The 121,550-nt window shown below is 34.8% G+C and overlaps 9 protein-coding genes and 4 long non-coding RNA genes across 18 annotated transcripts; 3 read left to right on the top strand and 10 right to left on the bottom strand.

Annotated features, from left to right (window-relative positions):
- Positions 1 to 9,058: 9,058 nt before the first annotated feature.
- LOC125653902 (microfibril-associated glycoprotein 4-like) lies at positions 9,059 to 17,299 on the bottom strand. Its single transcript, XM_048883575.2, has 5 exons — positions 16,866 to 17,299; positions 13,895 to 14,025; positions 10,528 to 10,624; positions 10,139 to 10,303; positions 9,059 to 9,497 (listed from the first exon to the last, which is right to left on the bottom strand). Exons 1-5 carry the CDS (start codon positions 17,155 to 17,157, stop codon positions 9,259 to 9,261), a joined length of 924 nt encoding a protein of 307 aa, XP_048739532.2. The 5' UTR covers positions 17,158 to 17,299; the 3' UTR covers positions 9,059 to 9,258.
- Positions 17,241 to 21,619, top strand: LOC125653903 (uncharacterized). 2 transcript variants are annotated; one of them, XM_056144440.1, is made up of 3 exons: positions 17,241 to 17,326; positions 20,258 to 20,380; positions 20,575 to 21,619. In XM_056144440.1, exons 2-3 carry the CDS (start codon positions 20,265 to 20,267, stop codon positions 21,329 to 21,331), a joined length of 873 nt encoding a protein of 290 aa, XP_056000415.1. In that variant the 5' UTR covers positions 17,241 to 17,326; positions 20,258 to 20,264; the 3' UTR covers positions 21,332 to 21,619. The 2 variants fall into 2 exon arrangements, with proteins under 2 accessions (XP_056000415.1, XP_048739533.2); XM_048883576.2 differs by lacking the exon at positions 17,241 to 17,326 and adding an exon at positions 19,101 to 20,023.
- On the bottom strand, positions 17,352 to 32,602 carry LOC125653907 (uncharacterized). 2 transcript variants are annotated; one of them, XM_048883579.2, is made up of 4 exons: positions 31,858 to 32,602; positions 30,904 to 31,122; positions 29,407 to 29,566; positions 17,352 to 17,410 (listed from the first exon to the last, which is right to left on the bottom strand). In XM_048883579.2, coding segments are annotated over exons 1-4 (486 nt in total). In that variant the 5' UTR covers positions 31,964 to 32,602; the 3' UTR covers positions 17,352 to 17,409. The 2 variants fall into 2 exon arrangements, with proteins under 2 accessions (XP_048739536.2, XP_048739535.2); XM_048883578.2 differs by lacking the exon at positions 17,352 to 17,410 and having other exon boundaries at positions 29,212 to 29,566.
- On the bottom strand, positions 22,818 to 28,301 carry LOC125653906 (uncharacterized). Its single transcript, XM_048883577.2, has 3 exons — positions 27,855 to 28,301; positions 26,462 to 26,689; positions 22,818 to 23,223 (listed from the first exon to the last, which is right to left on the bottom strand). The coding sequence occupies exons 1-3, from the start codon at positions 28,030 to 28,032 to the stop codon at positions 22,985 to 22,987; spliced, it is 645 nt and encodes a 214-aa protein (XP_048739534.1). The 5' UTR covers positions 28,033 to 28,301; the 3' UTR covers positions 22,818 to 22,984.
- A 3,834-nt stretch (positions 32,603 to 36,436) lies between the features above and the next one.
- On the bottom strand, positions 36,437 to 37,703 carry LOC130048146 (uncharacterized). Its single transcript, XR_008797002.1, has 2 exons — positions 37,328 to 37,703; positions 36,437 to 37,064 (listed from the first exon to the last, which is right to left on the bottom strand). It is a non-coding gene; the product is annotated as an uncharacterized LOC130048146 (long non-coding RNA).
- A 2,117-nt stretch (positions 37,704 to 39,820) lies between these two features.
- Positions 39,821 to 42,935, bottom strand: LOC130048145 (uncharacterized). The gene is made up of 3 exons (XR_008797001.1): positions 42,416 to 42,935; positions 41,879 to 42,086; positions 39,821 to 40,043 (listed from the first exon to the last, which is right to left on the bottom strand). It is a non-coding gene; the product is annotated as an uncharacterized LOC130048145 (long non-coding RNA).
- A 1,256-nt stretch (positions 42,936 to 44,191) lies between these two features.
- LOC125656219 (uncharacterized) lies at positions 44,192 to 46,054 on the bottom strand. The gene is made up of 3 exons (XM_048886826.2): positions 45,896 to 46,054; positions 44,942 to 45,160; positions 44,192 to 44,433 (listed from the first exon to the last, which is right to left on the bottom strand). Exons 1-3 carry the CDS (start codon positions 46,014 to 46,016, stop codon positions 44,258 to 44,260), a joined length of 516 nt encoding a protein of 171 aa, XP_048742783.2. The 5' UTR covers positions 46,017 to 46,054; the 3' UTR covers positions 44,192 to 44,257.
- A 576-nt stretch (positions 46,055 to 46,630) lies between these two features.
- Positions 46,631 to 48,449, bottom strand: LOC130048144 (uncharacterized). The gene is made up of 2 exons (XR_008797000.1): positions 47,900 to 48,449; positions 46,631 to 47,795 (listed from the first exon to the last, which is right to left on the bottom strand). It is a non-coding gene; the product is annotated as an uncharacterized LOC130048144 (long non-coding RNA).
- Positions 48,450 to 60,232: 11,783 nt separating this feature from the next.
- LOC125655331 (uncharacterized) lies at positions 60,233 to 64,224 on the bottom strand. Its single transcript, XM_048885589.2, has 3 exons — positions 64,051 to 64,224; positions 63,608 to 63,826; positions 60,233 to 60,484 (listed from the first exon to the last, which is right to left on the bottom strand). Exons 1-3 carry the CDS (start codon positions 64,160 to 64,162, stop codon positions 60,309 to 60,311), a joined length of 507 nt encoding a protein of 168 aa, XP_048741546.2. The 5' UTR covers positions 64,163 to 64,224; the 3' UTR covers positions 60,233 to 60,308.
- Positions 64,225 to 66,925: 2,701 nt separating this feature from the next.
- LOC125655332 (uncharacterized) lies at positions 66,926 to 72,096 on the bottom strand. The gene is made up of 3 exons (XM_048885590.2): positions 71,941 to 72,096; positions 71,321 to 71,539; positions 66,926 to 67,171 (listed from the first exon to the last, which is right to left on the bottom strand). Exons 1-3 carry the CDS (start codon positions 72,047 to 72,049, stop codon positions 66,996 to 66,998), a joined length of 504 nt encoding a protein of 167 aa, XP_048741547.2. The 5' UTR covers positions 72,050 to 72,096; the 3' UTR covers positions 66,926 to 66,995.
- Positions 72,097 to 83,135: 11,039 nt separating this feature from the next.
- Positions 83,136 to 87,948, top strand: LOC125677218 (uncharacterized). Of its 2 annotated transcripts, XR_008796999.1 has the most exons (4): positions 83,136 to 83,461; positions 85,374 to 85,473; positions 86,496 to 86,924; positions 86,994 to 87,948. It is a non-coding gene; the product is annotated as an uncharacterized LOC125677218 (long non-coding RNA). The 2 variants fall into 2 exon arrangements; XR_008796998.1 differs by having other exon boundaries at positions 83,364 to 83,461; positions 86,496 to 87,948.
- Positions 87,949 to 92,065: 4,117 nt separating this feature from the next.
- LOC125655333 (uncharacterized) lies at positions 92,066 to 96,293 on the bottom strand. Of its 2 annotated transcripts, XM_056144437.1 has the most exons (4): positions 96,104 to 96,293; positions 95,799 to 95,941; positions 95,349 to 95,567; positions 92,066 to 92,634 (listed from the first exon to the last, which is right to left on the bottom strand). In XM_056144437.1, the coding sequence occupies exons 2-4, from the start codon at positions 95,884 to 95,886 to the stop codon at positions 92,420 to 92,422; spliced, it is 522 nt and encodes a 173-aa protein (XP_056000412.1). In that variant the 5' UTR covers positions 95,887 to 95,941; positions 96,104 to 96,293; the 3' UTR covers positions 92,066 to 92,419. The 2 variants fall into 2 exon arrangements, with proteins under 2 accessions (XP_056000412.1, XP_056000411.1); XM_056144436.1 differs by lacking the exon at positions 96,104 to 96,293 and having other exon boundaries at positions 95,799 to 95,957.
- Positions 96,294 to 101,817: 5,524 nt separating this feature from the next.
- On the top strand, positions 101,818 to 116,617 carry LOC125655705 (uncharacterized). 2 transcript variants are annotated; one of them, XM_056144435.1, is made up of 8 exons: positions 101,818 to 101,971; positions 106,837 to 107,090; positions 108,068 to 108,245; positions 109,611 to 109,699; positions 112,518 to 112,585; positions 113,001 to 113,079; positions 114,891 to 114,990; positions 116,441 to 116,617. In XM_056144435.1, exons 2-8 carry the CDS (start codon positions 106,846 to 106,848, stop codon positions 116,492 to 116,494), a joined length of 813 nt encoding a protein of 270 aa, XP_056000410.1. In that variant the 5' UTR covers positions 101,818 to 101,971; positions 106,837 to 106,845; the 3' UTR covers positions 116,495 to 116,617. The 2 variants fall into 2 exon arrangements, with proteins under 2 accessions (XP_056000410.1, XP_056000409.1); XM_056144434.1 differs by lacking the exon at positions 116,441 to 116,617 and having other exon boundaries at positions 114,891 to 116,268.
- The last annotated feature ends 4,933 nt before the right edge of the window (positions 116,618 to 121,550 follow it).

Below are 121,550 nucleotides of genomic sequence, written 5' to 3'. Positions count from 1 at the left end.
ATAAAGGGGGTAACTCGATGAGTGTAGTACGACAGCTTCCCAGAACTCTTCTATAATGATACAATGAAGCTGGTAATTACAAGTGCACAAATTAGGACTTATCAAATGTCACTAATGTGCAGAGCTAGTTTGATATTGTCGTGAAACTCGGACAGTTTAGCAATCCTTATTTGTGATCAGAGAGATCTATTTACAATTAGATTATGTATTATATGCCGTACTATGACGTCATAAACGTTACCAGGACGTCATGTGAATAGCATCTACTACAGTTTTACTTCAGAGTTCAAATAAACACTGTACAGAAGTGTTTTCATATCTTCCGGTTGCATAATCCCAACATTCTAAACAGATATACCTATCCAATATCAGCAGCCGAATCCCCGAAACCATACTTGTATTCATTCCAACCTCTGAATAAGTGACAGAACCGTTCAAATGTTTTTACATTACCTTTGGAAAAAGACAAGGATCAAACGCATGTGATTTTTTTTTTCATTTTTAACATATTTCATTAGTAAATATCATTATTAATATCATTTTCTGTACCGCCATAATTCTCTGCTTCCGTCTATTATTCCTAATTCTAACTTTGATATATATGCTATGATATTTTCAATCCCATGCTACCTTATAATACTTCAATTTACATTCTACATCGCGGTAGTCTAGAGGTAGAGTTTTCGCCCTGCATGCGAAAGGTCGGGGTTCTAATTCCAGCGGCCACAGACCACACTGATTTTGACTGCGGATAACTCCGTTTATTATATACCCATCAATGTATCGTTTGTTGATACTGTGGATTTCACAGCGTGTGTTCCGGTTTTCCGGATCACCACACTGTGGCTTTCTGATTCCGTATCAGTATCCTCTGAAACTGATGCCGTCACAATGACGTCACAATGCGTCAACGCAACGTTTTTTGCTTAAAATATTGGCCGCGTCACAAACAAAACTGCACACAAACATAATTTCACTGTATGTCTGTATTTTTGATAATTTGGATTACATTTAGTATCATATAAATGTGGATTTAAAATGCATAGGGGGTATATAATAAATTTATAATTACTACAGTAACTTGATCCAAAGAGTTGGATCACGTCTCGTTGACAGGCGCGGATCATCAGATCAAACTCGACGCTTCGCGTCTCGTGTGATCTGATAATCCGCGCCTGTCAACTCGACGTGATCCGACTCTTTGGATCAAGTTACTGTAGTAATAATATATGTTTACCTATTACCTGATCAGGATATACATGTAAGACTCGCGGCGGTTGTGACCGGTCGACAGGGGATGCTTACTCCACCTAGGCACCTGATCCCACCTCTGGTGTGTCCAGGGGTCCGTGCCTGTCCAACTATCTATTTTGTATTGCATGTAATATAATAGCTCTAAAACTTCATTGTTATTTCGGATTTCAAACATTTCGGTTGAGCATCACTGAAGAGACATTACTTGTCGAAATGCGCATCTGGTGCATCAAAATTGGTACCGTATAAGTTTTACATGTAGGAGTTATGAGTTTGATCACAGTAAAGGGAAATAAACTAAACGCATGGGCATAGTGTCCGTAATGCACTTATCATAAATTGTAGAATTAACGATCCCGGGGGCAGGAGTTCAGGCATCTGGATGTGTTAAAATGATTAATTGATTTAAACGTCTATTTTTCTTTCTGTAATAGAACAGGAATTGTATGTATGTTCATAAACGTGCAAAACTACTCCACATTTAGGATTATATGCAAATATGAGGCTTGCTGTACGTGCTATGATGCTTTGGTGACTGTTAAGGTCTGTGTACCTCTTGTTTTTTGTTTTTTTTTGTTTGGGTTTGGGTTTTTTTTTTTTTTTTTTTTTTTTGCTTTCTTCCTCTTTTTATCTTTTATTTTTCTTTCTCTTTTTATTACATTATGGTAAAGAATTAGAATGAATTTAACACGTGAAATGTGCCTTCATGCGATAACAGGATATCATTATCCAATAAAAATGGCATCCAGGTGAAAAATAATAGTTAAAGGGTGAAATTGAACGGTGATGATTTAAGATGTGCAATATTGGGAATTTAAAAATAATATGCACCGTATTACACAGGTAAAATGAAAAGGAGAAACATAATTCAATTTTTGAAATCGACAATGGATATACAATATTAGATATGAAAGAAATTTTAAATTGTCAAGTAAGCATTTAGATAAGGAAAGAAAACAAATTATGTTGACTTTTTTTCTTTTTCTTTTTTGTTGGTTTTTTGTTGTTGTTTTTTTTTTTTTTTTTTTTTTTTTTTCTTTTCAAATTGACAACAGAATTTTCGCTAATCGATTGATCTGTAAAACAATTTGCGTAAAAATGTTCGCTAAAATGAATAAATATATAATATTCATAGAGTCTAATTCATTTCGGTTTTAGTTCAATGTATGTAAAGACTTCCCAAGTTCTTAAAAAATAAGCATTCGTCCATGATTGATCTCCTAAGATAGATTTTGTTTCGTTCTTTAAATTCTAACAGCATTGTAGTTCAAATCACTTAAAGGAATGATGCTATAATCATATTTTGATTTCAGTAATCACTGATTTACTAAAAGATACATGTGAATTAGAATTATCAACACAATTAATCTTCATCTAATGGATTAATAATGAAAAGAAACTGTAAAATGGGTACAGCAAGAGTCCAATACTTACATGTATCAAACATCGAAAAAATCAAAGGTGCGCGACTGTGGTTATTAGAACGTGACTTCTCGGTTTGTAATTCATCTGAAATGGCCAATAAAATAGAAATGCATTGAGATCGCTTGCTGCCGGATTTAGACGCACGTCTTGTCCTTGTCATGTTAACTACGAATATGGTTTCAAACAACACATTCAGTTTTGGAATCAGCAATTTAATTTCGCAAAATAATATTTTTTTTAACGTTACGAAAGATGCAGAAAAAGCATCAATTTACAACACGTGGCGTGTTTCCTAACCTAAAGTTATACCCCGTAAACTCCAAATACCAGAACTGAACGGTGAAGCAGAAAAGCAGAGAGTAAGAGAAAGATTAGCCTTTAGATTAGTTTGTTTTTATATTCTAGTGAAGTAAAATTTATTCAAAAGCTTTCACATCAGAAAAACATATCTTACTGTGGCCTTAACCTCAACATTTCGGTATATCAACAACGTTTGATATATACAAAAATCATTTTCATTCATATGTCTATTCGATATTTACCTGTGAATTCGAGATAAAGACACCACAGAGTCCTCCACATCTGCTAAATATTTTATGTGTCCGTACATAGTCTAAACATAATATTTGAAATCGTGAAAATTAAATCATTTTAATTTTTCTGAGTATTAAACGCACTATATAGGGTTACGGGTGTATCAAATATTTAATATTCTATAATACTACAGTCTAAAAGCTCTTATACTCTTATGCATTATTTTCTACAACCATTTGTACATAACTCTGACCACAAAACAAAATATGGGAAGTTTAATACGCATTAATAAAGTTCAACAAAATTCCAAGTACGTGCACCTGAAAACATTGATTACCATAGCAATTTTCTACTGGAATGCATATTGTCTTATCGATTCAAACTGTTTAACAGTTATTTACCTTGTTTGACATTTTTATTTCAAAGCTTTAAAACCTAAGAATTTTCGTCAACGGCTTTGACTTTTAAAACACAGGTATATGCTGTGTTCGGTGTGTTTGTTGCGACTCCCATTCACAAACTAAACAGTGTCTAGATTGGAATTTTGTTTCAAACTTGGCACATTGTAAGTATGTTTCAATTAATAAAAAAAAATCTAGATGGAAAATATAATATTTAAAAAAAATCTTGTGTCCGTGAGGGATTCGAACCCAGTCGTAAAAAAGTGTGACGTCTTTACATTTTAAATTCTACGACCTTATCCACTGAACTTAGCAGTAGCACTTAAGCAGCAATGAAAAATTAACGTACAGGTGAAGTTGAAAGTGATATCAGTGAAATCGTTTCGATTTTTTTGAAATTTACAAAACGAATGCCCTTGTAAAACAAAATTTCAAAGCGACAATTTTTAGTGAAAAACTTGAAGAACATGTTTATGCTAAATTCATTTTGTTTCACGGAGGCATTTTTTCTGAAATTCGGGGATTCCCCTCTATTTTAACGCTAAAAATCATAGAAATCGCTGATTGCTTGATTGAAACTCAAATTATTTTGGCTAATTCTTGTTAATACACGTCTTTTAAACTTATTTTCAAAAATGTTTGAATCAAGACATAAGTTCCAATAGATTTTATCATATATTTGAACATCTTCATTTCATCGATATTTCACGCAACATCTTTAGGGAAATTAACATGAGACGTGCAACACCTTCTTTAAATATAAATTACAGTTAGGCCAAAAAATTGATAAATATTTTCTCAGGCCAAAAATTCAGAAGTTTGATGAGGCAGACAGGTATTTTTTTTAATTGTTTCTTACTTGGCTGTAGTGTGAGTTATCATTCTTTTCTATGTTGACTGTAGAATAATTTACCTTCTTTTCTAAAGTACATGTTTATATAGAATAAGCAATGGAATTTTTATTTCTATCAAAAAAAAAGTTGTGTCTTACACGATTTTTATTAAGTTGTTCGACAGGAAATTCTTTAAGGCAAAACAAATTAACCAATAGCTCTTCGGGAAACGCCGCATCCGTTGAAAAGGTACTGCATGACATTTTTTTTTTTTGCCCAATTCGTATTTGTTTATTTATGTAAATGAGGTAACTTTTCTGTTATAGATATTTATGCAAAACGTTTAGAAATTAGGGAGAGGGCCGAAATATGCTATGCCTGCTACTAAATCCCATTCACGTATTAGTGAATAAAATATTGTTTCAATTAATTTTCCGAAACCGTAATGTAATACTTTTAAAAATTAAAAACCTTTATAAAATGACGAAAACAAAATCATTGAGAAAGCCGATAAAGGTAGCGCAGTAGATATAATGGACCCCAATTTTCATAAATCAGTATGTCTTTCTGTATTAGAACATAGTTAATACTATAAGAAAAACAAATGTAATAACTCTAAGGAACTGTAAAAAGAACTGGAAACAAATATCGATAAATACGGCCAGAAACTTACGACAAAAGAGACGGAACATCTACCCTCGATTAATTTTAAAACTAGTGATTTCTTTGGCTTCCTAAATACATAAAACCAGGTCATTAACGATAAATGTAAAAATTGAGATTCATCATATACAAATGTATCTAAGGAATAATGATCGCGTTTTCGTGTATATTGCCGGTCGAGAAATGTTGTTTTGAAATATACATGTAAATGCCGAGGCGTTAGCCGAGGAGAATTATATTTCAAGCAACAGTTCGAGACCATGGAGGTTATTCTCCAACATACACGAAAACAAGAACTTTATTTCTATTCTACTACGGCTCAGAAATGTACAGTCGATCGTTTTCCTATATAGCTATGAATTAGGTCACTGTGACATGATGGCAGTTTCTGAAACTGTCTACATTGTTTTGTGCATTAAAAACACACATCAGTTCATGCAATTAGAATTTCCTATTTTTGACTCTAATCTAGTGAGACCCCGAGGAGATCAAGGTTAGAATAGGTCCTCAGTATCCCTTACTTGTCGTAAGAGTCGACAAAATGGGGCGGTCCTTCGGATGACACTGCAAAACCGAGGCCCCTTGTCACAGCAGGTGTGACACGATAAATATCTTCCCTGCTCATAGGCCGTAAGTGCTGAGCATAGGCCTAAATTTTGCAGTCCTTCACTGGCAATGGTGACGTCTCTATATGAGTTACATGTAGATATTCTCGAGCGGGGCATTAAATAATATATAATTAGTTAATCAACTAATACAGTGAGCGGGGTCGGAATGTATGTATTTCAAAATTGAAAACACATGCACTTATATAACATTTGACCCCGTCGAACTCTTTGAGGTAATGGGATACCATGACAAACTTTATATACAATTGTTCTTTGTGCAAGGTGAATATAACGAACAGTGATCAATCTCATAACTCCTATAAGCAATACAAAAAAGATAGTTGGGCAAACACGGACCCCTGGACACACCAGAGGTGGGATCAGGTGCCTGTTGACCGGTCACACCCGACGTGAGCCCTATATCCTGATCAGGTAAACGGGGTAATCCGCAGTCAAAATTAGTGTGCCGAGAACGGCTTAACAATCGGTATGAAACACGTCAATTTCCAAACAATGTCATATGCCAACTCAAAATTATATAGCTTTAAATTGATTTGAAAGATTTTGTCATTTAGTCTATGAAAATATATAAAATGTGTCGATACAGAAAGGGTTTAGCAATGCATACCTTTTAAACTTGCAAAATTCAAATACTAAAAGTGAAGGGGAAAAGTAAAAAGAAATGAAGAGTCAGTCCTGCCATAGAGAAATGGTCGAACCACACGAAAATCATAATTTTGATTACAGAACACAGGGTACCTCTGGACGCAGGACTTCTTCCACTTTCATGTAATTTTTTAAAGTTCGATGCTGTGGGTATTAAACGTATATTTGACAAAATATTCAACTCCAGAGCTAGTGATTTAGTTCACTTGAGCAGAGAGAGCATTCGGCCAAAGAAAGAAGATACCGAACAGTGATCAATCTCATAAGCAATACAAAATAGAGAGTTGGGCAAACACGGACTCCTGTAAATACCAGAGGTGGGATCAGGTGTCTAGGAGGAGTAAGCATCCTCTGTCGACTAGTCACATCCGCCGTGAACCATATATCTTGATCAGGTAGTTTTTTTCTATTTCGGCGTCCTTTTGTCTGTCCTTAAACTTTTAACATTTTAATCTTCTCCAGAACCACTGGGTCAATTTCAACCAAACTTGGCACAAATCATCCTTGGATAACGAGAAATCAAAAATAATTCACATGAAGTGCTGTTCCCCTTCAAAGAGCAGATAATGAAGAGGCAAAAACAATTGGGTGGTTGGTCATTTAAAAATCTTACAGAGAATCATTGGGCCAGAAAAGTGGAAATTTACATGAAATTTTCTTAACATAGACTCGGAGTATATTCAAGTTTGTTCAAATCATGGCAAAAAAAACCATGTCTTTACTGACAAAACCTGTGCAAACACATCATTGTACTTTCATACGTACTCTAACACAGACCTAAGGAAAAGTTTTTTTCTGATTAAAGTTTGTCTATTATTTGTGGTTTAATGGCAAAAATTGGAATAAATCTTCAAGCATACTCCTATATCAAAATCAATTGACATTTTAATTTCTTTAGGTGACAATTGATGGTAACATCAATCCTTTCTTGAGAAAGTAGATTTCAAAATACTTTTTATCATATTCACTCCAACTTTACACTGCATGAACTTTCTTTTGATCTGTTCGTAGCTATAATTATTCATCTTAATACCCCTCAGATAGATCAATCATGTTACAAGATTGATTGATTGATTGAATATTGTTTAACGTCCCGCTCGAGAATATTTCACTCATATGGAGACGTCACCACTGCCGGTGAAGGGCTGCAAAATTTAGGCCTATGCTCGGCGCTTATGGCCATTGAGCAGAGAGGGATCTGTATCGTGTCACACCTGCTGTGACACGGGTTCTCGGTTTTTGCGGTCTCATCCGAATGACCGCCCCATTTAGTCACCTCTTACGACAAGCAAGGGGTACTTAGGACCTATTCTAACCCGGATCCCCACGGGACCATGTTACAAGAAGTGTCTATTATGACGACTTTAGAAGAATTTACATAAGCTTTCCAATGTAAAATTTCTTATTACAGCCCCGACAAGTGTCTAGGTCCATGATGAAAGGTGAAGATAACGAACAGTGATCAATCTCATAACTCCTATAAGCAATGCAAAATAGATAGTTGGGAAGACACGGACCGCTGGACACACCAGAGGTGGGATCAGGTGCCTAAAAGCAATCGGTACTAAATGAGGGTGCTTATATATAAGTATTGCACTGGACTTTTGTGGTTCTTTACAATCCAATTTCTTCTGATCATATGTAAAATTTCGACCCCTCTTTTAAAATATCGACCCCTCTTGTAACTTTCCTCTGCCCCAAGGATCACGGTATGAATAGCGTGAATCTTATACATGTACAATGGGTAGATTTTCTGTTTCAGTTGTCTTTCTGAAAAAAATATTTTTAAACAACCCAGTCTAATTCATTATTAGAAGGAACACAATTCTTTATGTAAACCGACTTGAATTACTATTAGTTAGACTGTTTTGGCATGTTTGGTTTAATTTTGTGGAGTGGGTCTTCAGAAAAAGTAAAAAAAAAAACAAAAAAAACCATGATAATGTTAACAGTTGACAGACAGACGAAGCACAAACTTCAATCATAAAAGTTCTCTGAATCTTTTAACCCAGGAAGCTAACAAGGGGTATGAAATAAAAAAAAAATTCTGCAAGAAGTATTTTAGAAAATAAAAAGCCTTATACAGTACAGAAATTAATTAAACATTACGTGTATCGTGAAAGGTCATATATAATTTTTTCTACCGTGCCTCGTAAGATGACGTAAAATTTCGGGTAGAACACGGACGGTATTCTAGTTTCTGTTTCCCTAGCAACGCCAGATATATTTGCAATCTGGATGTACACCAATGGTAGAGCATGTTTTAATTTGGTGCAAAAACGAAGTCATGTACGGAAAAGGCGAATTGAACTAAAAATTGTATTCAGCATTATAAATCTAATGCATCGACACTGAAATAAACCATTCCGTGTATATACATGACTATGAAAAAGCTGAAGATAACGAACAGTTATCAGTCTCATAAACACTATAAAGGTCACAAAACTAAGAGTAGGGGAAGACGGACCCCTAGTCACACCAGCGGTCGCATTCACTGCCTGGATGGAAGTTTGTGTATTAGGTACTGCTTTTCATACTTAAAGTATATTGCAGATGTCTTACTAATCTGTCAAACGTATACAGTTTTTCTTAAGAACTGTATAGTTCAAGAGTTATTTTCAATGAAGAAGAAAATAAAGCCTCTATGGTTAAGTTCCAACGACCAGAAAATATATACAATTGTATCCACTCTGGGCTGCTGTTTATTTTTTGTGAATGCAACTGATACACATAAAGCATAGACACACTATCACCCTGTTCTCCTGTAAATATTTTTTAGTTGTATCAATACATGTACAGTGTATATATTGTAAAGATACTGTACTGGTGGACATATGTAGCTCAAACTCAATGAAGGACCCAGAAATCTGGATATTAAAGTCTTCTGATTTTCATGGCGGTCTCCTTTAGAGAGTAATGGTATCCGTGCCACGCTTTCCAGTTGATTCCGTCCGCGAATGAAGAGTGGTTTTTGATCAGGTATTGTCCATTCAGGTTAGATGTGTGACAGTCTTTGTACCACCACGCCCCCTTGAATCGTGTAGAGCATGTTTTGATGTCATTATCCTTTGTGTGGAATTTGGCTCCATTGTGGTGAGACATCAACGAGTCACCTAAAGCAAATTAAAAACTTAAAGAAAGTTTCTTTTTCATGGAACCTCTATTTCGGGGTTCTAATTTATTGAATTGTTAAAGATATCCGATAAATTTTGTTTGATATATTCTCGAAATATGGTGATGTGGATATACGAGATATACATCAAAGTCCGACCCGCCCGCCCAACATGGGACATAAAAAATATCCTTCAAGGTGGTCATCACCTTCATAACTTGAAGTACTACTCATTTAATAATCTTATCACTTTTGAATCAATAAATAACCATGCAACACAAATTTCTTCTGTAAAATGGGTAGTTTACCAAATTCGTATTATAGAAACTAAACGCGGGTAAGGTTTGTAAACTTTGTTGATACATTTCCCACCGAACTACGGGGATGCAATTGCCACCCCAAAATGAGATTAAATTTTCCAACCAAAACGGGAGAGGGGAATTACACCTTAACTTTGCTCCTTTCAGATCCACCACAGTTTACTCACTGAATAACACCAATACTCCGTCCTATTTGTATTGTGGCGTAATGAGGAAAAATTCATAATCAAAGTCGCACAAAAATTGCGGCGTTATACGTTAATCTTATGCGTCTGTATTGTACAAGAATCAGTTAAACGTTTGAGATAGATTTTCTCCATACCAGCATTTCCTTCATAATCCATGACCTTCAAGGAATACCCTTCGTCCTCACTGCCAACCCCGAATCGTTTGTACGAAGCGTACCGTGTTTGATCAGCAAAATCTTCCATGTCTATTCTCAGCTCATAGAAACCTTGGGATATCAGCTCATAAATACGATGATTTCCTAAAGGGTAATATAAACTGTCCAATGTATACCTTAATGAATTCTAGACAACAATAATAATGACTCCGATAATAATGAATCTGATATATAAAGGGGATAACTCGATGAGTGTAGTAGGACAGCTTCCCAGAAGTCTTCTATAATAATACAATAAGCTGGTAATTACAAGTGCACACATTAAGAATTATCAAATGTCACTAACGTGCAGATCTAGTTTGATATACCTATCCAATATTCAGCAGCCGAATCCCCAAAACCGTACTTGTATTCATTCCATCCTCTGAAGAAGTCGACAGAACCGTTCAACCGTCTTTGAATTACCTTTGAAAAAACAAACAGATGTGATTTTTATTTCATTTTCAGCATATTTTATTTGTAATATTATTTTCTGTACCACCATAATTATATGCATCCTTCTCGTATTCTTAATTTTAACTTTAATATATGCAATGATATGTGCGATCCCATGTTACCTTATAACATTTCAATTTACATTCTACACCGCGGTAGTCTAGAGGTAGAGCTTTCGCCCCGCATGCGGAAGGTCGAGGTTCTAATTCTGGCCTAAGAACTCTCACTGCTCGATGGCCGTAAGCGCCGAGCAAAGGCTTAAAATTGAAGACTTTCATCGGTATTAGTGACATGTAAAACTTATACGGTACCAATTTTGATGCACCAGATGCGCATTTCGACAAATAATGTCTCTTCAGTGATGCTCAACCGAAATGTTTGAAATGCGAAATAACTATGAAGTTTTAGAGCTAAATATAGCCAAAAACAGCGTGCCGAAAAGGTGGAGCCGAATTCGTCCAAGGATAAGAGCTATGCATGAGAGAGATAATCCTTAATTTTGAAATGAATTTCTAAATTTTGTAACAGCAATTAAATATACATCCGTATTTTCAAGCTAGTAACGAAGTACTTAGCTACTGGGCTGTATAGACCCTCGGGGACTAACAGTCCACCAGCAGAGGCCTCGACCCAGGGGTCATAATGTAAAACTTATACGGTACCAATTTTGATGCACCAGATGCGCATTTCAACAAATAATATCAGTGAAAACATTCTCAAGAGGGACGGTAAACAAGATACAATCAATCCATTAACTAGATATGATTTTGCTACAGGATATCATTAAATACAATTCACAGTATATCTTAATTTTTCTCTTGCTTTCATCTTGCTTTATTCTTAAAACTCTCATTATAATATATGTGGCATCTTTAATTCAATCTCACTTTATTGCATTCGTTACATTCTAATATAAAAAGAATGTAAATTGTACAACTTGGCATTCTCCATTTATTTAGAGTCAATCTAGCGTTCCGTTTCCGTCTTTCATACCCTTCATTAATGATGGTATCATCATGGTGTGCAGAAATGATGAGAAATAACTGAACAATGCCATAAATGATGGTTGCATTCCGACATATTTGAGGATTTTTTTTTTCAAGATAAAGATCAAATACGGCTAAAATCACTTCATAACCTAGTTTATAACAAAGGAAAATGAACTCGAAACAGTAAACACTCGGAAGTGTTGAATACCATCTAGAAAATTTGGACGAAGAAACATGTATTCAAATTATATGTCTCTCAAAATATATTCAAGACCTTGAAGGAGATGCATGTATCATACCCTATAAACACACCACCTTCAATTAAGCTGCAAGTCCACAGCAACTCGAGCAGATAAAAAGGGCAACTGTAACTATTGCAAAAAGTAGAAAATGAAAGGTGTCATACACAAGAGCTGGCCGAATACAAAATCAAAGATAAGTACACGCCAGTTTCAAAACAGGTGACACAATATGTTAAAGTCAAAAGAGACGGTAGAATGTACTACGCATTCCAAAGTCTGACAAGAAACTAAAGACACGCAGAATGTGAAGATGTACGCATAATACAACTCACTCAGGAATTCAGATGTTTAAGGCAAATAAAGAACTCTTCTTGAAAAAGATATCAAGTCCAAAAGATTACAACGTCAAATTTCTACTAAGAAACCACTTTAAACAAAGCAATTAAAGCTCATTAAGCTTCTCATACTCCATTTAAATTCGGTATATTTATGGCTATAATCTAAAGTGCAACCCAGGATTACTTAAATGTTAATGGACCATTTCTCTGAGTTCCTGAAAATAAGATTGAAATAGCAAATACCGTCATCATTTCACCTCAACTGCTATATTGACAGACATGGAATGCCATGAATTATCATACTTCACAACATGTCATTCTCATCAGAAAATAAAGCAAGTTTATGAAATTGTGGGACATCAAACTCTAAAACTCAAATGAAACAGATTAAAAATGCAGTGGTATGAGTGAAACCACCTTAGGATCATTAAGAAGATAATTATGAAATCCACAGTGACTATAACGTTGTGTTATTGCAATAAAGTACTCAACAATGGCAGGTCTCCGACAGTTACCACAGCGAAAATATTACTCCATGAAAGGTGAAGATAACAAACAGTGATAAATCTTATAACTCTTATAAGCAATACAAAATAGAGAGTTGGGTAAACACGGACCGTAGTCATCCGTAGTCAAAATCAGTGTACCAAGAACGGCCTAACAATTGGTATGAAACAAGACAGACAGCATTTGGACCCAATGATAGGTTCTATTAACGAACTAGATGGTTATAACGACCTTACTGCCCATGTGTCTTGGAAAAGCAAACATTTAAAGACATATTTTATGGATATTACACCAAATCTGTTGTGAGTTCTGTCAGCATTAATAATGGCTACACCTGCGTCAACGTTTATCATACATGTACGTTGTATGAAATGCCGGGTCCGACTTGCGTTCAAGTCCAAACCCCCGATCGCGGTAACTTAGGGGCAGAGCGTTCGCTTCGTTACAAGAAAGTCTTGAGTTCGGGGCAAGCTCGTGCCAAGGCCGCGTCAAACCTAAGGTGTTAACGGAAGTTGTGATTGCTCCTTCGCCAAACCTTCGGTATTTAGAAATGAGAATTACTTGTCTTTAGTATATGACCTCTAAGAACGGAAGTCCCGGGTCGTGACAGGCGTTAACAAGTTAAAGAACTCTCACTGTGCTCTAAGCTTAAGTCTGAATTTGTAGTATATCACCTACAGCTAGTGACGTTTTGATATGAGTGACAAATCATCGACATGACGTAAAACAAACAATAATCCAATCAAACTCAGCTGTCGGTACACATGGTCTGAATCGCCTTCAAATCCGAACCCCAGATAAAGGTACATCGGCTCTAACTCGCTTTTAAGCTCAAACTCCAGGTGACAGTACGAATTGTTCGATAACCATGCCCTTACTACGATAAAGACCAGTGATTACAGAACCCAGAAACACCAGAGGCAAGATCAGCTGCCAAGAAGGAGTAAGCATCCCCTCTTGACATGTCGCACCTGCCCTGAGCCCTATAACTTGTAAGCGAAGTAAGTCGTAATCAAATTAATAGGTAAGAGAACAATCATGTTCTTTTAGACAAGTTCTATCAACTATTGATCATTTTTGTTCATACTATTAGTGATAATATGTATCATAACCTAAACAATTTATTAAGGCTTCTAAACTGCAATATAAAAGAAATATCAATACCGTCCATCCTCCGCCAAGTGTTTCCTGATCACAAAACACTTTCAAGGGGCCTCCTCCGCGTGGGTAGATAATGTACACCCCACTGGTCACGCCTCCCGACCAAAGGACGTCTTGACAGTCACTGTGGAATTCTAAAAAAAAAAATACTATACTCCTTTATATACACAGTATTTAGGATCTTAGTGTATAAACATATAATACATCCGCAAATGATATAGACCTTCAAATTTGATGTATGACCTTTGAAATCCAATGTTAGCTATCGTCTTTTCTATAATGGAATGTCAATTTTCATCTCCATACGAAGCATGGTTGAATCGGTAGAGTGTAATGTGAATTAGTAGAGTGTAATGTGAATCAGTAGAGTGTAATGTGAATCGGTAGAGGGTAATGTGAATCGGTAGAGTGTAATGTGAATCGGTAGAGTGTAATGTGAATCGATAGCGTGTAATGTGAATCGGTAGAGTGTAATGTGAATCGGTAGAGTGTAATGTGAATCGGTAGAGTGTAATGTCCTTTCAAAAATAGTTCACTCATACTGAGAAGTTAACAGCTTTTAGATAAGTTTAAGAAGTTTTAACCAATACTAAGAACTCTAGAACATTTAGCGTTAAGAGGAAAGTACATGTGTTATAGTGAAAACGCCTACTATGACGCAATAGTTCGGATTTTAAGGTCTTATTTGAAAAACTTGCAATTTTTTTTACATCGTTGAACATTCGCCATAGGAACAGTGAATAATGCTGCAGCTTGGAATTATACTTCTATATTTCTGCACACGAAGCAAACATTTTATTAACTGAGCTATCGTGGTAGTGACAATTGAATATAGATTGAATACGAAATTGGTTCTCTGTACCGACTGATGGTGATCTTGCTCTTCTGTGACATATTTATACATGTATGTGTGTGTCACTGCATTTGATAGAATTGACTTTTTATTAATCAAAACTCTTTCACATGTACTGTAGTCAACGTGAACGATTTAAACTAATGCCTCGTTCACACGAAGAATTTGATTCACATTAAACGTAAGTAATTCGAATTAAATCTGAACCTCGTTCACACGGAGATTTTAATGCGCATTACTTTACTTCGAATTAAAATTTACGTCGCGATTTAATGCGAATTAAATTTACTTCGCATTAGCTTCGTGTGAACGCAAAGCGAAGCTAATTAGCATTAAATTTACACGCATGCGTAATGGCAAATTTGGGTCACATGCATCATACCCGTGGTCATCTTATATATATCAATGTTAGATTTGTGCGAAAAACTAATGAAAATGATAATAACCACACACAAAAAATCTACAAACAGCATATGTCATTAGATACATGTACAATATCAGATGTAAATATGTGCTCTGCATAGGCATACTGAGTAATACATATGGAAGGAATTGTTTTTTAGATGCGACAAAAATATTTTAAAATATTTTAAAAACAAATATGCCGCTCGTTGTTAATTTTTTAAAAAATACTATATGACGTCATACTAGACTTATATTACGTATTAGTAATTAAAAATTACGTCATAACTGTAGTCAGCGGAATGGTGAAAGAGATGTTCCGAGGTTTTTAAAATTGGGCTCATGAAGAAGCAATATATTGTCTAGAGTGAATGCTGGTCGTCAGATGAAATAACAAGTACTTTATTGGGAACATTTAAAAACAAACACGACAAAACTCCTTGTATGTAGATCAGCTGCATGCACAGATTATGGTATAGTGTTTTGAACAATGAATAATGTATCTATAGATATAGATCTACACAATATTTATCAAAATATCTATAAATAATTGTCAATGATATAGTCTATTCTTTCATTTATGTCGCGCACCCTTCAATCTAGAGATGCATACAAATTCAATTTTGAGAATGTTCAAGTTTTGGTTTAAACTATTGCAGTCTGAAAATTGTATACTTAATGCTGCATATGAATGTTTATACAATATCTGTGGAAATACAAAGCATACAAGTCGTAACTGGGCTACTTTTATCAAGGAACAACTTGATTGTTTGGGACTTAGTTATATGTGACATGATCAACATAACTTAAATAGCCATGTTTGTTTGCCAATAATACAACAAAGATTGAAGAATCATTTTATTCAAAATTTACACAGCAACATGCAGTATGAATCAAAATGCACTATTTACAAACATTTGGTTGATAATTTTTGCTTGCAATATTACCTAGAAAAATCTATTCCTAAATTGTACAAAAAGGGTATCTCCAAAATAAGGCTATCATCACATAATTTATCCATAGAAACTGGCAGACATAAAAATGTACCACGTGAAAAAAGGTTTTGTAAAGCATGTATCACTGAAATTGAGGATGAATACCACTTTTTGTTAATCTGTCCTGTATATTGCCAGATTAGAGCTAAATTAGTGAAAAAGTATTACTGGAGCAAACCCTCCATGTTCAAATTTATACAACTATTAAGTGTGAACAATGTTAAAGAACTCTGTAACTTGGGGAAATTTATTTGTAAAGCTCTTGAGCTAAGAACAGTCGATAATATGTAATTTGTATCGTCATTCTCCTTTTTTACTATCATTATACTATTGTATTTACTATATACTATTGTATGCTAGATGTCTTTGTAAGAATTGGCCGTTTATTTTCAGCTTTGTAATTATTATCCATGTTCAATTTTGTTATAATGCTATAAGATGTATGTCTTTCGCAATAAAGTTATTATTATTATACAATGCGCATTAAATTAGTTTACTTTGCATTAAATATCACCGCCGTGTGAACGCTATTTAATTCGAATTAATTTAATGCGCATTATTTTACTTCACATCAAATTTAATGCGAAGTGAAATTTAATGCGTATCCGTGTGAACGAGGCATAAATAGTAATGCACGTACATGTATTTGGAAATTTTCGGGGGTTATTTCAATAAACTAAACCTCTAATAATAAATATAGAGATTTGTGAAAACAAAGAATTACCCTTTACTTGTCCACGAATCCGAATGATTTCCTTTTGTATTCCCTCGAGATTAGTCCTATTGATATTATCAGTCGAAAAATCTGTAGTCGTTGACACAGATTTAAAGTGTATACCGTCCCGTGTCGGAAGTTTGATAGATGTTTCCTGATTTACCAGAATCTGATCGTCCCTCGTATCTACAGCCGTTCTCGTGTTCACAGAAAGTGAACCAATGCCAGACTTTTCACTGTCTGTAAGAAGAGAGTGTCCTACAACTAAAGGTACTAGTACCAAGAAATATATGTTGCCCATGGTCGTTGGTCTTTGCTTCGTCTTTTCACTCAACAAGACTTTATAACCAGCATGAAGTGTTTTCAAGTACTCTAATAGCGTTTTTCCTAATAAAAATCTTGCAGATAAAATCAAATTGAAGTTTCTTCACTTCGCAGTATACTCCACAAAGGAAATTCCAGAACCATGCGTAAGCTAATTTGAAGTATTACTCTGGTTTCTATTTTTTTCTTACATAGAAGACTCGTCTATCAGCTGTTTTCCATTCTTCTATCTAATTATCAAATTAAAAGAAGAAATTAAAAAAAAACCTTAGATCTACAATGTCTTTATTGAAATTGGTATAAAGATATCATTAAATCATCATGAACAAGTGAAGATAACGAACAGTGATAAATCTCATAATTTCTATCAAGAATACAAAATCAAGAGTAGGGTAAACACGGACCCTGAACACACCAGAGGCGGGTCAGGTGCCAAGGTGTAAGCATCCCCTGGCGTCCGGTCACACCAGCCGTGAGCTCTTGAAAATGCCAACGGAGTAATCCGTAGTCAAACCCAGTGTGTAATTAATATCGATATTGCATGATTTGCAGGTCAACTTGTACTTAATCATATTGACTTCTAAAATGATTACAGGTATCGGTTCTCCTTGACATAGTCTTGCAAAGCCAAGGTCACATTGATATTGTAATTAACACTAAAGACTTTCCCAGCCTCCACTAAAAACTTTATCTGTATTTAGTAAGGGCTTTGGGACAAACTTTCTTCATTTTAATCACTGAAAACTTGCACGACCAGCATGGGTCAACACAGGCGTTGATTTAACAGTAATTATGCTGTTGATGAACCATGTGCACCGTATGTCCTTTGTACCTAATCACTCGCGTTTCAGGCTTCCGGACATGACAAGGGTAATATTTGTCGTCTTAAAGTTTTGGTTGTTGCAATCTCACAACTACTGAGTAATGCAAATACATTTCAAAGAACATGAATGATTTCAGCTCACTTGATGCAAAAGTTCAGGCAAAATTTTCTAGTCAATATGTATCTGTTGTCTTTATGCGGCGTCGTTGTCACAATTTCATCTTGTTCCCCAGAACCGTTCAGCCAATGGCAAACACTTTTCACAGAGTGTCCTTTCGTAAAGGGATTTAGTATCCCTTTCCAAGAGGAGAAAATCGCGAAAACAAAAATAGAGTGGGGCCATTTAAAGATCTTCTCAAGACCCACAGGACCAGAAAAGATGAAATTTGTGTGAAAATTTTCTGACATAATGAGCATTTAATTCTGTACAAATTGTTGTCGTGTAGGTATGATGGGGCCATAGTAGGATGTTAAAGTTTTGCGAGGGGATATATAGGAAAACGGCTTTGAAAACCTTCTAAGAAAAACAGCAGTGTCAGTATCAGTTATATTAGATATGGAAACAGCTTTAGTGGTACAAACTTTGTATGTCTGAGTCTAGTATGTCGTCATATATAACTTTTAGCTTTTAACTTTTCACAAGACAAACGATGAATTAAGACTAAATCTCGCAATTATTTTTTTCTATATATTATGATCAAGGGTTAGATTGAATTTAACATGTTCAGTTTGCCTTCATACAATGATAATAAATATGAGCCTGATATCTTTATCCAATAAAATTGTCACACGGGTAAAAATTAATTGTGAAAGGTTGGCATCCGACGACGATGAGCCTAGATCTGCAACACCGGGGGTAAATCCATGCACTGTATGACATAGGTAAAATTAAAAAGGAAACAAAATTCAAATTTTGAAAGACATTGAAAAACAAATACACTGCTTATTATAGACAATATGAGAAATAAAATAAACTTTAAATTGGCAAGTAGGCGTTTAGACTAGAAACGAAAGCACACTGTGTTGACTTTTTTTCTCTTAACTGCAAAATGTTCGCCAATCGATTGAGAGAGAGAGAGAGAGAGAGAGAGTAGATAGGTAAATATCCATTCATAAAGTCTATTTCATTTCGCTTTCAGTTCGAAATATAAAGAGAAATCTCGAATTCAAAAAAAAAATAAACATTCGTCCTTGATTGATCTCCTAAGATAGTTTTCTTTGTTTCTTTCTTTCGATTTCAAGAGCAGTGTAGTTCATGTCATTTAATGGGATGATAATACAATCATATTTCAATTTCAACACTCATTGATTTACTAAAAGGTACGTGTGAATTAAAATGATCAACATGATTAATCTTCATCTAATAGGTTCATAATAAAAGGAACTGTAAAATGAGTATAGGTAGGGTCCAATACACATCAAACATCGGATAAGTTAGAGGTGTGCGCCCGGGATTATTAGAACGATATTTCTCGGTCTGTAATTCATCTGAAATGGCCAATAAAAAAGAGACTCCTTAAGATCTCTTGCAGCCTCATATCTCCTTTCCCGGATTTAGACGCACGTCTTGCCCTTGCCATGTTAATTAAAGAATATGGTTCCCAATTCAATCGCCTTTAATGGATTTAAATGACGTCTCAAAACGGATATTAAATTTCAGTAGATTAAACGCCACTTTTTAAAATTCATTAATATTGGCGGTTACACTCTACCAAGTTTATTAAAACACCCGCGGACAATATAGGTAGTTCGCTGAGCATAAAGAAGGATTAAACGTTAATTCTCGTCTGAATTATACAGGGGGCTTATTGAAACCTTCGTGTAAAACTCCAGGGTCACTCGTGTTGTCTTTGGCCGTTCTTTGGGGTTGCGCTCTGCCCAAAAGGTTAAGAAAGAAGTTGTTGGGATAGAAAATATGTGCACTGTGGTTGACTTCGTTCTGTATTCAAAACCGGACGAAAGTTGATAAGTTTTTATTTCTATCTCGAGATGGACTATTAATTCAATTGAAATATCTATGGTAAGTGGACAATATTATGAGATACACGTAAATGAAATTTTCTCTTATTTACTTGGAAGAAAAATACCATGCCATACATTTGAAAATATTTGATCTCGATTTTTTTAATATCTTAAATTTCAGCGGCAACTACATCTATAAATCAATCCGTTTATATTTAGTAAATTAGAAATATTGAACGATTAGAGAGAAAAACACTAAATGTGTTGTTTGGTTTATTTTCGACACATGCAGAACCAGAATGGACATAACACTGACACCCTTTAAGAGGCGCTATGTAGAAAACTGGCGTAAAGATGTACAAAAGCACTTAGAGGAAGGCTCCATCTGTCGTATTGTGGTGACACAAATTAACAGGTAAACATATATACTTCCCGCTTGGTACTTAAACCCATTATCACTTGTCTATGGGAAGGCATACACTGTAAATATATTCATGAAACGAAAATAAGAGGTTCTGTCTTACATAACTCTTATTTTATATATAAATTGACTAAATTTTTGCTAAATTCGTTTCTGTAATTAATGACGTCATTCAATTCCCTTTTTAGCGACGATGAAGAAAATTCAGAAGCCTGTCCTAAACCAACCACACCTCTACCTCCTCCATCCGGAAACCGAGCGAAGCAAGTCTTGCGAGAAAAAACACCAACGGAGAAATTAGCTGACATAGCCGTCAGCAGTTCTCTTCATATACAAGCCCTGCCGTCAGTTCGTTTCATGTACACGAATGCAATGGAACAAAAAAAGAATTCCGAAAAACTATACGGAGGTATTCCCGTGAACGGTCGGCAAAATTTGCGAAAAGAGGTTCAGGAAGTAGTGAATGTAACGGAAGATCAAACCGAGGCTAAGCCCCTCGTTATCGTAGATCCTCAGCTGATGACCCCATTGGAACATCCGGACCTGAGTACGCAAGAAAACAAAAAACCAAGCAGTAAAGATGTTCGTTTTCCGATGAAAATTACCCCTCTTAAACCTCAGGTGGAATCGAAAAAATATAATAGATTGCCAATATTCGCCAAATGTAAAATTCAATCAACAGAGAGAAATAGTTTTGTGGTATCTAGGTCAAACTTTTTGAAAAATGGAAAAGCGAAGAATCATAGTTTCCTTACGTTACCGGTGAGATTCCAAGTGCAAGCCCAAACAAATGACCGTTTGATTCAAAGTTCCGAAAATTACATTCTAAGGGAGAAATCAAATTTCACACAAACTCCGAGAATAGAGTCTCGGAGATCACCTAGAAAAGTGGACTTTCCTCTCGCGACCCCCCGCGTAGCATCCAATACTATCTGGGCATGGTAGAGCTGGGAATATCATATTGACCCACTTCACGATACAAATAACATTCAAGGGTTTCACAAACAGCTTGATTTTTCATGTGAAGGACGTGATTGATAATCATTACGAGCTCTGTAGCATTTCGTTGGACTTTCGTGGGCCTATAGAGTTCCAAGCGCCAAATTCAAACACCTTAGGATATATAATGATATTCAGGATCCCAGAAGGTCATAAGGTGTACATGCCGCCTTAATGATTGGACAATTATCTACGTCTTTCTTTCATGTTTAAGTTATTAAAAAATAGTCAACTGTTACATTTTCAATACAGACTGTTTTCATTACTATTAATTAATCAAAATATTTTAAAGAAATAAGTGGATAACTGTACAATTTATTGCTTTTATTCATCTTTTTAATATTTTTTTTTCTAAAGACACACAAATAAATAAAAGGAAAACATAACCACCATGACGGACGTAAAAAAAAGTAGCATCCTCCTTAATTTCATTTTGAGTTTCCAGCTTAAATGCATGCAAGGGGAATAGACTGTTTTATTTTGTGATTCTTTCTCTGTCAGGTACTATATAGACCGTCCATGAAGTGAAAAATGATGAAAAAAGAATGTTGGCATATTCTATGTAAATGTTTTAGATTAAAATAGTTTCTTGTCACTTGTCAGGAGCTTAAGTTTTACAATCTCTTTTCCGGCAGTGGGGTTGTTCATACACTAATCCTAAATGGAATAATTTACGAACGTTTGGGGCCGGTTGCTGTGTTGTAGAGTAAGTTAATTAATTCTCCTATTAAATTCTTCAGTACGTAAACACACGTGAATTCTAATCCCGCTCTGACGATTTGTACATTTTAATACATTGCCTCTTTAATAGTATTAAGTGATCAACGGGTTACTGGACGCCTGTACGTGTAATGCAGACCACAGACTATACGGCGTGACCTGTGATACCTTTCCGTATCGTTTCGACATTATTTTATCTGTGTCGAGAGTTTTCCGTTATTAAATCCATCAAAAGCACTTCTCGAGTCCTAATTTGCTTTGTAATTAATGACATTGTGAAATACACACAACCACAAAATATGCGAGTAAAGGATGGAATGAAATACAATCATCGTCATTTGATGTGAAGTTTAATGATGTCCTACTGAAAGGTGAAACCCGCGGCTTCTATTGAAAACTTTCATATACTCAAACAACGAGAATTGTAGACCAAAGTTCATTGAAGCAAAATGAAAACTGTGTTTGCACCAGGTTCTATCATTAATATTGAGATTGAGATTTACGTAAATACTACATGTATATTAAACTGTTTACAACTGTCCTTGTATCATTATCAGACAAAAATAAAAAAAAAAATACCTGTATCAAATTCTTATTTTGCATTCATAAGCTCCGACTTGTTTTGACATTTCTGGATTCTTGGCATGTTTAAAGCAGTGCGTTTGAATGCACAACATGCATGTGTCAAGGTTCATCATTTAAAGTAAACACGTTTGCATCTTCAATTAGCATTTAATTGAAACTACAATGTACTTAACTACCTATGCTTCAAAGGTAGCGCACTGGTATCAATCCAAATATTGATTAAATTCAACGCGTCATGTCCTATCAGGACACTCATTTAATTTTTTTTTCTTTTCAATTTAAATCCTAATTAAGTCAAGGCGTTTTATTGCTACATAAATCTTTCTTAAGTGCATCTAGAGATATCCGACTGTTTGTCAACTCTTTTGGCTTTATCAAGTTATTGCTCTTTAGATCATGTTTTCCGATGGCAGAATTTTCAAGTAATCCCATAATTCCCGGAGAAACAGCTTCCTGTCCAATCCCTCCACTTTCAACATCTTGCAGCGTGCACATCACGTGATAGACGTTTAGCTGATTAAGCCGGTATTCGCCTGCAGTAAATGAAAATATGTATATAGAGGAATTGTGTGTATGAATATCTGTCTAAATATAACAATCAAATATCTACCCTGTCCCACTAGTCGGTCAAGTCAGTCATGTGACCGGAACTACTTTTTAAAGTAATATTTGCTGTCATTTTGGTGCCAGAAACATTTGTTGTAAAATTGTGATTTACTATTTCAATGACAGAAAAAATAAGGCTTATAAAGTTTAATTATTTTTTTTTTATATTTGTGTTAGAAAATCTATTTAGAGGCTCTGAATGAAGCAAAATTACATTATTGTCTTCCCGTAAAAAATCATTTTCTATATATAATGCTACTCGTATATATCCAATGCAAGCAAACTTTTTACTTTGATAAAATCTTAAACTTAGTTTTAATCTTATTAAAGATCATGGTTAAAGTAACATACAACACTTTCATAATAGCACATTTTTGCAACAAAATAAATATTTCAGAGTTAAGAGCTAATAATGTAAAATTGCTTGAACAAGATCGAAAACAAATTTGCGACTGCTTGCGAACTTTTGGTTCATTCATAAAAAAATATCTACATTTTCAATGATTTGCCGTTGATGACTTTACAAATTGTAATGATGGCCATTTCCTCATGAATGGGATGCAGTTGTAAATAATGCGCGTACAAATCTTGATAAATATAGTAAGTCTATTTCAATGTCTGGGAATTCTAACAGACATGAAAGTTGGATGTAAAATTTAATATAAGCAAATCAAAAATATTTCTTTTTCATAATACACGAGGGCATGAACAGCAACGCTTCGCGCTGACACGCTTTTTAAAGTAAGTTGGCGTGAGTTATCGCAATTCATACCCTCATGTACACGTATCTTCAATCAAAGTACTGATAGCACTGAAAAATTTAGGTTGGGAAAGCTTAACTAAGGTTAACTTAAAACAGTACAGATATAGCAAATGTCTGAATGAGTAATCATCAAAGGCCGTAAGCACCGAGCATAGGCCTAACTTTTGCAGTCCTTCAACGGCAATGGTGATGTCTCCATATGAGTGAAAATTTCTCAAGTGAGACATTAAACAATACTCAACCAACAGAGTATAGGGTGGGTGTAAAACTCAAAACGAATGTGCAAAATTAGCTAGAAGCATTTCAGTGTGACCGGTCAACAGGGGATGCTTACTCCTCCTAGGCACCTGACCCCACCTCTGGTGTGTCCGGGGTCCGTGTTTCCGCAATGCACTATTTTGGATTGCTTATAGGAGTTATGAAATTGATCACTGTTCGTTATCCTCACCTTTCATTTCAACTAAATGCAGCAAGATAGAGGATGGACTTTATTAGCATCGAAAGAATCTCTTTATTTGCAAAAAGGTTGAGAACTTTTAAAGACTGAAATTTTATAACGTGTGGTGTGCTTTTTTGAACTTCTTTATTCTCGAAAACGCACACGTGCACGCGCACACATACATAAAATTATCTATTGTAGTCATTTAATTCAATTCAGAAGTGAAAGTTTGGAAAAGTTTCCCTCTTTTTCCAAATAAAATGAATGTATCATCGAACCCACGAACAAAGTTCTAGATTTCATTTTAAAATTGGAGAATGATATTTTAATCCACGCTAATTTAACTTCAATTATTGTGATTTGATGCTACATGTAGCACAAAGCAATTGTCGCCGTTATCAACACTGATGACCCATTTATTCCATTTTGATCTGAACTATCCACGAAACTTACTGTCTTAATATGAGTGAAAAATTCCCGACGAAGAGTAAAAAATACCGTCAGTCAATCCACGCAACGTACATAGAATTATCATAATATTGTAACTAGTAGTTCTTTATCTTTTGCTGGAAAAAAACTCGTCGCTTTGCGTAAGGCGTACACTATAAAAACACTGAAATGCATGAGGTGAAGGGATACTTATTTCAAATATATGCCATGTAGACTTGATCCGATGGGCTTTGTAAATTTTGTTTGTTCAAACGGCGAATCTAATTAAAATTAGATCTTCCATCCGTTCCCCAGTTTTCGATACGTCACGTGGCCAATCTAATTAAAATTAGATCTGCCATCCGCTTCCCGGTTTTCGATAAGTCGCGCGGAAGCTTCCACGCGACGTATCGAAAATTGGGAAGCGGATGGAAGATCTAATTTTAATTAGATTGTTCAAACAGCGTTCTTGATACCCTTAATTAAAAATACAAACCAAAAGCATATCTACCGTACAAAGGCTAACGGCGTTTATGATTTACCCCACAAATGACCAGCAAAGATAAAAGTTGAAACAAGAAATCATCTCATTCAAACAATTTACAATTGTTCGTGAAAAATAAATCTTTATATCTTAAATAATCACTATTTTAATGGTGTTTTGCAAGAAAAAAATGTACTGTGCATTATATCCATAGAATAAACTTAAGTTTTATACTCCGTGTGATGCCGTGAAAACACACCGGGGCAATCAGTGGACACATCGCCCTACGTGGAGGGCTTTCAGATTGAAGACTGGTAAAGAAAGCGCATCTTCGAAGGCGCCGACTATGGATTACAACGCCTTTATCTTGTGACTATAGTTGAGTAATATAACATATACGGTATTTGGGGATTAACTTTGCCTATATAGCACAAAATGTTATTGAAAAAAAACCTTTTCAAAATCTTTTCACAATCATACACATATAATTTTGATAATAAAAACAACTCCATTTTCTTGATGTTTTTGCCTGCAAGGGTCCCCGTGTGTATACAGTAACGCCTACTGAAGGGATAGCGTAAGACAGCGGCTATAAATAGCCACCGTATGAAAATGATTTCTTAGTTAGATGCGACCTCATAAGACGTGGTTCGAGATATCTAGAGATTTCTTTCGTGTCAGTGTCGTCATATCTTGTTGCAGCCTGTCGTATATCCTACGGGAATGAGTCGATGAGTACATTTAACAGTAACAGTGTATTCAAAGTTTGTCACATATAGTCAGAAGTACTGGTAGATTATGTTTTAAATGCAAAATTTCAGGGGAGAAATGGTTTCTGCTTGGAGTTGGCCTCTAAGCAAATACATGTATTAACCACAAAGAAAGATATATTGGTGTGAACCTCGGGTCACAAGTTGAATGTTATTCTGCTGGGAGGGGGAAGGGGGGAGGGGGCATACGATCAATCTGAATTTCCACAGTTTTGAGCTCGTGTGGAATTATTTGGAAAGTTTGAATATCTAGATGTCTTTTGAAATACATTTTACTTACATGCAGTTTTGTGTTCTGCTCTTCCCGCGCATGTCACGTGTCTATAGTCCTCACACCGCAGGGTCTGGACGGAGAAGAGGTCAGGAAAGGGACACTCCCTCATGTGTTGGTTTAGGTTTGGCGGGAGAGTGTTGTACTTCGTGGAACAGTCGTAATACAGCTGGCATTCCAGTGGATGAGGAAGAATGAGAGATGAATTACGTCGACATAACTTCTGAACGTATAAATCTACAAAACACGTGTTGATAGGCTGAAAAACATTGAAATTTATACGTGAAATATTGTACTGAACAATACCTAAGATATATTTACAAAGTCCGAAATCATAATTAATCTGTGATTATTTTAGATTTTGATTATATTAAACGAAACCCTGCTATTGAAACGATGGGGGTATAGACATGGAATAAATTATAACTGCATTTATGATGTTACATCATGCATATTTATAGGCCTACCGCATGTACATGTAAGTCTCAGGACATCGATCAAATAACTTGGTCTTGATCAGGAGATGGTTGTATTGCAACGGAACCCAATTATAAATCTAGTATCAAACCAAAATCATAAACAGCGCGATTCTGAATTATCCATAAAAACTTATAATTGAACCCAAAGACCACATTAATTCGCTGGTGCAGGATGTCAAGTTGTTTTAAATAACAATTTTAACATTTAATTGTCTATCATCATGTTTTATTCTTTATGTAAAATCGTTTATAAGATGAAAGCACGTAAAACGGAGGAGGGGGGGGGGCTAAATCCAAGATGTACAGTGTAGCACGCTGACTCGAATTCTTTTATCCACCCCCCCCCACCCCCCACCCCCCACCCCCACGCACACACACTTTGAAAAGCGTTACTACGTGCCTGGAGATCCATATGTAACATAATCAATTTAGTAAGGAAGCTTTTATTTTGTACTGATTGTGATTTTTCTCCGATCGCGTTGGAATTCCTCTTGTGATTAGAGCATTAAATATAAAATCCAATTCTCATCATTAGACGAATTTTCAAATCCCTGATGAACGTTGGTGATTCTTGAAATATTTTGATTAAAGTTGGTGAATTTTTAAAGTAATGTATTTCAAATTCCTGATAAAAGTTGACGATTGTTTGAAATTAAACGGCTTAAATGTTTATCGCAAAATATATTTTCCTCATACTAACTTTTCCCTATATAGCTAGCTATCGAGATCTTTCATAGGGAAAGAGCTGCTAGTAGTTTATACGGGGCCGGCGGTGGCTACGAGAAAACGTGCCATCCGATACTTAGTAGTAAGTGGAATATCTCAGATAATTAAATTATCATAGTGTAGTTATTAGTGTATATAATTCTACTGACTTACACTCACCGAATATACATGTAAATTCTACTGACATTTACACTCACCGAATGCTGTTTCTGCTTCCAACATCGTTGATACCTTCAGTAATAAACAACTTAAAACAGCCAGAACGTGGGGAATGTAGTGCGTCTCCATACTTATTGTAGGGAGTGAGTCCTCCGCCGGAAGTCTTCTGTCGTGTGTGTTTACCAGTGGAAATAACACAGGGAGATATTGAGGCATTTAAGGAAAATGCTGGCAACAAGATAGATTAAGCCATCACGAAAGGGAAAACAACATCTGTTTCCAGGAAGTGATCCATTTTCCACGATCAAGGTGATTCAAATTCCAGGTTTTCGTACCGCACACGATTTTGGATATGATGGATTATAAGCAATTTCAAATACTATCAATCGAATAAAGGAAATATGTTGCTTTCTAAACGTGGCATGTTGTGAGTACCAGCATGTACTACTTCCAATATCGATCACGTGATTAAGTAATTAGTTCGTGTTTGATATTCCGTACTACAGAGCCGTGGTTAATGTAAATCTGGAAATCCCAACATATAACAGGGTTAAGATTAAGGAGCAATTAATTATTCAGGTCACTTGTAATGAGATCCATTCGTCATGCAGCTGCATCAACAGAGCGTCATTCTTCAGACAGATGCATTAACAGAATCATTGGTCATCCAACTGCTTTGACGAAGTCATTGGCCATATACGTGGCATGACCAAATCATTGATGATATACCCCATGAACTCGAATAAAGGACATCACAAAGTTTACCAAATCTGTTTCTTATTTGGATATTTAATTGAACATAGATGTTAACGGCCAAACTGACACCTCAATTGATGACAAACAGGATGACTTCAACTTCTCCATCGTCAATTTCCCCCATCTTTGTAACAATATTTCTTTAACTGCATATGGTGTTTATGTCTCTCAGCTGATTCGATGCACGTAAGCGCGTGTTCTATATATATCATCAATTTGCAAATCGAGCCAAGCTACTGACAAATAAGTTGATGTTTTAGAGGGAATTCAACGGTCTTTCAGGTCATTTGTTTTGAAAATTATATGGCAATTTCAATTATCTAATTTGCAAATACAACCTGTTGTTAGGTCAAATACTGTCTGACGTGTTACATACCAAATGCTAAACCGTTATTTACATACTGGTTTGGATTAAGAATTACTCCGTGTACTTGATCAAAGTATATTTGTATGGTTCTCATGGCGGGCCGGTGTAACCGGTGAAAAACGGATGCTTACTCATACGAGACACCTTATCCAACCTCTGGTATATCCAGGTTTTTTTATGATTTTGTTAGATTAATCAATGTTCGTTGTCTTCATGTTACTGGTTTGACCAAGTCATTGTTTATCATTATCTTAACAATCATACAACTGGTTTGTCAGAGTTTTTGGTCACACAACTTGATTGACAGAAAATAGTTCGGTTATAAATAAATAATAGATGGAATAGAGGAAATCGCAGATAGTGACTTAGAAAGACAATTTCTAACATGGTTACTCTTGCATATTCTTTATTTATATTGTATTTGTCTACGATTGTATGGAGAATGTCAGCCTCACTTCCGTCCATACCAAAAGTTCATCAGCCTTTCCTTTAAGCAATTCATCAACCAACGACTGCCTTTCCTATATGGGTGTTCGTGTATACCGTCCTTGAATCCTGCACAGCTCGGAATACGCACAGAACATGGAATGCAATGTGCCCGCAAGCATTGGTTTGCAAAGTAATCACCTGAAGCAGAATCACCAGAGCAATAGCAGTCTGAAATACATTAAAGTATCAGTCCCCCCCCCCCTTTTTTTCCCCGATGATTCAGTTAATACATCGGTCCGTTGGTCACATGACTACCGTAGAATCACTTTTTTGTGGGGTCAACTTTTTGGTGGTTTGCGAAAAGCAAACATGTTAATGGAGACTTAATTTTATTTCGGAAAATGTTAGTTTCCATAATATCGTGTGCCTGTTTTATTATTGGTTTTTGTTTTTTTTTCTTCTTTTTTTTTTTTTTTTTTTTTTTTTTTTTTTGGTTCACAGATGATTCAGATTTGTGGGTATATATACGCAATAAACACAAAAAACCCTGTACAATTCATGATTTTGCATTATAATGTTTAACAATTAATATGTTGTACGGTGTGACCGTTGAGACGAGCGAAGCCCATTAACATCTTGCAACACGACTTTTATCCGCCTCTTCATTTAACGCGGGAAATATAACGCGCTTGGTGTAAACAGTTACAAATTGTGACGTCACATTAGCTGCAATGTTTTTTCTTCTTCTCTCAAACCATGCAAAAACAAAATTTTTGAAGCTATGAGAAAGCTTGTTTGGAATTTAAAAACGTTTATGGTACTTTCTAAAAAATCTAATTGTTTTAATTACGGGTTTGTCAATTAAGTATACCGCAGTGACGGCGACATTTTTGCAGAAGCATTATGGGTAATACTCATCTTTTTTCAGCTGAAGAAGAGCAAATCACGTGACTCATATGTGTAATCATTGGAGCGAGCTCGTCACGACGCGAGCTTCGCTCGCTAATATGATTACGGTGTGACCGTTGGGGCGAGCGCAGCATATCTGAATACATTTTCAAAAAATTTATATTGAAAACAAGGAAAACTGATCTCGTTCACTGTCAATACGTAGGATTACTGTCTTGCTCTTCTCGCCAATGTAGGAACCAGTTTAGCGGGAAATGCAACGCGCGTGTTGTGACGTAGCCTGGTAGTTGTGACGTGACTGTTTACATTTCTTTAGACAATATTTTAAAAAGAAAAAGAAAGGGGGAAGAATATGATTGTCATCCTTTCCTTTCAAATAAGAAAGGTTTGTAATACTTCAAAGATTTTTTTTATTATTATTTTACGAATCGAACCATCCGCCATTTCGTACGAGGGACTTCTGGGATTGGCGTCAAAAAAAAAATTCTTGTTAGAGGTTGAGATTTAGCTCGGATTATTTCCCGCGTTCTAGTCATTAGAGCTCGCAGTACGAGCCAGCGCTCCGCGCTGGCTCGCTGCGCTCGCTATAAGTAAATATAAACAAGATTGTGCTTTGCACTACTTACATCCTGATTTGAATTCCTTTCTTGTACCGCATTTTACATAGAAAAACATTTCACACTTCCTTGTCTTGGCATTGAACAATTTTGGATACACACATTCTCGGAACCCCTTATCCCAACTTCTATAGCCAGGGGCGGAAGCGGAAGTACAGTCATAATAAGCGTGGCAGTACTTCGGATGAGCTTTAAAGCGATGAGGATAATTTTTGCAAATTCCTTTCTCTGAAAATAAAAACATAAATGAAGATGTTTTGCTTTTGGAAAATATGTGTAACAAAACGGAAGTCAGACAGTGCATACACGTTAACGAGGTGGAAACCGGTCGCGGTAGCTCAGTTGTAGAGCGTTCGCTACGTAACCGGGAGGTCGTGAGGTCGAGCTCCGCTCATGCCATGGCCGCGTCAAACATATTTAGTGATTGCTCCTTCGCAAAACGCTCCGCATTTAGAAGTGAGAATTACTGGTCGTACATGTACGAATATGACCTTAAAAACGGAGGTCCCGTGTCGCGGCAGCCTTTGGCACATTAAAGAACCCTCAATGCTTAAAGCCGTAAGTGCTGATCTTAGATCTAAATTTGTGGTACTTCACCTACAACTGGTGACGTCTCAATATAAGTGAAAAATTCGCGAAGGGACATTAAACAAACAAACAAAACACAAATCAAACGCGGTAAACGATTCACCGTTAACATACTAGGTGTAGTGTTAATTTTGAATGTATCTCCCTTCTCCCGTATCTTTGGTCTTATTTATTCTAGTTACACCGATATCAACCATAAAGGTGATAAAGTACGCTCTGGTTTTACACTATCAATATGTACATGTATATATCGTTTGTATTTCAAAAGCTCTCAGAAAAGAATATCATCTTTTACTAATAGGGCTACCTTCTCTAAATACATGTAGATTATTATTACTATATTCATTGATATTAATAATAAGGATATGTTTTTACCCCAAAACATTTCCCTCCCATATTTGACGTATTCTCCAGCTTTTCGGTATCCCATTGAACTGCAAAAGATGGCAGCAAAGACTAACCAACACATCCAATTCGCCATAATGGTGGATCGAGTTCGTGTCCCGACTGCTAGCTGGTCAAGCTGTCCGTGATACTATGTTCTCCGGGTATCGCTTTTCCCATGCCATGATGATCACAAACTCCATTAGATCATGTGGTGGTTTTAACACAGTATGCACTAACATTAATCCACCACAGCCATAGCTGAATACTTATTAGAGAATATCACAAAATGCAAAACGTATTTCAATTATTCAGTGAAAGGGGAATTTATTTCATAATGAAAGTTTATAATTATACATGTACCAATTGAAAATGAAATGATAGGTCTTTATAATTAGTATTTTATCATAAGAGTACAAGGTGTACTGTATATCAAGCATGTTCCAATTCATTAAAATTGTCCCTGGAAAGGTACAAAATGGATGTTGCTTCTCATGAAAACAAGATAAAGAAAAAACATCAAAAGGGAAGAATTCGTTTTCAGAAAATAAAAGGATAAATTGGATTTCAGTATTTTATGAATGAATGGCGCTCTTAATATAATATATACGATTCATTTGTACTTTATACCTGTAAGGTGAGTTAGATTTATAATGGTAATGTCTTAACGATGGACGGTTTAGCTGTGATTAGTCCTCAACTCTTCCGAAAAAGACTTGGAGCCTTGTAATTGGATGTAATGTATTTTACTGAATAATCGAAAGTGACCAATAGTAATATAATCTGTGCAAATTTGGCTTTCTTCATACACAAGACTTCAACATAATGAATTACAGCCAAAATATCCTGTAAAAGTGTTTTTTTTTCTTTCTATATTTCTGGAACCATATAATATATTACAGGAAGCAGATTTACTACAGTGCAGACAGGAGGATAATATGCGTGTATTTAATGGGAGACTTCATTGCACACATCTTTAGGAATTTTTCGTACGTGGTATAAAATTTGTTAAGGACTTATTCTAGTGCTTTGATTAACGAAGTATGAAAGGTGAAGATAACCAACAGTGATCAATCTCATAACTCCTCTAAGAAATACAAAATAGAGATTGGGCAAACACGGACCCATGTATATACCAGAGGTAGTATCAGCAGCGTAGGAGGAGTAAGCATCCCCTGTCGACTGGTCACAACCGCCGTGAGCCCTATATCTTGATCAAATAAACGGAGTAAACCGCAGTTAAACTCAGTGTTCCAAGAACAGCCTAATAATCGGTATGAAAAAGTTAGACAGCATTTGACACATTGATGGGTTGTATTAGGACACTAGATCATGATAACGACCACTGAATCTACGACATGCTGACTTTAAACGCGACTGTTGAAACCCCTGTAAAATCAACTTCTTTGTCAGTAGCCTGCCTCGATTTAAACACTGTTCATACGCAGAACACGATCTTGCGTATCTAATCAGTTAAGAGATAATATAATAAAAAACACCATAGAGTCGTCCACTTCAGAATCAAGTAAAAAACTTGCTTTCGATTACGATGGAATTCCCGCCACGCTGTCACACGCTACACAGTCATTGAGAATGAAAATGGGATACAGTTATTTAATGTACATTTAAAAGGATCATACATGATACACATTGCATTCGAAATATTTTATATAAAGCACGTGCTTTATATAAAACATTTCGAATATTTTCAGAAAAAACTTATATTTTGCATTACTTATAGAGTTGAGATTGATGAATGTTCATTATCTTCACCTTTCATTCAATATTATCATTTTGTTTCACAATATCTGTATTCAAATGGTACACAAAATGAGCGTAGCTTTTGTAAATTCAAAACAACGTGTTGTAAAATCACATAATTTACAAAAAAGTACAATGTATGAATATTTATGAATACATTAAATAGACTCAAATTGTAACATGTCAATGTCGTATTTTATTTTTTTAAAAACATTAATGTCTCCAGTGGCGGATTTACATGTAAGGGGTGCAGCCGGCGCCTCCCCCTTAAATATTCAAAATTAAGGTAAATCGTGGTCTCTTGTTTAAACAAGAGGCCCATGGGCCACATCGCTTACCTGAGTCACCTTGGTCCATATCAGAAGACTTTCCATATATATTTGCATGTAAACCCGTAATCCCTATTATGGCCCCAACCTACCCCTGAAGGTCATGGTTTTTGCAAATTTGAATTTACACTACATTTGTATGTCAGAAAGCTTTCATGTAAATGTGAACTTCTTTGGCCCAATAGTTCTTGAGAACAAGATTTTCGAGGATTGTTCCTATATATTTGTATGTAAAACTTTGATCCCCCCTTGTGGCCCCATCCGATCCCAGGGGACCATGTTTGAACAAACTTGAATCTGCACTATGGCAGAAAGCTTTCATGGAAATATCAGCTTTTCTGGCTCAGTGGTTCTTGAGAAGATAATTTTTAAAGTTTTTCCATATATATTTGTATGTAAAACTTTGATCCCCTATTGTGGCCCCATCCTACCCCAGGGGGCTATGATTTGAACAAACTTAACAATGCACTATGTTAGGAAGCTTTCATGTAGATATCAGCTTTTGTGGCTCAGTGGTTCTTTGAAGAAGATTTTTAAAGATTGTCCCTATATATTTGTATGTAAAACTTTAATCCCCTATTCAGGCCCCCTCCGACCCCCGGGGACCATGATTTTAACAAACTTGAATCTATATTATGTGAGAAAGCTTTCATGTAAATCTCAGTTTTTCTGGCTCAGTGGTTCATGAGAAGATAATTTTTAAAGCTTTTTTCTATATATTCATATGTAAAACTTTGATCCCCTATTGTGGCTCCATCCGACCCCATGGGGCCATCATTTTAACAAACTCTTTAATCTGCATTATGTCAGACAACGTTCATGTAAATATCAGTTTTTCTGGCTCAGTGGTTATTGAGAAGAAGATTTTTAAAGATTTTCCCGATATATTTGTATTTAAAACTTTGATACCCTATTGTGGCCCCATCCGACCTCTGGGGACCATAATTTTAACAAACTTCAATCTGCACTATGGCAGAAAGCTTTCATGTAAATATCAGCTTTTGTGGCTCGGTAGTTCTTTGAAGAAGATTTTTAAAGATTGTCTCTATATATTTGTATGTAAAACTTTGATCCCTTATTGTGGTCCCCTCCGACCCCCGGGGACCATGATTTTAACAAACTTTAATTTGCACTATGGCAGAAAGCTTTCATATAAATCTCAGCTTTTCTGGCTCAGTGGTTCTTGAGAGGAAGGTTTTTAAAGATTTTCCCTATATATTTGTATGTAAAACGTTGATCCCCCTTGTGGCCCCATCCTATCCCCGGGGGACCATGATTTTAATAAACCTGAATCTGCACTATGGCAGAAAGCTTTCATGTAAATCTCAGCGTTTCTGGCTCAGTGGTTTTGGGAAGATGATTTTTAAAGATTTTACCTATTTATTTGTATGTAAAACTTTGATCCCCTATTGTGGCCCCATCCTACCCCAAGGGGCCATGATTTGAACAAACTTAACTCTACACTATATTATGAAGCGTTCATGTAAATATCAGCTTTTCTGGCTCAGTGGTTCTTGGGAAGAAGATTTTTAAAGATTTTCCCATATATTTGTATGCAAAACTTTGTGGCCCCATCCTACCTCCAGGGGCCATGATTTTAACAAACCTGAATCTGCATTATATCAGAAAGCTTTCATATAAATCTCAACTTTTCTGACTAATTGGTTCTTTAGAAGATGATTTTTAAAGATTTTCCCTACATATTTGTATGTAAACTTTGATCCCCCTTGTAGCCCCATCCTACCCCTGGGGGCCATGATTTTAACAAACCTGAATCTTCACTATATCAGGAAGCTTTCATGTAAATCGCAGCTTTTCTGGCTCAATGGTTCTTGAGAAGAAGATTTTTAAAGATTTTTCATATATATTTGTATGCAAACCTTTGATCCCCTATTGTGCCCCATCCGACTCCAGGGGTCATGATTTTAACCCTTTAGAATCTGCACTATATCAGGAAGCTTTCATATAAATCGCAGCTTTTCTGGCTCAGTGGTTCTTGAGAAGAAGATTTTAAAAGATTTGTCCTATATATTTGTATGTAAAACTTTGATCCCCTATTGTGGCCCCATGCAACCCCCAGGGGCTAGGATTTTAACAATTTAAAATCTGCACTACCTAATAAAGCTTATCTATAAATTTCATCTTTTCTGGCCCAGTGGTTCTTGAGAAGATTTTTTAATGACCATACTATATGTTTACCTTTTCTTGATTGTCTCCCTTTGGAAGGTGGCCTGGCCCTTTAATTTAACAATTTAGAATTCCCTTTACCTAACGATGATTTTTGCCAACTTTGGTTGAAATTGGCCCAGTGGTTTTTAAGAAGAAGTCAACAATGTTAAAAGTTTACAGACGGACAGACGACGCCGGACTACGGGCGATCAGAAAAGCTCACTTGAGCTTTTAGCTCAGGTAAGCTAAAAACGTAAGCGATAAAAGAAGCAATAATTTCTCCCACTCTCGGAGAAATAAATAACAAAATCTTTTAATTTATTGAATTAATTTTATTGGGAGAACATACATTATTTTTTCCAAAACCCCTTAAAAGTTGCGTTATTTTATTAATTTCGCCTTATCAAAAATGATAGAAAATAATAAAAATGACTACATAGGAGACATATTTTAAGCCCTGCAAAATCTGTAAAATCCAGGAACGTGTCGGGGCTTCGCCTCCTGGTGCCCACCAGGGCTTCGACTGGGGACCTCAAGGCTGCCCCCAGACCCCCTGTCTCATAAAGTTGCGCCCCCAACTGCAATTCCTGGATCCGCTAATAGTCTCATATACACGAAGCATTTGAATTTACCAATGTAGTTAAAAGATGATAACAGAAGCGTGGTATTTTTCAATGTAACGAATATAACAACATCCCAAGATCTCTCTCAAGATTTCCTGTAGTTAAAATGGTTTTGTGAAACGGTATACTGTAGTATAAGAAACTTGTAATAGCTATCATCTGACAGATATTGTATAGTCTTGTGAAACCCGGACGAAATGCGGTTTTCTGTCCATAAACATGATTATCGTTGATGAGGAAATACATTCATAATAGGCGTGGCAATATTTAAGATGAGCTCTAAAGCAATGAGGGTAATTCGTGCAAATTCATTTCCCTGAAAATATAAATACAAATGCAAATGCTTTGACCTTTGAACAACCTTTATAACAAAGCGAACCCATACAGTGAATACATGTTAAAAGTGGTAGATGAATTAAGTGTCATACCAATATATTATCATCATCAATATTATCAAAATTGATATTATTATCATTATTATATTCTTTACCCCGAAAATTTTCCCTCTCATTTTTGATGTGAACTCTATTCTCATCTCGGAAAACCTTTGAACTATAAAAAATGACATCAAAGACTAACCAACACATCCAATTCGCCATCATCGTGGATCGAGTTCGTGTCCTGACTGCTAGCCGGTCAAGCTGTTCGTGATACTAAATACTTCGGGTATCGCATTTCCCATGGCGTGATGATCACAGATTCCATTAAATCATTTTATATCCACATTTGCTATGTACAGCTCATGTCAAAACTTGCAATTGGCAGATAGATGTTTGCGGTAATTTGTACTAGAGATGCGTAATGTACTTCGGTTATTCAGTGATTACATAATGAAAGTTCAAATCTAACTGAAAATGAAATGATAGGTCATTGTCATTAGTATCTAATCATGATAGAACAAGGCATATATTAAATCTCGTGGCAGTCATTGTGCCTTGAACAGTAGTGGATATACATCAATTTTCAGTCATTCGTACATGTAATTTTACTACACGCTGTGCAACTTTATCGATTTCATTTTCAACTACATGATCAGCGTTACAACATACTGCATGGATTCAGAGCTAATAACCAAACGGCTGTTGCCTCTAATAAAAACAAGAAAGAATTAGAAAAAAAACATCAAACGGAGAGAATTCGTTTTCAGAAAATAGAAGGATATACTAGATTCCAGTATTTTATTAAGGAATGCCGCTTCTAATGTAAAACTTATACGGTACCAATATAATATATACGATTCATTTGTAATTTATACCTGTACGGTGAGTTAGAATTATAATGGCAATGTTTTAACGATGAACGATTTAGTCGTGATCAGTCCTCAACGCTCCCGAAAAAGTCCTGGAGCATGGTATTCGACAGAAATGTATTTTAGTGATTAATAGAATGTTACCGGTAGCGGTCTGTGAGAATTTGGATTTCATCATATCTATGATTTCGACATAATGGATTATAGCCAATATGGCCTGCAAACGTCTTTTTTATTTTATTTTTTTTATATTTCCGAAAAGGACATAATACTTTACACGAAACAGATTTACTACAGTGCAGTCCACATATTTCATTTAGGAAGATAGTATGCGTGTATATAATTGGAGAATTCCTCGTACACATTACATAGGAATTTTTCGTATGTGGTATCAAACTTGTTGAGGACTGCATTTGATACTGTATTTGACTGTACTTTGATTAATGAAATATATATTGGCCATTATAAAAACGAATCCTTTCACAGAAACTGGTAAAGTTAACTGGAACCTCTATATATAGCCGTCTCACTGTCTTGAAGAGTGTTTGCCGTAATTTAGGTAATAGGGGATGTTGTCTGAGAAAAGTTTCCAAAGAAATCTTTGTTGAAGTAAAAAAAAAAAACACACACTAATATATCACTTCCTTTTCCACATATTTGCATCTATTCTTTATTGTGATGTCATTCTTGTCTGGGAATTTAAGAAGGAACACTTTAATTTTGAATTTCTATGTATCTAATCTGGAGAACACAATATCCCACTTTTGTCTAGAACAAAATCGAACTTCTATTGATTTCGCTTTGGCTATGCATGTGCGGACACAGCAAAGATCGGTTCTAGGATAGATAACTCTGTCTTGAGGAAGGCATATATAGTGTTGAAACAGTACAAATCAATTCTGAGAAAGATACCTATATCCAGAGAAAAATATATGTAATGCTGAAACTCGAATAAAAGACACCATAGAGACTTCCATATTTGCTTCATATTTCAATATGTTCAAATTTTTATTGAACATAGATGTTAACGGAAAAACTGACAACTCAACATTATGACTATCAAGATGACCACGACGTCTCCATTGTTAAATTTCCATATTTATGTAGCAACATCTCAGTACCTTCTTGGTCTTTATGTCTCTCAGTTGATTCAACGTACACAAGAGCATGTTCTGTTTTCCATCAATTTTAAAATCGAGGCAAGCTACCGACAAAAAAGTTATGTTAAAGGGATTCAAAATTCTCTTTTAATGTCAGCTTTTCACAAATTTTCTGTCTGATTTTATTATCTTATTTGCAAATACAACCTGTCGCTAGGTCGATTGTTGTCTGACGTGTTTCTTGCCAATTGATAGACCGTGATATTATTTACATACTGATTTGAACAAGGGATTACTCCACTTACTGAGTTATTGTTCATACAACTAATTTGACCAAGTCATTGGTCTTACCATTGATTTGACAACATCATTCTGTTATGCATACACGACTGAAGGAATGGCTTCATTTCAAGCATACTTCAGTCTCAATTGATACATTTTTTTCATATTGCCTATCACAAATATGTTCAATTATGTCTTTCTACCCGGTTTGAAACCCTTCCTTCACAACGCTTCCATACCAGTTAAAATTTCTCGAGCAGAACGTTAAACAATATACAACCAATCAATCATCCCCAATCGTCTTATCGCAAATAGAGTTGAATCCACAATGCAAATCACCATCTGTATCTCAGAACTTTGTCCTTTGGTGTGAATATTAATGAATTCACTGAAAATTATTTAGAAAGACAAGAGTTAATATGGTTATGCTTGTATGTACTTTATTTATATCAAATGGATTTGTTTACAAGTGTTGGGAAAATTTCAGCTTCATCTCCATCCGTACCAGAAGTTCATCAGTCTTTCCTTGAAGCAGTGTATCAACCAACGTCTTCTCCCCTATATTGATGTCTGTGTACACCGTCCTTTAATCCTTCACAGCTCGGGATGCGCACAGAACATGAAATACAATGTGACCACAAGCATTGGTTTGCAAAGCAACCATCTGAAACAGAATCACACAAGCGTTTGAAATTCATTGTAGTTTGTTACATTGGTATCATAATTCTCTTATATTTTTTCTCATAATTCAGTTACATGTAATTCATTAACACAAAACTATTTTACGGCTAAGATCTGTCTTCAGACAAAAACAGATCATATTATAGCTGTTTCACAAAACTGTCATAGCATAACATAATTTAACGATTGTTAAAAATATTCGATTAATGCGACTTTGCTTAAAAGTTTGCGCCGGTAAGTAGTACCCGTGTGTTTTATTTTCCTTACATATCCTAGTTTACGGAATATCTTTTTTCGTATAACAAGTGCCAGGTTGGAATCTTTTTATGAACACATCAATCCTATTATTGTTTCCTTCTTTGTATTCTAAATCAGCAAAAAACAATTATTTTTTTTCGGAGGAGTGGAACGAGAGAGAATATTTTTTTTTAAAAATCTATCAGAATTGCGCGTTTAATCTTTCCATAGCACCATGAAATAATATTCTTTTGTTTCACAATTTCTGTACTCAAATTGTACAATGCAAAATCACATAATTTAGAAAAGAAGTGCAATGTATCAAATCTTACAAATACATTAAATCATTACAAAGACTAAAATCATAAACTTTCATCTTTCTATTCATATATTTACATACTTTCATGTTTCATTAACATATCTTAAGATGATTTTTAATACCGACCGAGATTTACCTCTCTGTCCATTAACATCATTACTGTAGAATAACTTTTTGGTGGTTCGAGAGAAATAGGCATGTTAACAGAAACTTAATTCTATGAGGACAAAGGTTGACTTTTCAAGAGGAGTGTTATACAATTTCGATTCTTTAGTATGTCCTAACCAAAAAATAAAGCAACGATTCCTCCGGTAAAATTCATAATTTTGTCCTATAATATTCCACAATACGCCAATTTCAAAATAAGAGCTCTTCTGTGTAGGAAATGCATTTAGTGGAACTTTGAATGCTTAAGTGGGACAAAGTGGACCTACAGTCAGTAGAGAAGATGATAAAATGTATTAAAGGGGCATGCACACGATTGAGCTGAACATTTGTATTCTTTACAATGCTTAACTAAAGTATTTCTATTGGTCAACCAAACTTTGAACATCAGTTTTAGTGCGATACGCCACTCGCAATTTTTGTTATGTAAACAAGGCTCGTGTCATATTTTGTAAATTGAAAATTCTGATTTAAACGAAACTTTTACTTGCAAATTTAACCCATGTACACAAAACCATGGCACGAGCCTTGTTTACATAACAAAGTATTGTGAACGTTGTGCCTCTCATGTAACCCGACAACTGACATTCAAATTTTTTGCTAACCATTAGATATACCTTAGTTACCTTAGTTAAGCAATCTAAAGATTGAAAATGGAAAAATTAAATTTGAAGATTTTAGATCAATTAGCATCCATGCCCCTTTAAAAGTACTTTTCTTTAAGGAAATACAAAATACTATCGAAAGAAATATTTCAATGGAATGGAAACATAAACACAATGTCATATTTGCAAGTACTTTCCTGGATATGATACGTACGAAAAACTAAATATGTGATAGAATAAGAATTTTATGCATCTCCCTGAATGCTCATCATTTACTTAGTTTGAGTACCAGTTGAATTTGCATGATGAAACTGCGTATAAGAAACCTTCAGGGTAAATTAACTTATGCAAGGATGAACATTTCTCCTACTCCCGCATACAAATTGTTTCGCGCCTTATTATGCACGAGAGTTTTCCAATAGGAAATAACTCAAACTTATCTCAAAAGCGGCGTATTGTATTGAAACAACAAGACTGTATTGCACTACTTACATCCGGATTTAAATTCCTTTCTTGCACCGCATTTTACGTAGAAAAACAGTTCACACTTCCTGGTTTTGGCATTAAACAATTTCGGGTACACACATTCTCGGAACCCCTTATCCCATCTTCTTTTGCGAGGACTGGAAGTGGAAGAACAGTCATAATAGGCATGACAGTACCCTTAAGCGGTGAGGGTAATTTTTACAAATTCCTTTCTCTGAAAATACAAAGACACATGAACATATTTTGAATTTGGACAGTATGTGCAACAAAACGGAACCCATACAGTACATACGTAATGAACGAATAAAGTGTAGTTTTAATTTGAAATATATCTCCCTTTAGAACTCTCTTGTGTCTTTGCTGTTATCTATTTTACCAAACCGAGATCACCAATAAAGGTGATAAAGTACGCTCCGTTGAGGGACTATAATTATGTATATATCGTTTGTATTTCAATAGCTTCCGCAGAAGACAAGTACCTTGATTAATCAGGTTACATTAAAGTATTATCATTACTAATATCAACAAAAATATATTCTTTACCACGATAATTTTCCATCCCATATTTGACGTGTTCTCAAGTTTTTAGGCTTCCCTTTGAACTGCAAATGATGGCAGCAAAGACTAACCCACACATCCATTTCGCCATCATCGTGGATCGAGTGCTAGCTGGTCAAGCTGTTGGTGATACTAAATATCCCGGGTATCGCATTTCCCATGACGTGGTGATCACATACTCCAATAAATCATTTGTCAGTTTAATTACTGCATGTACTAACATGAATCCACAACAATCATAACTGTAATTTGTATTAGAGATTAAAATGCAAAACGTATTTCAACTATTTGGTGAAATAGGAATTTATTTGATAATGAAAGTTTATGATTACATGTACCAATTGAAAATTAGATGATAGGTCTTTAAAATTAGTATCTTGTCATAATAGTACAAGGTATACTGCATATTAATCATGTTCCAATTCATTTGAATTGTCCCTGGAAATTAAGTTATCAAACGGTTTTTGCTTCTCATGAAAATAAGATGGAGAAAAAACATCCATTTTCAGAAAACATAAGGATACACCGGTATTGGACTCTGGTATTTTATTAATGAATGCCGCTTTTAATATAATATACGAGTACAATTCATTTGTACTTTACACTTGTATGGTGAGTTAGAATTATAATGTTAATGTTTTAACGATGGACGATTTAGCTGTCATTAGCTCTCATCGCTCCGAAAAAAGCCTTGGAGCCTTGTATTTGAATGAAATGTATTTTACTGAATAATCGAAAGTAACCAACAGTAATATAATCTGTGTGGATTTGGCTGTCTTCATACATACGACTTCAACATAACGAATTACAGCCAAGATAGCCTGTAATAATATTTCTATTTTTTCATATTTCTGAAACGATAGAATATATTAAAGGATGCAGATTTACTACTGTACAATCCACATGTTTGAATTAGGAGAATAATATATGTGTATAGTTTATGTGTAATCAATAAGAGTCCTGAAAACCTAGAGAAGTTATTCATGTAGTTCAACGTCTTGAATGTTAAAGTTGTTTTAGAACTATTGCTGACCTTGTCTTATGCAAATTTTGTGATTTTATATTTGTTTTGAGTCTTAATATCTACTGGGACAGCATTATGTACTCACGAAACAATGTAGATCAGTTCAAAGAGAGATAAATGTGTTTAGAGGAATACAGTACTAGTAAACCAGTTCTAAGAGAGATAACTCTGTCTAGAGGAAGACATATGGAGGTATCACAGCGGAGATTATTTTCACTATATATTATTAAAGAGAGAAAATATCATTAAAAATCAGTTTGCAGAATTGGTGCCGAATAACGCAGTCAGAAATGTTTTATGTTACCTGTCTCGTCTGCCGATACTGGAAAAGCAACACCCTACGCTGCAGTTTTTAAAACAAAATACCCCCAAACAAGACCACGTGTTTTTCACATGTGTGTGAACAGCCGGAGTGCACCTTCGATAAGACTGCATAAATCGAGGTCCCGTGTCACAGCAGGAGTGGCATGATAAAGTTCCTCCCTGCTCCAAGGCCTTAAGCTAAATTTTCAGTCATTCACCGACAATGGTAACATTTCCATGGGAGTGAAAACTTCTCGAAGTGGACGTTAAACAATATACAACCAACCAATCATCCTCAACCGTCGTATCCTAAAACGACTTGTATCCACAATGCAGATCATCATGTATACCCCCCAAAAGCAATTTCCTTTTCTGTGAATATACATTTAGATGAATTCGCCGACGATGACGTAGAAGGACAAGATTGAACATAGTTACGCTTGCATCTACTTTATTAATATAAATTGTACTTGTCTACAATTGAATGGAGAAATTTAATTTCATCTCCGTCCAAACCAGACGTTCACCACTCTTTCCTTGTAGCAATGTATCACCCAACGGCTGCCTGTCCTTATCGGGTGTTTATGCACACCGTCCTTTAATCCTTTACAGCTTGGAACTCTCGCAGAGCATGGAGCGCAATGTAAACCCACGCATTTCCTTGCAAAGTAATCACCTGAAGCAGAATTACAAGAGCAATAGCAGTTTGAGCATTTCCTTGCAAACTAATCACCTGAAGCAGAATTACAAGAGCAATAGCAGTTTGAGCATTTCCTTGCAAACTAATCACCTGAAGCAGAATTACAAGAGAAATAGCAGTTTGAGCTATATGGTAATCTGTTTTATTGGTGGCAGTTCCCCCCACCTCTTTTTATAATAATTCAATTCATCGGGTTCGGTTTACTGTCCTTTAGTCACATGACTACTGTAAAATTACTGTTTTCATGGGGTCAAATTTTAGGTTGTTTCAGAACAATAAGCATGTCAATGGATTTTTAATTTCACGAGGAAAAAAAGTTGGTTTCTTTTTATTTTTCATCATTTATCATTGTTCTTGCTCTTGTTGACAGACGACTCGGGGTAGTTTAAAACCGCTAAAAATTAATAGAATCAATGAATTTGCCGTATAATGTTTCACAATTATGATAAAAAAAATTAAAAAGATTGTGCATTGCACTACTTACATTTGGATTTAAATTCCTTTCTTTTACCGCATTTTACGTCAAAAAATATTTCACACTTCCTGGTCTCGGCATTAAACAATTTGGGATACACACATTCTCGGAACCCTTTATCCCACTTTCGATAACCAGGAGAGGAAGTGGAAGCACAGTCATAATAGGCTTGGCAGTATTTGGGGTGAGCTCTGAACCGATAAGGATACCATTTGCAGATTCCTTGCTCTGAAAATTTAAACACAAATGAAGATATGATTTTGGACATAATATATATATAAATATATATATATATATATATATATATATATAATAATTATAATAATAACATTCTGCAATATGAAGCACTGATAATGATGATAGTGATGATGATGATAATGATGATGATGACGGTGATGATGATTATATGGGTATGGACACAGTTGAGCTGAAAATTATATTGTCCATGTTTATTGCTTAACTAACGTATATCTAATGGTCAACCACAATTTTTACATCAGTTTTTGAGTTACAAGTGAGATACACCACTCACAATTTTTGGTTATGTAAACAAGGTTCGTGTCATGCATGCTTTTGTGTACATATTGATTGCTTAATAGAAAATAGTATGTTTAAAACAAAATGAGATGTGACAAACAGTAGAAATTATTAAACAAACAAACACCATATGAGTATATTCTAGACAAACACTAGAAAATATTAAATTGTGTTCAGAATTAAATTGTTAATTGAAAAATCTGGTTTGAACGAACTTTTCCTGGTATACCTAGCTTATTTGGAAAATAAATTGGGCACGAGCCCTAAGAATTGTGAGCTCTGTATCTCCCATGTACCCAACAACTGACAAATTTTTGTTGACCATTAGAAATACCTTTGTTAAGCATTTCAAACATTAAAACTGGAAAAATAAAATTTTCAGTTTAAATCATGTCCATATCCCTTTAGGAGCAATATATCATTTACCCCTATACTTTTCCTTGTCGTGATTGACCGGTTCTCCAAATATCTTCCCAATTTGTCGGTTTCCCTTTGAACTGCAAAATATGGCAGCAAAGACTAACCAACACATCCAATTCGCCATCATCGTGGATCGAGTTCGTTTCCTGATTGCTAGCCGGTCAAGCTGTTCGTCATACTAAATACTTCGGGTATCGCATTTCCCATGGCGTGATGATCACAGACTCCAATAGATCATGTGTTGGTTTAATTACAGTATATGCTAAAATGAATCTGGATAAGCGTAACAGCCATAGCTATTATTTGTATTAAGGTAGCTATTGATAGCTAGCCCCCAAAAAAACGCTCATCGAATTTTTTTCAATTTTATTTATTATAACATTTTGACTTTATCCTAAAACATATCAAAAAATCAACAAAAGTAATCAGGTTAATTTTCGAGGAAAGCGAGATTGAAATCCCCTCTTTTGCAGCCACAAAAGGCAAAAAATGCCAAAATTGAGCAAATTAACACAAAAGCCAATAAAAATTTTTATTGACACCAGAAACATTGTTTGTCATATATAGTTATGTAAATTAAACACAAACAGATAAAAAATCAACATGGATTAGAAATTCAAAATGCATCTAAGGAAAACATTGGCATGATTCGACTTGGCAATTGGTCAAATTTACTCTAAATATGGCGTTTCTCAAATACTATCAAGCATACATTTTCTGACAACAACAAAATTATGCTCATAAAATTTCTGATTTTATTTCATTTTTACAATAAGTCAAGTAGTATCTAAAATATTGAATAGAAAAAAATATACCAAATGAGGTTTAATCTGAAACTATGTCAGATTTTGTAACCCTACCCCCTCCCTTCTAGAAATGAATTTTAAGAGATACAGTCAGCAGAGATAAACTATTGACCTTAAATGATTAAGCATTCCCAAATTACCATATTGAGCATTCAAACTCATAATACTAGAAGTTTCTATGAGCCATTTAAGAATGATATATAGTGTGTGCTATTGCAGTTGACCTTTTCGCACTCACAATGATTGCCTAAATATTTAGTTATTTTTCATACAATTTCTTGTAATAACTGGACCAAATCTATTACCTATACATATATTTTGATAGAAATTTATATCACTATACAGTATAATACACCAAATATGTTTAAATAACCATTTCATATTTCAATAAATAATTAATATCAATGGAAAGAGACCCATGGACTGCCCATGGATCACTACATGTAATTCCATCTGAATCATCTTACCCTCACAGATAGGTGTGTCTTTCATAAGTTTAAGATTTCTAATTGTAGTTTCACATGGAACCAAAAACTCACTATTGGATAACTGAGAATGCATGTACATGTATATTGCATTAACTAACTGAAGTTTTCCCCAGGGGAAGGTCTATGTTCACTGTATGTATAAGGGGGGAGGGGAATTAGTTCCATTATGAAACTTTTCTAAAAATTTGATATACATTAATGTATCTATGATGTATGTTTCAACTAAATTTTGAATTACAAGGAAAATTCAAACACATTGATTGAAGTTATAAAATTGATATTCTATCATGTGCACATTTTTTACTAATATATCTAAGAAAGAATAATCAACATTGAAATTTCCTTTACATCTATGCAATATTATTGTCTTTCAAAAGGCATGTACTTGTAATATACGAGTACATGTACTTGTTTTCCCTTAAATTCACAATTTAGTTTAAAGTATGTTGTACAACATCCACTGCTCTGAGCTCATATAAGTGAATTAATGTTTTTCATCCAGTCCCAAATTTTGCAGTAGTTCTTTAATCTTCGGAACTTGATCAAACATTTTTAAATTTGTGGAGTTGTGGGGGTCCAGAGGATATGTCATCATCACTGTAAATGGAGTACCTGTTCAAAATATAGATAAATATATTTAAATATAGCAAAAAAGATGAATATCTGATATACTCAGAATTGTCTTTACAAATGTTTATCAAAAAAAAATATAGTACCTCTCTTGCTGTTATACTTGTTGACTCGAAATCCACTTCAACCTGCACTGGTCCTATCTAACCTCCCTCGGTCTTCAGGCTGATGCCTAGAAAAAAGATCATCATAATTGATATTTGCACAGTTAGGTCTATATTATACCATTGAGTAATTAGATTGCGTCAGACAATGTGAATTTTAAAACTGTGTCTCAACACATATTCAGTTAAAATTTAAATACTGATGTTTCAAAATTATAAATTGCAATGAGATGACATGTATATATGTTTTCATAAACTGCCATAGACTTATCATATCTGTTTTATTTACAAAATGTGGGTCAAGAGAAGGGCATACGTGTAGTATACATATCTTACTTATACATACAGTGCATACATTTGCCTATGAGAGGGCATATGCAGACTTGTGATTAATTTACATTATTCAAAAAGGTTTTGCCAACCTACATGTTTGTGTGAAACACGAAACTTCAGGTTTGATATATTTCTTAGGTCACTGAAATTTCAAAGTAATAGTATATGTATACTATAGTCTAGGGAATTATAATTCAACACATGCCCCCCCCCCCCCGCCTTCCACTTTTTATCCGGTTCCCTCATACCCCTAGATAGAAGGTCTATACAGATATTTGTTTTTCATTACTTTTATACATGTAGTTCAAGGTATGTTATTTTCGTAACGGTTATTTTCATAACGATATTCAAATTTGATGCATCAATGATAAATGTCAAATTCCCAATGACAATGATGTGTAATAAAAAGAACTGCAAATGATTTCCCCCATAAATAGCTGGAGCGGCCTTTTAGTATAAACTTTAAGTTAAAGTTTAACGGAAGAAGTATCGTTTATCTGGTTACATCTGTGCAAAAGACCAAAGATAATCAGTAAATTAACAAAATACACTTTTGAATTTTTCTGGAAAGCAAAATACGTATTGATTTGAAAATCAGGGAGTAAATACTCTTTGTGGTAAAAAAATATCTGGAGCTCTGTACTGTATGTCGTGTATTTAAACTTACAGATGTTATTATAAATCGCGTTGTGAAATAGCAGAGGAAATGTGAGTTGAATTTTTGAATACAAATTTGTGGCATTTTTTTCACTCGCCAAACGAAACTATGATTTCGTTGTCCAAGTTGAATGCATCCACCAACTTCCTCTTCTTGCAAGAAACTTTGTTTAGCCTCTCAATGACTGTATAAACAGTACTTAATCTCTCAGCATGCAGCACTCGTATGGCACTCGGACATTATGATGCATCAATCAACAACTTTGTTTACGTAGCGCATCTATGTACATGGATTGGTGGTTGGTTTAACATTTCGATTAGCAAAAAGTTTCACACAGATGAAACATTTGATCTACCATTATTACAGACATTGACGTATACTTATGCGGTATGTGCATATTTTCTGTAGGCGAGTCAGTCACAGCAACATACTTTCGGAACCCCTTTTTGTTTTTCGATTATTCTATGACGGAATAAGGAATTCCGGAAAATGAATTCACGTGAAAATACACAATTTTTACTGATCACGTGGTTGCTATCCGTTGCTACCTTAAGAGATCATCACAAACTGCAAAACGTGCATCAAATATTCAGTGAAAGCCAAATTTATTTCATAATGATTAACATTATAACGTATATGTACCTACTGGATTGATTGGTTTTATATTGTTTAACGTCCCTCTCGAGAATTTTACACTCATATGGAGACGTCACCATTGCCGGAGAAGGGCTGCAAAATTTAGGTCTATGCCCGGTGTTTACGGCCTTTGAGCAGGGAGGGGTCTTTATCGTGCCACACCTGTTGTGACACGTGGCCTCAATTTATGCGGTCTCATCCAAAAGATCGCCCATTTAGTCGCCTCTTACGACAAGCAAAGAGTATTGAGGACCTATTCTAACCCGAATCCCCACGGGATTATACCTACTGGAAATAAAATAATGATAGGCCTTCGTGATTAGTATCTTATCATAAAAGTACAAGACACATATATTAAATTATATCCCCGTGTCTGCCCAACTATTGATTTAGTATTTCTTATAGGAGTTATGAGATTGATCACTGTTTGTTATCTTCACCTTTCATTCCTATCATGAAATGAATTTAAAATTGTCCCTGGAAAAGTGGTAAAGAAATAAATTTTTAGTCATCCCTACACGCTGTGCAACATTATTGAATTATTTTTTTAAGTACACGATCAGCACTGCAGCAGACTGCATGCAATCTGGGCTAATAACCAAACGGGTGTTGCTTCTTGTGAAAATGAAAGAGAAAAGAAAATCAAACATAAAGAATAGATGACGCTCTTAATATAATAATTATATACAATTCATTTTTACTTTATACCTGTACGGTGAATCTAATGTCCTGTTAACAAGATTGATTGCTTGTTTTGATGTTTTTCGCCACATTCAACAATTTTTCAGTTATATATATTGGCGCCTAGTTTTTCAAGAGAGAACCCAGATACAATGTACCTGGAAAGATACCACCGACCTTCCGAAAGTAAACTGGGAAACTTTCTCACTTACCGGCGCGAGCGGGATTTGAACCCGCGTCGACCAGAGGTGAGAGACCGTGTAATTTTGAGCGCGATGATCTCACCACTCGGTCACGGAGGTCCCTGTGTGTTTGATGACAATATGATTTGCGTACATGCGATAAACAAATACGGTGCTGATTGTTTAAATTTCATACCACGAAAAGGCGACGGTAATGAACAGTGATCAATCTCATAACTCCTATAAAAAGTACTGAATTAATAGGTGGGCAGACACGGACCCCTTGGTATACCAGATGTTGGATCAGGTTCATACGAGGAGAAAGAATCCCATGCAGACCGGTCACACTCAAGGTAAACCATATATCTTGATCAGGTAAACTGAGTAATCAGTAGTCAAAATCACTATGTAAAGAATGGTCTAATAATTGGTATGAAAAACTGTCTGACATGCTCCATACCATTTGTTATATCGTACTTGGCACATTGACTCTGACTACGGATTGCTCAAATTACCTGATCAAGATATAGGGAAGACTGTGGGTGTGACCGATCGACAGGCAACTCCTCCTAGGCAACTGGATCAGGTTATATCATGGGGTCCGTGTTTGCCCAACTCTTTATTTTGATTTCCTTATAGGAGTTAATTTAAACAATATTTTATTATGTATGGAACATAAATGGATTAGGCAGCAGGCTTGCAGCCTATATAAGCCTATATAAGCCTTCTTATAGGAGTTATGGGATTGATCACTGCTCGTTATCTTCACCTTTTGATTTAAAGCGTTACATGTATAAGGTTTGGAATTTTGGCGTCATGGAATAAAACTTTGGAAATATGTTAAATTTTGATGACAACAATGTTCTTTTACAAATTTTATACAAATAATTTTGCCCCGGAAATGGACGTAGAGGTTAAAATGATTACAGATAATCAAATATAGAGGGAAAATTTGGATCTGTTTATAACATTTATTTATATGTTTGTTATCCACGAATCGTGCATACTCTTTTTCAAAGATCAAAACAAGTGATATACTTTATTTTCTATATTTTGTAATGAACATATAGAAGTATACAATTCTAAAATGGATATAAAAACAATGAGTTGTGTTTATAAAGAACTGATGCCTCCGTATGACCAAACTCCAAGGTGTAAGTTTTTTTTTTTGGGGGGGGGGGTTCAAGCTCATATACCAGGAAAAAAGGTCACAATGTCAATAATTTTACGGTGACACAGACAAATAGACAGACCAAACACTATATGCGCCCGAATCTCTGATTATATGATCATGAGAAACGTATTGTCATTTTAACATCATCACGCTTCTTTAATGGTTTTCTTGTACGGACGGCGCTGAAAGGTATCCGGAATAAAAGTTTTCATCAGTCTCTCTTTTTAACATTCCATCTTCCAGGGACTTCCTTCTTTTGTGCTGTGTGGATGGTATCCGTCATCGTAACCGTCACAGCTGGGGAACATCGTTTTGCAGGAAATGCAGTTTGGTCCGTTGTATTGATTGACTCTGTAGTCACCTAAAATATCAAGTCGCTGTTTATGTTGTGAGATAATGATATGGGGATACCAAGGATAGGTGATACAATGTATGTAGCTGTAATAACTAACCCCAAATAAAAAAAAATGCGTTTCACTGATAGCGTTTTTTAATTCATTAGAACGGGATGCAAATTGTGTGTGTATGTGGTGTATATATATATATATATATATATATATATATATATATGTGTGTGTGTGTGTGTGTGTGTGTGTGTGTGTGTGTGTGTGTGTGTGTGTGTGTGTGTGTTTCGTAGTTAGTATCCTATTTTATTTTACTAAAGTGAGTGAGAGAAAACAAATATCAGAATTTCACATTTAGTCTCTTAACATAGACCTCTCTAGATAAAAACTTTGTATTACTTATAGGAGTAGAGATTGATGAATGTTCGCTAATTTCCCCTTTCATTCAATATTATCATTTTGTTTCACAATTTCTGTAATCAAATGGTACACAAAATGAGCGTATCTTTTGTACATTCAAAACAACGTGTTGTAAAATCACATAATTTACAAAAAAGTACAATGTATGAATATTTAGGAATACATTAAATAGACTCAAATCGTAACGTTTCAATCTCCTATTTGAATTTTTTTAAACATTAATGTCTCCAGTGGCGGATTTACATGTAAGGGGGTGCAGCCGGCGCCTTCCCCTTAAATTTTCAAAATTAAGGTAAATCGTGGTCTCTTGTTTAGAAAAACGTAAGCGATAAAAGAAGCAATAATTAATCCCACTCTCGGAGAAATAAATAACAAAATCTTTTGATTTATTGAATTCATTTTATTGGGAGAACATACATTTCTTTCTAAAACCCTTTAAAAGTTGCGTCATTTTATTAATTTCACCTTATCAAAAATGATAGAAAATAGTAAAAATGACGTATGAGACATATTCCAAGCCCTACAAAATCTGTAAATTCCAGAAACGAGCCGGGGCTTCGCCTCCTGGTCCCCATCACGGCTTCGACTGGGGACCTCAAGGCTGCCGCTCATAAAGTTACGCCCCCAACTGCAATTCCTGGATCCGCTCCTAGTCTCATATACATGTAGCATTTGAATTTACCAATGTAGTTAAAAGATGATAACAGAAGCGTGGTATTTTCCAATGTAACAAATATAACAACATTCTAAGATCTTCCTCAAGATTTTTTGTAGTTAAGATAGTTTTCTGAAACGGTATACTGTCGTATCTTATGATTATCATCAGTCAAACCTTATAAAAGAAACTTGTAAAAGCTATCATCTGACAGATCTTGTATAGTTTTATGAAACCCGCCCGATTGCGGTTATCAGTCCATTAACATGATTACCGTTGATGTGGAGGTACATTCATAATAGGCGTGACAATATTTGAGATGAGCTCTGAAGCAATGAGGGTAATTCGTGCACATTCCTTTCCCTGAAAATATCAATACAAATGAAACGTATTGGCTTTTGAACAACATGTATAACAAAGCGAACCCATACAGTGAATACATGTTAAAAGTGGTGGATGAATTAAGTATCATACCAATATATTATCATTATCAATATTATCAACATTGATATTATTATCATTAATATATTAATTTACCCCGAAAATTTTCCCTCTTATTTTTGATGTGAACTCTATTCTCATCTCGGAAAACCTTTGAACTGTAAAAAATGACATCAAAGACTAACCAACACATCCAATTCGCCATCATCGTGGATCGGGTTCGTGTCCTGGCTGCTAGCCGGTCAAGCTGTTCGTGATACTAAATACTCCGGGTATCGCATTTCCCATGGCGTGATGATCACAGATCCCATTAAATCATTTTATATCAACATTTGCTATGTACAACTCATGTCAAAACTGGCAATTCGCAGATAGATTTTTGCGGTGATGCGAAATGTACTTCAGTTATTCATTGATTACATAATGAAAGTTCAAATCTAACTGAAAATGAAATGATAGGTTATTATCATTAGTATCTTATCATGATAGAACAAGGCATATATTAAATCACGTTGCAGTCATTATTCCTTGAAAGGTAGTGGATATACATCAATTTTCAGTCATTCGTGCATGTACTTTTACTACACGCTGTGCAAATCGATTTCATTTTCAACTACATGAGCAGCGTTACAACAGACTGCATGGATCTTGAGTATGTATTGCTGAAACCCGAATAAGAGACACCACAGAGTCTTCCATATTTGCTTCATATTTCAATATGATCAAATTTTTATTTAACATAGGACAACTCAACATGATGACTATCAGGATGACCAAAACGTCTCTATTGTTAAATTTCCATATTTATGTAGCAATATTTCAATACCATCGTTGTCTTTATGTCTCTCAGTTGATCAAACGTACACAAGAGCATCTTCTGTTTTTCATCAATTCTAAAATCGAGGCAATCTACCAACAAAAAGGTTATCTTAAAGGGATTAAAAATTCTCTTTTCCTGTCAACTTTTCACAAATTTTCTGTCTGGTGATGATCTTATTAGCAAATACAACCTGTCGTTAGGTCAATTGTTGTCTGACGTGTTTCTTGCCAATTGATAGCCCGTGATCTTATTTACATACTGATTTGAACTAGGGATTACTCCACTTACTGAGTTATTGGTCATACAACTGATTTGACCAAGTCATTGGTCTTACCATTGATTTGACAACATCATTCTGTTATGCATACATAACTGAAGGAATGGCTTCATTTCAAGCATACTCCAGTCTCAATTTATACATTTTTTCATATTGCCTATCACAAATATGTTCAATAATGTCTTTCTATCCGGTTTGAAACCCTTCCTTCACAACGTCTCCATACCAGTTAAAATTTCTCTAGCAGAACGTTAAACAATATACAACCAATCAATCATCCCCAACCGTCTTATCGCAAATAGAGTTGTATCCACAATGCAAATCATGATCTTTATCTCAGAACTTTATCCTTTGGTGTGAATATTAATGAATTCACTGAAAATTATTTAGAAGGACAAGAGTAAACATGGTTATGCTTGTATGTACTTTATTTATATCAATTGGATTTGTTTACAAGTGTTGGGAAAATTTCAGCTTCATCTCCATTCGTACCAGAAGTTCATTAGTCTTTCCTTGAAGCAGTGTATCAAACAGCGTCTTCCTCCCCTATATCGATGTCTGTGTACACTGTCCTTTAATCCTTCACAGCTCGGACAAAACACAGAGCACGGGATACAATGTGACCGCAAACATTGGTTTGCAAAGTAATCACCTGAAACAGAATCACACGAGCGTTTGAACTACATTGTAGTTTGTAACATTCGTATAACACTTCTCTTATATCTTTTCTTCTAATTCAGTTACATGTTATTCATTATCACACAACTATCTTACGACTAAGATCTGTCTTCAGACAAAAATAGATCATATCATAGCTGTTTCACAAAACTGTCATAGCTGAACATAATGTTACGATTGTTAGAAATATTCAATTAAAGCGACGTTCGTTAAAAATTTTGCGCCAGTAAGTATTACCTGTGTTTTGATTTTCCTTACCTATCCTAGTTTACGGAATATTTTTTTTCGTATTCCGTATGCTATTTTATTTTACTAAAACAAGTCCCAGGTTGCTAACTTTTTTAGGAACACAGCAATACTATTATTGTCTTCTTTCTTTATATTTTAAATCAGTAAAGACAATGCTTATTTTAGGAGTGGAACGAGAGAGAAGATAGAAAATATTCTATCAGAATTGCACATTTAGTGTTTTAACATAGATTTTTCCATAACAACATCATTCAATAATTTTCTTTTGTTTCCCGATTTCTGTATTCAAATTGTACAACGCAAAATCACATAATGTAGAGAAGAAGTGCAATGTATCAAATCTTATTAATATATTAAATCAATTACAAAGACTAGAATCATAAACTTTCAACTTCCTATTTATATCTTTACATACTCTCTTGTTTCTTTAACGGATCTTAAGATAATTTTTGAAAACCTGCCGAGATTTGGTTTTCTGTCCATTAAGACCCTTACCATAGGATAGGATGTTGTTTTTTTTTTTGTTTTTTTTTTTTTTTTTTGTGGTTCAAGACTTATTTCTAAGAGGACAAAAGTTAACTTTTCAAGAGGGGGTGTCAGACTATTTCGATTCTTGAGTATGTCCTAACCAAAATATAAGCAAACGATTTTCCTCGGGTAAAATTCATGATTTTGTTTTGTTTACAATGTTTAACTGAATTATTTCTAATGGTCAACTAAAATTTGAACATCAGTGATTCTGATATACGCCTCTTGCAATTTTTGTTATGTAAACAAGGTTCGTGCCATTTTTTTGTTTATATATACACTGTAGATTGCTTCATAAAAATATCGTGCATAAAACAAAATCAGTTGTGACAAACACTTATAACTGTCCGATAGTGTTCAAAATTAACTTGTAAATTGAAAATTTTGCTTTTAAAGAAATTTTTACTGGCATATTTACATAACAAAGAATTGTGAGCTCTGTATCTCCCATGTAACACAACAACTTACATTCAAATTTTTGTTGACCATTAGAAATATCTTAGTTACCTACGTTAAGCATTCTAAAGATTGAAAATGGGAAAACTAAATTTGAAAATGTTTACCTCAATTTGTGTCCATGCTTCCTTAAAAGTAGCTTCTCTTTCAGGAAATACAAAATACTATCGAAAGAAATATTTCAAAAACGTGGAAATAATGCCATCTTTGCAGGTAATTTTCTGGATATGATACGTCCGAGAAATGAAATATGTTTTCCAAAAGGAAATACCTCAAACGTATCTCTTAGCCGGCTTATTGTATTAAAACAACAAGACTGCATTCCACTACTTACATCTGGATTTAAATTCCTTTCTTGCACCGCATTTTACGTAGAAAAAATTCACACTTCCTGGTTTTGGCATTAAACAATTTCGGATACACACATTCTCGGAACACCTTATCCCATCTCCTATAGCGAGGACCGGAAGTGGAAGAACAATTTTAATAGGCGTGACAGTACTTGGGGTGAGCTCTAAAGCGGTGAGGGTAATTTTTTACAAATTCCTTTCTCTGAAAATATAAACACATGACAATATTTTGATTTTGGACAGTGTGTGCAATAAAACGGATCCCATACCGTGCATACGTAATACGAATCACCATTAACACTAAAGTGTAGTTTTAATTTGAAATGTATCTCCCTTTAGAACTAGCTTGTGTCTTTGTTGTTATCTATTTCACCAATAAAGGTGATAGAGTACGCTCCGTTGTTAGACTATAACAATGTACATGTATATTTCGTTTGTATTTCAAAAGTTCCCACAGAAGACAAGTACCATGTACCAATCAGGTTACATTAAAGTATTATCATTACTAATATTAAGAAAAATATAGTCTTTACCACGATAATTTTCAATCCCGTATTTGACGGGTTCTCCAGTTTTTCGGTATCCCTTTGAACTGCAAAAGATGGCAACAAAGACTAACCAACACATCCATTTCGCCATCATCGTGGATCGAGTTCGTGTCCTGACTGCTAGCCGGTCCAGCTGTTCGTCATACTAAATACTCCGGATATCGCATTTCTCATGGCGTAATGATCAAATACTCCGATAGATCATTTGTCGGTTTAATTGCTGTGTGTACTAACATCGATTAACAAGAACCATATCTATAATTTGTATTAGAGAATATGACAAAATGCAAAACCCATTTCAATTATTTGGTGACAGAAAAAAATTCTTTGATAATGAAAGATTATAATTACAAGTACCAGTTGAAAATGAAATGATAGGTCTTTATAATTAGTATTTTATCATAAGAGTACACGGTATACTGTATATCAAGCATGTTCCAATTCATTGAAATTGTCCCTGGAAAGGTACGAAATGGATGTTGTTTCTCATGAAAGTCAGAAAGAGAAAAAACATCAAAAGGGAAGGATTCATTTTCAGAAAATAAAAGGATATATTGGACTTTGGTAACTTATGAATGAATGTCGCTCTTGATATAATATACACAATTCATTTGTACTTTATACCTGTTCGGTCTCTCAACTGATTCGATACACAAGAGTTTGTTCAGCGTATGGTCAGGTTTTTTTTATCGAGGCAAGTTACTGACAAACAAGTTGATGATACAGGAGTTTCAACAGTCTCGATTAAAGTCCGCATTTCGTAAATTCTATGGTCTTTATAGTGATCTAGGTTGCCAATACAACCTATTGTTGGGGCAAATGCTGTCTGACGTATTTCATACCGATGTTAGACCGTTCTTGGCACACTGATTTTGACAACGGATAACTCTGTTTACCTGATCAAGATATAGGCCTCACGGCGGGCGTAACCTGTCGACAGGGGATGCTCACTCCTCCTAGGCACCTGATCCCACCTCTGGTGTGTCCAGGGATCCATGTTTGTCCAACTATATATTTTGTATTGCTTATAAGAGTTATGATATTGATCACTATTCGGTATCTTCACCTTTCACTATGTAATATTTTGATATTTGTTTTAAATCTTGGACACCGTTTACGTGCATAGGCAGTTTTGAAACAGTAAAAATGAGTTCTAACAGAGATAAATCTGTCTAGAGGAAGGCATATGTAGTGTTGAAAATGTACAGATCAAATCTAAGATAGATAACTGTCAAGAGGAAGGCACATGTAGTATTGAAACAGTAAAGATCAGTTCTACGAAAGACAACTCTGTCCAGAGAAAGGTACGTATATGTAGTACTGAAACTCGAATAAAAGACACAACAGTATTCCATATTTACTACATACAGTGAAACTTCTCCAAACCGGACACTCAGAAAACCGGTTCTTCCTTAATATCGGCCTATTTTCAAAGCCCCGGCAGAAATCTTAACATTTCCTTTCAAAGAAAGTTTTATAAAACCGGCCCCCCTTACAAACCTGACATCGGCTACTTTTTAAATTACATTTGTTAACAAACGTGTGTAATTTACCCTCATAATACCGGCCACGTTTTGAAGACAAAAAAAAATTGTGGCGAGTGAGTGATCAAGATCGGTCAGGTTTGCCAATTGACTGACCGACCGGCCAGGTGGGAAATTATTGACCGGAGATGTGAAAAACACGAATGGTCTCTATAATTTCTATTGATTACGTGTGCTGTCAAGGGTGTTAAGTGACACCTGGCTAATCCTTGTGACTCTTCCAAATTCTGTACAAAATGTAAAAAAAAAAAAAAAAAAAAAAAAACCTTGATAGCATATTGAATGAATACAGTATCAAACGCCATATTGTTGCACCATACTATCGTATGGTTATAAGCGGTAGTTAAAAAGAACAATCCCATGACTGTTAATGATAATTATTAAAAGATAAATCAATTTCAAATTACAAATGCATCATTACTACTGTACTTTTCACAAACGCCAAAACAAATTTGTTAATAATATAAGCGATAAATGTAAACAGAGTTTTTATAGGTAAGAGGAATTCAAATAATATGCCTCTGTGTTTTCTTTATGTATTCTGTTATAGATTTTCAGTTTAGAATTAGATGATTTTAGTCAGAATATTTTTGTTATTTATAATTACTGTAGGTACAAGCAGACTAATTTGATCTCCATCGATAATTGATCATAGGTCACCAAAAAAATGAACAGTGAAATTCGTGAATATTGAGATAAAATGTCTTGTCTCTAAATGCTAAATTCTTAGTAAACTGGCCATCCCTCTAAACCGGCCGGGTTTTCTTCGGTCCAAGAGCTGGTCGGTTTAGAGAAGTTTCACTGTATATGGATATTTCATTGAACATAGATGTTAAAGGCAAACTAACAACTTAACTTTGTGACTAGCAGAATGACCTCAACGTCTCTATTGTCAAATTCCAATTTACATGTAGCAATATTTCATTCTGCAGTCTCAATTGATACCTTGTGTATTTGTTTTTTACATTTTCCAAATATGTTCTACCATGTCTTCTATTCCGGGTGAGAATAGATCATCAGTATCACTTTCTTATCGTACTAGGCTATTAAATAAGTCGGACCTTTGTTGAGACCGCAAAAGCAGAGGTCCAATGTCACAGCAGGTGTGACACGATGAAGATCCCTTCAAGCTTAAAGGCAGTAAGTGCCGAGCATAAGCCGAAATATTGTAGCCCGTCACTATGGTAACGTATCCATATGAGTGAAATATTCTGTTAACAATATACAACCAAGTAATCATCCCCAGCCGTCTTATCCCAAGAAAAAGAATACAAGTCATCATGTATATCTCACAACAGTTTCCTTGGCTATGAATACTAGAAATGAATGAGAAAGACAAGATTTAACATGATTACACTTGCATGTGCTTTATTTTTATTCATTGTACTTGTCTACAATTGTACGGAGAATTTCAGCTTCACTTCCGTCCATACCAGACGTTCATCACTCTTTCCCTGAAGCAATGTATCAACCAGCGACTGCCTTTCCTATGTGGGTGTTCGAATACACCGTCCTTTAATCCTATACAACTTGGATAACGCTCATAGCACGGAATACATTGCAACCTCAGGCATTGGTTTTCAAAGTAATCACCTGAAGCAAAATCACAAGCCTAATAGGAGTTTGACCTACACTGCACTTTGTTACATTGGTATCACATTTTCCTTCTATTTTTTCTTTCTCATAATTTAGTTGATTTATCAGGATCCAGTTCCAGGAAACTATCACACGACTACTATCTGTCTTCAGACCAATATGTGTTACAAGATCATATAGCTGTTTCACAAAACTGTCATATTCCAAGTTAATCTTAAGATTGTTAGAAATATTCGATTAATACAACGTTTGTTATAATTTTGCACCTGCAAGTATTAGTCTTTGATTTTTGTTTTCATATTCAGTATGTTATTTGTTTTATGAAAACAAGTGCGGCGTAGCGAACAATTAAGCAACGCATCAAACCTATTATTGTCATTATTTAATTATATTTCAAATTACCTAAAACAAAATTTATTTTTGGAAAAGTAGAACGAGAGAGAAGTTTTAGATACAAATGTAAATAATATCAGAATTTCACATTTAGTGTAAATGGTTCTATAAATCATTATTCAATACTTTCATTTTGTATCGCAATCTCTGCAATCCAATGGTACACAAACAGGGCGTAGCTTTTGTAAATACAAAATAACGTATTGTAAAATCACAATATTCAGAAATGAGGTACAATATATAAAAATTTATAGAGACATTAAAGCATTACAAATGACTAAATTCGTAACATTTGAACTTCCTATTCATATTTCTATACAAGTATACTTTGAATTTACAAATGTAGTTAAAAGATAATAAAATAAGCATACCATTTCACAATGCAACGAGGATAATAATTATAGGTTATAGACTTTGTATGGGAAAATATGACGACCGGGTTTTTTGGCGCGTAGACGGGCCGAGCTTGCGAGGTCCGTTCGCGACAAAAAACGAGGTCGTCATATTTCCCACACAAAGTGTATAACCTTTTTATTATATACTTTCAATTTCATTTAGAACTAACAATAATTTTATTTTTAACAATAACTTTATCGGTTTAACTGAGTAAAAGATGAAAAACACGAAAAATTTGAAAATTAACGGCGTAGAAATTTGATTGTGACGTAATGTTTGCGGGCCGGAATGTTTCCGGGCATATATCGTGTGATATATGCCCGCAAACTTTTAAAGAAAAAAGACGAGATGAAATTGAAAGTATATAATAACAGCCTGAGATTTATCTTAAAGAACACATCGCATGTTTCTGAACTTTTTAATTTTTTCAGCAAAATTAATTCATTCCATGCCTAAATCTACTTTACATATGTTTTAAATGAAACAGTTAGCATAGTTTTCGAGTTTGAAAGCGATGAAATTCAAATCTAGCGATATGCATATTTTCTACGATATTTTACGCGCCATTATCTGTGACGTCATATGCGACCTCAAGCGAGAAGGTTTGCAAATAGTTGTTAGGCATTTCATAAACAGATTAGATTTAATTGATGAAAAAAATTATCACGCTAACGGCTTGTAAATACCACTGCATTAGGATGTTTTATTCCATTTAAGGTTGTACTAGCTGTCAGTAGAGAAGATTTAGACTATGTTTTTTTTTTCAATTTTCGAGGGGAAAGACGTAAATATTTTTTATCGGCACAACGACTTTGCCATAAAAAAACAACAAACCTGTAGCATTTGTCTATGTACTTTAAAAAAAAGCACTAGGACAAAGAAAATGGTTCTGTCGAAGCTAAGCACTGTTAGATGTAGGCCTACAGCATATGCTTTCCGTTCTGCTCTTCAAATTCAATGCACATTCGCACCAACTGACATTCACCTTGAAACAACATATACAAGTAGGCAGAACTTGTGCTCGCAGTTTCTACCAACTGGTAGTTTTAAAACAAAATAAAGATAAATTTATAAATAATGAAATATTGTATTTCCTAACTTTGAATCTAATTATAATGCTTTCATTTTTTGTTTTGTTTAATGAACGCGTAAGTAACAAAAGCAGTGCGCCGCGCTCCCACTTCCTAACAACGTGTAGGTTAAAAAATAATAATGACAATGATTAACAAAATTGTGTGAATAAAATAATTTAAAAGTATTGTGATTTTCACTATAAATTTGATCATTTTCATCTTTAAAAAATTCGAAATCCACCCGTGACAGTAGGCCGAAGCCTAGTTGTCAATGATACATCGTATCATAATTTAGGCCTATCTAACTTATCCAAAAATAAATTCAATAATAATTGAAGTTTATTTTAGAAAAAAGAACGCTGATTACAGATGTTTAAAGGAATAGCATTGCCAAATAGTGTTTAGACAGCGATCCCAGGTAAACTTTATTTACTAGTACTCGCAAATGCAAATTTCATACTTGGCTTTCCTCGCTACATTTGGTTCGCTATTTGTATGCACTGGTGGCTAAAAGATATAAGACTCGGGAAATTTGTCAACATCAAAATAAATATTATCCATGGTAATGAAATCAGGCCCCTAAAACCCGAGGTTTTAAAAATATCTAACACTTCTTTTACAACAAGTTGATCAACGAAGGTTACATATGACGTCACTGTATCACGTGACTACCTAAATAATTAACTAGGCTTTTTGAAATTGAGCCTTAGATATAAGTCCGTATTGTGGCTAATTATCGCAATATTTCGGCGAACCAACTATTACAATTAATTTCTATAAGCATAACGAAGACAAAATGCATATAATTGTTTTATACTTTGAAAACACGAGATGTGTCCTATAAGATTTCTTGAAGTTAAGATAGGTTTGTGAAACGGTATACTGTCTTATCTTATTATTATTATAAGCTAGATTTTTATAAGTTTCATGATCTATCACATGACAGATTGTAAGATAGTTTTGTGAAATAAAGAAGTTTGGTTTATTGTCTATTAACATGATTACCGTTGAATCATTCGGTGGTTTAAGGAAAATAAATATGTCAATTGAAATTTGATTTTTTGAGGATAAAAGTTGACTTCGTTTTGATATCTCTTTTTTTCTGTGAGGGGGAGGAATGACAGACGGTACCGATTCTTAAGTATGTCCTTACTACGAAAATCAACAAACAATTCCTCCACTAAAAGTCTTGATTTTCTTTACAAAAACTCCAAAATTGTAATGAAATATAAACAAGATTGTACATTGCACTACTTACATCCAGATTTATATTCCTTTCTTGTACCGCATTTTACGTAGAAAAACATTTCACACTTCCTGGTTTTGGCATTAAACAATTTCGGATACACACATTCTCGGAACCCCTTATCCCATCTCCTATAGCGAGGACCGGAAGTGGAAGTACAGTCATAATAGGCGTGGCAGTACTTGGGGTGAGCTCTAAAGCGGTGAGAGTAATTTTTACAAATTCCTTTCTCTGAAAATATAAACACCAATAAAGATACTTTGATTTTGGACAGTGTGTGTAACAAAACAGAACACATACAGTGAATACATTTAAACATGGTGGACAAATCACGTATCATACGATTACAGTATTATTATTATTATTATCAATAAATTCTTCTCCATGTTAGTGAAATATTCTCGAGCGTGAAATTAAACAATATAAACTCAAAGTGAAATCAATATATACTTTACCCCGAAAATTTTCCATTTCATTTTTTGGGTGAACGCTTATCTCATCTCGGAATCCATTTGAACTGCAGAAGATGGCAGCAAAAGCTAACCAACACATCCAATTCGCAATCATCGTAGACCGAGTTTGTGTCTTGACTGCTAGTCGGTCAAGCTGTTCGTAATACTAAATATGCCGAGTATCCCGTTTCTCAATGGCGTGATTATAACCAACTCCATTAGATCATATGTTGGTTTAATTACAGTCTATGCTAACGTACGATGTATGAATCCGTAATTGCAAACATTGTAATTTGTATTATAGCATATCATAAAATGCAAAACGTATTTAATAATGAAAGTTTATAATAACATGTACCAACTCAAACTTAAATGATTAGTATATTATCATAATAGTACAAGAGATATATCATTTCATGTTCCAGTCATCAAATACATTTAAAATTGACTCTGGAAAGGTAAATGAATATACGAGCGTATCAATGTTCAGTCATTCGTACATGTACATTTACTACGTGCTGTGCAACACTATCGATTTTATTTTCAACTACGTGACCAGTGCTACAACGGACTGCATAAATTCTTAGTTAATAACCAAATGGTTGTTGCTTCTCATGAAAACAAAAGAGAATTAGAAAAGCCATCAAACAGAAAAATTTAATTTTCAGAAAATAGAAGGATATATTCGATTCCGGTATTTTAGGAATGAAAGACGCTCTTAATGTAATATATACAATTCATTTGTACTTTCTACCCGTATGGTGAGTTAAATTTATAATGTGAACGCTTTAGCGATGGAATATGTTTAGTTATGATGAATCCTAACTGCTCCCTAAAAAGACGTAGAATCTAGTAATCGAATGAAATGTATTTTAATGAATAATCGAAAGTCGCCCGTAGTAATATAATCCGTGAGAATTAGGATTTCTTCATACTTATGACTTCAACAAAATGAATTATAGCCAAAACAGCCTGAAATCCTATTTCTTTTTTTTCCGAAAAGGATAGAATATATTAACGGAACCATAATTACACTGCTGCTCTTTCTCTCCTTAACGTTGACCCCTTCCTCGCACACATTATTCAGGAATTTTCCGTACGAGTTATCCAAATTGTTAAGGACTGCATTCTAGCACTTTGATTAATAAAGTACGAGTATGTATTAGTCTTAATAAAAAGAATTTTATCACAGAAACTGGTCAAGTGAATTCGAACCTCTATATATACATGTAGCCGTCTCAATAATTAGAATAGTGTTCGCCATAAATTAGGGGGTAGGGGTGCTGCTTGAGAGAAGTCTCCAAAAGAAATCTTTTTAGAAATAAATAAACTAACAGATTAATATTATTCATTATACACATAATTGCATCCATTATATTCATATTGTGACGTCATCATGGTCTGGGATCTTGAGAAGGAGCAATTTAATGCTGAATTTCCATGTATCTCATCTGGAAGAAGAACATATCCACGTTTTTCCAAAACAAAATTGAACATCTATTGATTTCTTTTTGGCTATGCATGTGCTGATAAAGATCAGTTCTAAGATATATAACTCTGTTTTGAGGAAGGCATAAGTAATGTTGAAACAGTAAAAAAAATAAATTGTAGGAAAGATAACTGTCCAGAGAAAGGTATATGCAGTGCTAAAACTCGGATAAAAGAAACCACAGAGTCTTCAATATTTCCTTCATATTTGGATATTTTATTGAACATAGATGTTGACGGCAAAACTGATAACTCAACTTTATAACTAACAGGATGACCTCAACTTCTCCATTGTCAAATTCCCATATTTAAGTAGCAATTTTTCATTACCTGCAATTGTGTTTATGTCTCTCAGCTGATTCTATGTACATATGAGCATGTTCTGTATATGATCAATTTTTCAATTGAGGCAAGCTACTGACAAAGAAGCTGAAGTTAAAGAGATTCCGCATTCTCTTTTAAGGTTAACTTTTCCCAAATTTTATTCCGCTTTTATGATCTCATTTGCAAATACAATCTGTCGTTAGGTTGACTGCTGCCTGACGTGTTTCATGCCAACTGTTAGGCCGTTATTTACATACTGATTTTATCTAGGGACTACTCTGTATACCTGATTAAAATAGAATCTCACAGCGGATATGACCAGTCAACAGGGGATGCGCACTCCTACTAGACACCTGATCCTGCCTCTGGTGTGTCCGGGGATCTGTGTTCGCCATATTCTTAATTTTGCATTCCTTTTGATATTTATTAGATTGATTAATGTTCATTTTGTGCATGCATTTGGTATGAACGAGTAATTGCTCATATCACTGATCTGACCACGTCATTGGTCATATCATTGATTTGACAATCATGCAACTGGTTTGACAAAGTTTTTGATCACACAGCAACACTCTGTTGTGTATACACAACTGAAGGAATGGCCTGATTTCGAGCATGTTGCAGTCTCAATCGATACTTTGTGCATTTTTTCAAATTGCCTTTCCCAAATATGTTCTACTACATGTATGTCTTTTTTCCGGGTTAGAAAGGGTCGTCAGTACCCTTTGCTTGTCGTAACAGGAGACTAAATAAGACGGACCTTCGGATGAGAACGTAAACATCGAGGTCCCGTGTCACAACAGGTGTGGCAAGATAAAGATTCTTCCCTGCTCAAAGGCCGTAAGTGCCGAGCATAAGCCTAATTTTTACAGTCCTTCAACGACAACGTCTCCATGCGAGTGAAAATTTCTCGAGCAAGACGTTAAACTACCAATTAATCATCCCCAAACATCTTATCCCAGAAAGACTTGTATCCACAATACAATTCATCATGTATACCTCAGAAAATTTTCCTTTGCTAGGACTGTAAATAAATTTGCTGACAATGACTTAGACAATATTTAAAATGGTTACGCTTGTATGTACTTTATTCATTTCAATTGCACTAGTTTACAATTGTTAGGAGAATTTCAGCTTCATCTCCGTCCGTTCCAGAAGTTCATCAGCCTTTCCTTGAAGCAATGTATCAACCAACGCCGTCTATATCCATATCTGAGTCTGTGTATACCGTCCCTTAATCCTGTACAGCTCGGAATACGCACATAACACGGAATGCAATGCGACAGAGTGCATTGGTTTTCAAAGTAATCACCTGAAACAAAATCACAAGAGAAGTCTTTGAGCTACAATGTAGTTTGTTACATTGGTATCACATTACCCCTCTCCCTTTCTATCATAATTCAGTTAATTTATCAGGAGCCAGTTTCACAAAACTATCTTACGACTAAGATCTGTTTTCAAACCAAATTTTGTTTCATAGTAAGTAAGTAAGTAAGTAATTTATTTCCAATTTTTGGGCACAGAGGGCATACAAAGAATACAAAGTTCATATATATAAATCATAAAAGAGTGATTATCCAAGAGATAGATAAAAAATAAAACTAACGATAAATCATGATAGTAATGAACAGCTATATATCTAATTGGCAAAGTTTTCAATAATATTGTTACATTCGCTGGTCATAAGCCAGATAAATGTTGTCTATTACACATGTTTATAAAATTCTTGCACAAAATGTTCATGGACTCTATGAATGGTTTTCTTAGGTGTTGGTATGCTATACAGTCAAATACAAAATGAAATCCATCTACTACACAGTTAGACTTGCAGACAGTACATTTTCTCTCATTTACATGTGATTGTCTGTAACCTCCAGTTGCAATAGCCAAAGAGTGAGAACTGATTCTGCAATTTGTGAAACATTGCAAAACATGAAGATTACGAATTACTGAAAAATATTTTTCTCTACAGAATCTTGTTTTGAATAATGCATAGGTTCGTAAGTTACCAAATTGTTTGTCTGCATTGTCTGAGAGTGTATTCACCACTGATATTCAAATCTTTCGTGTAACTTATTAGTAACAATTGAGACAATATTTTTATTACGTATAAGGTATTGTATATCCAACTTATTCAAAATATAATGAATGCTACTGATCCAGCTGCCTTTGTTATCATCATATGATACATTGTTTTCATGTACAGCATTTCTTAATAAGGAATTTACTTTGGAATTTAAAATTACTTGTGAATATTTAAAACAGCTTTTTATGACATCAATATACTTTAAGAATCGACCAAGTTCACCAACAATAGCTCGATTTGATGCTTTTTTATGTTCACCACAAATACATGCAAGGTGAAGATAAAGAACAGTGATCAATCTCATAACTCCTATAAGCAATACAAAATAGATAGTTGGGCAAACACGGACATTTCAAAACTTTTATGTGCATTTTTTCACAGTACATTTTGAGAAGTTTTCCATACAATAATTGGGGCGTTTTACAGAACTTGAATCTGTATTTATTGTTTCCCAGATTGCTCACGTATAGAGCAGTACATGTTTTACAGTATGATCTTATAAGTATCTCAGGGTATTCATTTTAGGTTTAATATTTCCAAAACATTTGACTAATTCAAAATATGCTTTTAAGGCTCTTTTGCAGAGATCAAACTGGCAATTTGTGAATGAGCCTGATGAGAGGGAAAAAAAACAATTTCTAGATATTTATATGATGACACTTGTTCAATAATCTGATTTTTATAGAAAAAAAAATCAGCTGATTTTTTTACCACTTTTGCAAAATATAATAATTTTTGTCTTCTTGAGATATACAGACAGACAATATTTTTTACAGTAGCGCTCAAACTTATTCATGCATCTTTCAGTTTTAGAGATTAATACTAAATCATCAGCATACAATAGACATTTTAGGGAAATGTCACCTAATTTAACCGGATCATCATTATCATTAAATAAAGATGGTAGATTATTGATTAATATTTTAAATAAAGAGATCTGGACTTAAGTTATGTCCTTGTTGAACACCCACTTTAGATTCAAATGATTCAGTAAGTTTGTTTTGAAGTTTTATAATCATTGAGTTTGCCGTGTACATATTCTTAATGACCTTATAAAATGGCCCCATTATGTTTAGTTGGTGCAACCTGTGTAATAAAGCAGAGTGTAAAACAATGTCAAAGGCTTTGGAAAAACCAATGAAGTAAACATACAGTTTGGATTTATTATTTGCATATATTTTAAGTAGAGTTCTAAGTACAAACATGTGGTCACTATTTCTGGCTTTTGGTTGAAAGCCAATTTGAACCTTATTCATAATATTGTTGAAGTCAAAGTAATTTTATAACCTGCTATTCAGTATGCTATTAAATACTTTGGATAACCAAGAAGTTATTGTTATTCCTCTATAATTTGAGGGGTCATATGGACTATCTTTCTTATGAATTTGTTTAATGAAGCCTGTTTTTGATGCCTCTGGGTATTTGCCAGAGGACAAGAAAATGTTAAATAATTTTAGCATATATGGTAAAATATGATGTACACTGGTTTTAACATTTAATTTTTAATGCCATCCAATTCAGCTGTTTTGTTATTTTTAAGATGTTTTATTGCATTAATGACTTCGTTTTCTTTAATTGTATAGTCTAAAGAAGTAAATGGTTTTTTTTAGATTTCTCTGACTTAGCAAGGAGGTCTTCAAAATATTTATTCTGAGTACTACATTTGCTATCAATACTGAATAGTGTGGAAAATGATTTGCCCACTGTTAACTAGATATCTTAATAGATTGCTCATTTGTTTGCTGTTCTGCTTTCAAATCTTTCAAAAGTTTCCAGTATATGCATTTGGGTCATTTTCATATAGGGAATCTAACTTGTTTATGATTTTTAGTCTAAAGTTCCTATATTTTTGTTTGCAACATCGATTATATAGCTTACGGAATCTGAAGAAGGACTCTCTTATAATTGGGTCACTCGGAAAGTTTGAATACATTTTGCTTTTCCTTATACGTTCTGAGCACATAAGGACAAGATCCTTGTTATACCATTTCTTATGATTAGGGGGTTTATTGCGTTTAGTTTTCTTACTTGATTTAATCTTTAGTGAGTGCTTACAGGCAATATATAATATACAATGCATTATTAAAGTTTCACAATAGTTCATCAATATCTGTGGTTGAATCCATAGAATTACATGCCTTTTTTTTTTTTTGCACATTCATCAAAATCGTAACATTTTGTCTTTAACCCCTGAGCTATCAAATGCTTTTAAAAACGGCATTTCAGAGATTTTCTTCCATACATATGAAAAAGGCATATTAGTACAGAGATCTAAATTTCTTCAAATGAACAATTTTATAATATGAATTGTAATTTTTGCATGATCAGAAAGAACTGGTATGTGATCATGTACATTATTGGCAAAGGAATTTGAAACTAAACAGTAATCAACAACACTATTTCCATTGTACCGTAAAGAGGTAAACTCGTGTACAAGATCATATCATATCTGTTTTTTTAAAAATGTCATATCTTAAGATAAACTTATGATTGTTAGAAATCTTCCATTAATGCGACGTTGGTTATAAGTCTGCACAAGTATTACCTGTGTCTTTGCTTTCCCCTACCCACCCAATGAACTATCTTCTTTTTTGTATTCAGTGTGCTATTTTGTTAAATATTATTTCAAATTAGTTAAAATATATATTTTCGAAGGAGTGGAACGATACAGGAAATACAAAATAGATGAGAATTTCATAATTTTATAAAAACATCATCCAATACTTTGACTTTCTGTCACAATTTCTATAATCATATTGTACACAAACCGAGTGTAAATTTTGAAAATACGAGATAACGGGGAAATCACATCATTTAGAAAAAAGTACAGTGTATTAAATCTTATAAATACATTATATCATGATAAATAACTAACATTGTAATATTTCAACTTTATATTTTTATACATTTTAATCTTTCATATAGCATTTAAATTCACTCATGCAGTTAAAATATAATAAAAAGGCACGATATTCTACAATGCAACGAGTATAACAACGTTCTAAGATCTGTCTAAGATTTCTTAAAGTTAAGATACTGCTGGTTTGTGAAACAGTACTGTGAAATCTAATGATGTATCTTACATGTATGACAGACCTTCAGATAGTTTAGTCAAACCCAGCTCAGGTTTGGTTTACTGTCAGTTGACATGATTACCGTAAAATCACTTTTTTCGTGGGGTTAATTTTGTTTAGAAAAATGAAAACTTTATTTTATGAGGTTTTTCTGGGGGTGGGGCAGATGATTTAGATTCTTGGATATGTCCATACCACGAAATAAGAAAAACTTTCCTTGCCAAAATTAAAAAAGATGTTGCTGCATGATGATTTAAAATATTAATGAAATATAAACAAGATTGTGCATTGCAATACTTACATCCTGATTTGAATTCCTTTCTTGTACCGCATTTTATGTAGATAAATAATTCACACTTCCTGGTCTTGGCATTAAACCATTTCGGATACACACATTCTCGGAACCCCTTATCCCATCTCCTATAACGAGGACCGGAAGTGGAAGTACAGTCATAATAGGCGTGGCAGTACTTGGGGTGAGCTCTAAAGCGGTGAGGGTAATTTTTACAAATTCCTTTCTCTGAAAATATAAACAGACATGAAAATGTTTTGATTTTGGACAGTAGATCTACATGGATATGTAACAAAATGGAACCCATATAGTGCGTACATTTTAAACGCAATGGATGAATCACTGTTAACAGACAAAGGTGTAGTGTAACAAATGTAACTTGAAATGCATCTCCCTTAATGCTAAGAATTCTCTTTGATATTATTTATTCTAGTCAAAACTAGATTACCAACAAAGGTGATAAAGTACGCTCCGTTGTTAGACTATCACTATTCATATATCTTTTTTTTTTCAAAAGCTCCCGGGATAATTTTGTACAAATCGTGCTACCTTGCCTAAATGTATTATTATTATTATTATCATTAGCATTATTATCATCATCATTATTATTAAAACAGTATATTCTTTACCTCGAAAATTTTCCTTCTCATTTTTGGGGTGTCCACCCATTGTTAGGTATCCATTTGAACTGCAAAAGATGGCAGCAAAGACCAACCAACACATCCAATTCGCCATCATGGTGGACCGAGTTTGTGTCTTGACTGCTAGCCGGTCAAGCTGTTCGAGGTGTTTTAAAGTAGCAGTCCACGTAAGAATCATGCAGAATGAAAAAAAAGTGGCACAGCTATAAATTTAAAATCTCTTGAAAAATGGCTAATTTTGAAGAAAATCATGTTTTGAACTTGATCCAATAAAAAATTTCACCTTGAATCCTTCTTAAGATTTTTAATCGGCTGAAAGGATATTCGGTTTCAAAAATATTTTCCCGTTATTTTCTTTATAAAGAGCACTAATGAAAATGGTCATAAAAATTAATTATCGGACACTCTGTCATTAAAGGTTAATAGATACATAAAGTCAATAGTATGGACAGTAAAAGAAATAACAAACATCATTTGGAAACATGTTTACAAATTAGTTACAGATTTTTAAAAGCTACGTACGATCTAGCAGATTGACGATTTTATTATCTCCCTTTGCTAACTCTTTAATGTTAAAGATACGATTGTTTGGGGAAACATGACAACATGTCATACGAGTTGGCGGTTTGAAGACAGACGATGCCGTTTTGTAACATTTCTTTATGGACAAATACTCCATGTGAAGAAGTTTCAAAGACAGTTTATGAGAATGGCTATAAGAAATCGGTAGCTAGATATTTATGCTCCTTAAACAAATCACATTGCGGGAAATCCACGACGCGAGGCCCGCCTGCGCCTGTGTCTATTTTCACAATCACACGTTGGAATTTTTCGGTTGTTTCATATCATCAGAGTTCTTTGGAGTGGATGTGGAATACTATATGTGTTTTCCAAGATCACTCGGTCAGTTGTATTGGATATACGAACCGGATATGGGCACATATGATTAACATTCGGGATGAGCAACATGCTTGTGGAAAAATGCTATGGCCATTATGGGTGGCGGTGCAGGTAAGTTTGTATGAATAAATCATAAACATGTATTGGTTACTTAAGCTAATTTCACCATACTTTATTTTAATCATTATTTTGCTTTGTACCATAAATAAGCTGTCGACTAATGAATAAATAGTATCAGTGTGTGTGTGTGGGGGGGGGGGGGGTGAAAACTATGTATAAATATTATACTTTAAAATGTAGGCCATTTTAGAAACACTTCTGTTTTCCCTCTGCCAACCAGTGGTTGGAAGTAACTTTTTCTTCCACAGGCTAAAATCAAAACACATCAGCTAAAATGAAACTAATGAATCATTGCTCTTTTTTCATGTTATTTCAATGAATGATTCAACAACCCCACCCCCACCCCATGATTATTGAACCTGGTCGGTCAACAGTTACACATTGTTTAGACAAGTCAATGACATATGCCATATGGTGATATGTTGGGGTATCTTGATCCTCACAACTCTAATCTAACACATGTATCGCAGGTTCAAATTTCATAACACATCAGGGTTGTTACTAGGGCTTTTTAAAGATAAACCCCAGACTCATGGTTTATGAGCAGCTTCAATCCCATGAAAATTCACAAGTCCCATGAATTTTCATGAGTTTTTTTGTATCTGATTTTTGAGAAAAGTACAAATGTTGATTCCACATAGTTGTTCATGATGTCATCAGAGTGGAAATTCAAAATGAATGATTTTTGAATTTCTTAGCCATGGAATAATAATTAAAATAGGAAACACTATTTGTGACACCTGATTCTATATCAAAATCCTTTTAATTTTCTTATAACCAGTATAGATACATTTTTTAAAATCCAGTCACAGCCCACATAGTTGAAAATACATATTAAAAGTGTTCTTCATTAGCTAATTTTTATCACATCAAATATGAAGACCTTAAGAATCTATTTTAGTTAATTTTGCATAAGATGAACAATTTCAAACATAATTTTTAATCAAATGAATATTTCTTATCAGCAAAAATGTATCGGATATAATGATTTAGCACGGGTCTTTTAACCAAGTCTATATAGCTTACCTGATCACCATTTTTCTGTGATCATAATGTCTGTTATACTTGTTGTCTACATAATTTGATAACTTGTGAACTTGATTGAAAATTGAATTATTGACACCTCTGCAGGTATCGAGATCATTGCCATCACCACAAATTGATAGTTGGTAGTTCAGCTTCATTGAATGAAATATATTTACTTAAATTTCAGTATACAAGGAATCTATTCACTGAAATTCCATGACTTGCTTGCCATACAACAAACAGCAGATTATGGACGTGATTCCTAGAATTAGAACTTGAATGGGTCAGACTTGAATACATGCAAAGTCATGTAGCAATATTAAAGGTATACATCATGATATCTGCTTTGCATGTATGAAAATGAAAAACAGTTGTCATTGTAAATATACACATGCATATATTTACATGTAATATATGTATTGTTCAGGTTGTTATATTGTCCTGTATATGTGAGTTGGAATATTAATTAAGTTTGCACCCGTCAGTCACACCAATTGATTGGTTGACAACAAACTTGGCATACTGATAAACCACAGAGCATATTATTCTATTCACCTCACCTGAGTTGAACAGTTTAGTGAGCTTTTGTCTGTTTGTCCATCTGTTTGTAGACTTTTCCAAATATAATCTTTTCTACAACCACTGAGCCATTGTCAGTCAATCTAGCAAAAATCATCCTTAAGAAAATGGGATTCAAGCTTGTTCAAATTAAATGAAGGGTCATGCTCCCTTCAAAGGGGAGATAATCAAGAAATATGGAATATTTACATGACTAAGGAACATGTTATTTATGTCTCTGATCTCATATCTGATTTCATATCACATAGATAAAATTTAAAATGTTTACCTAAAGTCCTTCAATTGATTTCATAACTTTGTATTAAAAATTTCCATTAAAAAATCAATTGAATTAGTCATAAATGACCATTGAATGAACACATTAAAAAAAGAAATATGTCTTTATTTTAAAGAATGTATTTTTAATGTATCATGTTTTTAAAATTATTAATCATTTTCATTGAAAAGAAAAACTTAGATTATTTCATGAAATAAGAAATGATAGGTAATTCAAATGTAATTGAAAAATAATGGTCATTACTGACATTTTTATGAAAGTAATGCATTGCATTACAATTACTTGTAATTCAAAAATGGGTGCATTACACCCCATTACTTTAAAAATGTAATGATGACAATGCATTACACATTACCATTACCCCAGGTCTGGAGGGAGGTTCTTTTTTTTTTAAATCTTCTCAAAAACACTGGGCCAGAAAAGTTAAAATTTACATGTAAGCTTCCTTAACATAGTGTAGATTCAATCACCATAGGGGATCAAAGTATACTGGAAATTTTTTAAATAAATCTTCATAAAAAACAGGTACTACTAGTAGTCGGGTTAAACTCACAGATATTGCACAGTTTAAGTTTGTTCAAATTGTGGTCCTAGAAAGTATGGCACAATATGGCACAATAATTGATCTAAGTTTTATTTGGGTATATGTATGGAACATCTTTAAAATATTCATCTCAATAACAGATGACCATGATTAGACTAGCCATATCAATATGCATGCATGAACAGGTTTTCAAATTTCTGTGTGTTCAATCCTGGGCCCTAGGGGTAGGTGTGAAACACAATTGGAGATTTATATTAGACTATTCAGAAAATTGATTGAAACAAATGTTTAAGACAGTGTAAGTGTCACAGAGCCACACTAAATCCTATCATAATACCAACATTCCTAAGTTCATTTGAAGTTTTTTCCCTCAGTAAAATGAACCCTTGGTTTATGGTTGCTCAATGAATCATAATTTACATTTATAGGACATATATGCTTGAAAGAAGATCTTTAAAAAAGATGTTTTCTCAATAACAACAAGATCAAAAAAAAAAAAAATGGCGGCCGATAGTGGTGGCTGTTCTTCTACGACTGGTATTGTTTTGAATGAATTTACAGCGGAAACTATAAGTGATGGACACCAAAACGTCACAGATATTGTAAGTAAAAATGCTGGATCTGATGGACTACTAACAGATTTGTTAAACTGTGACAACCTTGTAGATAATGATGATTTTGTTTATCTATTCACCTCGGACGCTCTTGTGAGTACTAATCGTTCAGATCGCATTAGTGCGAATCTTGTCGCCACACAACTACCAGATAGCAATGACTTCAATGAAACAGTTTTAAATCACTCCGAAACTGAAAATCTAGATGCAAATCTGCAGAATTTACCAAAAGATTTGTATATTTCCAAACTGTTAGAGTTGTGTTCGAGTGACGAGTCTATGATTTCACGATACAGAAACACACTATGCACACGTGCAAGAAACAATAGTGACTGTCCAACGGGAAATCTAATGAATAGGAAAAGTACAAAATCAAGTTCTTGTGCTGAAAGATACGCAAGAGACTGTTATACGTTGTATATGTTTATCAATGGTGAAAAACGAGGCATTGAACACGTTTTCGACAAACACAAAAACAACAGTTGCTCCACGGATGCATCAAAAGTTAAGCGCATAGAAACAAAAGTAGTGCTGCAAACCTTACTGCAACGCGTCTCAGAATTAGAAAATTCGTTATCCTACTATGTTAAGGAAATTAAATCTTTACGATCAGATCACGAGGCATTAAAATCTAAATATGATTGTATGGAAGCAGAGGCCACTTCTAGGTTCACAAAATATGACTCATTTCTCAAACTTGCAAACGAAAGACTCAAACAAGCTGAACTTGACATCCAGGAATTCCACAACTACAAGAAAAACCTTAGAACAAATGACGAATTGAAAAGATTGTCTAAAGTTACTCAAAACATCCAAAAGCAAATACAGTCGATCACACGCAGCCCTGTGAAATCGTATGCAAGCGTTGCAAGCGAATTCCAAACTGTAGGACAAAAACCATGTAACTTGTCCTCTAAACAAAACAACCAACTACTTGTCAATGAGTCTGATACTCCACCACCATGTAACACTACTGTAGATGATACTGCCATCATCAACTTCAGCCAAGCTGATTCACCGGGGGGAAAACATGACAAAACGTACCCCCCCCCCCTCTATAGCCCCCGAGATTCCAGTAAATGACTGTAAATGACTGTAAAGGACCGTCACACATGGACGAACACCAACAGAAGACATCTACCGTTACATTTAACGGGGGAAAGTTAGGGACCGATGCGACACGAGATTATCCATGCAACAATGCAACGGTACGTGATCAATCTGAGCCAATTCAACGCACACAAAGGTTTACCGAGAAACTGGGAAACCTCGGTCATCAGTCTAACGTCCGTAAGTCTGATGATCTCCACCATGCGCTCAAACCTACTAAAGATGGAACATCATTAACTATTAACGTTGATGATATATTCGAGGGCGTTTCATACAAGCGAAATGCTAGGTATTACATCGCAGGAATTGGACCTAGGTCCACGAAGACCGGTTTGGTGAATTTTCTTAAAAGCAGAGGCGTCTCTGTATCACACTGTGTATTTTTTAAACAAAAACACCCAGGCGCAAGACGCAACGCGAAGATCAACGTATCACTACGTGATGTGCAAACGATCGAATCGCCACAATTTTGGCCTAATGGTATTTCCTGTCGCCGATGGTTAAGTAACAGACAGTGGGAAATCAAAATCGCGTGTGAAGAAAAGCAGGACAATGGATTTGCGGAAAATGATAACCGGGTGCAACCAGAGGACAATGATGTTGATTAAATTGTCATATACATGTATTTTGTTGTTTGCAACTGTTTATATTCATTTGATCAACTGCAATGTTTTTATGTCAGCATTTCTCAATATTCTAACATGGAATGTACGTGGCATTATGTCATCGTCCATAAGTTTATCAAATATTCTGGACAATGTCAATTGTGATATTGCCATTATATGTGAACACAAGCTTAAACCAACCAGTGTGCAATACTTAGACACGATTAGTTCCAAATATGTAGGTTACGTTCATATAGAACCAGGTCATGGTCAAAACTCTGACAATCTTTACTCAAGCTTTATAGGCAAAGGAGGGGTGGGGATTATGTATAAGAAAGACTTGCAGTTTACAGTTTCGAAAATACCAGATATAGATTCTTCTCGCATCATTGGTATTGAGGTTAAACGCCAACATCAACACTCGTTATATATACTTGGAGCGTATTTACCATCAGATAGTAATATTCAATCATACAACACTGAATTAAACCTGTTAGATGCATTATTCAATCATTTTTGCACTCTATGTGATGTGGTAATAGGAGGTGATCTGAATGCCAGTATTTATGAAATTGATCTGCCCCATGTTAATTCATACAAGTCTAAAGCACTCAAAGAATTTATTTCTCGAAACGATATATGTCGTCCGAGGATTGATTTTCCTGTTGTAGGGTCTAGTTATACCTTTTTACAAACTAAGACCACATTAGACTTTATTTTGTGTAGCAAAACTCTTGTTAGCAATGTATACAAGTATCAAATTTTTGAAGAAGGTACCTTCAGTTCCACGTCTGACCACCTTCCGGTTTTTATGGATATTGTCTTAAACGTAAAGAATTATGTTTCATGTAAACCATATAACTCTCTTCCAGCATGGCACAAAGCAGATGTAAGCAAACTACAAGATTATGAATTGTATATCAACAATGAATCAAGTGTTTTGTTCGATAAAAATCTTAGCTCTGTTGATGACATCGATTCTTTTTGCACTGATTTGTACCATATGTTATACACTGCTGCATCCCTTTTTATTCCTTTAGCTAAATTTAAACCTCACTTAAGACCAGAATGGACGCCTAAAGTTAAAAGTCTGCACAACCGAGAACGCCACTTACGGAATGTCTGGTTAAGTCAAGGCCGTCCTCGAGGTATGGTACACGAATCTTATAAGAACTACAAACGAGCTAAACGAGACTTTCGAAACGAGTTAGATGCTGAACATGAAAGATACATGGCATCGGTGTTCCATTACATTGATGAAGCCTCTGAATGTGATGTGAGGTTATTCTGGAAACTCGTTAAACGTCAGCGTCCCAAAAAAACGAAATCATATCCAGAAATTGAACTTGACGGAAAACTGTTCGACAAGCCTGATTGTATTGCAAACTGTTTTGCCAATTACTTTGAAAGGGTCTACAACCCAACTGACTGCAAAAACTTTGACTCAGAGTTCTTTACCCTTGTTGAAAACTTGTACACTTCGATCAAGAAATCAACTTGTTATCAACAATATTCTACGATTCCGGGAGGAGAAGTATCCTCAACTGAGGTCTCTAACCTTATCAAGGAACTTAAACGCAGGAAGGCACCTGGACTGGACCGTATTCAAAATGAACATCTTATATATGGAGGACCCTCACTTTCCAGATGTATCTCACACCTCTTCAACGCAATAATCAAGATTGGTAAAATCCCAACTATTTGGAAAAAGGATCTCATAGTACCTATCTACAAGGGAAATAACAAGCCCAAAAAATCTCCCGACAGCTACCGACCAATCGCTCTTCTTCCATGTCTTATGAAATTATTTGAGAAAATACTGATGCTAAGGATTCGCCATCACATACTACCATCCATCCTATTTCCAAACCCACAACAACAAGGCTTCCAACCAAGACTAGGATCCATTACAGCCTCATTCAATCTCCAAGAAACTATATTCCACAACTTAGAACATGGTAGTCCTGTCTATGTTGCCTTTCTGGACACGCAAAAAGCTTTCGATACAGTCTGGAGGCATGGTCTCATGCTCAAATTACGTCATCTCGGTGTGACAGGACCTTTATGGACTCTCATTGATGATTGCCACACGGATACTCTCTGTTCAGTTGCCGTGAACCAGACGAATTCTGACTGGTTTCCCATTTCTCAAGGAGTAAGGCAAGGTGGTGTCCTTTCAACCTTTCTTTATTTAGTGTTTATTAATGACCTTCTACAGGAACTGCAAAACAATTGCACAAATACCGGAATCTACAGTATAAAATCTTCAAATCCAGCTTTAGCAGATGATATTTCCTGTGTTGCCTTGTCTCCACGGTCACTCCAAGTTCTTCTAGACACAGCCTACAGCTACTCAATACGGTGGAGATTTACCTTCAACGCAAATAAATCTAGTGTTTTGCGCTTCTCTCCCTCAGATACAGGTATTAACTCCACCTCATGGCGACTTGGCCAGAATACTATTCAACTCTCAAAAGCTTACACTCATCTTGGTATTCTTCTTGATGCAAAAATGGATCCCAGTGATAGGATTGCCAATGCATGCAGAAAAGGACAACAGTCATATTTTGCTCTTAAAATCAATGAACACCTCAACCCTGCGACTTTATCCAAATTATATAAACGAGTTATTCTTCCTGGCGTCTTATACGGAAGTGAACTATGGTGTGATCTCAGACAAAAAGATATTCGCTCCCTCAACATCTTTCAGCACTTTATTTGTAAACATGCTATGAATCTCCCCAAACAAACACGATCGGACATGTGTGAGTCACTGTTCGGACTAATGCCAATAGTGTCTGAAATAGACAAACGAAAATTACAGTTCTTTGGTCGCCTATGTCGGATGGAAACAAAGAACCTCACTAAACAGATCTTTCTTAACCGTCTTTTTTCATACATCGACTTTCCAAAACACAAACATTATGGGTTCATACCGGATGTGATCGATCTCCTCAACAAGTATTGCCTTCAAATACATCTCCACTCATATCTACAAAGTGGAATGTTTCCCACCCAAGTAGAATGGAAAAGAACTGTAAACTCTGTTGTATCCAGCCATTTTTCAGAAACTAGATCAGCACGTATACTCGGAGACCCTGAATTCACACTCTTCAGATGTATAACCCAAAATAGAAATCCCAGCATGCTCTGGCAAATTCCTACTGGCATGCATGAAGTTCAACTTTGCAAATTCATAGTGAAACTCTGGACTCTTCTGGATACTCCACCCGAAACGTGTATAATTTGTCATCGTGTTTTTACAAATGTATTTGAACATGCTTCAACAGCATGCAAAGGAACCTTTGTATTTAGAGAAGCTTGGTGGCAAACAATAGTAGAGAATTTTGATATTAACTTATCCGCTGAGTTGTGTGGACTTGACAGTCGTGACCTATATACGTTTCTTTTAGGTGGAAGGTCTCTGCCAGGCCTTATATTTTCTGAACAATCCTCCAGTTTACATCTCCTTAACTTTCGTTTATTAAGGGATGCAGCAGCCTGGTACTACAGAATGTCTCGTTTAGGTACGTAATTTCAACCTAAGCGAACAATCGCAAACCAAAGTAACTGCCCAGTCTAGATATCTCAATGTCGTATTTCACACTGTGCCCAATGATGCAAATTAACTGGTTATGCATATGAACATATACGTGCATATGTAAATATAGATGTGTGCATATGTATGTATGTTTTCATATATAATATACGTATATTAACGTACGATGTGAGAAAACATTTTTCTTCAAATCGAGTACCTGTGGTATAACTTACCTATAACATGTATTCACAATATAATTTTTTTTTTCTGTCTTATATACTATCTATGTGATGTTTATTTCTAATGTATAATTGTTGTATGTAAATCTCCTTTAGGAGGAAATAAAGAATGAATGAAAGCAGATTGACGATTTTATTATCTCCCTTTGCTAACTCTTTAATGTTAAAGATACGATTGTTTGGGGAAACATGACAACATGTCATACGAGTTGGCGGTTTGAAGACAGACGATGCCGTTTTGTAACATTTCTTTATGGACAAATACTCCATGTGAAGAAGTTTCAAAGACAGTTTATGAGAATGGCTATAAGAAATCGGTAGCTAGATATTTATGCTCCTTAAACAAATCACATTGCGGGAAATCCACGACGCGAGGCCCGCCTGCGCCTGTGTCTATTTTCACAATCACACGTTGGAATTTTTCGGTTGTTTCATATCATCAGAGTTCTTTGGAGTGGATGTGGAATACTACATGTGTTTTCCAAGATCACTCGGTCAGTTGTATTGGATATACGAACCGGATATGGGCACATATGATTAACATTCGGGATGAGCAACATGCTTGTGGAAAAATGCTATGGCCATTATGGGTGGCGGTGCAGGTAAGTTTGTATGAATAAATCATAAACATGTATTGGTTACTTAAGCTAATTTCACCATACTTTATTTTAATCATTATTTTGCTTTGTACCATAAATAAGCTGTCGACTAATGAATAAATAGTATCAGTGTGTGTGGGGGGGGGGTGAAAACTATGTATAAATAGTATACTTTGAAATGTAGGCCATTTTAGAAACACTTCTGTTTTCCCTCTGCCAACCAGTGGTTGGAAGTAACTTTTTCTTCCACAGGCTAAAATCAAAACACATCAGCTAAAATGAAACTAATGAATCATTGCTCTTTTTTCATGTTATTTCAATGAATGATTCAACAACCCCACCCCCACCCCATGATTATTGAACCTGGTGGGTCAACAGTTACACATTGTTTAGACAAGTCAATGACATATGCCATATGGTGATATGTTGGGGTATCTTGATCCTCACAACTCTAATCTAACACATGTATCGCAGGTTCAAATTTCATAACACATCAGGGTTGTTACTAGGGCTTTTTAAAGATAAACCCCAGACTCATGGTTTATGAGCAGCTTCAATCCCATGAAAATTCACAAGTCCCATGAATTTTCATGAGTTTTTTTGTATCTGATTTTTGAGAAAAGTACAAATGTTGATTCCACATAGTTGTTCATGATGTCATCAGAGTGGAAATTCAAAATGAATGATTTTTGAATTTCTTAGCCATGGAATAATAATTAAAATAGGAAACACTATTTGTGACACCTGATTCTATATCAAAATCCTTTTAATTTTCTTATAACCAGTATAGATACATTTTTTAAAATCCAGTCACAGCCCACATAGTTGAAAATACATATTAAAAGTGTTCTTCATTAGCTAATTTTTATCACATCAAATATGAAGACCTTAAGAATCTATTTTAGTTAATTTTGCATAAGATGAACAATTTCAAACATAATTTTTAATCAAATGAATATTTCTTATCAGCAAAAATGTATCGGATATAATGATTTAGCACGGGTCTTTTAACCAAGTCTATATAGCTTACCTGATCACCATTTTTCTGTGATCATAATGTCTGTTATACTTGTTGTCTACATAATTTGATAACTTGTGAACTTGATTGAAAATTGAATTATTGACACCTCTGCAGGTATCGAGATCATTGCCATCACCACAAATTGATAGTTGGTAGTTCAGCTTCATTGAATGAAATATATTTACTTAAATTTCAGTATACAAGGAATCTATTCACTGAAATTCCATGACTTGCTTGCCATACAACAAACAGTAGATTATGGACGTGATTCCTAGAATTAGAACTTGAATGGGTCAGACTTGAATACATGCAAAGTCATGTAGCAATATTAAAGGTATACATCATGATATCTGCTTTGCATGTATGAAAATGAAAAACAGTTGTCATTGTAAATATACACATGCATATATTTACATGTAATATATGTATTGTTCAGGTTGTTATATTGTCCTGTATATGTGAGTTGGAATATTAATTAAGTTTGCACCCGTCAGTCACACCAATTGATTGGTTGACAACAAACTTGGCATACTGATAAACCACAGAGCATATTATTCTATTTACCTCACCTGAGTTGAACAGTTTAGTGAGCTTTTGTCTGTTTGTCCATCTGTTTGTAGACTTTTCCAAATATAATCTTTTCTACAACCACTGAGCCATTGTCAGTCAATCTAGCAAAAATCATCCTTAAGAAAATGGGATTCAAGCTTGTTCAAATTAAATGAAGGGTCATGCTCCCTTCAAAGGGGAGATAATCAAGAAATATGGAATATTTACATGACTAAGGAACATGTTATTTATGTCTCTGATCTCATATCTGATTTCATATCACATAGATAAAATTTAAAATGTTTACCTAAAGTCCTTCAATTGATTTCATAACTTTGTATTAAAAATTTCCATTAAAAAATCAATTGAATTAGTCATAAATGACCATTGAATGAACACATTAAAAAAAGAAATATGTCTTTATTTTAAAGAATGTATTTTTAATGTATCATGTTTTAAAAATTATTAATCATTTTCATTGAAAAGAAAAACTTAGATTATTTCATGAAATAAGAAATGATAGGTAATTCAAATGTAATTGAAAAATAATGGTCATTACTGACATTTTTATGAAAGTAATGCATTGCATTACAATTACTTGTAATTCAAAAATGGGTGCATTACACCCCATTACTTTAAAAATGTAATGATGACAATGCATTACACATTACCATTACCCCAGGTCTGGAGGGAGGTTCTTTTTTTTTAAATCTTCTCAAAAACACTGGGCCAGAAAAGTTAAAATTTACATGTAAGCTTCCTTAACATAGTGTAGATTCAATCACCATAGGGGATCAAAGTATACTGGAAATTTTTTAAATAAATCTTCATAAAAAACAGGTACTACTAGTAGTCGGGTTAAACTCACAGATATTGCACAGTTTAAGTTTGTTCAAATTGTGGTCCTAGAAAGTATGGCACAATATGGCACAATAATTGATCTAAGTTTTATTTGGGTATATGTATGGAACATCTTTAAAATATTCATCTCAATAACAGATGACCATGATTAGACTAGCCATATCAATATGCATGCATGAACAGGTTTTCAAATTTCTGTGTGTTCAATCCTGGGCCCTAGGGGTAGGTGTGAAACACAATTGGAGATTTATATTAGACTATTCAGAAAATTGATTGAAACAAATGTTTAAGACAGTGTAAGTGTCACAGAGCCACACTAAATCCTATCATAATACCAACATTCCTAAGTTCATTTGAAGTTTTTTCCCTCAGTAAAATGAACCCTTGGTTTATGGTTGCTCAATGAATCATAATTTACATTTATAGGACATATATGCTTGAAAGAAGATCTTTAAAAAAGATGTTTTCTCAATAACAGCAAGATCATGTTAGTCATATTGGTTTTGAGGCATCCCCATATGTGAATTCAAGTAGGCTATATCGCAACTTTTTGGGCTAGATTTGGGTCGCAATATAGGGTTAAAAATTTTCATGGGAATAAAGATTGGAAACAAATCTTTTAAAAATTACTACAGCAGGGTCAAGATGACTCGGGTGAGCAATGCAACCCATGAGCCTCTTGATGGTATTTGAGGCCACAAAATCAAGACAAAGGTCAAATCAATAATGATATTAGAAATATTGTTCAATGTCTTTAGACCCCTTTGTTTGACAACAAATGATAAGTTGTAATTAATTTCGAAATATGTTATATATTTTCTTCTTCTTCAAAATAGGTGTTGTACTTCAGGAAAAGGGGAAGCGTATTTGTTGGAAGATGGATAAAGAAAAATTGGAGCATGCACTAGACTTCTTTAAATCCTGCTTTTTTATCAGGTACACAATAAATTATCAACAATGCCAAATTATGTCTTCATCCAATGGATATGATTAACATTCATTGAAATAACTCGCACTGCACTCAGAAAAAATACATCCTGTGATTACCCAATGTAAAATGAATTTTTTAATAGCAACTGACATACATTTATGGAAAATATCTGTTTCAATGAATAGGCATTTTTGACATTGTGCAATTTTTAGCTCACCTGAGCTGAAAGCTCAAGTGAGCTTTTCTGATCGCATTTTGTCCGTCGTCTGTCTGTCTGTTAAACTTTTCACATTTTCGACTTCTTCTCCAGAACCACTGGGCCAATTTCAACCAAACGTGGCCAAAAGCATCCTTGGGTAAAGGGCTTTCAGGTTTGTTCAAATGAAGGGCCATGTCCCTTTCAAAGGGGAGATAATCACAAAAATGTAAAAAAAAAAAAGAAGGGTGGGGTCATTTAAAAATCTTCTTCTCAAGAACCACTAAGCCAGAAAAGCTGAGATTTACATGAAAGCTTCCTGACATAATGCAGATTCAAGTTTGTTCAAATCATGGGCCCCTGGGGTTGGATGGGGCCACAATAGGGAATCAAAGTTTTACATACAAATATATAGTGAATATCTTTTTCTAAATATCCACTGAGTCAGAAAAGCTGATATATACAAGAAAACTTTCTGACATAGTGTAGATTCAAGTTTGTTCAAATCATGGCCCCCGGGGGGTAGGATGGGGCCACAAATGGGGGTGGGGGGGTCAAAGTTTTACATACAAATATAGGAAAAAGCTTTACAAATCTTCTTCTCAAGAACCATTGGGCCAAAGAAGTTGACATTTACATGAAAGCTTTCTGACATAGTGTAGATTCACGTTTGCAAAGGGTAGTTTGGGCCATAATAGGGACTAAGGTTTTACATGCAAATATATATGGAAAGTCTTCAGATATGGGCCAAGGTGACTCAGGTGAACGATGTGGCCCATGGGCCTCTTGTTTTTAAAAACAATGTCTCTGAACCAACAAAACTATTTTCAGGTAACATCATTGAGTACAAAAGAAATGTACCTTCACAGCAGACAACTTATAACCTTTCGACAAGAAATTGGGACTGCCTGCCATTCAACCATTGTACATATATGAATTTACCAGTCCTGTTGTGAAGAAACTTATTTCATCCTCTTTCAAGGGCCATGTTATTTAGGATTTTAACTACTTGTCCTGCATCACAAGCTTAAAAAGACTTCACTATATGGCTGCAGATGGAACTGCATGGTTTGAAATCCTCATAGGAATTCTGAGAAGCATGGAGGCCTATTAACCAGATAATGAGATTGTTATAAGATTGATCACTGTTCGTTATCTTCACCTTGGATAATGACAAGATTTCATAGCTTGAGGAGTACCAGGAAAATTTACTTGCAGCAAAATTGTACATAAAGAGAGACTCACTCAAGCATGAATGTAGTATAATTATAAAGATGCAGTAGAGAGAGAGAAAGAGAGAGAGAGAGAGAGAGAGAGAGAGAGAGAGAGAGAGAGAGAGAGAGAGAGAGAGAGAGAGAGAGAGAATTATATGGTGATATAATTAAACTCATTGTCTTCAATGGGTATGGCATGTCAGTAGAGAATCATGATTCATATGGTGATATTTTTCAATTATATACTCGTTTCAGTGCAATGGCATTGTACAAATAAATATTTTAAGTGTTGTTAGGGAAAGTAGTTGCTATGGTGATATGTGTAAACATATTGTCTTCCATGGGTCCGACATGTCAGTAAATAATTACATGTTGATATATTTGTATTATATTCTCATTTGAAGGCAATTGGAATTGTAGTTTGAAATGTTTGCTTGTTGCTAGGGAAAATTGGTTGCTATGGTGATATAGTTAAACCTGATGTCTTCATTGGATTCAACATATCAGTAGAGAATCATATATTGGTATATTTGCATTAGGTTCTGATTCCAGTGCAATTTAATCATACAACTTTAAATTTTATGTGCGTTGCTAAGGAAAATCAGTTGCTATGGTGATATGGTTGAAGTCTGATTTCTCCAATTGGTCTGAAATGTCAATAAATTAAAGTGAACCCATATGATTTGTATTTATTTTCAGTTAATAGAATCATTTTAATGCATATATTGCAGATATTCTTGTTTTATTGTGTTGGAAATGGGCCTGAAAGAGTTGCCTAGCAACCGTTACTATGTACATTTCCGACTCTTTTGATTTTTATTTTGAGTACACTTAGTATTGATTGTTTAGAAAATATGTATCAAAATTTGGCACTTTTCGGATAACTAAAGTAATATGTATTTAAAATACCTTAAAATTGTCAAATTTACAGAAAATTGATAAATATTAAAACAATGCCTATTCCAAAGTCCTCTACAGATACCATATAATAGTATTTCATTAGTATTGTACATTTTTATATTGAAGTAACCTTTACCTCGCCTAAATAAATTATCATTATGTTTGAAAAATTATTATTTTCGTTTTTATACAAATTTTAAGAAGTATGTATTTCTGCACTTTACAAAACCCAATACAGTGGTTGCTATGGAAACACAAATGCTTTAATTTCCATAGCAACCATTGATGCACAATGTTTTTACTCTGCATGTCTTCATATATCATTATTATGAAGAGTTATGGAAAGTTTCATGAAAATCCAAGATTATCAGTATGCCACCTTTTGCATGATTCTTACGTGGACTGCTACTTAAATACACCGGGTATTGTGTTTCCCATGGCGTGATTATACATGTAACAAACTCTATCATTTGTTTTGGTTTAATTACCATGTCTGTTAACATGAATCCACTGCAGCCATAGCTTTGTTTTGTACATATTTTATTGATCAAATCAAAAGGATTGGGAACAAGTTCTAACAACTTACCAGTCCCTCTCCTAATGCAGCCATCACTGTAATTTGTATTAGAGAATGTCAAAAAATGTCAAACGTATTTCAATTATTCAGTGAAAGGGGACTTTATTTCATAATGAAAGTTTATAATTACATGTACCAACTGAAAATTAGATAATAGGTCTTTATAATTAGTATATTATCCTAATAGTATTGATTGATTGAATATTGTTTAACGTCCCTCTCGAGAATATTTCACTCATATGGATACATCTATCATACTAGTACAAAAATAATATGTGTTTATAATTAGCATCTTTTCATAATAGTACAAGACATACTAAACATCGACGTTTTCCCCGCGGAGTGATAAATTTGGCATATTTTAGCGTTTAGACAGCGTTCCGCCAAAATTTCGCCGCCAAATATTCATCCAATTGCGATTTCAGAATTTACAAAAGAAGTAACTATGCCTTCTCCGCCAAAATTTATTACGCTAAAACTATTAGCATATATTTGAGCCGCTATACTCTATATTGAATCATATTCCAGTCATAAAATCAATTTAAAATTGTCATTTGAAAGGTAATGAATATATCAATTTTCAGTCCTTTGTACATGTACTTTCGCCACGAGCTGTGCAACATTATCGATTTTATTTTCACCTACATTATCAGCGCCGCTACAACAGACTACATGGATTCTGAACTAATCACCAAACAATTTGTTGGAAGCTAGTTTGTCTGCCCAAGTAACAATGCCTAATACTATTGGAGCAAGTTCCAGCAAAGTAATATCCTTTCTTATCTCCTGAGACCAACTTGCTCGCCAAGCCAACCCACTCCATTCATCACCAAAAACAACCCCACACCCATAAGCTCCTGAACTATCTGTGTAAAATTCTAACGTATCACTACTTGACCAATCTGCGGATGGAAACCAAGTAAGGCCATTAAAATTTTCCAGAAATAGAACCCACATTTCAAGGTCCAACTTTATCTCATTAGATATTCTAATCAAATGAAAAGATCTACTAACAACTTGTAATGCCCCATAAAATCTCCTACAAAATGCCCTACCAGCAGGTAATGCTTTTACAACAAATGCAAATCAACCATCAAGTGATTCGAATTCTTTGTTTGTTACTCTTATACTACTCAGAATGTACTTAATCTTAGCCAGCAAATTCATCAACTTTTTCTTTTGAAACAAACGTTGTACCTTGCAGAAAATATATTCCTAACCCTAAAAATTACAACCTTGTACAAGGACCTTATGTTTTTCTGGTGCAATTGGAACTCCTAAAACTTTACTCAGTTCTTGAAAACGATACATTGGTCGATATACAAGAGCTTGTTCTGGGTATAGTCAGTTTTTAAATCGAGGTAAGCTACTGACAAACAAGTTGATGGTACAGGGATTTCAACAGTCTCGATTAAAGTCAGCATTTCGCAAATTCTATGGTCGTTATAACGATCTAGTTTGTCAATACAACCTCGCATTGGGTCAAATGCTGTCTGACGTCTTTCATACCGATTGTTAAGCCGTTCTTGGCACACTGATTTTGACTGCGGATAACTCCGTTTACCTGATCAGGATATGGGGCTCACGGCGGGTGTGACCGGTCAACAGGGGATGCTTACTCCTCCTAGGCACCTGATCCCACCTCTGGTGTGTCCAGGGGTCCGTGTTTGCCCAACTATCTATTTTGTATTGCTTGTAGGAGTTATGAGATTGATCACTGTTCGTTATCTTCACCTTGCATTTACCAGAGTTAACTGATCCAGCAAATAAGAAATCATTTAAATAATGTACAATCCCATCCTTTTGTGGCGTCTGTTCTAATTGCTGTGGTGTGGGCCTATACTGAGGGGATTGTTTGACATTGTTATTCTGGACAGACCTACAATTCAAAGGATGATGTGATCCATAACATTTCACACAAATATGCAAAAATTTGCAATTGTGTTTTGCACATACACCCTGAAAGTTATAAAAGTAACATTTAAAATGTTATGGGGAATTCTGATTGTTTTGTTACATAGGTTGCATATAAAACGGCAGGGGTTGGGACATCTGCCATCTCATAAACAGACTGTAGGGGTACTGATTGGGCTAGCAATCCATGGCTGACCATACAACTTCTTCCTGAAGCTGAGGTAGCTGCCTCTGAATTAAGACTGGCGACTGACGTGGGAATGATAGAGTCAAAGGACGATGCAGAAGCCTGTGTGGTCACCGTGGTTACTACTACACCATGATCAAGGAATGTCCTTGCCGGTGGTATGGCATATGGGCTCTTCGCCTTAGATGCTCTCGTTTTATTGGCTCTCAACATGGCTTTAACTTCGTGATGCTTCAGAACAGGTTTCTTAGTTAAATTTCTTGCACCTTGCAGCTTTCTTGTTCAGAAGGAAAGGTAAGTCACACTTCAGCATACTCAGTCGCATAAGTATAAGATACTACGAGTTATCGTTTTTGCTGTAGTGAAATAATGTGCTCAAAATAACCTAGTTTATACTGAGTAGATGAACTGTAATATATCGACGACGTTTTATCCATTAACAATAACGATTGCAATTCATACATCGATTCGATATACACGTATTTCCAGTTAACTCGATAAAAGTCTTCCACAAGGCAAATTAACAAATCAACTTTATGACTAACGAAATGATTTCAGCTTATCCATCGTCAACTTCCCATATTTATGTAGCAATATTCCATTATCACCTGTAAGTAGTCTTTATGTCTCTCAACTGATTCGATATGCAATTGCAAGAGTTTTATTTTACAGGTATTTCAACAGTCTCGTTTAAAGTCAGCATATTGCAAATTCTATGGTCGTTATAACGATCTTGCTTGCCAGTTAAACCTATCATTGGGTCAAATATTGTATGATGTGTTATATATTAATTTTTAGGTCGTTCTTGGTACACTGGGTTTGACTACGAATTACTCCGTTTACCTGATCAAGACACAGAGCTCACGGCGGGTGTGACTGGTCGACAGGGATGCTGCTTACCCTAGGCACATGGATAAGGTTATGCCATGGGGTCCGTGTTTAACCATCTTTTAATTGTGTATTCCTTATAGGAGTTTTGAGATTGAAGTCAGCATTTCGCAACATCTATGGTCTTTATAAAGATCTACTTCGTCAGTACAACCTCGCATTGGGTCAAATGCTGTCTAACGTGTTCCATACCGATTGTTAGGCCATTCTTGGCACACTGATTTTGACTACGGATAACTCCATTTACCTGATCAGGATATAGGGCTCATGGCGGGTGTGACCGGTCGACAGGGGATGCTTACTCCTCCTAGGCACCTGATCCTACCACTGATGTGTCCAGAAGTCCGTGTTTGCCCAACTATCTATTTTGTATTGCTTATAGGAGTTATGAGATGGATAACTGTTCGTTATATTCACCTTTCATTGACCTTTCATTGATAAATGTTCGCTATCTCCACCTTTGGATTTATCCGTTATAAGGTTTGAAATTTTGGCGCCATCGAATGAAACTTTAAAAACGTTAAATTTTGATGAAAACAATGTTCTATTACAAATTTTCTGTTGATAATTTGGGACCAGAAATGGACGTAGAGGTTAAAACTGTTACAGGTATTTAACTATAGAGGAAAAATTTAGATGTTAATAATATTTATTTAAGTCGAACTGTTTGTTTTCCATGAATCGTACGTACTCTTTTTCAGATCAAAACGAATGATATGCCTTTTTGTCTAAATTTTGTAATGAACTAGCATACAATTTTGAAATGGATATAAAAAGAAGAAGTTGTGTTTATGAAATACTGATGCCTCTGTATGGCTAAACTCCAAAGTCAAGGTCATGATGCTAAACATTTTGGTACGAAAAGAAATGTTTTGTCACAAAAAATACTCATGTGAAATACTGAAGCCATAAAAGTTATGGTATGGCCAAAGTTAAAGTTTGCTCATACACCAAGAAAAAAAGGTCACAATGTCAATAATTTTGCGGTGACACAGACAAACAGAGAGACCACACACTCTATGCCCGCAAATCTTCGATTACATGAGCATGAAAACGTATTGTCATGTTAGCATCATCACACTTCTTTAATGATTTTCCTGTATGGACGGCGCTGAAAGGTATCCGGAATAAAAGTTTTCATCAGTCTCTCTTTGTAACATTCCATCTTCCAGGGACTTCCTTCTTTTGTGCTGTGTGGATGTTCTCCGTCATCGTAACCTTCACAGCTGGGGAACATTACTTTGCAGGAAATGCAATTTGGTCCGTTGCATTGATTTGCTCTGTAGTCACCTAAAATAACAAGCCGCTGTTTATGTTGTGAGATTTGTGATATTTGGATATCAAGATAGATGATATGCAGTTGTAATAACTAACCTCAAATCGAAAAAAAATAAACACATCGAAAACAACTAGCGCATCATGCTACTTTCTCATACACAATTTTCTTTTATGTGCTTGCCTAGCTGCAATAATGTAGCCCTATCTGATTTGTTTTATTGTGACGTTTTCGGGATAGGGTTATAATTCCATAGGATCTCCGTAATGGTGCAAAATAATTTTATGAATAACCGATAATAAGCTCCGTGTTTAGTCCCGAATGTTGTTTACACCAAACGGAGTACCAACTTTGTGCTCGGGCATGTCTAATAAAGGTGTTTTTCATTAAACATCATGTACAGCATGCAAAATTCTTCGTCTGCTCCGCCATCCTTGTTATCGCGAGATATCGTAGGTGGATCTATGAGAAGCCTCAACATTGACAATCTGCGCGAAAATGTAGTTACTCGACCCACTCCGACAAAGAAAGGAAGACCATACTGTATGGTTGCAGAAATAATTTACACTCTACTGTTCGTTTTTCAACTTGATATTAAATCTAAACCTTTTTAATACCGACGAAATAGCTTTCTCCTCTGTATTTATCCATTGATGTAAATACTACGTTATATGGCATATGCAAATAACTTCACAATCGGAAGTTGAAACTTCAGTCATCAAACATGGCGCACAAATATGAATCGTAAAATTGGATTATATCGAAATTGTTGAAAACGGTAGAATAGAGCCTTACAAATCGTAAGTTGCAGGTTGTAAATGTATATATTGACTAAGAAACATAGAATATCATTTTATTTATGTAAAGAAAGTCAGCAATAGTTTAAAATGATCGAAAATGTTGCGGGAGTGAATCACTCCCGCATTTGCACCATTAAGGAGATCCTAAGGAGTTGTAGCTCTCTCCCTAAAAAATGGTGAGGGCTACATTATTGCGTTATTTTTTTTATTATTTTTTTTTAATTTATTACAGCTGGATGCGATTGAATTTACATTTACATTTAGACGAAAGGCGAAGATAACAGTGATCAATCGCATAACTCCTAAACGCATGATATACTAGAGCTGGGATCAAGTGCCTAGGAGGAGTATGCATCCCCTGTTGACGGCCACACCCGCCGTGAGCCCCATATCTTGATCAGGTAAACGGAGTTATCCGTAGTCAAAATCAGTGTGCCAAGAAAGGCCTAACAATCATTATAAAACATATCTGACAGCATTTGACCCAATGGTAGGTTGTATTGGTAAATTACATCGTTCTAACGACCATAGGCCTGTGGCGATTGACAACGTGCGTCAATTCAGTTTTGCTGCTGTTAAATGTTTTTCAGTATTATAAGCAACCCCTATTGACTGGTCAAATATATCGTAAACCCCGTATCTTGATCAGCTAAACGGACTAATCTGTACTCAAAATCAGTATGTAAAGAATGTCCTAAAATTGAATGAAACACATCTAAAAGCATTTGACCCAAAGATAAGTTGTATTGGAGAATTACATCATTATAATATTCATAGAATTTGCAAAATGCTGACTCTAAACGGGGGGGGGGGGGGGGGGGTTGAAATACCTAAAATATCTTGAAATGCATCATAATTTCTATATGCATGTTACTTTCTTATGAAAAGATAAAACTATACTGAAAAACATCTTTCAATCTATATTTCATCGTATTTCATAAATAGAAATTGCATGCACCGCGCAAGGATTCGTTTAGCAACCGAAGAAGTGTCAACCGAGAAGGAAGCCAATTTCGTTCTTCACATAACCGGAACATATACTTTATTTATCAAACTTGAAAACGTGAGGAGGAGATTGCAAAGAATTTTGATGACAGTTTGTCTGTTGTTTACTTCGCGGTGCAAGATTGACTGTGATGTCGCCCCAATAGAAAGTGTCGGAAAGTTGAGATCTGACATCACACAAAATACGTCATGTACCTGAAAATGTAAAATAATTTGCGAATTTTCATTGCATTGAAGTTTTAAACTACATTTTAACTTATCATAGCATGCAACATTGTCTCCAATTGAATTCGACACATTAAATTATGTAAGCAATTCATAGATAGCGAACCACATGTCAATAAATGTGACGTAACTTCATCTAGTACATTTTGTAAGATATGACGCATTTTAATATACGGTTTGATAGGCGGATGAAACTAAGTGACAATATATTGTATAATGAAACAGCAAATCTTGCAAATACTTGATATACCGGTATCATTATTTCGCATATGATATAGTTGTATCAGAATTTGAATTGAATGTTTAGCAATAGGGTTTTTTGTAACATTACTTGTAAGAAAATATACGTCTGGTTTAACATCACCCAAAAAAAAATGTCTGAGAAAAAGTATTTTATTGTGGTTGTTTGATTCCTTTGATTTTCAATTTCATAGACGGCCATACAAATTAATAGTGCTGCAGTGTAAAATTAGAAAAACGTAGTCCCCATCCCATTACAATATAAACTAAAAAAAATTCAGTGGGCTTAGCCAATCAAAGTGTGTGTTACAAGTAAAATTTACTTATTAGTATATGATAGAACGTTCAAACAAGAAACCTTCTGATCTTAATTCCAATATGTAAAAACGTCTCCACATGAGTGAAAAATTCTCGAGAGGGACGTTAAACAATATACAATAAATCAATATGTAACTTACATGCTTGTTTGAGCTCTTTTCTCCTGTCACATCGTACATTTTGAAAATCTTCACACCGAAGCGTGCGTGTCGAGAACAGCTGGGGATATTTGCATTCACGAAGATATTTTTCGCCCTTGGCAAAACTTGGAGCCTCCGACGAGGAACAATCATAATACAGCTGACACTCAGTATCGTGGGCCAATCTTATATCATTGTGTCCTTTGCATAGCTCTTCAACTGAGATGATATATATTATTATATATATACACCAAATTTCCACGATGTAAACACTTTCAAATTCAAAGGATATCAACTATTTTAAAACCAAATGCAGTAAAGAGCATTAATTTTTGAGCGAGGATTAATTTCGTTCGTGGTTATAAATACTCAAGAATTTATATTTTCCATCAACAGGAGAAATTGAATCCTGGTAAATCAAAGATAAGCAGAAAACATGTACATGAATACCTGAAAAGGCGTTTGCTGTATAACAAATCTCAGCGACTAATACCACGAAAAGAAGTTGGAAGTTGAACAATGCCATCGGTCTTTTCATATAACGCGTACTTTTCTTGTTACCTGAAAGTATCACAGATGACGGCTTCGTCTCCCTGTTTATATAGATTTTATAACAGACAATCTGGTCCAGATAAAATATGTAATGCTGTATCGTTTGAAAATGATTGATGCAAAGTCAGATCATTAGCATGGTTCGAGAAAACATAAAAACAACAAAAATAAAGGACAGAACTATTGCGTTTTCTACCTCTTACCTTTAGATAAATGCCTGCTGTTGCTAATGAACCATTATGTTGTCAAATCATCAACATCTGACCTTCCATTAGTTGTACAAATTAATTAGCATTAAAATGTTTCTAAAATGCGTGCATTGAAATGATTATAGTCTGTGTTTAGGTGATTTGATATATTTGTTTGATGCGTTTTAAGGGTGTTGATGTTAAGTTGTTGTTGCATTCATATTTGTTTTGTTTTTTGTTACAGGGTTGAACATGGACTGATCAGCCGGTTAAAGCACGTGACAATTCCTGCATAAACATGTATCTATATACATGTATAACTACACATTTCTAAGTCTATGATACTTGTGTAACTACGAGTCTATCCCTCTAGTTTTTTCATATAGATCAATATTTTTCATACCTTGTTTTCCAGTGTACTCTTTGTTCTTTTCAAACACTCCTTAAAGGCGGAAGTGGGTGGAATCTGAAGGATTTGTATACTTGAAAAATGAATGAAAAACTGAAACAAATATCTAAATCAATAGATAAGATACGAGACACAATATAACAGTATAATGAATTTGATACAGATGTAGATTTATCATTGAAATAAAATATGATTGAAAGTACAGATTTATTTTATCCTGTTGTGTTTCATTTCATCATTTTTTGTGTACAAAATATCAATGGAATAGATACACTATATCTGTCTGGGAGAAGGTACATTTTCATCCGACATCTGTCAGCCCAAAGGAAAACTCGATAAATTTGTCATATTGAAATAATTAATGCTCCCTAACACCTCTTCAACACGTGACGAAACAGATGCCACACTATTCTCCTGTGGCCTATGGCAAATAGTACGACGCTTGCGATTTGTCAATACTATTTCGTTTTTCCCTCATACGTGACATAACAATACCAATGCATCAAACAGAGGAGTGGTCCATCATTATAATATTTTGCGCATTTTATTTGTTAAACTACATTTAGACGAACGTTTTGTAAGAAAATCTTCGACAGCAGTAGTGTATTAAAGATACGCAAGTCCCCTTCCGCATACGTACAAGAGTCTTAAGGGTTGAGAGAACCCTTTGATAGAGTTGCATACTTTGCACGAAATGAAAATTTCGTATAAAATAATCATATTTTGTAACCTATGTTCTGATGTTCATCGCACAGTGTCATTCGAGCTTATAAACCATCTCGAACAAATTGAGACTGAATTATCCAATCAAGTGTCCAAACCCGTGGAATCAAAATTAGTTTTGGGACTCAGTAAGTAAAGGCCACCGAATTTGAAAATGGTATTAGCAGCGATAAGCTTAATGTCGTTTTAAACAGTGTAGCATAAGTAAAAGGCTAATCTTCTGTAAATAAACACGATATAGACAAAATTACCTGCGAAATTTGTAATATTTTGTTGGCTCAGCAAACAAAACATTTAGAAGTAGAAATCAATCATCTAAAACATTACATAATACAAATGAACAAGGGTTTAATAAAAACTTACCGCACAGTTAGAAAAAAATCACCTCGCAAAACGATTTACACACGGTAAAACAAAGTCAAATGAAACCTTAGTTACATGCAACCTCAGACTTATTAATAGAGAATATATTTTTTTTTTAAATCCACGGATAGATTTATCAAAGATCATAATTGTATATCAGATAAACTAAAAGCACTCCTTTGAGAAAATTGAAAAGAATATTGGAATACATGTACATGTATTTTAAATGGCTCAGATAGAAGAGATGAAACTAGTGTGGATATCAATGAAAAGGGTGAAGATAACAGATAGCGATTAATCTCATTTATTACAGCGGGATGCGATTGAATTTACATGTACATGTAGATGAAAGGCGAGGATAAAAGATAACGAACAGTGATAAATCTCATAACTTCTATAAGCAATACAAAATAGAGAGTTGGCAAACACGGATCCCTGGATATACCAGAGGTGGGACCAGGTGCCAAGGAGGAGTATGCACCCCCTGTCGACCGGTCGCACCCACCGTGAGCCCGGTGTCGGTGCTAAGAAAGGCCTAACAATCGGTATGAAACACGTCAGACAGCATTTGACCCAAAGATATATTGTATTCGCAAACTAGATCATTATAACGACCATAGAATTTGCGAGATGCTTACTTTAAAGGGACTGATTCACGATTTTCCCCTACAAAAATATTATATTAAGATTATTCATCATGACAGAAGCTCATTATAGAAAGTTTATTATTATACCCCCCGAACGAAGTTCTGGGGGGTATATAGGAATCACTCTGTCTGTCTGTCTGTCCGTCTCTCCGTCTGTCCGTCTGGCCGTCTGTCTGTCTGTGCAGATTCGTGTCCGGGACATAACTTCTTTGTTCTTTGACTTAGGCATACCATATTTGGCACACAGGTAGATCACCATGAGACGATGTGTCAAGTACCTTCATGACCTCTATATGACCTTGACCTTTGACCTCAAGGTCAAAATTAAAGGTTTTTTACAATGGATTCGTGTCCGGGCCATAACTTCTTTGTTCTTTGACATAGGCATACCATATTTGACACATGAGTGTATCACCAGGAGACGATGTGTCATGTACCTTCATGACCTCCATATGACCTTGAATTCAAGGTCAAAATTAAAGTTTTTTACAATGGATTCATGTCCGGGCCATGACTTCTTTGTTCTTTGACATAGGCATATCATATTTGACACATGAGTGTATCACCATGAGACGATGTGTCGAGTACCTTCATGACCTGTATATAACCTTGAACTTTGACCTCAAGGTCAAAATTGATTATAGGGTTTTGACATAGTCATACCATAAGACATGGGTGTATCACCATGAGACTATGTGTCATGTACATTCATGACCTCTTTATGACCTTGACCTTTGATCTCAAGGTCAAAATTATAGGTTTATGCCATGGATTTGTGTTCGGACTATATCTTCCATTTTCTTCTACAAATGCATACCATATTTTGACACTCAGGAAAGAGGTAATTTATACCTATTAACAACACCCTTTGGGAGATTGGGGTAAGCGGGGGTATTCTTAGTGAGCATTGCTCACAGTACATCTTGTTTGTTTTGAAAACAAACATTGAGATGTGTTATTGTGTACGAAGTTTTCAAAGTAAATGGATATTGATCCAAGTTTGGTGTATATATATAAATATATATATATATATATATATATATATATATATATATATATATATATATATCACATCTCAAGTATACTTTTGGTAAAATGTGTCATTTAAAAGTTAAAATTTGTGATTGTACAAAATCAAAATGCTTTAAATTACAAATTAACGTTTCACTGGTTTATTTGTTCACATAAAAAGTCTCGAGTCTTTGTTTACATAACACAGAATCAAAGCTAAAATATTACTCTTATTCTTGCATTCAGACGGTCCAAATTTTGGTTGTTACAATTGAATGAGTTATATTTTTAATTATTAACATCAGAAATGAAAAATAGTTCTCTCGATAAACGTGAACCAGTCCCTTTAACGGAGACTGTTGAAAACCCTGCAACATCAACTTGTTTTTCAGTAGCATACCTCGATTTAAAGGTAAAGGTATACATTGTCAATCAATGTTAAAATAATAATGGTTGTGTACTGAGTAAAAATTACAACAATCCATGGGAATAAATTTTAAAATGCAATCTATTTTAAGAAATGATGATCGCGTGTTCGTGTATGTTGCAAGATAACCTACTTGGTCGAGCTAAATCAGTGGCGGGTTTAAGGGGGGGCGGCGCCCCCCCCCCCCCCCCTTAAGTTTTCAAACTTAAGGTAAATCGTGTTATCTTGTTTAGAAAAAAGTACAAAACAATGTAAAAAGCAAAAATTTCTTCCACTCCCGGAGAAATAAATGACAAAATCTATTGATTTCTTGAATTACTTTATTGGGAGAACTTAATTTTTTCCAAAACCCCTTAAAATTTGCGTCATTTTATTAATTTCACCTCATAAAAAATGATAGACAATAGTACAAAAGACTAAATAGGAGATATATTTCAAGCCCTATAAAATCTGTAAAATCCAGGAGCTTCCGGGGGCTTCGCCCCCAGACCCCCTGTCTCATAAAGTGCCCCCCCCCCGTAACCGCAATTCCTGGATCCGCCCCTGTAAATGTTGTTTTTAAATATAAAAGCTGAGGCGTCAGCCGAGGCTTTTATACATACATGTAGTGTATTTCAAACAACATTTCGAGACGAAGAAGGTTATCCTGCAACATACACGAATAGAAGAGCTTTATTTCTATTCCACTACAGCTCAGAAATATGCACTCGATCGTTTTCTTATATAGCTACTAATTAGGTCATGGCAGTTTCCGAAATGGCCTACATTGTTTATTTGTTGTTGTTTTTTGTTGTTGTATTTTTTTTTTTTTTTTTTTTTTTTATTTTTTTTTTTTTTTTTTTTTTTTTTTTGTTTGCTGACGAAAAAAGTGTGATGTGTGATGGTAAGGGTCTTTAAAATAGACGAATGGTTTATACTGAATGACAAATGTTCTTCTGTCATTTATATGAATTTGTTTTACAAGATATATTAATTGATTTTTATGATTATAAAATTGAATTATCAGTCATCTACTTTATTGTGTAAAGCCTCGGCTTTTATATTTCAAAACAACAATTCTGGACCTCAGAGGTTATCCTGCAACATACACAAAAACGCGAACATTATTTCTTTACTTTACCATGCCTATTGCAAATAGCAAAGGAATGCCGCAGTCATTATTCTACATATACCTTCATGCGTAATAACTGATTATGAGAAAATTGATACACATTTCGCTTGCACTTTGAGTTTTGCTAATGCAACAATAAAGTCGATGACTGATATAATTATAAAAACCAATCAATATATGTTGTACAACAAATTCATTAAAAGAGTACCCCTACCATCTTACCTTTATCGTCAGCAAAAATAAAAAAAACATAAACAAAAAAAAACAATGTAGACCGTTTCGGAAACTGTAATGACGTCATATTGACCTAATTCGCAGGTATATATTGGAAAACGATCGGCTGTATATCTCTGAGCCGTAGACTGTGGTAGAAGAAAAAATTTCTAGTTTTTCGTGTATGTTGCAGAATAACCTCCTTGGTTTCGAAATTTTGTTTTGAAATATAAAACAACAATTCTCGACCTCGAAGGTTAGCCTGCAACATACACGAAAACGCGATCACTGTTTTTTCTTTTTCTTTTTTCTTTTTTTCTTTTCTTTTTTTTTTTTTTTTTTTTTTTATTCATATATTTATGGGTTTTGTTTTTGCTCCCCCCCCCCCAAGACCCCCTCAATCCATTTATTAATGTTCTCACAGAGTATCTAAATTTTATTTTAAACATATAAAGGAGTATATTATGGAGAAGTCATATACGGTTCGTTCACAACTGCTTCATAATGTTCATTGCTATCACTAAGTAAGGAATTGTTACATGTAACTTTGATAAGATCTGAAAAGGACAAAGTAAGCTAAAAAATATAGTGATCCGCCAGGACTTATAAATACTTTCTCCACAAAAACCATTATCCATTGAATCAGTCCAGCGTTCATGACTGGATTTGTCTTAAACCGTATACCTTCGGAGGGTCTCGTGCTTGAGATACTCTCCACGAGCTTAATTCCGGAAAAAATGCAGTTGCTTACTTTAGTTAGTATTTTATAACGACCATTTTCTTAATCTCTCAAACGTTTTTTATGAAGTCTACAATGTATCATGTTTTAAAGCCATATTTTAACGTTGAGTACATGTCCTTGTCATGCAGACTAAGTTTATAAATTTCCGAACACCCTCAAATCATGTCAAATATGTTAAAATATATTGTAAAGTGAATAATTTACCAAAATGTCGATGATAAATTTGACAAGAAGAACGTAAGTACATATCATTCATCTGATCATTGGGGCTTGCTGAGTGAGGGGGAAAACAAAAAAAACTAAATCAGTAAATGAAATAACAGATAACGTTTAAACAGGTTGGGAACACTTCCCCTATAGCGAGATATTCTCGCTAAAACGCGATTATCCCTCTCTAGCGAGAATAAATATATCCCGTACAACTGAGGAAAACACCCGTTGAGTACATCTCTTCGTGTTTCACGTGTAAAGAAGAAAAAGTGCTAAAATGTCTGATGCTTCTGCAATAATATTAATCAAAACAAAAACACTCACGATGTGCATTGAATTTCAGACTCCTTCCCTCTTACGCAGCAACTTTGGTATGCAATTTCTTGACTGTGTTGTCAATTTCATTGAAACAATGCACGTCATGTTGAGTGTGTGTCACACTTATTCAGCGTTGCACGAGCGTTGCACGGGATTTACCTTTATTTTCAATAAGGACACCAAAACACCTGATAATGGTAATGTTTACTTTCTCGCTACAGAGGGATAATCGCATTTTATTGAGAATATCTCCCTATAGGGGAAGTGTTCCCAACCTGTTAAAGACGTAATTATACAAGCTCCTGTGATCCGACCTTGTTGGAAATACCACCCTTTTCATACTTATAACATGCATGTTATATACATGTATGCAATAAAGCGAAATAGTTATAACCTATCTCTGAATACCTCTACCCAGTCACTAAACAAGAGGCCTTTTGAGCGTGCCAAATTCTAAAGTGAAACCTTCCAAAGGAGAGTCTGGGATGTTTAAAATATTAATGATGCAATCTGGTTAAATTACAAATTTTTCAATCAATCTGCAGCTCTGTAATTTAGTCAGATTGTTAATGAATTCCTGAAATCAGAGTGCATCTTATACAATTTACCCAAGGTATGAAGGGTTCACATCGCTTTGTGATGCGACGAACTCGCACCAACGATTACACAATTGAGTCACATGATTTGCTCTTCATCAGCTGAAAAATGATGGGGACTACCCATAATACTGCCTGAAAAATGTCGCTGTCACTACAGTATACTTCATTGACAACCCCGTAGATAAAACAAATAAATAGTTTTGAAAGTACCACAAATGATTTCAAATTCCAGACAAGCTTTCCCATACTTTCATATGTTTTGTTGTGGATAATTGCTTGGTTTAAAAGATAAACAATCACAGCTAATGATGACGTCAAAATGCACTGTTTACATCAACCGTGTTATATTTCCTGTGTTAAATCATTGATTGTTATGGGTCTTCGCTCATCTCAACAGTCACATCGTAAACATATGTTTTACAGTGTAACTGCTGAGACCAGGGAAAACCTTTAACATCTTGCAACACAACCTTAGACATGTTAACATTGCATAGTGATGTTATATTATAATAACTGCAATGTTCAAGCAATTATCAACAACAAAACATACAAAGGTATGAGAAAGCTTATCTGGAATTTGAAAATGTTTGTGGTACATACTTTCCAAACAATTTATCTATTATAACTACAGGGTTTTCATTGAAGTATACTGCAGTGATGGCAACATTATAAAGAAGCATTATGGGTAATCCCCATCATTTTTTAGCTGATGAAGAGCAAATCATGTGACTGAAATGTGTAATCATTGGAGTGAGCCCATCACGTTGCTTCACTTAAGAAACACTAAATTCAAAATAACAAAGCAAAATGATAATTTAAAAATAACCCACTGAAACCTACTTCCAAGGACTGGTGGCTGTCAACAATTCTGTGGCAACATCTGATAAAATATAATTACAGTGGAACCCCGTTATTACGTTTTCCATTTTGTCACGATAAAATAACGTAATACCGGGGGCAACGTAATAAACGTTCCCAGTTAAAAATATCGTTTGGAAATTGTATATCGTCCGTTGGTACTCCGTGAAGGGGTGTGTGAATATATCTTTACTGTTTCTTTGTTTAAAAGACTATGATACTTTGTTTTATTTACATCTTATCTTTAATGTCCGTAATTCTTCATGTTCTTATCCCTTTTCTTTATTTCGGTGTAGGATACATAAGGATGTTTTGATAAACGTTGCTTTTTCTGCATTCGTTTGGACCGCCATTTTGTTCAACTTTAAAACAATGCGTTCATGTAAATTTCTCTCAATAACTCGTTCCGGTTCGTATTCAACATTCGTATTAAAAAATAACAAAACATCGTTTTTATTAAGTTCTCTAATTACACAATACACAACACAATAAAAAAAATCCCACCCAAAAAACAACAAAACTATAGACACAAAACGCACACGATACCCAACACTTGCACACTTCTCACCAACGATAAACATGCACGGAGAACAATTTAAACGCAATCCACATAAAAAAAAAAAATATAATGATGCACGAAGATTTCATTTATAACGCTAAATGATGGCACTAAAATCACGTGCGCATCAAGGGATTTTAAAATATTCAGAGGTAAATGCCGAGCACAAATCGGCCGATAGATTGGTGTATGTATGGACGAGATTTACGAACACCCAATCTGCATGTCCAAACAACGAACAATTTTTTTAATTGAACACCTTTAGTCACCTATGTCCAAGCAGTTACCCAAGCGGTTGTAACATTGCTACGATAAATTTTGTCTTTCTTGTTTGGTACCAAAGCTGTCCGTGAATAGAGTTTTAATAGCGAAGGTAATCACACTATGCTGAACACGCAGGTGGTTGAGAAATTATTTCTTTGATTATCAAAATATGAAAAATGAAGTAAATTTCATAGAGTACAATTTGTAAATAAACATTATTTAATTGTTTATCACTGGCTTCTATACGGGGTATTCACCTGTATTGATGTCGCTAGATCTATCGAAGTGTGATCAGTCAAGCGTCTCTAATCCCCAAACAGACCAGGAAATTTACGTGGTGACTGCCTCAGGCAGTCAAGGTGTGAATGGCTTATTATTTTGAGAATCACTATTGAATAATTAGGGGTTTATTACGTTTTTGTCGGAATATTTACAACGTAATACCGAGTCCCGGCATTTTAGGACAATGTAATAACGAGGTCTATTTTATATAGGTTTGTTAAGAAATGGTTTTGTGCTTTGAAATTCCAACGTAATATGCGGACTAACGTAATAAAGGGGGAACGTAATAACGGGGTTCCACTGTAACAATTTTCTTCAGACTCATTATCATAGATAAGTTTTATAAAAATATTTGATTTATAAATTTTTCTTCGGATATTCTCTCTTGACATTTCAGTGGTAGGCTTTTGATTTTTGATCTTGCTTAGATTTGAGACTTGACTTACAATATTGTCTTGTTTTGTAAGGCTCATTATTTAAAATTACAACTGTATTTCAGAAAAGACTTCGCTTAACAGTTTAACTCCACATTTGGTCATCTAACATGTTATGAACATTGAGGAGCATAATGCAAACATTTTAATTTGAAAATAATGCATGAGTTATTTTAGAAACATATATATTTTTTAGATAACACATTATTTTTCCATCTTACGGGGTCATTTTTACTCACTTTTTATTTCATCAGCCGTTGAGCTGGACTGGTAGGGTATACTTTCAACCAGTCTTCAGAAAAATTTACCTGTCTCTAGTTTTCCAGAAATTATTGAACATATTTGATTTGTGCTATTCAGATAAAAGAATGGAAACGATATGCCTCAGACAATACTAAAACAGGTCTGCAAGATCTATATATACTAATTGGATTTCCCTGATCAGAGGAGTGTGAAATCGATATATACTAAACAGATTTCCCTGATAAGAGGAGTGTGAGATCTATATATACTAATCGGATTTCCCTGATCAGAGGAGTGTGAAATCGATATATACTAAACAGATTTCCCTGATCAGAGGAGTGCGAGATCTATATATACTAAACAGATTTCCCTGATCAGAGGAGTGCGAGATCTATATATACTAAACAGATTTCCCTGATCAGAGGAGTGTGAGATCTATATATACTAAACAGATTTCCCTGATCAGAGGAGTGCGAAATCTATATATACTAAACAGATTTCCCTGATCAGAGGAGTGTGAGATCTATATATACTAAACAGATTTCCCTGATCAGAGGAGTGTGAGATCTATATATACTAAACAGATTTCCCTGATCAGAGGAGTGCGAGATCTATATATACTAATCGGATTTCCCTGATCAGAGGAGTGCGAGATCTATATATACTAAACAGATTTCCCTGATCAGAGGAGTGTGGGATCTATATATACTAAACAGATTTCCCTGATCAGAGGAGTGCAAGATCTATCTATACTAAACAGATTTCTCTGATCAGAGGAGTGTGAGATCTATATATACTAAACAGATTTCCCTGATCAGAGGAGTGCGAGATCTATATATACTAAACAGATTTCCCTGATCAGAGGAGTGCAAGATCTATCTATACTAAACAGATTTCTCTGATCAGAGGAGTGTGAGATCTATATATACTAAACAGATTTCCCTGATCAGAGGAGTGCGAGATCTATATATACTAAACAGATTTCCCTGATCAGAGGAGTGCAAGATCTATATATAATAAACAGATTTCCCTGATCAGAGGAGTGTGAGATCTATATATACTAAACAGATTTCCCTGATCAGAGGAGTGCAAGATCTATATATAATAAACAGATTTCCCTGATCAGAGGAGTGTGAGATCTATATATACTAAACAGATTTCCCAGATCAGAGGAGTGCCGCCACATGGGCAGTTATGATTAGACAAGTGGGTTTTCCAGAATGAAGTTTTACAAAATTAACCAGTCCCATCAGACTGACAGGCAAATGTTGAGTCCAGAACAATTCATGTAGTATTACCAAACCATGCATCTTATACGCAGTTATTTCATTGTAGAGTGTGAGAATGGCATTAGGTGACAAACAGCCTATGGAGAACACAACAGAATCATCAGATCCACCCAGAGTAAAGGAGGGACTGTTTGCAAACTTGAAATCTTTCTTTTTCACAGTCCCACAGGATAATGAAGTATTTGCACCCATATCACCCATCTCAAAGGGCAAATTTTCTCCAATCATCGATCAGGAGGTTGATAAATTCATAGCAAGTGAAACTGGATTAGACAGGCTAAAACACATGTATTCATATGAGTAAGTACGTGTAGTTCATAGGATAAGTGTGAGTATATATGATATTCAGTGTAGTAATAATAAACATATTACATGTAAATTAGTGAATATCTGTGTTTTATAATATGTATACATGTATATATTTCATTGAAAAATATATCTTTTGAATAAAAAAATCATTGTGAAATCATTTTTGCTCTAATTATTATGAAAACTATTACATCAAAACATAATTTCATGTCTTTCTGTAGAAATGTCCAACTTTTAATAAACCTGATAATTTAGGTCTGAAAGACCAGACCAAACCTCAAACCCTAGACCTAGTTAGGGGTTTAATGCCCCCCCCCCCCCTTCCCCCTACAAAAAAGGCAACAATTAAGCTCTACCAAGCCCTGCAAGGCATTTTTACTGCCATTTCCAAAGACAAATTGTAACTGACAATTATGGGATTAGAACTAGTGATTCCAGAATCTGTATTGAATTCTGATGCTCTTCCAACGGAGCGAGCTCATTATTTTTTATTGATCACTGTAATCCAACTTTTATTTGCGACTGCTGTATTTTGTGATTTACCGATGATAAAGTGGTTCACATCAACTCATTTCTGCGACCAAGATTATTCGAAACAAATACAAGAGATGTCAGAGAACTGGTTCATGGAGAAAAGTGTTCGTGACTATGACGTTCTAGCAAACCTCGCGAAAGTTTCTCACAGGTGAATAAGTTGGTTTACAGTACTTTGTTCACTGCTATGATGTACGTTTTGAATGGTTTGTTTTGCAGCCCTATGAAAGTATTAAGTTCTGACTTGTATGATGTACGTTTTGAATGGTTGATATTTCGTCCTATGACAGTATGTAGATGTACGTTTTGATTGGTTGATTTTTCAGCCCTATGATAGTATTAAGTTCTGACTTGTATGATGTGTGTTTTGATTGGTTGATTTTTCAGCACTATGACAGTATGTAGATGTAAGATTTGATTGGTTGATTTTTCAGTCCTCTGACAATATTTAGTGCTGACTTGTACGGTGTACTCAGCATGGCCACCCCCGTCACATTGGTCTCAGGTGTTATCATAGCAGGACTTCGATATCCCAGAGCGAAGGAGGACTTTATGAAAAGTCCAGAGAGGGGACTGGTCAAATTTCAGAGGTCAAACCTCAGAATGGCAAGAGTGAGTAGATTTATAACGCAGTATTAAGTCTTCCCCGGAAGACATGTGTCACCTGCTAGTTGATTCTATATGTAATATATCACGTATAATGTTGAAAAAGTAAATTATTCAAATGGTTTTTGTCAGTTTAATACTCCTTTTAAAGGTTTTGAGAATTACTAAACATTCTTTAACGATACCTTAATTGAAATTGAAAGATGAGACATTATTATGCAATGGAATTTGTGGGAGAATCTGTTTGAAATTAAGACATTTATTAAATGTAGACTGAATGAAAACATATGTTTGAAAATATGTATCAACCTGTTACTGTGCTCTTCAAGACAATGGTAATAACCATAAGTAATTATCTGTTGGGTTTACTGCTTAGTGTTGTTGTCTTTTTATATATCCAATTTACTGTTTCTCAAGAAAAATCATAATTAGTGCTGTTCTGAAATCACATATACTGTCCTTCAGTATGGAAATTACAAATACTGTCCTTTTGTACATAAAAATACTGTCCTTCAGTTAATCATAAAATAAAATCTTCAGGAAAAAATTTTTTTGCTGTAAAAAATTCTAAGTCCCGGCAAACAGGAAGTTGATAAGCGACAGATTCGAAAATGTCTTACACAATACAGTTGGCCACACTGATGCTCTGTGCCAAATATCAGGGAGTTGCCCCATGTGGTTCTTGAGAAAACTGTGACAGAAATTTTTTGTGACGACGACGACGCCAGACGACGACGCAAGACGACGGATAGTGATCCCTATATGTCGCCACTGCGTGTAACGCAGGCGACACAACAATGTACATACATGTATATGGAGATGTAAATTTGTAGGCATACATATATGGAGATTTAAATTTGTAGGCATACATTGATATTTTAGGTATATATAGATCTGCATGATTTATTATTTACCAAATTTTCCTTTTGTGAAAAATGATGTACATGTAGCTGTTGAAATTGTACTGTATAAGAATATGTTGATACAGAATACTGACTGTTGTTGATTTCTGCTGCTGCACCCCGGTCATACTGTACTTTTATGCAGTACATGTCACTGTGTATATTTTCTCCCTTGATTTCTGTGAAAAGCTTTTAATTTCATGCATTTGTGTTTACCACATTTATATGAAGTACTGCACTGACTAACTATATAATGTTATGTTTATCAGTACCATCAGAGTGGAAACTGGTCTTGGTGGTGGGTGGGGGTGTTAAACCTTCCCCTTTTGTAGGATATTTGTTCACTTTAGTAAAGTTTGTTTTATAAAATAGGGGCTTCAACTACCCATTTAAAGCTAAAACGTGCCATTTAATGTAGCATTGCCTCTGGGGTTACCCATGTATAGATTATATGCATGTCTCTTTTCAGAGGTACAAGTATGATATAATTGCATTAGATGTCATGAAAACATCTGTCCGAGCAGCCGTTAAATTTGGAGGATTTTTCACATGTATTCTGTGAGTATTTTGCTGATATAAGTATTTTACATTCCACCTTACCTAGAGGTTCAAGTGAGTTTTTTCTGATTAAATTTTGTCCATCTTCCTTAACATCCTACCTTCTATATGCTGGGAATTACATGTGTCCTACAGTTTGACCTGATACAATATGTACCGCTAGGATCAGAAGGTCAGTTTCATTTGAACTGAGCACAAAACATATGTAACGAATTTTAAGTCTTTAAAATGAAGGACTATGCCCCAATCCAAGAAATTATTATGAAATAATGAAAATTGGATCGGTATTCATGTACAAAATATACATACATGTGTAACGGGAAGGGAGAAAATGCAATAGGCCAGACCGGGATTGGAACCCAGGCCCCCCAGTAATGTGCTCTACAAACTGAGCTATATGGCCACCAGCAATCAAACATGTCTCACTGCCACATTCCTCCCTCCTTAAGTGTTGTCACACCTTGAAGACATGAACCCAGAATTTTTATCCCCTGGCAGGCATTTTCGCCTGTCAGTTCCTGGGGCTGGTCTATGGCACCAAATGTAACAGGAAGGAAAAAATGCAAGAGACCAGACCAGGATTCAAACTTGAGCCCCCCACCCCAAACCTTTAGTCAGATGCTCTACCAACTGAGCTATCTGGCCACCAGCGATCAAACCCATCTGACTGCCTCACATAGTAATTTGCTTTGTTATTTCCTTTTTTTTTGTGATAACGACTTTGCCGAGATTGAAAAGAGTAAAATGTAGAATAGACACTTTCTTGTGTACATTCAGGTTTTTTCAAACTGCACTCAGAGTAATGGAAGGTGTTAATCTTTTTGGATGTGCTGTGATGTGGTCTGGATTTTTGTTCTCTATGAACGTTCCTTATATCCTGTATACTGAGTTGATATTAGGTTCTTCCCATGGGGATCCGGGTTAGAATAGGTCCTCAGTGCCCATTGCTTGTCGTAAGAGGCAACTAAATAGGGAGGTCCTTTGGATGAGAACGCAAAACCCGAGGTCCCGTGTCACAGCAAGTGTTTCACGATAAAGATCCCTCCCTGCTCAAAGGCCATAAGCCCCGAGCATAGAACTAAATTTGACAGCCCTTCACCGGCAATGGTGAAGTCTCCATATAAGTGAAAGATTCTTGAGTGGTACATTAAACAATATACAACCAACCATTAGGTTGGGTCAATCTTGAGAGTGATGTAAAAGTATGTTTCATTCCTTGGTTTACATTTTTCTGATAAGGAAATATTGCTCTATGTCATATGAAATTGAAGTGTCTTCATAGTTATTCATCAAATGACATTGAATGAGTTTTTTTAAAAGAGTTGAAATATGAAATGAAAGTAATTTTCTACTCATTTTATATAAAACTAGTTCTAATTGTAATGGGGATCATTACATATGTTCCCCAAACCTCCCCCAATTAAAAAGTGGTGTCATTTTAAACCTATAGCAAAAAAATATCATTTTATTTTAGCCTTTAATTAGTATGTTTAATATGGTAATTTCAGCACCAAGAAATGAGAGAAAATAATCCACATGCATACACGTGCATGCTAATATGATTTTGCACTTTTGTTAATGTCATTCAACAGGCATTTGTATCATATACCCACAGTATGAATTTCATAATGTTGGCATCAAATATAAGGAAGTTATAGTGATTTTAAAATCATCCAATCCGAAATCAGCACATGTGCATGCACGTGCTGAGCAGTAATTTTAACTACAGCAATTTGTAAGGAGTACCAAGACACACCTAAAACGTTAACATCAAAAGAATTTGATGAAAAACAAAAATGTTATCGTCCTTCAAAAAATGAACTTTCGACAGACGATGCGTGCGCATGTATGTTGGCATTTTTTATTACACTAATATACATACATGTATGTATAGGTACACATATTATTTAACTATGCTGTTAATATCAACTCGACATTCGCTTCATTCATGAGAGAGTTACAGACGTTTTAGTATTAACCAATCAAAAAGAAGCGCACATGCATGCACATCCAGATTGTTAATTTTTACCATGCAAATCGGTTAAGTCTCAATTTCCACTTGCTATATAAATATCAAACAATTTCAATGAACAACAATAAAGTTAAACTATTTACAAAGTTAGTGTACAAAAAATGTGATGCACATGCATGCACGTTCAGAAATGATGACTATCATTTTGCACATCTACAAATGATATACTATCATCCTATTAAGGTTTAATATTGATCTCTTGTGTATTCTGATTTCGAATATTTTGTATCAAAAATGCAATGCACATGCAGACAAAATGACTATCATTCTGTACGTCTACAAATGCTATATATACTATCATCCTGGAAAGTTTCATATCGATCCCTTGTAGTTTCTGAGAACACTCCTGAACAAAAAAGTACCGGAGAAAATTAATAATACTAGGAAGAAACAGAGTAAAAACAATATGTTCCCAAACATTGTTTGTGGAACATAATAAAGTAACTTAGGACAGATTACGTTTTCCTAATTGTGGTTTACAATGTGTTATGTTTCTTTGTAAAGCAACAAACTTACTATTTGTAAAATTAGCAAAGGCATCTGAATCTAGTTGATTGTCAAGTGTTTAGACTTTTATCTTTTAGATCGATAATGCATGGATAAGATGTCGTCAGGGGGAATATAAAATTTGTATTCACAATTATAAAAATATCTATTAAACAGAATTTCAGCATGAAAATTAACATTGCATTAGAAAAATAGAAGTGGAGTATGAAAATATATGAGTTAAAGGTTGTTTTTGTTTTTCTTTTTGAATGAATGATTTTAGAAATGTTTCTTTAACAGACTGGTGAATCAGAATTTAGCCACTTACAACAACAAATCAAGCCCACTGTATTACGCAGCAGGAGGAGGTAAGGGGAGGTGACTCTAAGTAGGGAACCCAAGAATAGAAATATGTCTTAGGGTGTCATGAATTGAACATACATGTACATGTATCACTTCATGCAAATCAAGATTTCTGTGTTAAGTTAAATCATATCCAAATGGTAGTCACTTAAAAAACATACAATAAACAAAACATAGTTAAATACAAATTCTTTTGAAATAAAAAAGGAAACATGTTTTTTGAAAACACTATACCTGTACTTGAAAAACCGGTTTTATTTACTTAAGCAAATCATGAAATCAAAATTGTTATGCATAATGGAGGCTTAAGTTTTGAAAGGAATTTTTCAGAGATAAAAAAAGAGCAAAATTAATGTTCGAAATTTTACTATAGCTGAGGAAATATGTCAAATGATGATCTTCACATCTTAATTTTTACAGCTGTTGCTGGTGCAATAAATAAATTTTTCTATGGTGTACGAGCTATGGCTGCTGCAGGAAGCATCGCCGGTGTGATGGGGTAGGTCTGCCTCTCTGTATACTAGCCAGGCATATATAATCTTCAGCAATAATTGAATCGGTACAGATTATTTCACAAAAGAGAAGGGAAATTAAGGGCCATGGTCTGGCCCCCATTTCGAGCAGTTATCATGTACAGAACTGTAGATCATGTCTATCTAAAAAAAAAAAAGTATCATGTTTAACATTGACATACAGATGTATATATATGTTCCAACTTCACACAATGTTGCAAAGTCAGGGGAAAAAATTGAATTTCCACCTTTTGGGGGGCTGAAAATCAACTTTTAAGCATATGTATGTTTCATCGGAAGAAACAGCATATATACTTGCCTATTTTGTTCACTTTTATTAGTTACAGCTTTGGTATAAAAATGTTACATAGGCAAACACGTGCTGAAGGTATCCAAAGCAAAATGAAACGTAAATCTTTTTTTATTTTAAATGTATGCCATTTTGTTCTGAAACACAATATTTTCTCAAATTGTTGACTATCTTGCATCGTTGGAAACCCACTGTCAGTCGCACTACATTTTAAACGTAGTGCAACCGACCGTTGATTTCTGACAGACTATCTTGTGGGCTTAGTCACATACGATTATTATGAAGACATCATCTTGAAACAAGTTTTTATAATGTTCACAGTTTTAAATCTATTTTGAAATTTAAGTCCTCTCTGTAATAAAAGCATTTGAGTATCCATGGTTCTGAAACAGAAGAATGAGCTGATATCTGAGATGAAAGTTCACTAATTAGAATAATCATTAATGCTCACAGAGATTGTAATGAGAAATGCAAGCATCATTCATTACAAGTATACATTTATCTTATAATGAACTGGACGGTACAGATACATGATTCAGGCAGGCAGTCTTATTCATTGGGCCTATTGTTTTATGTACTTTGTGATATTGTATTCTTTGTGATAGTTGTGGTACATGTATATACATTTAGGTGTACCTTGATTGATTTGGACAAAGGATGGTGACAAGTGTGAAATATGAGTGTCTGCCCTTTGAACCAAATACATCAAGATACACTGAAATAGATATTCAATAACTCGCCAATTAGAGAGACATGTAGAATGTTTGTCATGTGACCAGTGGTCATGTGATTTTTTTATTGTCCCCAATGAAAAATCTATTTTTTGTCAGGTGACACATTATTTTTGTTTTCATTTCCCACCACATTGGTACACTGCACACAAGTGACCAGACTCTTGCAGAGAGAGGATGTGTAAGCACATATTTACAGCAATGAACGCGAAGGAAATTTGTAACAGGATTTCAACTGACCAAGGAGAACTTATGTTAAACGCAAATGTCTTATAAAATTGAAATGAAATACTCCAATAAAGTTTATTTTTATCATTTTTTTTTTTTTCACATTCTCATAATCAGTCAAATTAATGAAGAAACGTATCAAAGATTTTGTGTATTCTCACATTGTTTCACAAACTACTAAAAATCAATTTCACCAAAGTGTGGTTACCGAAGTCCACCTTGGTCAATAAAGTGTCCATATCATGTAAATTTCCCTTGTTTGTTTTCAGGAAGTCATAAAATGCTTATTTTGAATTAGGATTATTTTCCAAGGATGTTGTCAGTGAATCATTTGTTGTTGTGTTTTGTTTTTTTTTTTAATTGAAATTTCACTTTAGAAAGATTTACACAAATGAGTGTTCAATAATACCTGTTAGTTCACCTGCCCATTGATATTTCTCTAGTTAACTTATTCTACACCTGGTAACAAAGAAAGAATTAATGTAAACTAATGTAGATGATGACAATCGGATTTACTTTTCATTTTTAGGTTGCTGTATGGCGGTGCATTTTATCTATTTTTAAGACAGTATGACATGACACAGGATAAATTTCACTGGGAAGACGTTAAGAGAAGACTTGAAATAGGGGTAAGACAATTAAGATTGCAATACAGAAAACTTATACATCTGTTGTGGAAAAAACATCAATGTGAAAACAAAACATCTATTGTAAGACAGAGATTGTAAGATAGAGATTGTAAGATAGAGATTGTAAGACAGAGATTGTAAGACAAAGATTGTAAGATAGAGATTGTAAGACAGAGATTGTAAGACAGATCTAGAGATTGTATGATAGAGATTGTAAGACAGAAATTATAAGACTATGATTGTAAGACAGATCTAGAGATTGCAAGACAGAGATTGTAAGATAGAGATTGTAAGACAGTTCTAGAGATTGTAAGACAGAGATTGTAAGACAGAAATTGTAATACAGAGATTGTAAGACAGAGATTGTAAGACAGATCAAGAGATTGTACGACAGATTTAAAGATTGTAAGATAGAGATTGTAAGACAGAGATTATAAGACAGAGATTGTAAGATAGATCTAGAGATTGTAAGATAGAGATTGTAAGACAGAAATTGTAAAACAGATCTAGAGATTGTAAGATAGAGATTGTAAGACAGAGATTGTATGACAGATCTAGAGCTTGTAAGATAGAGATTGTAAGATAGATTTAGAGATTGTAAGACAGATCTAGAGATTGTAAGACATAGATTGTAAGACAGAGATTGAAGACAAAAATGCAATGCAAAGAATATTGAATTTTAAAAAAAAAAGAGCATTGATATTTATGTGATAAGACAAGATTTGCAGTGTAACAACAAGATGAAAGCTGATAGATTATCATAATATCAAAAATGAAAAATAAGACTGCTTTAAATGTAGATGTGATGTAAATGAGGGTAACAAAAATATGCAGTTGATTTTGAGAAGGATATCACTATTATCACCTGTTGCTGGAAACAAAGTACTTTGTTTTGTGTACTTGTTTGTCTTGTTTTTACTCCCCTGAGATATAAGCTGAAATAAGCTCTTTTGATCATCATCTGTCCATAAACTTTACACATTTTTTACTTCTTCTCCAGAACAATTGGGCCAATATCAATTAAACTTGTCATAAGGCATCATTGGGTAAAGGGAATTCAAAATTCTCCAAATGTACATATGTATGGTCACACACATTTCAAAGGGAAGATAATTAAAGATATGGTGGAAATGTGATGCTATCTTTTTTTCAAAATCCTCTTCTCAAGAACCACTGGACCAGACAAGACAATGCATGTACTTAGGTGAAAGCTTCCTTAACAAATGTAAATTCAAAATTGTTCAAATCATGGCCCAGGGTGGGGATGAAGGTTTTAAATGAAAATATATGGGTGGAATCTTTAAATTCAAAGTCTGCTCAAGAAAAGAAGAGCCTTGATTTTCTGTTTTAAGAAGTGAACCAGGTCCTGCTTGGGCCTCTTGTTATGTTCTATTATGAATAACCATTGAAATTTTTGTTCCTATTTGTTTCTTCCTTCTTTCCTGTTTAGTATGAGACGACTAAGAAGTCAGATGAGAAGGGCAGTAATGGACCAGGGTCTTGACGTTTCTACTGTGTTATTAAGTACTCTAAAACATTTGTGTGTGAAAGGTGTGAAAGATGTGCATTTTCATGTATGATGTCGAAAATCTTTGTTACACAAACAATAAAGATATAAATAATGTTATTAAATGACTGAAGTTTTCCTCTTTTCTGATTGGCTTAAACAATACATTACTTCTTGAAAGAAAATTGCACACATGGATTTATTTACTTGGGCCTGTAAAGCCAGACTCTAATTATGACATGCTCTCTCTCTCTCTCATTATTTACAAAATATAATCTTTTCATATTTTCAAGTGTTTGATAACCATTTAGTAACGAATTTTTATGTTGGTTAATATTATGTAATGTATTGACTTTTGTTTGGTCAACTGATGACTATATGGACCAGGACTCAGTTGCAAAAAAGTTAAGTTTAACTGACAGTCAATGTCTAGTTATCACTTTATAAATGCAAGAGTTAATGACAAGTTAACTGTTAATAGAAAGTAAACTAACCTTAGTACAGCTGGGTCCTGGTGAAGTATTGGTTAACCAAGGTCATAGGTCGAAGTCAACCAATACCTGACAAGGTCTCTATTGTCACGACTAAACTTCATCAAAGGTCAATAACTGCTTTATTAAATGATCAGAAAATTTACAACAGTTTTCACAATATTTCTTTATTCCTTCAGCAAATACAGTGTGTATATTTTAACACATTATAACTATTTCAACAGCCAAATCCCACAAACTGTGTATTTTGAAGTAGTGTCAAAAATACATTGTAGTTGATAGTGATTGGACAGAAATTAGTCATGCTTGGTAAAGCCGTTAACGGCAGTGAATTTGTAGTTGGTAGTGATCGGACAGAAATTAGTCATGTTTGGTAAAGCCGTTAACGGCAGTGAATTTGTAGTTGGTAGTGATTGGACAGAAATTAGTCATGTTTGGTAAAGCCGTTAACGGCAGTGAATTTGTAGTTGGTAGTGATCGGACAGAAATTAGTCATGTTTGGTAAAGCCGTTAACGGCAGTGAATTTGTAGTTGGTAGTGATTGGACAGAAATTAGTCATGTTTGGTAAAGCCGTTAACGGCAGTGAATTTGTAGTTGGTAGTGATCGGACAGAAATTAGTCATGTTTGGTAAAGCCGTTAACGGCAGTGAATTTGACTTGCTGATAATGCTTTAAAACTGCAAATTGATTGGACGATAAAAATGTCAGCAAATGTGTTGTTGGTCAAGAGGGAAATCTCGAATAAATCTCCCAAGTTAATATTGAGGTGAACTCGCTCTAAGTTACATACCGGAAATTATCGTCTGGACCAATCAGAGAGAATCGAAATTCCTAGCCATTGATCAATGGTTGATATCACTTCCCCCGAGATGGATAAATCAACTTTTGAGAATTTAATTACATAAATGTACATTACCAATGCATATTATAAGAACCAGTCGCAGTAGCTCAGTGGTAGAGCGTTTATTTAATTACCTGTTGGCCGTGAGTTCGAGCCCCTCATTAGAAGAGGCAGTGATTGATCCTTCGCCAAACGCTGGCATTTAGAAGTGAGAATCACGAGTCTTACAGAACAGAGGTCCGATGTTGTGGCAGCATAACCTCCACTGTAACGGCCCTGAGCGCTAAGCATAGGTCTAAATTTGTGGTACTTCACCTACAGCTGGTGACGTCTCAGTATGAGAGAAATTTCAAACATATAAAAACAGCATATTGCAGAGGGGGAAAAACATGTACATATGCTACGTATTGGAATTCTTAGAGGAGTTGTCTTTCTTTGTATTTCCAAGGTTAAAGGGGGGGGGGGGGGGGGTTACCTTCAATATACGTGCACTAGTAAGTCTTGCTACACTGTAGTACTTTATTTTCCGCTTGCCTTGCAGTAAGATGTTCTTGTGGATAAACTTCGATACTTACTGATAGAACAGAGAAAGTTCACATACAAGGAAATGAAGTGTTAATAGAATCCTTATAATATACCTAAGTACCTTAATGTTCCACATACATGATATGTACATACACAGCGTAAAATTTTACGTACCCCTTGTACAGTGTACATTGTATGTACATCAGTTGGATTGTTGCTTTGTTTGGTGTCGTGTTTTACAACAAGGACACAACATATATATATATATATATATATATATATATATATATATATATATCAAATAAACAACATATAAATATCAAATACTGCTGGCCAATGGCAGGACACAACATATAAATATCAAGTACTGTTGTCCAATGGCAAGGCGCAACACATAGATATAAAAATTTATATATATATCAAATACTGTTGTCCAATGGCAGGACACAACATATAGGGCCGCGACAAACCTAAGTCGTTAAAACGGGTAGTGACATTTCCATCGCCAAACGCTCGGACTCGGGTGTGAATGTCACAGGTCCTCTGAGATTACCTTAAAAACGGGTGTCCCGTATCACAGTAAGTGTGGCACACTAAAGAACCCTCACTGTTCAATGGCCGTAAGCGCCTAAATTTTAAATTTGACGTCTCCATGAGTGTAAAATTCTCGAGAAGGACGTTAAACAAGGTACAATCAATCCAATGGCAGGACACAACATATAGATATCAAATAATGCTGTCCAATGGCAGGACACAACATATAAATATCAAATACTGCTGTCCAATGGCAGGACACAACATATAAATATCAAGTACTGTTGTCCAATGGCAAGGCGCAACATATAGATATCAAAATTTTTAATACTGTTGTCAAATGGCAGGGCATAACATATAAATATCAAATACTGTTGTTCAATGGCAGAACACAACATATAGATATCAAATACTGGTGTCCAATAGCAGGACACAGCATATAAATATCAAATACTGTTGTCCAATGGCAGGGCGAAATATATAGATATAAAATACTGTTGGCAAATGGCAGGACACAACATATAAATATAAAATACTGTTGTCCAATGGCAGGGCGCAATATATAGATATAAAATACTATTGGCAAATGGCAGGAAACAACGTATAAATATCAAATACTGTTGTCCAATGACAGGGCACAACATATAAATATCAAATACTGTTGTCCAATAGCAGGGCGCAATATAAAGATATAAAATACTGTTGGCAAATAACAGGACACAACATATATATATAGATATAAAATACTGTTGTCCAATGGCAGGACACAACATATAAATATCAAATACTGTTGTCCAATGGTAGGGCACATCATATAAATATCAAATACTGTTGTCCAATGGCAAGGCGCAATATATAGATACATGTATAAAACACTGTTGTCCAATGACAGGACACAACATGTAGATATCAAAGACAGGTATGAAATATCACCTTCCGATTGAACACGGGAGAATTTTTTTTCTCCTTGAATTTAAGCTGTAAAATATCTTAGACGTATGCTTAATCAGTGTATTCTTTCAATCATATTTGGAAATTTTATTTTTGATTTTCATTTACCACGTGCTGTACTCCCTCGATGATATTTCATAGTGCGGCACAGTTGTGGCATTCCATGGATGAACTCCGCAGAAATGAAATCATAGCCCAAGCCAAAATGTAGTCAAAAAATGTTTCCTTTTAAATACAAGAATTGTCCAAGCCCCAGCCAAATCTGTGTACAAAAAAAGTTTCCTCATTCTATAAAATACAAGAATCTACCGAGTACACTGTATGTATAGAAAAAGACATCACGGAATCTTGAACAATGTGTATCTAAAGTAAGGAAGAGTTGATTATGAAATTCTCGGAGAGTAACACTGTCCTCGTACTCAGTTTATTACATGTACCTAACAAGGGTGGATCCAGGAATTGTGGTTACGGTGGCGCCACTTTATGAGGCAGTGGGTCCAGGGTGAAGCCCTGGTGGGGGTCCAAGGGGGGGAGCCCCCGAAAGCTCCTGGATTTTACAGATTTTATGGGACTTGAAATATTTCTCCTATTAAGTCATTTGTACTATTTTCTATCATTTTAATAAGGTGAAATTAATAAAATGACCCAACTTTTAATTGGTTTTTGGAAAAAATTAAGTTCTCCCGATAAAGTAATGCAAGAGATCAAAGGATTTTGTCATTTATTTCTCCGGGAGTGGAAAAAAAATTATTGCTTCTTTTATCGTTTAGTACATTTTCCGAAACAAGATACCGCGATTTACCTTAAATTTGAAAATTTTAGGGGGGGGGGGGGGCGCCTGCTGCGCCCCCCTCTAAATCCGCCAATGCCTAATGAGGTTTGAAATCTTTTAGAATTATTCCAATGTACAGGACACTTGGTCACAAACATTTTGCTGACATTTAAAATTTTCATTTCACTAGGTACATTTTTTAGGTAGATAAAGTGTTGTTTATCAGCACTCTTTTCATAACTTCGGAAAGATGTCAGCGTGCATTGAAATAATTGATTTCATTCATTTTCTGTTTCTACGCTAATATTATCGTAAACAGTGAGAGACAATGATTACACCTGAAGATTGCTTCACAGCTATGTCCCCCGAGTCGAGAGAGAAGAAATGATTGTATTCGACTTAAAATGCAATTAAACGGCATTATGAATGGATCATATGATCAGTTAAATGATATTACTTAAACGATTTAATGATGTCGCTTAATCCTAAGGGATATCAATCATTTTAGGATAGTAATATCAGTTAAACAAATTGGTGACACCACTTCATCATTTTAATTGACATCACTTACTGAAATTAATTGAGTGATATCATCTATATGTTTAAGTAATATCACTATTATCTTACAATTTTGAATTTCTAAGTACGCGAAAGCACAATCACTACATGTACCTATTATTTGTACAGGTGTGTTTCAAAGTCAGTTTCTATGGTTCAAATTATCGGTATTCCCAGCACAAAAGTCTACCCTGTAAGAAGAGAGAGATAGTAAGTGTGTGTGTGTGTGTGTCCCTGTGTCCACTTGTGAGTGATAATCTAAGATACAAGACTGTACACGCATATAGGTGTTGCATGTTACATGTAAATCCTTGTAGGTTTCAAGAGCAAGCCAGAGTAGAGTTGTTCCGCTTCGCTCTACAAGTGCCTACAGAGGAACT

This window comes from Ostrea edulis, chromosome 7 (genome assembly GCF_947568905.1).
Source record: "Ostrea edulis chromosome 7, xbOstEdul1.1, whole genome shotgun sequence".
Taxonomy (NCBI): Eukaryota; Metazoa; Mollusca; class Bivalvia; order Ostreida; family Ostreidae; genus Ostrea; species Ostrea edulis.
The sequence above is the reverse complement of the archived record's forward strand: the minus strand, read 5'-3'. Positions and strand labels throughout refer to the sequence as shown.

Excerpts from the sequence above, each read along its gene's own strand:
- LOC125653902 (XM_048883575.2), bottom strand. The coding sequence starts at position 17,157 with ATGGGCAACATATATTTCTTGGTACTAGTACCTTTAGTTGTAGGACAC. Across the intron at positions 14,026-16,865 it reads GATTCGTGGACAAGTAAAGG|AATTCCACAGTGACTGTCAA; the intron begins GTAATTCTTTGT and ends TTTTTTTTTTAG. Across the intron at positions 10,625-13,894 it reads CACTTGGCGGAGGATGGACG|GTAATTCAAAGACGGTTGAA; the intron begins GTATTGATATTT and ends GTTTTTTCAAAG.
- LOC125653903 (XM_056144440.1), top strand. The coding sequence starts at position 20,265 with ATGGACATAACACTGACACCCTTTAAGAGGCGCTATGTAGAAAACTGG. Across the intron at positions 20,381-20,574 it reads GTGGTGACACAAATTAACAG|CGACGATGAAGAAAATTCAG; the intron begins GTAAACATATAT and ends TTCCCTTTTTAG.
- LOC125653906 (XM_048883577.2), bottom strand. The coding sequence starts at position 28,032 with ATGCCTCAATATCTCCCTGTGTTATTTCCACTGGTAAACACACACGAC. Across the intron at positions 26,690-27,854 it reads GGAAGCAGAAACAGCATTCG|ATTTATACGTTCAGAAGTTA; the intron begins GTGAGTGTAAAT and ends CGTGTTTTGTAG. Across the intron at positions 23,224-26,461 it reads AGCAGAACACAAAACTGCAT|GCGAATACCGGCTTAATCAG; the intron begins GTAAGTAAAATG and ends CATTTACTGCAG.
- LOC125653907 (XM_048883578.2), bottom strand. The coding sequence starts at position 31,963 with ATGGCGAATTGGATGTGTTGGTTAGTCTTTGCTGCCATCTTTTGCAGT. Across the intron at positions 31,123-31,857 it reads TGGGAGGGAAATGTTTTGGG|AGAAAGGAATTTGCAAAAAT; the intron begins GTAAAAACATAT and ends TTTTATTTTCAG. Across the intron at positions 29,567-30,903 it reads AAAGGAATTCAAATCAGGAT|GTGATTACTTTGCAAACCAA; the intron begins GTAAGTAGTGCA and ends ATTCTGCTTCAG.
- LOC125656219 (XM_048886826.2), bottom strand. The coding sequence starts at position 46,016 with ATGATGGCGAATTGGATGTGTTGGTTAGTCTTTGCTGCCATATTTTGC. Across the intron at positions 45,161-45,895 it reads CGACAAGGAAAAGTATAGGG|AGCAAGGAATCTGCAAATGG; the intron begins GTAAATGATATA and ends TTAAATTTTCAG. Across the intron at positions 44,434-44,941 it reads AAAGGAATTTAAATCCAAAT|GTGATTACTTTGCAAGGAAA; the intron begins GTAAGTAGTGCA and ends ATTCTGCTTCAG.
- LOC125655331 (XM_048885589.2), bottom strand. The coding sequence starts at position 64,162 with ATGATTGCGAATTGGATGTGTTGGTTAGCTTTTGCTGCCATCTTCTGC. Across the intron at positions 63,827-64,050 it reads TGAAATGGAAAATTTTCGGG|AGAAAGGAATTTGTAAAAAT; the intron begins GTAAAGTATATA and ends TTATATTTTCAG. Across the intron at positions 60,485-63,607 it reads AAAGGAATATAAATCTGGAT|GTGATTACTTTGAAAACCAA; the intron begins GTAAGTAGTGCA and ends ATTTTGCTTCAG.
- LOC125655332 (XM_048885590.2), bottom strand. The coding sequence starts at position 72,049 with ATGATGGCGAATTGGATGTGTTGGTTGGTCTTTGCTGCCATCTTTTGC. Across the intron at positions 71,540-71,940 it reads TGAGAAGGAAAATTTTCGAG|AGAAAGGAATTTGTAAAAAT; the intron begins GTAAAGAATATA and ends TTATATTTTCAG. Across the intron at positions 67,172-71,320 it reads AAAGGAATTCAAATCAGGAT|GTGATTACTTTGAAAACCAA; the intron begins GTAAGTATTGCA and ends ATTTTGTTTCAG.
- LOC125655333 (XM_056144437.1), bottom strand. The coding sequence starts at position 95,886 with ATGAAAAGACCGATGGCATTGTTCAACTTCCAACTTCTTTTCGTGGTA. Across the intron at positions 95,568-95,798 it reads TACAGCAAACGCCTTTTCAG|TTGAAGAGCTATGCAAAGGA; the intron begins GTATTCATGTAC and ends ATATCATCTCAG. Across the intron at positions 92,635-95,348 it reads AAAAGAGCTCAAACAAGCAT|GTGACTACAGAGCAAATCAA; the intron begins GTAAGTTACATA and ends TTGTTATTTTAG.
- LOC125655705 (XM_056144434.1), top strand. The coding sequence starts at position 106,846 with ATGGCATTAGGTGACAAACAGCCTATGGAGAACACAACAGAATCATCA. Across the intron at positions 109,700-112,517 it reads GGATTTTTCACATGTATTCT|ACTGGTGAATCAGAATTTAG; the intron begins GTGAGTATTTTG and ends TTTCTTTAACAG. Across the intron at positions 113,080-114,890 it reads AGCATCGCCGGTGTGATGGG|GTTGCTGTATGGCGGTGCAT; the intron begins GTAGGTCTGCCT and ends TTTCATTTTTAG.